This window comes from Hetaerina americana, unplaced genomic scaffold (assembly GCF_022747635.1).
Source record: "Hetaerina americana unplaced genomic scaffold, ioHetAmer1.1.p SCAF_4, whole genome shotgun sequence".
In the NCBI taxonomy this organism is placed as follows: domain Eukaryota; kingdom Metazoa; phylum Arthropoda; class Insecta; order Odonata; family Calopterygidae; genus Hetaerina; species Hetaerina americana.
This window is the reverse complement of record NW_027286985.1, coordinates 59689683-59814038: the sequence shown is the minus strand read 5'-3', so window position 1 is coordinate 59814038 and position 124356 is coordinate 59689683. Positions and strand designations below refer to the sequence as shown.

The 124356-nt window shown below is 36.7% G+C and overlaps 4 protein-coding genes across 6 annotated transcripts; 2 read left to right on the top strand and 2 right to left on the bottom strand.

Moving 5' to 3' along the window:
• Positions 1-5051: 5051 nt before the first annotated feature.
• LOC139692261 (rho guanine nucleotide exchange factor 39-like) lies at positions 5052-14049 on the bottom strand. The gene is made up of 10 exons (XM_071590341.1): positions 13870-14049; positions 13616-13746; positions 13296-13517; positions 13033-13219; positions 12793-12956; positions 10209-10385; positions 8978-9208; positions 8477-8602; positions 6814-6915; positions 5052-5678 (listed from the first exon to the last, which is right to left on the bottom strand). Exons 1-10 carry the CDS (start codon positions 13970-13972, stop codon positions 5361-5363), a joined length of 1761 nt encoding a protein of 586 aa, XP_071446442.1. The 5' UTR covers positions 13973-14049; the 3' UTR covers positions 5052-5360.
• Positions 14050-14241: 192 nt separating this feature from the next.
• Positions 14242-28229, top strand: LOC139691990 (aurora kinase C-like). Of its 2 annotated transcripts, XM_071589984.1 has the most exons (9): positions 14358-14401; positions 14509-14555; positions 14983-15150; positions 15221-15415; positions 18836-19027; positions 20588-20722; positions 21353-21511; positions 26579-26810; positions 27831-28229. In XM_071589984.1, the coding sequence occupies exons 3-9, from the start codon at positions 14996-14998 to the stop codon at positions 27972-27974; spliced, it is 1212 nt and encodes a 403-aa protein (XP_071446085.1). In that variant the 5' UTR covers positions 14358-14401; positions 14509-14555; positions 14983-14995; the 3' UTR covers positions 27975-28229. The 2 variants fall into 2 exon arrangements, with proteins under 2 accessions (XP_071446084.1, XP_071446085.1); XM_071589983.1 differs by having other exon boundaries at positions 14242-14555.
• Positions 28230-29301: 1072 nt separating this feature from the next.
• LOC139692256 (small integral membrane protein 14) lies at positions 29302-35572 on the top strand. Its single transcript, XM_071590334.1, has 5 exons — positions 29302-29435; positions 29608-29688; positions 30094-30142; positions 30225-30382; positions 34152-35572. Exons 2-5 carry the CDS (start codon positions 29614-29616, stop codon positions 34206-34208), a joined length of 339 nt encoding a protein of 112 aa, XP_071446435.1. The 5' UTR covers positions 29302-29435; positions 29608-29613; the 3' UTR covers positions 34209-35572.
• Positions 35573-50032: 14460 nt separating this feature from the next.
• Positions 50033-62164, bottom strand: LOC139692370 (zinc finger CCHC domain-containing protein 8 homolog). Of its 2 annotated transcripts, none has more exons than XM_071590528.1 (8): positions 61866-62164; positions 61550-61722; positions 61056-61264; positions 58666-58871; positions 56795-56919; positions 54723-54948; positions 53862-54010; positions 50033-51358 (listed from the first exon to the last, which is right to left on the bottom strand). In XM_071590528.1, exons 2-8 carry the CDS (start codon positions 61697-61699, stop codon positions 50888-50890), a joined length of 1536 nt encoding a protein of 511 aa, XP_071446629.1. In that variant the 5' UTR covers positions 61700-61722; positions 61866-62164; the 3' UTR covers positions 50033-50887. The 2 variants fall into 2 exon arrangements, with proteins under 2 accessions (XP_071446629.1, XP_071446630.1); XM_071590529.1 differs by having other exon boundaries at positions 61912-62164.
• Between the last annotated feature and the right edge of the window lie 62192 nt (positions 62165-124356).

Sequence of the window (124356 nt, the reverse complement as noted above, 5' to 3'; positions counted from 1 at the left end):
TTCATTTAAGAGTGAGCATAAATGTTAATGATGATGACAGAAGTGACCACCCATCTGTGAGGAACAATAAAAACTGCACCTGAAAATTGACGAAAAGTTTGTCAAAACTGGCATTTTATGAGTTCTAAAATCTTGTATCTATTCCTGTGTATTTTTTATAGCAAAACAGAGGTTAATTTCTGGACAGCCCTTGTACAATGACCAATTAATAAAATAATTTGGGGGGTTGTTTACGATGTATAGAAGGAATAGATCCTTGAGGGACACCTATCTCAATCATCCAGGGATTAGAGATTGCAAATGATTTTGATTCAGCTGAGTATTATTTAACTGTATGTGGACTTCCTGCCAGAAAAGATTTTATCCATTGGTTGATTATCCAAGAGATATCATTTTCCTGAAGTTTCCTCAGTAGTACTGCTTAATCAACTGAGTCAAAAGCCTTTATAAAGTCATAGAAAACATGAATACATTATTCCTTTTGTCAAGTTCATGTAGAATATCATGGATTAATTTATGTATTGTAGTTTCCATTGATTTATTTTTCATGAAGCCAGATTGAAAATCAGAAAGAATATTGAGTTTCCTTGAGAAGTATAACAATCTATTGTACATTACTTGTTCCAGAATCTTGGAGAAAATAGAAAGTATGGAAATAGGTCTATAATTATTCAATGTTTTGTGGGTCACCTCCTGTGAATACTTAAACTACTTTTAATATATTTGGGAAGGTGCCTGAAGATAGAGTTTTATTGACTAAATGTGTAATAACATGGATCATTCATTGAAGAATTATCAATGAGTTTTAGGAGGAAGCATCATATATCATCTTATCCAGCTGAGTACTTCTTGATTATTTATTTAAATTACACACAATTTCTCTGTCATCTCAGGATGAAAAAAGGTTTCAGTATTGAGAGGCATATCTTGCAATAGTTCATAGGTCTTAGTTGGTGATTTATTTATTCAACTATTTATTATTAGGTCATCTCGTTATTTTATAATGGCAAAATATAAGGTATGTTATTTCAAAGATTTCCATCTCTTCCCTAAGCTCAAAATTTTCCTTAGCAGATGGAGGTTCTCTTCAAATAAAGAACTTACAGCCAAAGTAGATGGGTATTTTTCAGGCCTGAAGGAATCTAATTTTGCAAATGGGATAAAGGCATTGAAAAATCGCTGGACCAAGTTCATTAGTTTAAAGGGAGACAACATTGAAAAATTAAAAAGTTTACCTGTGGTAAGTCATTTATTTCTATTCCATTCCAAGAACTTTTCAAATGACCCTCGTATTCAAAAGCTTTGGAGAAATCCAGGAATAGTCCTACTGCCTCCATTCTATCATCTAATGGTATTAATAAATATTTATGTCATTATACATTGCAGATTTATTAGATCTGTTGCCTCAAAAACCATGCTAACCCATAGCTAGAATATTCCTAGATCCCTTCAAGAAAGTTAAGCTGATGATTGCAAAACATTATCCAAGGAACTAGGGATGGCAATCCCATGTCTAAACCAATCAAATGCCTCCAATGGTACCCAAATCTTCTCACAGCATATTTAGCACATGGATATGGTCATTTACATCACACGAAAGTGACCTCACATGCATCCTGCTTGGTCACACACTTAATGTGTAATATGTAGTTGTGTATATTATTTCTTCATGCCCAATGCTCTTATTATTGCAGTAGGCACAGGACACCACTAGTACCACTGAAGAGTTACATATATGAGTATGTATATTAATTAGGAAATATAATGTATGAACTATTGAACATCTGGCTCCACACTAAGTGCATCTGTGCGTTACACTAAATAGGTGTTGACTTTAGCAAGTTTAACATCAACTGATAAGATTATCACCTAAAGAGTAAATATATATATATATATTACATACATTAAATGCAACACTTTCAGAGCAGATGACTCCGTTAAAAGTTACTGTTGCGGCATCCCCCGCCGATCTTTTGAGTACATACAATAGGCTCCACTTAGGGAGTTTAATTATATTATTCACATTTTTGTGGAAAATACTAGACACCAATTAGCCTACTTTTCTAGCACTCTAAGTGTAGGCCATAGCCACTGCCATAGTATGTCATTAGACAACTTTCAATAGACTGACTTTTTTTGTTTTTTTATTTCTCTTCTGGTCACTGAAATAATCAGGAGAGGTGTTCCACTATTAATATTAGTGTCTCGCTTTAATTACAGACTTGTCAAGTGAATCTATTCTTGTGCACAAAAAGCATGTGACAGATTTTGCACATTCACATTCTCTTGTACAGTTTAGTACATGATTATTTGAGGATGTCTACCTCATGCAATGTAAATCAGACAACAAATCAAAGCCTCCTATTCAGTTTTCCCTCCAAGTAAAATAACTAGCCACTGAATAAATAAACTTGGTATTTTTTCACCCAAAAAATTTGTAGCACTACTGGTTTTGATGTTTAGGTGACATCACCAGGTAACAAACCTGATGATGTCGCCTATGTGTCAAAACCAGAAACAATAAAGTTTTTTTGTGTGAAAAAATACCAAGTTCACTTATTCAATGATCATGACATTTCACAAATTAGAGCCTCAAACCATCAAATTCAAGATAACTAGTATCAAAAATGGACATATAATTGAGCTACATGAATAATAAATTTTTAATTGTTATGTGATCAGTACCTTATTTCCAAACATATACCTTAATACATATAGTATCTTAGTCATAACTAGTTATTACTTCCTCGTATTTGTAGATGCTTCTTTAACAAACAATTCTTAGCCTACTGTCTTCACTACCATTATCATCCTAAATATTGCCCAGATACGACAATGCTTCTTACATTGAACTGCTCCATATCTAAATAGCTTCCTATTTTAACATTCAACCTAGTATTCCTACTTTTTGAAAATTTTATCTTTTCATTAGCTCTTATATAGTTATAATGATGTATGTTCATCCCATTCTTTTCCCATCCATCAATGAATGTACTTAAATTTGAATTGCTGTTGCCCCCGCCTAATTCCAGTCTTAACTCAAGCCTTTCGATGCCTCTCACACTATTTTTTTGGTGTATTGTTAGTAATTTGATAAACCCACTGAAAGCTTAATTTTCTAAGCATTTACCCTCCTCCTAAACACCATTTAATTTGCTGAAAATGTTCTCATGGTCTTTAATTTTTATCCATCCCTATACAGTACAAATTTCTTAAGCGTGTTTTAGATTTTATTTTAAATGCATTAGTAACAGTTGCACCCATAATCTGCGGCAACCATGAATGTATTTATAATTGTATCAAGGATTCACCAGCATTTAACAACCTTAAGGCAAAAGAAACTGGCTGGCATATAGTTGGCTCTTTATCTTCAATGTGCTACAAATGTATGGGAATATAAGAAAAAAAGCATTGAAATTAGGACCCAATGAAATGGGCATCAGATTATATAACAAACTACCCAAAAGTATCAAGGATACAAAGGAAACTGCTGTATTCAGGCATAAATTAAAATATATCTACAGCACAGTATGTTCTACTCAGTTGACTAATAGCTCTGCAATAGTCATCACCAGTAAATTCATACTTGTAGTTTATAGCAATGGTCATGGTCTGATTTATGTTGGTGATCAATGATTTTTCTGAATAGATATTTCATGTGCATATTACAGCCAATTTTCATGGGTTTGTACCAAATATTATGTAACTGTGAGCATCATTTCTTTTATGTATCTTAATTTAGCCCGTGTCTTTGCTCCTTTTTGTCGTGCCTTATATCATGTACATACACCACCTACGTGGTATTCTTGTATTGTGACCTCTGGGCAAATAAAAAGTAATAATAATAAGCACAGGGTGAGGCAACATAACTTCCATTTTTCAAATGCAAAACGCTTTCAAAAAAGGTTATTTTGCTGCTCCCTGTATTTAGAATATAGGTAGCTTGTGACCAAAATGAGCTATCTATGATGTTTCAGCAACTCCTAGCCAATGAACTACATCAATACTTTTAAAAATTATATATAACGTTTGTAATGCTCCTGTCATGAATAAAATTACTGTTATTGTCTCTATCTATCAAATTTTCATGGTTTCCTGTGAAATTTAAAAGTTAAATGTGAATATTCAAATCTAAAAGGAAAATAAATTGTGAAAACCAAGTATGATATAACTGATAAGTATGAAATAAATTTAAATACGAGTTTTATAAAACATGACTTACCACAATCAACATAAGTACTTCATTAAATGAAGAGAATATAAATTATCATTTGAAGATGATTATGATGCAGCTTGAGACCAGATATATCAATCTATCAAATGCTTCCCATATGAACTAACAAGACACACCCCATTATCAACCTTTTATTAATAATGGGAGGTTATAGTCTGAATGGACATTTTAAAGATTGTTTTATATGTAATATTACCCTCTTACTTGGAGATTAATTCCATCAAATAACTAACTGCAAAATAAATGGCGAAAACAAGCAAAATAGTGTGAGAAAATTATTAAGAGATAAGAGTAATATAGTAACTAACTGCCTTCTTTAATTTCAGGCTCAATTTCTTTGTTATTCCTCCAAATCCTAAAATTCCTTCATTGAAAAATTCTTATCTAGTGGAATTAAAAAAATCTATCATTATCAAATAATTAATGCAAAAATGCATGGCTAAATTCAGTGTAAATCTATATTTCATTTAAAAATACAATACTATACAAAATTGTCTTGCACCGGACTTAATAATTATGTAGACATACCATGCCAATACATACACATTCTTAAACTTCAAATTACTGAAGTTAATTAATCTTGTAAATTACAGTGAAGTAGTAACAACACATTCTTTCAAACAGACATAACATCTGACTAAGTATGTGGTGAATTCCATTATATTTTTGACCTAACATACTTTGCCCGTACAGATTAAAAGCTTTCAAAATAATATAAAGATTGAGAAAATCAAAAATATAATTACAGTGCCCAATGTACCATGGAACATTACTATAGTCTCTCTATTTACAATAATAGACAATTATTAAGCTCATCAAATAATTAAAAAATGGCATCTTTAACTGTCAATATTATTAAAAATCATCTTAAAATCAAAAAAAAATATTCAAAAACAATTATCATAGGTCACAAAAATCTTCAAGCATGAAATTCATCCCAGGCAAGCATCCCTAACATTTTCTACAATATTTGAGCAATATAATTCATAACAATAAAAGATGAAAATTCCATAATAGCTATAATATTTAACCCTGGACCAACAAAAAGCACAAGACAAAGACCTAACCAATCATCTTAAAGATAAGATCACAGCTCAAAACATTATACATTTCCTAAGTATAGGATTCAGTCATTAAGATCAGACTTGGGTTGAGATGATGACAACTTGTCTATCTGCTTCCTAAAGGAATGATGCAAATTCCAGGATAAAGAACGCACCGCCCGGTAACAACGATCATGCCAGCTGCCTCGACGAGAGTCACCTCCACGTGATGAAGTGCAGCTTTCGGAATCATGGCACAGCCTGCTTGAAGTAGCACCACCTTCAGCTGCTCTGCTACCATTTTTATCACTCCCTTCATCCACCCTTTTACTTACACCCTCAAATTTCACGCTGGGACGTTTGGATTTGGAACTGCATTTGGCATCTGGTGTATCAACCTGCTGAAATAAGCCATTGAAGGATCATCGAATAACTATTGATCTCACACAGTTATTTTGTACGCAAATATGATAGGCAAAAACCAGAATAAATCAAATGCTGGGCCAGAGTGTCAAATGTTTTTAAGAATGCTAAATGGGACACAAACAGTGGTGAAGAGTTGGATGGAAATGTTAGGCATGATAAAGGTACCCATATGCTATGTTTGCTGCCTAAAATTAGATTAGATTATTAAATAATTTAGAAGCAGTAGTATTTTTAGGAATACATCATTAGAGTTTGCATGCATTATTTTAAGAATCTATATTAAATTCATACTATTGGAGTTTCATTTTGAAAGAAAGTCTGCACTTTACAAGGGAATCCATAATATTACAAATCTCTGAGAGTTTTAACCTCTCCTTCCTTGACTACTGGCAACCAATATCTACAAGAATGAAATTTCAATTCCGTCTTACGTCACTTTTGCACCTTTTACTCTGTAAGTTCTTAAGCCTATATTTATTAATTCATTCGACTTGAAATAACTTGGGAACTCAAAAAGTATTTATGCAGAAATTATTAAAATATTTTGAAATTGATGACAACACTTCTAAGAACAAAACTTATTCCCCAGTTTTAGTACCATTTCTTGGTGGCATGCACAACACAATCACCACCTAATTTTCACATAAGCAAATCATAGTCATCATGTCTCAATTCTACATGAGGCAGGAGTTGGCCTTTTCTTTGGGCTGCAGTGGAGTGCACATTCTTTTTCCTATCCCTTGGTCTTAGTAAGAGCATTTATATGTTTGCATTAAGTTGTGATTGAAAATCATAAGTTTTCTATCTTCATAACCAACAAAACAATTTATTTAAAATCTAGAAGTTAAATTTTTTGTTTTTATATTTTGAAATAAAAAGGTTGTACCAAACCAATAACCAAGCAGTTAACACAAATTTTTATTGTAAAATTAAATTTAAAAAACAAACCATAAAATGTTCATTCTTTTGTAACAGGGAGCATTTGTCCCTGGGTCAATAGAGGGCATAACTGGGGAAGCATTAGCCATATTATTTCCAAAGAAGTAATTTTCAATATACTTTTGCACATCAGATTCAATCACATCAACTGACAAAGTTCAAGTGACTTACTTTGCAGGCATTTTCTGGACCATGGATTGGCTTGCGTGACTCAGTGAATTCATTCCTCATTGGAAACAAACTGTCTGGAGAAATGATCACATTTGTGCTCTCCTGAAATAAATGTTGGTGGTCAATTGATTGAGTTTTCACATTGTAAAAACACTCAGGACATTAATTAAACTTTTAAATGGAAAAGGAAGCATGTAATTATGTTTGGAAAAAAACATTCCAATTCACAAAACTGATGAAAAACGGTTACATTAAATATAAATCCATTTAGTAATATCACACAATTTTAGAGAATATACATACACCATCAGAGTCATGATAACTTAGAAAAATCACCAGGAATATTAAGTTTGAGCGCATGAGCTATCATTTTTTATAAGTTTTAGTCATACTTGACCGACCAAATTTGAATCTTATTATGAATAGGTATCTAAAAACACAATAAACACTTTTAATGGACTTCCTACATGAAATGGGTGAAATTAGTTGTTGCACATAGATTGGAAAGTATTCAGATCCTCCTAAGTAAGACAAACAGAATCACCAACATCATATTACTTGAACCATGGAATAGTGGAATACACACTTCACATTTAAAATATGTTTCACATGCAGAAAATGAAAATAATTAACCACTCAATTAATCCATCCTCTAATCCTCAAGACTGTTTTTTATTCTTGGTATGTTTTCATTTTGATCTAAGAATTCCAAGAATGGGTGATCCTTGTTGTCATGGCTTGATTTTGGAAATGGAAAATACAGGTAATTTGCTTGGTGGCTTGTAAGGACGAAGCGGAGGTGATCAGAGAAGGAAACACAGCATGGCAAATATCACCTTAAACTGCATACATAAAGGTATTGAAGTGGAACCCTCTTGAAAATTTTTGGACAGTTCACTGTCACTCCAGAGCATGTTCCACCACACGGTGCCACTATTTCAGAATAAATTCAATCAAATTTAATTGTATGAAATTTAGTAACATTTGATGTATTGCTTTATGTTATCTAATTTAATTCTGCACAAACCAACACTTAATGATGGTTGTCGATATTCAGGGTCAATTTCTGATTTTAATAAAATATTATTTATTTCTTGGACATAACTAATGTTCCTGTCTAATATCAAGATCCACCACTGAGTGTCAACTCAATTTCGTCATTCACCATAACATATATTGCTCACATGCATTCACAAAAACATGCCCGAAGGATATAATGAACTTAAGTTTTGAGTTTCTTTCTCACCATCAGAGGATGAGAATGAACAAAAGAGGAGAGAAAGGATAGTGAAGGGAGACATACAAAAATAAAGAGGATTAGAGTGCATTTGAAGACATGTACAGCCAGAAAAAGTAAATGAGCCAAGGTGGTCAAATATTCATTCACCTAAGAAAATAACCCTCTCTCCTATGAATCAACTACAAGACTTTTTTAATTGAATGGAGGGAAGGATATCAATACACACAAAGAATGACAGCATGGTTGGTGGGGAAGATAAAAGGTATGGATTCCAAATAGAAATAAGATATTCTGGACCAGGCATTGAATTATAGAACTTCCGCTACCTTGGAAGATGTATTAGTCAAAAAACTATCTGGATTATATTATTAACTGAAAAATGATGCCATTATTAAATATCAAGTATATCAATTTTTCTCTTACCTTCAAAATGGATGTTGTGGCCACTTTTCTGACTTTATGAGGACTTGACTGATTTTGTACATCAATGTGACTTATTCCATGAGAGATGGCAGTTGTATCCTTACAAATTGGTTCCTCCAAACTCTCCTGGAAGCAGTAAGAAATAAGAAACAGTACATCTAGGTTATCTTTGATGAACAGGATTGGAATTCAAATTTAGTCAAGAGTGATTCAGAGAGTAGCTGGAAATTTAAATGAAATATGAGAAAATATTTAAGTAACAGCAAAAATGTTCCTTTGTTTTCCTTGTTTATTAATTTTTACACGCCGTGAACTAATGCAAGAGCATAAAACTGAGGGTTTCCGTAAATACCAAAAAATGATTACACTGTGATTTGATAAGTTTGTACAAGAAATGATATGAGATGAAAACAGTATATCTTTACTGCAAATTGTAATTCATCTACAGAATTTTTGAAGGAAAGCATTTAAGAAAGGATAAGAGCTTTTCTCAACCATTACCTTGGGGTAAGGCCTCTTCCTGTCATGCCTTGGTGACGAGCTCCCAGATTCACCCTGCCAGAGGCTGTATATGTCCCGTCCCCTCAGTGGCCTCTTTGAACTGCTCCCCTTCCTAAGGGTTTGCCGATGTTCATGAAATTGTCTCACTGCATCGGAGAGAGCAGCCACCCATGAGCCACTTTCATCTGGCGATGATGAGTACAGCACAAAACTCTCATTCAAACATGTCACCTGCAAGAAATAATACGCAAGGGTTTTCTCCATAAAATAGCTATATCACCTGAAATGCAACATTGTATGCCAATTTACGGCACTGTTTCTCATCCTGTTTGCTCTTGCTATGGGCACCTTGCCAAGGTAGATCAGACTGAAAGTATCTAAGGACACACCACAGTTTCCATCCTGAGGGGATATATCATGGTTAGTCAAGGGAATATCATATTTATGATATCACATAAAAGTAATGTGATTAGGAAAAAGAATAGGTCACTTTATTATGAGTAACAAGCAAATACAACCCAAGACTGCACAAGAGTAAAGAGGGAACTACTCAAGAGCTCTGTCTGCATCACTAACATAAGTCATTGTCCCTCATTAGTAACAACACTCCTTCACAGGGATACTACTTGATAAACTTTGGCTTTTTAATCACAATCCAATTAATTGTGTAGCATACCTAACTCTCAGCTGTTTCCACAGGCATTTAAACCCAAACACAAGGATCCCTCCTGCAACTTCCACCCTTGATTAATACTAATTGGAGTGGTATTTGTACTGATGAGAGCAGAGAATATGGTAGCAGAAAAAATTTACCCAGTTTTGTTTTTAATTTCTTTGAATCATGGGTCATCTGTTGTTTACTGGGAAATCAGCATATATTTTGGCAGTGTGACCCTCATGCTAGCATAAAGTGGGCTCATATTCAAGAATGAAATGTCCCTTTTTTACCAAGCAACTGCTGACAGTGTGTTGGAAAAGCCTATCCAACATATCACTTCCGAAGGTTATGAACATTCGTTAGGACATCAACTACCATGGAAAATGCCAAAGGAATGAAGAGTATTCACAAGAATAATACCAGTATCTATAACTCTCGCTTCCATATGGTGTAGAGCAGTGCATACATAATTAAATGCACAAGTCATCTACAGATAATTAGTATCAACAGAAATATTTTGCGAAGTTTAAAACTTCAAATTCAGATATTTTGATAGAGTAACAACATGCTTACCTTGAATATTGTCTTCCCCATAACCCATTGAACACGACACTTCTTCAATGGTAACACACAGGTGCATGCTAATGAATTTGGAGCTGATGGATCAGGATTCAAAAGTTTGCAGTAAAGAAGCATATCACTAAGCAGAATGAAATATCGAGGTTGTACCTTTCTGCCTTTTTGACAAACCTGCAAAAAATAAATATTAAATATTAGTCAGCTAATTCAGATAAATTATCATCCATCATCTAATTGAACTGCAGAATGCAGTCATGGCTCAGAAAGTATTTTCCCTTTCTAAATCATAAATTAGAGCTAATTGGCTGAGTTATTTGAGCAGATGGAAAATTGTCTCCCACAAAAGAGATTAAAAAGACATCATGACTGAGTTTTCAAAAATAAATCACCACTATTGTCCCCAAGCATCTTTCAAATTAGATATACTTGACCCTTGAACACAACTCAATACTCTCCCCTGGCCTCATCTACACTTTTGCCTCTTTCTTCTCAGCCCCTCATTACACCTCCCTGCATTTACATCAATACTCCCCTCCTTTAACCTCCTTCGTGGGTGTTTTTCCTGCGTGGGTTTTTACTAGTTGAGCAATGCCACGCTCTCCCTAGCTTTTCCCACAAACCTCATTCTTTGCTTAGACTTTCCTCATTTTATTGTACTCTATTTTCACTGTCATTTAATTTGAGTATATGTAGGTGTTTTCTTAATTTATATATGTATATGTATGTATGGGTGAATATGTGCGTAATTATGTATGTATTTATGTATGTGTATGCATGCATGTATGTATGTTTATGTGTGTATGCGTATATGTGTGTGGATATGTATGTTTATGTGTAGGTATGTGTATGCATATAGGTATGTATGTGTGTGTATGTGTATGTATGTGTGTGTATATATATATACTTTTTTCTTTTCGATGTGCAAATCTGTTCTAAATGAATTGATATCTGTCTATATGTATTTATGTGTACATATGAATGTAACTATAAGTTTAATGCCTAATATAATATGTAAAAGACGATGGGCTAAATGGAAGAAGGGACCATTTGGCCTCAATTTCGCCCAAATAAAGACCACTATCTATCTATCTATCTTTAACCTTCCCTAGGTGCATGCTAGGTGTCCCCTGCATGTTATGGCATTTGAGACTTCATATAATGGAATACCGATTAACTCAGATGTCAGCTACTTTACATAGTTACTACCATTGAATCAGCATGAATGTTAGTCCAACAGCAGACAGGTCGTCAAGGAATAGCTCAAAGAAACTCTTCTTGGAGGACTTTGGGGAAGAATTTCTCAGCACATTTCTTCAAGATAAAGAGTATATCTGAAGTTATTAGATTAGCCATCCTATGGATTCACTCAGATGTGTAGGAGTCTTATATGAAGATGACCATGGAGGTCTTTATTCCTCCACTACCAGGTGCAGCACTCAGCCTCCGGGGCCACATTCCATTGTTATGTTACAAGGACTCATTTTCATTTTTCGCTCCATCAGATTTCTTGAAACCAATAAGTTTCCAGTTGTCCGCCTCAAGAGCATTTTTAAAATGACTTAATCATTTAACAAGTCACCCCTCTGAGGTCAGATGACTTTGCAGCCACCTCATTTTGGAACAGATTTGCAGACTACCCTTGATCTGCCTCCTCCTACCACTTGACCTATCTGGAATGAGTGATCCTACTAGATGTGATTGATAAGTGCCCCCACTAGTACAGCTCCATGAGTCATAAGAACACACACATCCTTTCACCATGTCAAGGTTTTAATCAATGGGAAGGGCAAATTACTCATACAATAATGCTAATATTAGAACTCAATTCAAGAATTATTAACAAAATCTAGGTCAACTGAATATACTAATGACCATTTCATGGTCCTACCTCTAGAAGTATCCTGCGATACATATCTTCAAGTTGAAGTGTGAGTTATTAGATCACATGTTTCTAGAATGGCTAAATAGTAAACTGTAATTAGCAAATGATGAGGCACAGGATTGTCTTGTTTAAGACCACAGGTTTTCATTAAAAATATTTCACTTCCTGGTCATACTGGGGGCAAAACGTTTGGCGAGCATTGGTTAATCATTGTTCAGACTGCATCGCATCATCTCTAATTTATCAAGGCTGCTAGCAACCTTTCACAAAGAAATTCTGAGCCAAGAGATGTTGCTGGGATGATTTGAGAAACTTACATCAGCCAAAAGCGATGTAACATGGAATGAAACTGAAAACTGCTAATTTTGATAAGAATACCTGAAAAAACCAAAGACCCAATATGTATTTGTCATAGGTGTTTTACTTTAAGAAGAGAACTCTTATCCATAAATGATTTTATGCAGATAATTCAATACCATATCGTACACAATCTCTGAGACAATTCTCAAGTCAGTGTAAGGGCTATTATAACCTCCAAGAAAGTGCTCACTGTATTACTGTGTTGAACTTTAACTTCATTCTCCCCTTGTCATTATCCAACTTTATTTACATATTTTGAGCAAGATCTGAGATGAGATAAGAACTTATCAAGCTATAATCAAAACCACCAGAGAAAATAGACAAATGTCACTTCACCTTCATGAGCTTTCCAGCTTTAATGAATTTCCTTCCCGGAGAAATGATCAATGGTTTTCCTTTACATAAGGATCTCTGCAGAGCCAACATTTTTTGCATGTTCTCCTGCTCTTGGACTAAGGAGTTGATGTGCTGCGCCGCAGATTCAACTTGTTGAAATGAATCTGAAAATACGTAAGAATTCATTGGAATTGGCCCGATATATTACCTTGTATGGACAGATTTAAGATAGCAGCTAACCCTGTAACACAGCATAGTCAGGGTGTGACGTAGGAGTATGTGCGATAACTTCCTTGAGCAATAGGCAATATCTAGGCACTCGTTGAATTGGTGTAATCAACAGTGAAATTAATTTGGTAGAAACTTCAGGACGATTTTCTTGACTTTCAATGAATGCGCGGAGTACCGATGATTTCCTCTGCAACAACTAAAATTTTTAAACTTTAGAAAAAAAATTCAAATTTGCGGACAGCAGTATTTATTTGGGCCAAAATGGTACTTACATTAAGACGATTCAGAGCTCTTTCATAGTCATAGGCATAAACAGAATAAAGTTTCAAAAATGGAGCCAACTTGAGAAATGCTGCGGCAATATTCTCTTGATTGCACTTAAGCTCATTTAAAAGCTCTCCATTCACATAATATATGGTTTCTATATTACCAAATATTACGGTGTAATCCTCACTTGATATATAATTTTTCTGTTGTATTGGTTCCATAAAGTACTGTATCAATTCGGCCAATAGATAAATGTTTTCAGTAAACAGTGTCAATGGAAGGAACAGCAACACTAAAATAAACGTGCACAAAATTCATTGGGTACCTTCATTATTAATTCCAGATGACACAAATACGATGCTTCAGATGTTAAGATTTCATGTATAGCTTTAGAACGGAGATTTGTTTTTTTTAAGTCCTCATTTGGCCGAGGTGAATCCTCCAGGGCTGATAAAACTACAAACAGAGATAAAACAAAACATAGGTAGTATTTAGGTAATACCCCACCGATTATCGACTTTTCATATTCCTAGAAATAAAAAAGAGAAAATATATATTTTGATATATTTATTGACTTACCTTTCATACGAGTTTTTGTAGTCAATAAATTCCTTTCCAGAATTATATCTCTGAGTTCAGCACTTAGTTGCATTTGACTTATGGGAGTCCGGCACGTATCCATTGTTATTCAATATAATACACCAGAAATTTGCATTCAACCACAAATCCTGGAATAATAATTACTAATAAAAAATCCAATTCAAATTCTTTTAACTTACGCCCCGCGAGAGATTTAAATGAGGCGTATTCCAACCGCAACGGAAATTTACTTTTAAATGAGCATCGCCAAGCGCAAATTGGCAAAAGCCAATTCGTTGGAAATCATTCGACAGCATCTTTTAGGCTTTCTTCCTAAATGTATCTGTAGAGGTGGTTGGCAATGTTATCAGAACTGTTTCCGTATAATATTATAGCGATAATCCAAAAATTTTCGTATTTTGATTCTATAATATTGGCGAGGTGCGATACTACCGAAGTTTATGAGTTGACCAATAAGGAGAAAGATAGAAGCGGACAGAAGAGTTAACCAATAAGACTTCGCTTCCGACTGGTAGTTGAAACATGGTTTAAATACGTTGGAGTTCGAACGTATCATGGGAGTTTAAAGACTTTCTGAGTTGATTTTGGGACTTTAAATATTTTCATCTGTGATTTCAGCAGGAATCATAAACTTCTGTAGTCTTTCGTTTATAATTATCGGAGCGGTAAGAGGTTTAAATTATTCTCTAATGTTTAATTAGTTTTAAATAAGGGTAGGTGGTTATACGTGATCCACGTGAAAAATCAGATGGATAGGGCACCCCAGGCTTTGTTAGTTTGATAATAAGTATTAGATGAGTGCATGTGTGGTTCTTAAATTTAGTAATTGGGACAGTTTTGTTATAATTTTGTTTTATTTGAAGAAATTCCTTAACGTAAAATAGGTAGAAATTATTGAGGGCGAGGAGTTGTCGTCTTCCCTAAGTATTCTGTATATTTTCTGTGTTGATTTCATTTAGATGATTGGATTACAAAACTTTGTCATACTATCTACAAATTTGAATGTCTGTATGTATTCTTGTTTTTCATTAATATGATGTAATTTGAAGAGTTTTCTGTCAAGATAAATTCATTGAAATTATTGATTTTCAGGTAGCTCTCAGTCATGTTCCAAAACAAGGAAAATAGCCCCCCGGGTCCCAAGCAATGTATCAGTAACAGCAATCCAAGGACCCAACCCCATGCTAATAATGCGCCAGTGACCGCTAAAGATTGTGTTATCAATTCTTCGAAGCCTCTCGCTCATATTCAGTCTTACGAGTAGGTACTCTTCCCCAATTGTGTATTGCCCAATTGTCCGGCAAATTGCTAATTTTTTTCGCCTTCACAGGGTGAGCTCCTCTGCGGGGGTTCCTAGAAAGAAGAATGATATGCCTAAACCAAAGAACAATTCCACTCAGGGATGCAAATGTTCAGATCCTCAATCAGCCGAGAACTCTGCTAATTCAAGTTCAGAGCAGGAAGCCGAAACACAGCAGCAGAGATCTGACCGAAACATGGGTTTGCAGCCACCAACAAAAGGAGAGTGAGTTGCTTATACGTATATGCCCCTGATTATGACATTAAAATTCTTTGTTTAGTTGAGTTGGGAACAGTTTTCGTCGGTGAATGTGAAAGAATTATTATTATTCAACTCTCGGCGAATGTAATTATTAAGCTGGGGTTGTATTTTCTTCAAATCGGTGCACTCTGAAGACAGTATATATTTTCGTAAAATATATTCAGAAGACGAATATATCCTATGATCTCTTTCATGTAAATGATTAATAGTCGCACCGATTCAAATACCAATTTTTTTATTTGATTGGATATGACTCTTGACCAGCCTTTTAATTTTCAAGGCGTATGTGTTGTAGTATTGTGGTTATGAAATTTCCATCCCTGTGAATTGGACATTTCAGTTGTCCGAATTAATGTTAAATATTACTTCAAGATGTGGCAAAAAATGCGCTTTGGACTGAAGGTGAAACATTTTTTTCCTATGTTTTGTTTAACATCATATACGTACTACATACATCATACAATATAGGGCCTTGGGACTTCTCACTATCCAAACTTTATTTATATTAAGCCTCTAGATGTAAACTTATTCTCAAGATACGAATTGTGATGAAATGAAAATGCATTGTGAGCGAAAATGTATTAAACGCCATTCAAGGAATGCACCTCAAGGAAGCTGTTGTTCGCACCAATGTATGAATTTCCTGCAATCCAATACAGTTGAAATATTCAGGAAACCAGATTTTTATAGATGTAGCTGAAGGAGTATCTTTCCCTTAATCTTGTAGAAATAAAGTTGTGGAAGATGGAAGCTCCACTACTTGTCTGGATGATGATGTATCTCAAAACATGATCCGTTTAAAAGCTCGGAGTTATCACAAAGGCCTTCCTCTGAAATGAATAAATGAAATAGTCATCATTAGCAGTAGCAAAGACACTTACAATGTGTTTAAAGGCAGTACATGATGATTAGAGAATTTCAAGACTTTTCCACAGTACCTACAGTGGTGCTAGACATGGATATTTTGTTAGTGCTAAGAAAGATGCAGTTGAAAAATCTATAAATAAGTTTTTAGAAACTGATTGACTCAGAAGATAACTGCTGCAACCAGATTGGTTATTTTAAATTAAATCCTAAATAAACTTTCACCTCCAAGAGAAATGGCATTGCCAGAACATAGGCTAGTACAAGATTTGAGACTTAAATGCGCTCTTTTTTGCCAATGCCAGTGGTGACCTGAAGATAAAATCTCTGTTGGTATGTCAATCTGTAAATCCATGTCTTCAAAAATCAGCATGTCAATAGGCGCAATCTTGGAGTTATGTGGAGAGCTAATATCCAAGCCTGGCCAAACAAGCAATTATTTTCCAACTTTTTTTGCTCCCACCCTTAAACAATATCCACCAGACAAGGACATATCTAAAAAAAAATTCTTCTTTTATGAGATTAATGTTCCAGCACATCCACTGCAAATGGAGGAAGATTTTTAAGAAGTAATATAATACCATGTCACTCTTGTAAAAAATGAACCAATAAGTCTCTTGCCTCTTCAAAAAACTTTGTACCAAAGGTGTTTTCCATAGATGTTTCAAAGTTACCATGAGTGCAGAATTAGCCATCGGGGAATTCAGGAATAATCAGATAAACTTTTTTCATTGTTTGCCTCTTATTAGCCAGACATGGGAAGACATTTCTATGAGATAACTTGCTTACCTCAGCCGGGAAAAAGTATTGGCCTAGATGCATAGAAGTGACTTAGGAAGGACCGATAATGAATTTTGTTGAAATTATAGATAGAGCGTGCATTTGGAAGTTAGTGAAACACACAGAGTTGGTAGAGGAACACAATTTGGAGCTTACTGCCTAAGGGTAACGTAAGCTAACAAAAGAGAGAAAAAAAGAAAGGAAAGAGGAACAAAAGCAAATGTATTCAAATTACAAAGACCTGTAGGACAACTACCAAATAATTTACAAAACACAATCCAGGAGCCTACTCAACATCAAGTCCTTCATCTCCGAGTACTTCCTTCATTCTGTCCAACATCCCTATCCTGTTCCTTCCCTTCCCTCGTTTGGCTAACATTCTCCCCCCATTTAGTCTTCAGCATCCCATTGCCAATCAATTTGCCCTTCATCCATTTTTCCTGGCTCCTTAGGATTTCTCCTAATAAACCCCTCTCCTCGCCCACCATATCTAGTACTTCCTCATTCGTTTTACTTTGTCCATTTTACCTTCTCCCTGTCTCTTCTCCTGCTTCAATGACTACGTTTCCGCACTGTACATAACTATACTCCATATCAGGGTTTTGACAAGTCTTTACTTAATATCCTTACTCAACGTCCCCGTCATCAACTCCCTCCTCCTTGTTGTGAAAGCCTCTTTGCCTAGCGCAATTCCTCTCCTTACGTCCCTACTACTTTGACCGTGTTGGTCCAAGACACTACCGAGATACGTAAACTGTTCTACCTGCTCTAGTTTTTGCCCTCCTATTTTAACGTTTAGCTTAGCCTTTTTCTTTCTAGAAAATCGCATAAACTTTGTTTCATTTATATTGATTCTCATCCTATACCTGTCGCACTGAATTTCCAGTTCACTCAGCGATTCTTGCAACCCCTTGGCTGACTGACAAACTAAAGCTTGGTCATCGGCGAATCCAACTGATTTTACAAATTCCCCGCCCACTTTCATTTCTACTGCCAGTTCTTCCCATGCCTCTTTAATCATTTCCTCCACATATACATTGAACAGCAATGGTGATAATGGGCAACCCTGCCTTACACCTCTTCCTAATACTGCCCATCCGAACTCCCCGTTCCCCACTCGCACCTGAGCAGTCTGAGACATGTACAGGTTGAGAATTAGCCTCCTTTCCCTCCAATCTATTCCTATTTTCTGCAATATACCCATTAGTTTTTCCCAAGTCACTCTATCAAATGCTTTTTCGTAATCTACATAACAGACAAACGTGTTCCGATTGTATTCAGGTTGATAACTGAGGTTAGAGGCTGCTTCAACCTTTCTATGAATGTTGTTTTTTTACTCCCTCAGGCATCATTCTTACTGTTTTTGTTTTACTTGCCTCCTACATAATCTCCTTACTTTTTATCTGTGAAAAGAATAAATACTAGTTGTATGTACTTTTAACATGTGTACAATTTATCAAAAACTTAAAGTATATCTAATCTATTCACTGTACTGTTACCAACATTTTCTCTATGAATATGCAATATATTATTGTGTTTATGTTTATATGCGCTTATGCTTTATCTGTTAACCTTCAGAGATGTGACTTTATTACTTCTGTTTAAAAGGTCATCGAAACAATCTATGATTTTGGTGTATCCTGTTGATATTTCGGCAAAGTAGGACTATAAGCTATGTATAAGTTTGTATGAATTGTAAATGTAGTGTTTTATTTACCTCTAACTTTAATCTATTTTCAGCAAAAGGTGGACACTGTCAGACTTTGAAATAGGGCGTCCATTAGGAAAAGGAAAGTTTGGGAATGTGTACCTAGCAAGAGAGAAGCAGTCCAAGTTCATAGTTGCCTTGAAAGTGCTGTTCAAGGACCAAATATTGGCAGCCAATGTTGAGCATCAGTTGAGGCGAGAAATAGAAATCCAGAGTCATTTAAGGTATCCCTTCTTATTTTACTTTGTAGTTTGTTCAGCCATTAATTTCGGTTCCTTCAGTCTGTGAAGAAGTGAAGAAATAAATATGAAACTCCTTGTTAACTCTCATAACCGTGAAAACTTGAAAATGTGAAGGCAATCAACACTTGTTAATTTTTGTGTTGCTAATAGAAGTAGACTCTCATATTGTAAAGTATCCTTATGTATCCCCTTCATTTAGCGGTTTCCTCTTCCAACCAAGACAAATTGTATGAACATGCAGGAGTGCATCATTTCTCTTGAGTTATTAATGAATGACTAGGAAAATGTCAAATGGGCTCCTATGGAGACAGATTGGGATGTTGTGGTGACAAATGTACTGGCTTCCCACGTCTAGGGCCTGGGTTCAAAACTCTGTGGTGACTGGATTTTTCATTGGTATCCCGATCCCTACTTGGGGTGCCCTGAGGAGAGCAATTGTAGTGAATTTGCCATCTGTCAGGTGGGACATTAAATTGTGGACCCCTTGGTGTCTTTAATTAAGTATGGGGTGTTACCAATGCCAGGCTTCTCTCCACTCTTCCTTCATTACCTGAAAAATCTTACACATTCTGAGTTACCCATCTATCCTCAATGGCTTAAATGGCCTCAGCTGGCAGTCGCCTCCTCTAACATTTACTAGCGACTACCCTATGAATACTCAATATAACAAAGTTCCCGAATTATCTCATTTGCCATTGAACCGTCATGTTCTGTTAAACACCTGCCAATTTCATCTTCTTGTGAAGAAAATAATGATGGAACTCTGTTGTTATCCTCTTATTGTTTTAGAAATACCAAATCTAATGCAATGTGAACTCCGAAAATATGTTCTTATCTGAAATAAAGAATAATATTTATGGTAACATCAGTATCAAGAAAAACTGCGGATAACTTGATTCCTTAGACTCATTAATACTGCCCTACTTGTAAAAATGTCAACCTTGTCATTTCTTTATTTAACCAACATTACTTGAAGGGTTTTACTCATGTAACTGTTCAATGCACTGCTGTTAAAACTGCTGCTGCCCTTTATAGCCCTCTGCTTGTTCACCTGTGAGTACTTCTCCAGATATTTTTTCTACAAAATCTTGATCTTTAAGTATTACTGATTTCTTTGAAAGGATATTAATATGAAAGTAAATAAGTGACCTTAAACCATATTTGTGTTCCAAATTATCTGCCTTGTGAACTATGGGATATTCCAAAGAAACTGCGGGAGATGCCCCAACAGTAACTTTTAACGGAGTCATCCGCTAATGTGCATTTCAATGCAACAAATTCAGAGTGTAAAAGTCATTCGCCAACAGAGATCCCGGTCAAGGTGAATGATTTTTACACTCTGAAATTGTTGCATTGAACTATGGGATATTTATTCATCTTTTAACTTAATTACAGTCCATAAAATGTTGTTTGTGCAAGTATTTTTAGATTTGTAGCTGGTTGCATTTCAACTATCTACTTAAGCAGGTCCATGCCAATGAAATAGTACAACTCCATCTGACATGCAATATATTATTGTATTCTGTTATTGATTATTTCCAGGCACCCTAACATTATACGGATGTTCAGCTACTTTCACGATGAGAAGAGAGTTTATATCATCTTGGAGTTTGCACCCAAAGGCGAGCTTTTCAAGCACCTCAAGCTAGAGCCAAACAGTAGATTTGATGAGCAGAGGTAAAGATAATGTATCTGTTATTGATTGTATACCTTCGCAGATGGTAGAAATTTTAAGGTTCCTTGCAAAAATGTCGTCTCAATTATTTTTTGCATTATGCATTAAGGTCAAGACAATTGTTGCTGTTCCTTTCCCATATGCTCATGCATACAGTCCAAATTGGTCTCCATAAAAATCAATGCAATTAAAACATCATACATTGCTGGTCAAAACTCTTTGTACACCATGATCATTCACAGTTTCAGGGATAAGGAATTGATGAACATGGATATTAAATCCAAGCATGAGATAATATTTAATGATTCAACAAGACAAAGGTTGGACTAAAAGTTGGAGTGAATAATTTAATTTTGAATTGAATTCATCTTTCCAGCAATTGGATGCTTTGTAGACTGCAATTTTCATGTTAGCCTTAGTTGAAGCCATATAATGGTGTGAAAGTTGGTTCAAAGAAATTTTATGGCAAACTGATCTAAATCTCAAGTTGTTCACCATCCTGGCTTCTTCAGAACTATTTTTTTATTATTTTTTAAATTTTAGAACTGCCAAAGAAAAAGCATATTTGTGTTATTTTGTCTCTCTGGTATATAATTATTTTTGGTATGATTTTGAACTTCTTATTCCCTCAGGACAGCTGTGTACATGGCTCAACTAGCAAGTGCACTACAGTATTGCCATAAAAAGAAAGTCATTCATCGTGATATCAAACCAGAGAACCTGTTGCTTGGTGCCAAGGGTGAGCTGAAGATTGCAGACTTTGGCTGGTCAGTCCATGCACCATCATCTAGGTAAGAACTCAAGCAGAAAGCTGCATATTCAGGGGTGATGAAATTAGACCAGCCTCATGGCTCAATGCGTGAGCTATGTCTGAAATCATCATTTTCTCAGTTGATTCCCCTCCCTTCAAAATGCTTTCTCCCAGTAATTCTCATCCAGTTCTACTGAGGGAATGAAAAGGATTATCTTGTGCTTTATGTTGAAACAAATGGTAATTTTCAGAGACCAGCAGATGATCTTACGAAACAAAACAAAAGGCTACAATGGGTAGTTGTTGTCCTTTTCTAATGGTTAATAGAGCTTTGTGGCTATTCCCACCAGCAAGTCAGCACTTAAATCTGGGTTCTTTTGGAGAAGTACATCAGAAGAAAAATTACCCAATATGCATAAAAATCTCCCAATGGAAAAGTAATCCCCATTTTAATATTCTTCCAGCACTTGACATTTTTTATGAAACATCCAATTGCATTGGTAACTTTTTGTTTACCGCACATTGTTATACTGAATTTTGGATTGATCTATTTGATATTTTGAAGCCGTATATATATTTATCAGTGTTAATATATTTGAAAAATTTTATAATTAAAAAAATCTCAACAGCCGTGTAAAAAATACATGTGAAAACAATATTGTACTCCTTCACTTTCCTACTTTAACATACTTTTGACATCTCTAAACTGTGCGAAAGTGATATCTATACCAGATCTCCAAAAAAACTCAAATGTAAAGGCATTTATACATTTCATTTCATTGCAGCTTTTCCATTGGAAAATTTCATGCTACCAACTCATCTTCAATTCAGTGCTCTTGGATAACAAAAGGGATATGTATATATAAAGCAAACATTAGATAGAGCTATAGGAGTCATTTATTTATTGCTTCAAATGATTGCAGTATGAAAATAAAATCAAGCAATATTGCAAAATTCTGAGAATTTCACTTCAAAATACAAATACTGCTTTAAGTTCAGTTATACGCATTAGGAAAATAAAAGCAAAGCTATGTGTAATGTGGTCTAAATGACTTTAAAAACAATTACTCAACACCTAACACTTGAAAATTCTTCAGAATTGAGTTAAAATATCGGACCCAAATATAATGGCTAGTATTTTCAATGAATATTTCACCACCATTTGTCAGACAGAATATACCAGCAATGAACCTTCATCCTTAATTTCATTTAATTCTAATATCGACCATCAGTCATTTTAATCAAGGCCAGCTAATGGAAAAGAAATCCTCAGTATTGTTAAAGCTTGAAGAATTACATTAGTTATTTCAGGCTTGACTTTGTGGAATTTATCCATTTTGGAAAGAAAAATTCCAGCTTTGTTAATATTTTTAACCTTATAACCCAGGTGTCAATACATTACCTGAAGATGATATTATGAATTGAAACCTGGGTCGCAAGATTAAAACATTGGGTGGAATTAACAAAGATGTAATTTTTCTTTCCATGGAAGATTACATTTTCATCTGGTTTTGATGGCTTATCAAATTGTGTTGAAACACTATGCCAAGTCTTATTTTAATCCAACTTTTGGGTATTGGCAACAAGGCTTGCCAAATGAAAATTCCCAGATATATTACAGTTAAAGTTAAACCCTTATTCAAAAAAGGGGACAAAATAATGAGAGCTACAGACCTATCTCCCTCTTTATCTTCTTTTTCAAAGGATTCAGAAAAAGCAGTGTACTACTCTATCTTTCTTTGAAGAAAATCTTATATTATCTAAACATCAATTTGGTTTTAGGAAAATTAAATCCATCATTTATGCCTTATTTATCCTTCCTGGTAGTATTTTTAGAGGCCAAGGATTGTTAAGAATTTGCCCGTGGCTAATTTATCAATCTCAAAAAAAAGCTTTTGATGTAGTAAATTACTTTGAAATTTTTAAGAAATTGAGTACATTAGGGGTAAGAGTAAGGCTAACCAATGGTTTCACCCCTATCTAAAAGACAGAAAAAAATGGTAACAATAAATACGATTATTTCAGAGGCCCTTCCTCTAAATTTTGTGGTACCCTAAGGCTCAATTCTTAATCCTGTTTTTAGTCTTCATAAATGGTCTACCCGATTATCTACCATAAAATGAACCTGTCATATTTTCAGGTGACACAAGCATTATATTGACAGTGAACAGCTGTAAACTATTACAGCATAGAGTTAATCAAACCCAAAGTAATTTATGATTGTTAAAATCAAATGAATTACATCTCAATGCTGATAAGAGGATCATCTTAGGATCTCTCTGAGAAAAAGACAGTGCCATTTAGTATAGCATTAAATAAACTGAACATCAAACTAAATTTTAGGCATTTGGATTTATTCTAATTTATCATGGAAAAAACAGGAAAATTAAGATCACACTGCTATACAAAGCTTGTTTTAGCTGAATCTACCTCTGTGCAGGTTCTTCAGGGTGCCTATCATGGGTATATCCACTCAAGAATTACCTTCAGAGTTTCCCTTTGGGGATCGTCACTTCAAATGAAAACTTACTTCTGATGCATATATGAATTTCAAAATAACGGGTTGAAATGAAACAGAAATGAATTGAAAAATAAAACAGGTACCATTAAAAACTAAAGTGATGTATGCCAAACTCAACATTTTGCCATTACCATGCATTTATACATGGTGGGGTAGAATGGGCTCCCAAGTTTCAAAAAATCACTGAAGAGCACGCAGGTGAATTAGTGGAGTGGTAGTAGTGGGGTTAGCTGGGGAAACGATGCCATTTTCAGTGGTCACCATGCAGTGGTCTGGTAAGCGTTGAGGCTTTGTTTTAGAAACATTCTTTAAGAACAATAATAGTGTGGTGGCGATGCAGAGGGCACTGTGGTCTAGCGATGAGGTACATTTTCACCTCTCCGGCAAAGCAAACAAGCAAAACATTTTCGTTACTGAGCGACTTACAATCCTCGTGGACTTCGCCCAAGATATCTTCATAGCCCCAAAGTAACAGTTTGGTGTGATGTGCCCTCCATAGGCATTATTGTTCCCTACTTTTTTGAATCCCAATGCTCAACTGTAACTGTGATATCTGTGCGCTATTGTGAGACGTTGGAGAACTTTTTACTCCCCAAAATGGAAGATTATGGTGAGGAATATGACACAGAAGCCTTTTGGTGTCAACAGGATAGTGCCACGGCTCATACTGTCCATCGTTCACGACAAATCCTGCAAGTATAATTTCCCAGCCGCCTGATCTCCGGATGAGGGGATGTTCCATGGCCCCCTCGCTCCACGGATTTGAGCCTATGTAATTTTTTTCTGTGAGGATATCTCAAAGCTGAGGGTTACTTAGTTCAACCGAGGACCTTGGAAGCTCTTAAGGAGACAATTACAGATGTAATTGCTGGAGTAACACAAGATATACTGAGAAGAGTTTTCGGAAACTTTTTTGAATGATTCAACATGTGCATCGCTCACCAAGGTCGTCACCTGGATGAAATAAATTTCAAAAGCTGAAGATAAAAAATGGCTTTTGATTTAGTTTTCAGAAATAAAAACCATTTTTAATTATTTTGGTTGGTTTTTTTTACAATTCACCCATCAAATCGGGGAGTCCAATCTGCCCCACCCTGTATAAATGCATGATACTGGCAAAATGTTGAGTTTGGCGTGTGTCCCTTTATTTCTTAATGGAACCTGCTTTATTACTTTTTAAATTCGTTTCTGAATATAAAATATTTGTTCATTCGAAGCAAGGATATGATATAATGGATACAGTGACTTTCATACACAAAAACTATAATTCCTTTGTAAAAAATTCATATTTCCATAATTACAGTTCAATTGCAATGAAACAATTCATTTAAACAGCTTTAGAATTTCAAAATGTCTCAACAGCATCAAGTACCAAGGATTCAAACTTGTCAAGAAACTACCATCTGCAATTAAATGCCTATTTATGCTGATGCATCATGCAAAAGAATGCACAAAATCATATACTGGTCTGCTTAAGCTTTTATGAAAAACTAAGTGAAAGCCAGGCCATAAATTCCAGAAGTCAAATAAGCAAAACGTCGAACAGCAAAAGAATACACAAAATAAATACAGAAGTGTGTAAATCATGTCAATTATGAAAACAAGAGTAATTCCTAAAATAAAAATGAAAGTCAAGAAAGTTACCAAGACAGCTCGTAGCAGCTATGAGCTGGCAGCCATGAGAGAGAATTCTGATGAGAGGGGTGCATAAAAGGGAGATTGGACTCTCCCATCCCTAGAGGGTGTGCACAAAAAATATACCATGCATACTCTTTTTCTATCGTAAAAAAACCATAAACACTGTAATCAACCCAAATGTTGTTTTGGTGGGTGTGTGTGGTAGAGTTCACCCAAGGCTATGCCCAATGGAAGGTGAAGTTTACACATCAAAGTGGTGGGGCCAGATCCTTTTCCTGAGCCACCTATGGCGTCCGAGGAAGTTCTGGTACCCGAAAAATCACACAGCTTGGGTTAAGCTGAGGGTGCCTGGGAAACGAACCCAGGCCCTTCTGGTCAGTAGTCCAATACTCTACCCCTGGATGCTGCATCCCCCTTTTTCTACAGTAATAGAAAATAATACTTTATGTCAGGGTGGTCACTCCATCAGGGAAGTCTGATAAAAGGCGGTGATTACTCAATTCCTTCAAAAACTTGTGGGTCAACGTGGAAAATGGTTGAACTTATGGAAAAGTCTCTCCTTTAGTTATAAGATCATTCCAGATATACCATAGGCTATAATGTTTGCAGACTGTGAAAAAAAATAAAATTATAGTTGTACAGGCCCAGTGAAAACACAGGTGCCTGTTGTAGGCGAAGCATTGATGAAAAAACCACAAAGAAGTGTGCTCAAATTCAAAACAGGAGAAAAATCAGGAAAAAGGATGTCACATTTGTGATGAAACTTTCTAGGAGTGCTTACCCTCACTCAAATCTTCAATATCCTTATTTGTCTTCCATCACAGCCTCTATAAGATTTTTTTATGATTGGAGTTGTGGTAACTATCATTTGATCTTTCTGATCTTCTGTTTTCTGAGCAGTTTATGCGTGATAATTTATACATGATCTGTTTTCGTGTCATTTTTCAGGAGGGCAACATTGTGCGGAACTCTGGATTATCTCCCTCCTGAGATGGTGGAGGGAAAAACTCACGATAAGCAGGTGGACCTTTGGAGTCTTGGGGTACTCTGCTATGAGTGTTTGGTAGGGAAGCCTCCTTTTGAAGCGGCATCTTTTGAAGAAACATACCTGAATATCAGACAAGTCAGATACAGATTCCCGCCACATGTGTCTATGGGTGCCAGGGATCTCATTTCAAGGGTAATGTTTGGTGCTTCTCTATAAAATTTATCAATAAGGAGTAGGTGTTTTAATTAGTCCTAAGAAATTGAGTGAATGAGCATGTTGCATGTATAAAATGGTAGTTTTCATGTTGTCATCCATTCAATTAGGGATGACTACCAGAGATCAAAACTTTTACACCGTATTTTGATGTCACTTTGGGAGCATAGTTCAGTAATGTGTTTACTAAAACTAATGGAAACATCAGGATTGTTTGAGATTGAAATGCTTTTTTGTATCCTTCAGAAAAAATACAACTTCACTGTTCATTTTTGATTGAGTGTTTGGACTTGTATGCTTGGTCTTATTAAATTGCATGTGGAATGTCCTGTCCCACAAGGCACTCTCTTGTTCACTTAGGAAATTAATCAAGTACTGCCATGCTCTTTCGCTTACATGCGTGCCCTGCTGACCTCTTTTGTCCCCAATTCTACCACAGACTAAATGTAACACATAGAAACCAAGATGTTTTGCATTAGAATCTTTACTAATACTAACCTCTAAACTAAGGATCTGAGGGAGGTACTGGGTTGAAGTGAAGGTACTGTGGTTGCTAGTTTGGCTGATAGTAGATCTACTTTGGCTGGGAAAGAACCAGCATTAATTATCCAATCAATATATTTAGTTTGATGGTTGGGAAATTTTAAGGGTGTACCATTCCTACAAAAGAATTCAATATTCCATAATTCATTGTGAATTTATTTTTTTTAAGTATTGAATTTTGAAATGGTACTTATGATTTTCCATTCACCGCTGCCTAGGATAATATTAAATGCATTCTTATGATGTGAGATATGATTCATCACCTTCTTGAAATCCCCTTAAATTTAAATTAAAGATGGCCTTTCTTAGGTTGGTAGTTGCTGGGCTTTGTAAAAAATAGCATTATTTTATTTTTTTGGTTAAAAAAAGTTGAAAAAAAATATTTTTCATGTACTCTTCCCATCCATAATGATTTTTAATCTGAAAATTAAGGCAATTATTTTTCTTATGCCGCAGCTACTTGTGAAAGATCCAGCAGCAAGACTGCCTCTAAATGTTGTTCTACAGCACCCCTGGATAAAAGGCAAGGGAAATGCTGACATGCCAGCACAAGTGTCTGCTCCAGATGCAAAGAAAAAGACTGAAGCAACTGCAGTGTAGTGAGGATTTAGTGTTGTCTCCTTTTTTACTAAGCCTATTTCTATTTTTTACTCCGAATTATTTCATTCTATTTGGCTATTTTTGTTTTAGTGGGATGCCTTTTTGAAAATTTTCAGGTATTAAGATTGTTATTTTTAACATGTTGATGCTTGATCCTATAGCAGCAGTGATTTTCACCATGCTGGGGCAGGCAATTCTGTTGTAAATGATTTTTAAAATGTTTGTGAAAGTCATTGTAAATTAATTATGTATGAAATAAAGTATTTATAATATGCCATATCAAATTATTTTCATGGATCATTCTTCATATTTTTGTGAATATTTATTGTCTAGCAACCAACTTAATGAATATACAAGCTTCTTATTTATCAACTTGATTGGGGCGAGATTGCGATGAGACTGTAGTCCCTTCTTTTACCTAACCATTACTCATTACATTAAAAACAATTACAAACACCCAAGCCCTAAGTAGAGGAAAACCTACAGAGGGCTATTTAGGGTATTTCAGAATATTGATAGTCACCTTAAAACGTTACATAGATACGCTGTAAAATAATTCTGTTTAATTTAACATAATGATGAGGTAAGGAACTCAGTACTACTATTCTTTGATTGTAATCCATTGTTACATAAACGTTAATTTTCCGAATTTTATAGTTAAAACTAAAATAAAGATGATTATATTTAAAATTAGCAGTTTTCTGTGGAATTGTTACTGTAATCAAGGAATGTTGAACTAGTATGGTTCAATTGCATTTGACAAATTCAAAGCGAATGAAAAAACTTTTAAATTGCCATTTTAGTAGGTATTATGAAAACGTTGGAAAATATCTTGAAAATGATTTGGTAATTTTGAAGGTTTGTTGCTCCTCGCATTCTAAAGTACGTACCCATAGGGGTTAACGTAAAAATATGCATTCAAACCACGTATTTTAAAATTGGCGGCACACTTTCGGCAAGTCGACCATTATTCTTGTCATTCTTCCACGTGAAGTATTGGAAATAATTTCTTTCTTCAGTTTTCTTGAGGTTAGATTTTATTCATTGTTTCATATTATAGTTGGCGCCATTGAAATTTATTCAATACGCTTAAATTGACGAAATTGAGTTTATTTTCACTTATTGTAATAAATATTGAATTTTAATGAAATTTCGAGTAAATAAATTCATGATATTTCGTATATAATACGAATAAAGGCGTCACAAGTATTTATTCAATCCATCAGACCTTATTTTTACAATGTTATAATTTTTTAATTGTTCCTCTCAATCAGTGTTGTCTAGGAGCTGCGATCTTATTGGTTGGCGTAGTTGCTGGCATCCACCAATGAACGGTATCCAGAGACAGCTGTGAAGGGAAGGGAAGACAACACAAGTGCAAATGTAAATTTTGTGTCATCAATTTATCTTTTCCGTTTTCGTTTAAAAGACAACAATTTATTGACCAAGAGACAGGCGCTGGTATGTAGAAGCTTATGTGCACGTCAGCTATTTATTCAATTGTGTTTAATTCGAATCCGTGGTTGCTGTAAATATTGAAGAGCAGCTATAATTACGTAGTTTACTCTGATGTAGTGTTAAAAAGCCTGTTAATTATTGTTCACAACAGTTTTCCTTTATTATATCATTTTAGATTACGATGGCCGACGATGGATTCGACCCTTGTGAGTGTACTTGGAGCCATGAAATGGCAATGCGACGACTCCTATCAATTGTAAGTTTTTAATTATTCTTTGGCAATTCTGCCATATCTAGAATATTTGTCATTATCAAACATTTTCCTACAAAAATTCCTGCTGGAATGTAAAATGTAATTACTTCCAAATATTGTTGCCCATCATCCACGTCACTGGCCGCCTATTTTCATTACTGGTGATGTTACCCCTACGGTTGATTATTCAAACATGCTATATTTTATTTTAATCCAATTACTATTCACTGGGAGCGCAACATTATTTTCGAAGAGGTTATTTAAATTTTTGGAGTTACGAGCATTACTATGTCGTGGGTGTGAAGCTAATTAATGCCTCTTGTCAGATTTCTATCCCGTCTTCCTAGCCATATTTTCAACTTCAACGAAATTGAGGTGAAGTACATTTAATTTTAACGTATATTACAGCTTCGCCAGACGCAGACGTACTGTACGGACACGGAATGCTTCGATGAAAGTGAGTTGTACTTGCAAATGTCGATGGCAAAATCATAACATTAAGACGTAAGGATAAGCATATCCGTTTTTATTCCCTGTAGTGCCAATTGTACCACGAGGGCAGACGTTGTCCGATGGAAGTGGCAGTCATTTCATATTCGTAGCCGTCTGTTGGCTGGTGTTGGCGTTTGCCATGGTCTTCCTGCGCCCCAGGACCCGTCACGAACAACTGGATTTCAAAACTCAAGACAATGTGCAGGTATGAATGGCAGCATATTCCCAAGACTCCGTTCCACAATTAATATATACCGTAAAGTTATTATTCGAGTCATTCCTATTGTTCACCCCCTCCAAATTCCAGCCGAATATTTTCATCCTGGGTCCTTTAAAATCGGATTCGACCCTAAATGAAAGACCGTACTTTATGATTCCGACCCCTCTCCTTAATTTTTTATGGCAAGAGAAATTAATATAATTTTGTGAATGAGAGGCGCAGTCGACGCATTACTGCAACAATAGAAGGGTTTAATGGTCGGACATCATTTAAAACCTCCCATACCTCCAGTTTTTTATTGCTTAACTTTTGACTTGCATTTGACTTTTCACAATGCATTAATTAGCAGTTAATGAATTTAGCTAATTATCAGAACCATAGCATAATTCGGCATTTGGGATTCCATTGGGAATTCAATTTTTCGTTGAAATGGTCCTTCTATTATAATAACTAATATTATATATATAAAATTATTATTACTAATATTATATAATGATAATAACAATAAGAAGGAACAACATACTTTTTGTTGGCTACATAGATTGCTGTATCTTTCTTAATATATGTGCATTTTCCGCAAAAACCGTAGAGATTAACGACAGGGATTATTGGAATTCGTGCCAGAATACCCATTAGGTTTACAATGGAAAGTAATCAAGTGATTGAGAGAGTTCGCAAGTGGAGGTGTACAATTCCATGGAGGAACCCAGTTACTAGGAATGATTGGTGTAACCAGTGAAGTGATGTTAATGTTTCTCTCCCACTCTGACACCATGCTCCCAAAGTAAACGTTTGGTGGTTTGTGGTTCTCTTGCCCTCACCATCCAAATTAATTTAATTGTATCCATGTAAGACTGAATTCACAGCCAATGGAGCTTGATAACCAGTGTTGATTCAAATATTTTTTGCTCACATCATGCTGCAAATTCCACAAATATATTCACCATTATTGAAGTGCCAAAGAAAAGATGACACTTTTTCTTCATCTTTGTGGGATCTCAGATGTTGTTGATGATACTGATATTATATCTTATTGTTATTCTTCTATGAAAAAGCAGAATAATAACCACCATATGTTCTATGGTGGTGGAGTTATCTATTTTATTGTTTCTCGAATGTTTTAGAACTTGCTTCCATCCTTAAAATCTATGCATTAATATAGCATTGTTGGGTTTCATTGTTGTTTACTTGGCTCACTTTCATGAGTGAAGGCTACAAGCGTGTCACTATTCATTGCTAGTTCATTTTTGTATGGTTTCCGTTTGCATACACTATTTCCCAGCTCATAAGGCACACCCTGATTTTTCAGGCTAGAATTTATGAAAAATACTTGAACCAGAAAGATAAAGATCAAGTATTTTCATGTTAACTCTAGATTTGAAGAAAATTGAAGTATGTTAAAAAAATGAGAAGCTACAAACAAGTCAACATTTATTCATCATAGAATCCCATCACTGGGCCAAAATACCTTTCAGCTGCCTTGTTTCAGTGTTCTGAAGTGCATTTCATGAATTAGAGTTTTAATGCTATACTGTGTGGCATTGGAATACATTTCCAATTACCACGAAGACTGGTGGAAACCTTAACACAAAATATAATCTCATAATTTTTGTATACTAAAGATTTTCGAATGTCTTCATGGCACGCAGCAAAAGTATTCCAGTGCTTTAAAAGTTCTCAGATACGTTTAGAAATATTTTGTCTAAAACTGCTGAATCTTATAAGCCTCTTGCATCTCTACTTTGTGGACCTGATATAGTCGAAGGAAGTCTGTTACAGATGTAACACTGTTGAGCGACTTCTTGGCCCACACATCACTCCTGGAGTGACATGTGTGCATTGCCATACTGGATTTTCATTATCTGTGGATGTGGAAATGTTTCATCACTTATTTATTCAATAAACAACTGTGGTTATGCTATTCCTCCGTGGTAAATGTGTGAGTAGGACCACCATGTTTACAGTGTTGTTGTGTTCTGGTATTGCTGCCAACTGCGGACCATATTTCAAACCATGGCTATCACTGTTGTGAACTAATATGGCAGTGGCACAATTATTTTTTAAATTTTAGTGCCCTTTGTTAGGTTTTCACTTGACACACCCTCAGTTCCTGTAGGTGATCATATGATGTATTTCTTTCTCACTGTTACTTCTTGCCACTTGAAACACTATTACTTGCTATATTTCTATATATGATGTAGTTATTGTATATGATTTATTTATTATTTTCCTAGTAAAATATTCTCCCAATCTACCACCTGTTGTATAATTTCAATAATTTTTTACAATTTTCTATTCATTACTATGGCCTCCCCTCTTTGCCTCCCCTGTAAATGAATTTGAATTTATTGACCCTGCAATCTGTACTGTATTTAAACCTCAAATACCCATACTTAGCACTTCAAGACTTGCTTTTTCCTTTTCTTGTTTAATGTTTTCTTTCTTGTCCTCAGTATTTAGTGATGTTCCCGTTCTAATAGGTGATGGCTCTTTGTCATCCTTCTGCTGCCATTGACTCTGTTGTGAATGGATTTCATTTAATGTAGCTGGCTTCCTCTGCAGCCAGGAACACCAGTCCAAATGGGCTGAGTTCTGTAATTACCAGGATGTAATATTCTTGTTTACATCCATCATGGTGTAATTGGAGAAGTACCTAGAAGCAGAAGAAAGTGACTCAGAATTATCATTCCCATTACTGTTTTTTTTTTATTGCTTTGAAGCGGTCTGATTAAAGTACAGATAATTCGTTGACTCTCTTTAGCAACCTATTTAATGAAATCCTGTAAAGGAGTAAGGAGAAAAGTATGAAGTTCTGTGCAGGACTAATTTATTTCGGTCAGTAAAATACAAAAGATTTCAAGATCAAAAAGTAAGGGACTTAGAACAAATTATTAGGGGAAGGTTCACTTTTTGTATTTTTCATAACATAGTGTCATTCAAAAGATGAAATATTTTTATTTTAATGATTATTTGCTGTCTATTTGTTTATCCTAGTTACTGCAGTTTATTGATGTTAAGTTAAAAGCTCTACCTGATATATTGTGGTCAGCAGTATTGATCCTAAGTAAGGGCAAGTATTTAATTTAAGAGATGTGTTTTGCCAATTTATGGCTTGCATTTTTTGGTAAGCTCTTTGACTGGCATCGGTTTTGTTTTCCATATTATACCCTATAGCTTCAAGAATAAGTTGAGAAAGATGTCAGTTTGAAGACGCATCAAAACCAAAATTCGACCAATAATCAAGCCACAATATAAGAAGAACATTTCTTTAATAATATATTTTGAATACATAATTTGTCATTAGGCTGATGAAAATTGAACAGCTCTGCTTTCTACGTTGGCTACCGAGGACATTCATCTTGAATTTTTATTTTCTTGAATTTCTTTGAACACTTTTAAAATTCACTTATCTATCTACCTATTTCTTGTCATGTTTTGGTATTGACTTTTACCTTTTGTTATGAATTATAAACAAATTTTTGCCAATTTTTCTTGCCTTTTGGTTGTACATGAGCCAAGGATTTCTCTAACTATGACTCAAACTGCCCTCTACATGGAGTTGTATGGTACTTGAATGATAGCTTTCCAAAAGTTATAGTCTAAGGATGCAACCTCCCCTGTGGAGCCTGGATTTTGATTATGCCATGAGCCTCACCTGATAGCTAGTTAAAATCATGTATCACTAAATCATAAGTGTGGTGGCCAGCATTCAGTTCATGACTCTGTTCTCCTGTTTGCTTTCTTCCTGACCAAGGATCCTCAAGGAGGAGGAAGAGGCCCTCCTGCACCACCTGCTCCACCCATGTATTGACACCCACGTTGATGGGGGCATTTGTCAAGGCCTATTGACTGGACTTTAGATTGAAACAGCTCGGTATCTTTTTATTTCTTTCTCTTTTCACCGAGGATTTATGAAGGAGAGGATTGCAGTTTTATATGTTTCACTATTTGGGGTGGGGGGAGGAGTGGGGATGGGTCATTTTTGCAAAATTTTGGGCACTTGGTTGTTGTGAAAACAAATAAGATCTGAATGTTTGGGGGGATGTGTTGCTGTTTGCCAGGGGGAGCACTGGAAGAATGTCACTGAAATCAATGAACTCCTCTTGCCCCCTTTCTTAGTTCCCTATGTTGCACAATAGAGGGTATTCAATATAATTCTTCTTTCTCTTTCTTATTTATCATTTGCTGGCATCATATTCCTGTTATTACTTCTGCATTCATCCATTCTCATGAGATGTAGTTCTTCTTGCCAGATATCCCCCTTTCCCTATATTGCCTATAAGAACACAGCTTAAGAAAATATTAATCACATTTTAGCACTTGGAAGATTAGGGGAAAACTTAATTTGTCTTGTTTCCAACAAGAATACGTGTTAAAACCTCTCCCTTAACACCAGATTAAATGTATGGGACATTCCTGTTTTATGTTTTTTAAATAGTGTAGTATTTATCTTCTGCACATTTCATAGGTTTATCATGCTTTAGTTCCTGAAATAATTTTGTACAGTTATCAATATTCAGTGTGCATATGTACAGAAATTTCTACAGAGTATGAATGTACTTGAATTTTAAAAGAATATTTCAAATTATTGCTTTTTTATGCCAAAGTTTATGTGCAAATAACTGTCACCAATGTTGACCTAGTTTGTTTAATGATCATTTTATACAAAGGGTTTAATATTTTTTGTGAAGACATTTCAACATTTGAAATATATTTCAATAATTATTGACATTCTTAGCCTATACAGAATCAGGTTTGTAAAGGAATTTCTTAAAAATTCTGTTTAGTGAAAATTTTATACACTCAACTAATGTTAAGAGTCTGTAAAGGTTGAGCACTTTTTTCTAGGAATACATCCATCTAATGGAATATGTTGTGAAGAGATTATTGGTTTGTGAAATTGTCTCTTACGTGTTTATAAGATATATATAAAAATATATATATGTACTTATATTTTAATGGCATTATAATTATCAATAATAGAGTTTATTCTACCGACAGTAATTAAATCCCATGAGACAAAAGTACTTTGTCATTAAAATAATTTTCCCTTGACTGAAGTATTCTGTTAATGACATGTAATTATCTTTTTTTTTGTTCTGTGGTAACAATTGGTGCCAAATAGTAACATTACATCACTAAATTTGTTGCAAATAAATATCTGTAAAAAATGTATTTCATTGTTTTAACTCTCCCAGCTCAACTCATTAACCCATTATTCCAGTTTTTCCTCAAGAGAGTGTGTGACATGTAAGGGGTGTGTGCTTTTATTATGGTATTTGTTGGGAATTTATTTCATGAATGAGGGATGTAGTAAGTCCAGGGGTAGAACATTGGATTACTGAACGGAGGGCCGGGGTTCAATTCCTGGGGAACCATATCTGGGCACCCTCAGCTCATATAAGCTGTATGATTTATCAGATATCAGATCTTCTGGAGAAACTATAGCTGGCATAGGGAAAGGATATGGCCCCCCTACCCTGATATGTGAATTTCTCATACCATTGGGCTTAGTACTGAGTGAACTCAGCGATCATCTACCCAACCGGTCTTTGGGTTGATTATGGTGTTTATGGTTTTTTTATATCATGAATATAATGAGATTAGGAAAAGATTAGGATTTTTATTGATTTCTTTTGAGTATTAAATTTTGTGTTGCTCTTTGTCTCACCATATAAAATTGAAGTAGTAAATTTAGCATGTTGTGGATACTTCTATTGGTATAATATATAATGCATCAAATAATATTCATTTATTAGAAGTATTGTAAAAGTTATCTTTGGCAATGAAACATTTATTTTCAATTAATTCTCTGAACTTGGAAGATTTTTAAAACTGTTGTCTCCGGAGCAACTTAATGGAATTTACATAACATATTAAAATGAAATTATTGACTTTGTAATTCCACACACTTTATTTAAAAAACGACCCAGGTTTCGACATTGTACGTCATCAAGTGACGTTCGGATGATGACGTTCAATGTCAAACCTGGGTCTTGTTTTAAATAAAGTGTGTGGAATTACAAAGTCAATAATTTCATTTCAATTAGAAGATTTTACTCTTTATTTTGTTTTTAATTTTTATCAGTTTGAAAATTGATTAGTCTTGCCTGTTTCAGTTATTTTCCATTGAGCATTACTAGTCTTAATAGTTGAGTCTTTGTAGTCATAATAGTTGAATATTAGGGTGGCTAGCCAGCCTTGAATTCTTGGGAACTAGGAATGGGAAAATCATAGGAAAAATCCTGGAAAAATGGGTTTTTCAGCAGAAAAACCAGATTTTTTGGATTATGCAGTGTTTTTTCCTGGAAAATAGATGGCAATGGAAGGAAGAAAAACTTGGATTTTTCTTCATATGAATTTAATATGAACAGCGGTTCCAAGCAACTTTTTAAACTGAACTAGCTTATTATTCGCAAGGCTTCTGTTGTATTAAAGTTAAGATTTTTGCATAAGTAGCCATCTGAGTTATTTAGGCTGAAAAACTTGCAATTTACCACATGGTAGCTTCTGCTAAAAAAGTGTGTGTTCGTTAGCAATTATATTTTATATGCAGACACAATATAGGTAGGTCCTAAGATGAAAAAAATGTTACCTAAATATCAGCCTTTGCTTCAGTGTAAAGGAATGAATTTGAGCTAAACAAAATTAAATGTATTATGAGATGCACCTCAAAAGCTACAAATTAGGTCTCTATCCCTTATAATTTTTTAAAATATCAAGGCCAGAATCCATTACTTGATCACCAAATGCCATTTGTCATGTCAAAGAAATTGCTACCACTATAGAACTAGGCTCAGAAAAATTACAAAAATATCTGTTCAAATGTGTTAAAACATTCAGGACCCAATAAACATGAATGTGGTGTTTCTTTAACATTCATTTAACCATTGTGAATGATATGGCATGGAATGGTCTTATGCCTGCAGTTCTCTCTTTATTTACTATGAAGGCAAGATTTTGAAGGTAATATGATTGCATAGGAAGGCTAAAAGATTGAGTGCCTTGAAAAAATGCATTCAGTGTTTTATGGCTTGCTCGTGAAATTTGAGGGGTGTTACTCAACTCAAGAAAATGCAGAGTGAGCGGATGGCAGGAAGCATTATATAGGGCAGGTGTTCTCTTAGGCTGCACTCTTATGTACAATCGTAACAAAGTGCTGTGTGTTGCACATTGCTCAATGTTGTTTACATAATGAGACATTTTATAATCAGTATTGTTGGGCGATTACCACCCCAGAACATCTGTGGCTTCCCTATCGCCATACTTTGATTGTTAGAAGTGCTAAGACCATCAATTTTGCCACAGGTGTGAGGTTTTTTTAGAAACTCAAAAGATGAATGAATACCTTAGGAAATGTATATACTACTTACGCTTGTTTGAAACCATGAACTTGTTTAATCCCAGGCATTAATTACAGCAATGCTCATTATAAATCGTAATGTACACAAGATTGTATTCTTATGGGCTTATTAAGTAGCCCGCTGCTTAATCACCTGACTAATTACCCAGTGCATTTCTCCTTATTCACAATACTCATTCCCCTACTCATATGCAAACTAACCTGGAGCCAAGAAAACCTTTTTCAACATTGCTTCAATCCCTACAAACCTGCTAATTTATCCATATTACCAATCCTTCTCCTCTGCCTCCAACCATAAACTTTTACCCCCTCTTCCTACCTCAACCAATCCTTTCATTCTTCTCTCCTCTTCCCCTCTGCCCAGAGATTATTGTATCAATATTAGGTTATCTACTGGTTAAGGTAGGTTTTTCGATGGACACAGCTACCAAATAAATATTTTGTGACTCCTGACAAAACAAAAAATCCAGCATCCTACTCTACATCAGGTCCCTCTTCATCTCTGAGTATTTCCTTCCTCCCTTCATCCCATCCAACATCCCTATTCTGTTCATTCCATTTCCTCGTTTGCCCAATATTCTCCCCTCTATTACAGTCTTCAATATCTCACTGCCGGTCAATACCCCCTTCATCCATTATGGGTTAAATGGAAGAAGGGACCATTTGGTCTAAATTTTGCCCAAATAAAGACCACTATCTATCTATCATCCACTTCTCCTGCCTCCATAGGATTTCTCCCAACAAACCCCTCTCTTCGCCCACCATACCGAGTACTTCCTCATTTATTTTCTTCTCAGTCCATTTCATCTTCTCCATTCTTTTCCACACCCACATTTCAAAAGCCTCCAATCTACGTCCATCCTCCTGCTTCAATGACCACGTTTCCGTGCCGTACATAGCAACACTCCATATCAAACTTTTTATGAGTCTTTTCTTAATATCTTTATTCAATGTCCCTGTCATCAACTCCCTTCTCCTTGTGAAAGCCTCTTTGCCTAGCGCAATTTTTCTCCTTCCTTACTACTTTGACCTTGTTGGTCCAAAACACTTCCGAGATACGTTAACTGTTCTACCTGCTCTAGTTTTTGCCCTCCTATTTTAATGTTTTGCTTAGCCTTTTTCTTTCTACACAAATCGCATAACCTTTGTTTTATCAATATTGATTCTCATCCCATACCTGTCGCACTGAATTTCCAATTCTCTCAGCATTACTTATCTCTGCTTATTGGTAGGTGATGGTAGAGTTTACCCTGTACTAAGCCCAATGGCATGTGAAATTCACACATCAGGGTAGGGTAGGGGGCGCCAGTTCCTTTCCCTCTGCTGGTTATGATTTCCCAGGAAGATCTGGTACCCTAAAAATCACATGGCATGGGTTTCACATAATGGGTGTTTGATGTTACTAAAATAACATTGTGATGTGGTAGTGGCATCATTATGCCTTCTCTACCATATTGGTCCTGAATACCAATTGAATAGTTTCCCTTCATTTTTGTGCAGGGTTGATATTCAACTTTAATAATGGTTAAAAGGCCTTTGTAATATGTGCTGAATATATCCAAATGTATGTAATTACTAATATGTACAGAAAGTTCATTCTTTCAACGGTTACTAATATTTTTGAACTGTGCAAATTCCTGCTAAACAAAATTATTAGCATGCATGGAAAAATACAGTGCAAGTAAAATTGATAAGAGTATATTATAATAGTTAAATATATATATATATATATATATATATATATATATAGATATATATATTTATATATATATATATATATATAATATATCAAAGTTTTTATGTATTGTGTTGTCATTGAAGAGTGTTTGTTTTTGAAGATTTATATACACACACCCACATATATACTTACACACACAACTAACTGTACAGTAAAAATTGCATAGTTATTAGGGATGCATTCATGATAAATAAATATCTCATGTTTAATCATTAAAGCTAATTTCATAAAAAAGACAATATTCCTTGCATTGAAAAGTTTCACCTCTAAAAAATGTGTCAGTTAATGCTGAACATATTATTGAGACCGCATGTAATCTAATGTTTTTCAATTGCCACTGTGGGAGACATTAATTTTGATGATTTTTAAGATGTGGTGTCTCTCGGTTAAATCAATGGTTTACTCAGTGCATTCCAATTCTCACTTCTTCAAGGTGACCAGTCAGTTGGAAAAATCAGGAGCTACTCAATTTTTACAAAAAAGTTGTTGAAATGTTTTGATAAGTCTGGAATATGGTATGCATACATATCAAGGATTTCCAGTGCAAATAATGTTGCTTTTAAGTGTGTGTGTGTGCCATGAGCTGTTGTACATGCAAACTCTGAGAAAAACCAATGTCGTAGGAGGACCAAATTTGGTATTGCCTGTGATAGATACGTGCAGTGAGGATGGTTGGCTTTCTAGAAGTATTGAATTAGATTCCAAGAGTTTGGAAGGAAACTCGGGGAAATAATAACATTCCTAATTGGAAAAAGTCAGGAATGGGGTCTAGAAAATGAGTTACCACCCTGTTGAAGTATTTTGTAGCTCAGGTGCGCCAGATTGTTAACAAAGAAGTTAAAATGCTTGCAAAAATGTTGAAAACTTGAAGATTTCGCATGATTTATTGTATAAGTTATTAAATATAATATTAATCTTTGCATATCTTAAGAAAAGTTGCAGGGTTATCAAATGAAGTGGCACTTAATTTTACATTTTCTAAAAAATTTTGCCTATAGTTATTATTACATTTTAAGAGAATTCTGTCACTGGTCAAGGTAGATTTGGATGTACCATGAGACCAACCACAAGCTACACTCCCTACACTCTATACTGTAACACCCTACACTCTACTAAACTGTTTTTCAACATAACATACTTCATCATCCTCCCTTCATTCCATCCAATATGCCTAATTTTATACTTTCTTTAATTCACCTAAGTAATATTGTCCCCTCATTAAATGGCAGTATTCAATATATATGCCCTACATTCATTTTTTCCACCTATGAACTTCTTCCAACAAACTCCTCTCTTTTTTTATCAATCTTGAAAAAAATGTTTGTTTCCCTATCTCTGAATTTATTGTTTTCATTATTCTTTACTAGAGTGTCTCAATACCAGTACTCTACATATGTTCTCTTGGATAAAGTTTCCAAGCTGTACACAACAATGATACATGTAACAGTTTTCTTTAATACTTCCTTTTTATTTTAATCTAATATTCTTATCATCAATTCCATCCTCTTTGTAAAAGCGTCTTCACTTCTTATAGTGATCTTACTACCTTGCCTATCTTCAGCTAAAACACTTCCTAGATAAATTGAGTAGCTTCAGGGGTGATGTGGTCGAAGTCGAACATAATGTGTGCTTCGATCAGTTATTCATTACTTCCTAGATAGTAGTAAATAGTTCCTAGTAAATTATCCTCCCTGGTCTAGTTTATACCATCCAAATTTAAGTAGATGTAAACTTCCTATTTCATTAGAATATCAATACCTTTGTTTTACTATTATTTATTCACTTCTAATTCCTATCCGATCAGTTCCATAATAACTCAGCTATGTTTGCAATTTCTTGGCTAACTGACATTAATGTCTTTTAATCTACAAATCTAACCAACTTGATTAATTCTCCCCTTACCTTCATTCCAACCCTTCCCATGTCTCACATATTATTTCCTTCATGAGGTATTGAAAATCACCAGAGATAATGGTCAGGCCTGGCTTACCCCTTTGTCTGAAACTGCCCCTCTTGATTTTTCATATGGCATATGTACAGTCATGCACACATGCACATGTGAGACATGCACAAGTTTCAGATGAGACTCTTATTTCTCCATTATACTGTTGTATTCTTGATTTCATTCATTGTTTGTGGTCAGTTTACTCTTCTGAAAGCCTTCTTGAAATTCAGCTAAAGCTATTAACTCCATATACCTATCTTTTTAAATTGATTCTGTTCTTGCATCCTTAGGTACACCTCATTATATTCAATATAAATCCCTTTCTACAAGTGATCTCATAGCTACTAGTGCATGATGAGAGCCCCTACTGCAATTAGTCGCGAACTGACCTACCCCTATGTGATCATTATCTCTCTCCTTAATCCTTTTGTTAATGGTCTTAAGTTCTACTTTTGCTTCATGAAAAATCAAATGAATGAGTGCTTAACATCCTGCTGCTTTTCCCTTTTTTTGGGATGGAATTAATATTGAGTAAACTAAGTCTTCTGGCTAACTTCCTCATTAATGCTATAAATGAACCTGTAAAAATATTCAATTGTTCCCGGCTCAATCTTGTGGAAATTCATTTTAATTAAATGAAGAATACAATGTATCTTTCCACTGTCCATGGAAAGGACAGTGGAAAGATACATTGTATTCTTCATGTAATTAACCTGTAAAAACTTTTAAACCCACATTTAAATCCGTATTATTCCTAATGAGGAGTACCTAAGGACTACTTCTAGGAGGATGGGATATATCCCATAACTTTGTTCCTTTTCATTTGATGTGATAACTTATCTTGCACCCTATCAATAATGACTGGACCTAATCCATCCTCATTGGTATCATATTCTCTAGGTTTAGTCATACTATTCTTATATTTTCTTAATTTGAATCATGTTAGAATCTCTTCTGTTTCAATTAGTTGCTTTCCTGTTGTATATCAAATTGTGTAAATCGATTTCCCTTTCTTACATGCAGATTTCCTTCTTTTCTTTGTGTCCATTTTGACCTTAAAGTCTTATAGGCTTGATGAAATATGGTACCAAGCTCCATTGCATGGCGGGCTTGTTTATTTGTGGAAACTAGGAAGTTCATTTTATGTCCTTGCTTTCGTCATTAACCCTCCTTAGAATATCTTTGCCCCAGGCTCAATGCTTGAACCTGATTAATGAGGTTATCATCAGCTTCCACTAGTTAGAAAATATGTCTTTAGTGTTTGCAAAATAGGACATTTTCTGTCCTCTAAATTGATTCTGCAGAGTGTTAAGGTGCAGCCAATCTTCACTATCCTATTTAAGAGATGTGAGTATGTTGAGGGCCAGAGGCATGTGTTCAAAACTTTCTGATTAGAGGTTCACCTTTTTACTGTAAGTGATTTTCATTTTTACTGCCAGGTTTCTTGAAGACAGCCTTTAACTCTCCAGTTTTCTGTGGTTTTGAGGATAAAAAATTCTGGTTTCAAATGAATTTTTTTTAAATAATTAAAATCAGAATTTTCTAAGTACCAGTAGTCATTAGGGTAAGCAACCGTCACTGGAGGTCAGTGGCACAATCAAGGATAGGTGGGAAATTTGGTGGAGACAAGAATTTTTTCGGAGAGATTCAGATATTTTTGTTTGGTGTACAAAAGATGTTATGGGAATGGATTTAGGATGGAGAGACACCTGGCATCAGTATCCTATCAATAGGCTCTAAGGGGTCCACAACTAAATATCATACCTGATAGATGCTGTTATCAAGAGTGCTCTCCATGTGTCACCTAGGTTGGGATTAGGATAAATGCGTCTAAAATCCTTCCATTGCCAGAATTAATACTTGGAGTGGAAAACCAGTGCACTAGCCACCCCACCAAAACAATCCCCTTTGGTATTTAGTTCTCATAGGTAAAAAATGTTTCTGAAGAAAATTGGTAGTCGTGTTAGTATCACTTAGTTCACCCTATATTGTTATATTTTTAATATTTATTAAATCATTTTTGTCATGCATACCAAATCATCTAATCCCCTGGTTGATAGAATTTAATGTCTTCTACTTCAGTGCATAAAAAAGTATATCATGGAACTTTCAAGCTGAAATCTTTCATTTAAGCATGCATTGTATAGACTTTCCTATTCTTCCCATTTGTATGAAAGTCTTTCTGACTTGTTTGTGGTATTTTATAAGTCTCTTTGTGCCTTCTCAGATTTGACTCTTCTGGTCTCTTAGCTGTATTGAGTTTCTCCTGAGGCCACTAATTACCAAAATATTTAGCAATACCAGCTTTAAGAGCTTTTTCCAGAAAGGAGATTTTATTTCTAAATTATATCAGGTGGAGCAAATAAGAAAAAAATAACTCATATCAGGTTGAGTATATAAGAAAAAAATTCATATCAGATGGAGCATATGAGGAAAAATCAATTACTCAAATTGTACCCTATTGAATGGATGGTAATTGTACCAAGCATCCGAAATAAAGTAGTCCACTGAAAAACCAGGAATAGTTGAGGGATATCCTTATCATATACATGCTGAAACAAAAAAGAGGCTAGACAATTAATAACTGATGACTAGTGATGATTGCCATGATTTATTTAATATCTTGCCTCAATTTTCATGATATTGGGCACATTGAATGCGATGTTCCATCATTGGAATTGAAATGTGGAAGAACAGACTGTACCAGATTTTTTTCAAGTCCTACCATGTTTCCAGGTTTTCCTTTTTTAACTTGGTAGTAGCTCTGTGATGGCTAATAGTTGCATGGGCATGACCAATTGGTGATGCATCCTCATCCTCTGGTCAGTCATAGGTTGTTTTACCAAGGTGAGGTCCTTTTGACTTGCTATTAAAGATTTTTGTCAACTTGTGAATTATGCCTTATTTAGTGGTATACCACATACATTGGGCCTTTGAAGCATAAACATTTTTCAGTGTAACTGAAAAAGATCAATATATGTCTCATCATCCTCCTTTTGCTGTGGTAATTAAGGTGAAGTATGTTTTTTTACATCACTATATGGATGTGAAACTTGGACAATGGGAAAGAGGAAAAAGGCTTGGTTGGAATCAATGGAAATGTGAATTTGAAGAAGCATAACAAGAACATGATGGGTAGAAACGAAAAGCAATGTAGGAGGAGTATTGAGAGAAATCAACGAGGAAAGGAATCTAATAAAAAAGTTGGAGAAAAGGAAAATTAAATTTGTTGGGCATGTTCTCAGTTATAAAAACTTCCTGATAAATATAATGGAAGAGAAATTAATAGGAAAAAAGGAAGAGGAAGGGCAAGGAAGAAATGAATTGAAGAGAAAGAATACTATGGGAGTAACAATAAACTATGAGCTGAAAAGAATGACAATACCAATGGCTGCAATGACAAGGCTCTGCCTTTAGAGAATAATACTTGTTTCCAAACTTCAGTATAACTAGTTGATGACTCTTGTTTACATTTCAAAAATGTTTAAGTTAGCCTGTTCTTTTATTTTAACATTTTTGATGTTGCTTGCTAACAGTCAACAATCATGACTATACACATTTCATGTATAAATTATAATTTATACAAACAATGAATATTTTCTTTTTGAAAAAATCTCTGAAGTTTAATGCTATGTAGTTGATAAAAATTTTTGTTGTAAGTTACAGCAAAACTATAGAAATGATAATGATAATAATTAATTGACCATTTAGTACAAAAGAAAAAGTGTACATTTAGTATAGGACACATCAAATGGGAATAATACAAACAATCTTTCCAGCTAGAGGCATCTCAGCTAACACTTGTAGGATGCAGGGCACATTGAGGTTTTAAAGTCAGCTATCCGTTTGTTGTACCAAATAAAATCCATGCCTCAAGGCCCCACATAAGTACAGTTTGTAAATATATAAGGAATAAGCAAGTTAATAACCTATTTAGTGCTACACTTATGTTCATCAGAATTCCTAGAAAATATTGTTATATTCATTTTTACAAACACAATTGCAATAAAATATAGCAAGAGGCAATACAGTCAACTTTTTGATAAGGGAAGACGTGGCACATTATCATACGTGATACATGCTATCAAGCATAAACTTTCTTTGGAATTTAAATAGAAACAACTTGAGGATAAGAACCCTAAAATAATACATTAGGTAGAATATGAGAATAAACAGTACTATAATAGATTAAGTGGAGAACGATATCAGAAACAGTGATAAGAATAGTGCAATGAGAAGACCCAATGAATTTAATTCTTCTGAAGAATGTTAATATGAGAATCCCAATGAAGTTAAGAATTTAAATTAATACCAAGAAATTCAAGTGACTCAGCCTGAGGCTTAGTATTTCCATCTAAAGCAATATTTAACTCTAGGATGAGTGTGTTTTTGTGAGGAAATCTGATGACTAGGTACTTTTAAAATTTGATTATGAGAAGATTGTGATGGGTCCAAGAATTGATTTTTCGGGTGAGTAGACTGCAATAGCTAACAAGTTATTGAATAGAGAGAGAGGTATTACAATATTAGTATCATCAGCATACAGACTGGGCAGAGTACCAGATGTACTGATTAGGTTATAAAGGACATCATCAATGTGCAGAAAAAATAGGATTGGTCTTAGAATAGCCCTGGGGAAAATCTTGATTGATCTTTTTCGGCGAGGATATATATCACACTCCATCTTTATTCATAAGAATATGCTGAGTTATATTGTGAATATAAGATGACCAGTTGTTAGGTTGACCTCCGACACCAACTCTGTCTAACTTAACTATGAGTAAATTATAGTTGATAAGATTGAAAGCTTTGGTAAAGTCAAATAGCAGCTGAAAAAAAGAATTACACATTTTCTGAGTTAACCATTGGAACATTTTCCACATTTTTTAACATCATTAATATTATTAGGATTTTTTCACTCTTGGGATAATTGTAACTACTTTATTTTAATAATTAACATCATGACCAAAAGGTAGTAGTCGTTAATAACTGCTATGTTTTGGTCATAATGTAAATCTTTGGGTCATAATGCACATTAAGTAAGAATATGTATCAAACATTATTCACTCAAAAGTTCCACAAATTGTAGTCATTACAGCATATGTGATCTAAATCTGGAACTATTGCCTTGCAAAGGCAATTCTCAGAGAATAATCTAGGCTTTAGCTAGATTAATCATTATCCTTTAGAAATGGTATTTTAGTAAATTTTAAAGGCAAAAATCAAATAATAAGGATGTCTTTTCAACACTATTGCAGTTGACTTTCCCATTTAATTCATTCAGTAAATCATAGGCTAATTCCAACATGCAAGTTACTTTTCAAAATAAGAAAGCAAATCGTTCCTGTGCAATGATAATAATCAAAAGGCATATCTTTAGATTTTGCCTGAATAAAAATGAAAGTATTTTTTTAATTCTCACACATTCATTGCGATCGTAAACATTACATATAAATTCTCTATTGATCTTTCTGCATAGAATTACACCATATTTAAACCTATCAGTACAGAGTGTACTAATTGTAACCACAAATGTGCACTGATATACTACCTTGATCAAAAATTTCCCGGAATTTATTCAGAAAATTAAAAATACAAGTTTATTCATCTAAATCTATATTGTCCCCTTCAAAGTAATCCCCATCGACTGCAACACACTTATGCCAGCGCTTGATCCAATCCTCGAAACATTTTTTATATTCGGTATGTCCATCAGTGCTTCCTGCGATTTTTCCATTACTTCCTCTCGGCTGCTAAAACGCGTTCCCCGTAATGGTTTTTTAACTCGATTGAACAGAAAGAAGTCACAGGGAGCCAAATCAGGTGAATTCGGTGGCTGTTGGATGGTATTTGTTGCATTTGTCGTCAAAAAATTACGAATAATGATAGCACTGTGCGACGGTGCGTTATCATGGTGCGAAATCCACGAGTTTTCTGCCCACATTTCTGGTCTCTTTCGGCGAATTGCTTCACGCAAACGTCTCATAACGCCCAAATAATACTCTTTGTTTACTGTCTGGCCTTCTGGCAAAAATTCATGATGCACTACACTGTTGTAATCCATGAAAACCGTCAGCATTGCCTTATTTTTTGACTGAAAACGACGTGGTTTTTTTGGTCTCGGCTCATTTGGTGAACGCCATTCACTTGCCTGATGTCTGGATTGCGTGTCGTACTCATAAACCCACGTCTCGTCTCCAGTAATGATCCTTTTGATGAATGTGGGATCGGATTCAGCCTCGCAAATCATGTCTTTTGCGACGTCAACACGGTCTCTTTTTTGCATGAAATTGAGGTCTTTTTGCACCAACTTTGCTGCTACACGACGGAAACCCAAATCATTAACCACAATGTCTTGGGCGGATCCATAGGCAATGTTCAAGTCCTCCGCTATTTCTCTGATGGTTAATTTGCAGTTATTGACCAACATTTCTTTTACTTTATCAATTTTTTCACCGACTTTCGATGTCGATGGTCTGCCACTGCGTTCATCATCTTCGATTGACTCACGACCACTTCTGAACCGCTCGTGCCACTGGTAAACGACCGTTTTTTTTAGAGAATCGTTGCCGAAACACTTTTCCAACATTTCCAACGTCCGTGCGCCACTAAATCCGTTTTTTACGCAAAATTTAATACAAGTTCGTTGTTGCAAATTTAAATCCATTTCTGCAATTGTAAAAAATCGCCAACACACACAGAAATAGATGTACTCTTGGCTACGTAACTTTTGCAAATGTCAAGTTATGACACTAAGATTTAAAGGGAATATCAACAACAGATGTACCAATTTAACAAAAAAAACAGAACTCAAATCGGAACGATGGGAGCGCCACACGGTGGTTATTCCGGGAACTTTTTGATCAAGGTAGTATTCCCGTCTGCCCAAGCTGAGTATTTGTTGTCAACTAGACCTCACATTTAATGTGCAAAGAAAAGCCACCAAATTCATAACAAAAACTGTCATGAAAGAACTTATACAAACCTCTGGGATTAGAAGGCCTTAAGATTCAATACCATTTAAAATCTCTAGTCCCAGAAATGATCCCATAGTCAAATCCACATACTACTTCTGACCATTAGATCCCAAAAGCTTGAGAAAATTAGTGGGTGAAACTGTGGGACAGAAAGATTGAAGGATTATTTTTCCCAGTGCACAATCGGAAGGTAAACATTTAGGCTTCCCAAAGAATTGTTAAGTGAAACACAATGAAACCCGAAATTAATATTTCTGAGGGCATCTATGAAAAAAATTTTAATATTAATTTTTAGGTAAAACTGAGGTCTGGGGAGAGGGAAAGATTCATTTTCAAGTGTTTTATCATATTTTCAAAGGTAAATATCTCACAGGGTTACAATAAATTCAAGGATATGAAACCATTAATTTTTTAATACAAGGATGTATAATAAATGCAAAAAATCTCAGGCTTAAAAGCTTTACAATTGCAACTTTTTATGAAGAAATGAAAGATCCAAATTTATCCGAAATAAAACAACACCATTGGTTCATCATAAAATGCTTTTCACCACTGGCAACCCACGTCATTTATTGAATTCCCTAACTATTGAGAGGGCCCAGAGTGAATTCTTTCAATACCAACATCACTGCTAAATGTGAAATTTCCAAGTCTTAGGGAATAGCAATGTAAAGCCAAAAGTAATATTCTAGCTATTTCTTTGAAAGTGCCATTTTCTACAACGCTTGGGTTAGAGAAATGTGTTAAGTCAAATTCCTAGCAAGTTCCCAACAGTCACATTGTCTTGAAAATCTTACAGCTTCTGCTTTATTTCTTTGATCTCCCAATTTAAATAGGTTTTAAAATGAAATAACATAAACCAAGGTTAACCAACAGTCATGGTGATAATTGAAGTGATTTTCGAAGGAACTGCTCCCCTTGGAAAAACAAACACAAAAATTTGCACAGTTAAGACTACCTAATGCACCAGCAATTACTTCCAAAATGATTATTTTTACATGATCAGACTTAATTATGTGGAAAACATTCAACCTGAATGAAATAAACCTACTAATTTTCCACGCTAATTGAATGTTTCCCAACCTTGGTTTCAACATGGAAATGTCATTGTCAAGGTTTATCTATTGATCATTTTAAAAATATATTAATGCATGCCCTGATAACTAATTCTAATGTTGCAATGCATGTAATAAAGAGAAAACTTACTTTAATGAGTAATCAGATCATATCCTGGGAACAGCGAGATTTTATCACGCTATATTTTAGTTTTATTCTTTATTATCTTCTATAGAGACCAAACCAAGATTAAAAAATTATATAAATTCGGGGTATATAAATTAATGTTTCACTGTATACTTCTACTTCACTTCACTGCCTCCTCTTCTTCCACCAACCTTCATGTATTGTGCCCCTTCACGACCACGATTTTCTGTTGAAGATATAAATACATACCTTAATTAATTTTAATCTTCTGCCATTCTCATCACTTTATCCCATAACCAGGTTTTGTCTTGTATATACTATTCCTCTGCATTTGAGGGGTGAGCATAGAATGAAATAAACCAGAACAGAAATATTCGACAAAAAAACTTATAGTATCTCTGTAATTTTGACTTAGTTAAACTTACATCAAAATACATTCACAATTTTGTCATTCAAGAGCATAATTATGAACTGGTACATACATATTGATCAAACTGCAAAAATTTTGTACTGTTACCGCTTTCAAGGAGCATGAACAAAATATTTCATTTAGAATTGTACTTTTAACACACCATCCACTGAGGATGGTAAATTTATACATTTCACGATAATGTCCTTAATTGGAATTGATTCAATATGAGAATGAAATCAAACTACAATTTACAAAATAAGGATTCAACCCTAATAAAAAGAAAAAAAATGCTAATTTTTACACGAGTTTTTAGGTGAACACCTAGAGGCTTCTGATATTTCTCAAGACGAGCAAATGGCTGGTTTCTTTCATGGGTATAAAATTATTAACATCTCACGATTGAACCACACTGATGATTTCACTCGGAAAATGAACTCTAAAACCTTCTTATGCTTGTTTGTAAATGGTGAAAAGACACTCAATCAGTGCACCAAACATGCCACCACATAATATCTCAAATAATTTTACACCTACCGATTTTACTAACACTGGTGTTTCTACACCAATCGTCATCATTTGTACACAAGTGCTTGCCAGCACACAAATTTTGAGGGATTTTTAAGTTTCTACAGAATTGACGGCTAAAGCTATCAATCACTTGATCAAGTGGAGCAATCATGATGCATTTTAATCATTCAAGCGCAGTTGATAACAAGAGCCAACCCTAATCATATTCTAAAATTCTTCTCCCCAGAAAAAAAAAGTTATTAGTGATTAGAGAATGTGTTGCAGATGTTTGACACAATGTAGGCGTATTGGTGTTAACGTCCTTCGGGACATTGGCTGCCAACGTCAAGGCGATGCAGGAGGTATTTCCTCCTGCTGTAACTTGGCGACCACTTTGCGCACTTTCTTTATCAGCCCACTCATCTTCTCGTACTTCCCCGTTGAGTCAGGGAGGTTCTCAAAGTTGATCACGTCACAGATATCACGGGAGAAGGCCTTGGGTGATGGGAGGGAGGTGTACGGGGAGGCACCGAAGAGGGCCGGCGTGCCAAGGACCACGGACTTGACCATTCCTGGCGTGACTGGTATCGTGGAATTTGTCGAGCTGTCATTGAGTGAGGGTGGTGTCTCCGGTGACTCCACTTCCTCCTCCTCGGCAGTATGCTCAGCCACTGCAATCAGCTGTCTCCCGAGGCGTGAAGCATCACCGCTGGAGCTCCCACCATCTTCAAGTGCAGCCAGCAGCTGGCTCTTCTGCGCCTCGAGATCGGACAGGGAGGGTGACTGCGCTCGAGATGATGACTGACTGCTTGCACCCTGCAGGGAGGATAAAAAAAGCCAAGACTCTGCATCTAAGTACTCTGGAGCCATATTTCAGAAGGGAATATAGGGGGTAAATGGAGAGAGGGAAGGTGGGAAAATCCTTTTTTGGGAGGCATAAAAGGGATAAGGGAGGCAAAAAGTATGAAGGCCCAAAGAAGGAAATAATGTAGTACAAACAAAGGGTTTAGTTTCAAAGAAGTGCTTAGAAATTCACAATGATGTGTATATTATCGTTGTCCACATAATATGTTGCAATTATGATATAATGAGAATCACAATTTTAAAGATCCTCAGGTAAAGTTAATTTCTTATTACATCCCCTAATCAATTTCCACATGTCAATTATTTTACAGACCATGGCGCAGCACCTCATAAGGTGCACCTTTCCACATATTTCTTGCCTTTTCAACCAAAGGAACCCACTCCCCCAAATGGATGAAGAATAATTTAATTGGTGGTGGTAACTATTTTCGCCATTCATACTTCCTTGTTAAACAATATAAAAACCAAAAATCTTTACCTCATTAAATATACTGCACAAAACTTAAGCATAAATCATTGTCAGCCATCTTTAAAAGGTTATCAAGGTCTGTAGCAGCTATCCAAACTATCCCTTTCTCTACCAATATCTTCATTCACTCATAGCTCCTTACAGCAACATTTACCATTATCAGCTTCCCACAGTTCATTTTTAGCTTCCAGTACAATTCTTTCTCACCATGCTTCCTTCAATTATGGCTCTTATTAACCTTTCATGTCTCACGATACGCCCAATAAATTTCCTTCTTCTTCTTGTAAGCATCTTCTAACCATTCTTTGAAGCACAAATTCACATTTTACTGCTTCCTTTTTACTTTCAGCATTATCCTGTGACACCATATTTTAATTTCCTCCAATCTTCTTTTCTCTGCTGCTCCTATTGTCTTAACTCCCACATTCATGGAAAATTAGACTCTATAAATAACTCCTAATGAATTGCTTCCTTAGTTCTATGCTAATACTATTTACTGAATGTTTTTTCACAGAGAAAGCCTTCTCTACTATTTATGTTCTATCCTATTCCAGTCCATATTGTCAAAGCTCTTTCCAGATCAACAAGTACAATATAGTTATGTTGACCTATCTGCAGTTTCTTCTCTATGATTAGTCAGAGGGACTCATAGTAAGAGGAACAATAGTTTCTCTTGTTCCTCTTACTTCATCTACATCCAAACTGGTCTTCACTAAATACACTTCTCCCTTCTGCTTTCTCCTCCATTTTTCAACAGATTAATCCTTGCCTGAATGTTCAATCCATGGGTGATCAGACTGATTATTCTGACTTTCTCACATTTTTCGACCTTTTTCTTTTTTGGCATAAGGATGATAATATTCATCTTAAAGTCCATTGGTATTTTTCCTCACGTACACATATCGCAAATTAAGATTTTTCAGGTGTTTCAGACTCTCTCTCATTTTCTGAATGTTATATCAGTTCCATGGGAATATTATCGATCCCTAGTGTCTTGTCCCTAGCTTAACCAAAAACATAAAATTCATACCTAGAGATGTAGTCTCTTTTCTCATTATTACTGATTGCATCCTTTCCTTCCAATATTATAGTATGCATTTACTTGCCATCATAACGATTCTCCAAATACTCTTTCCATCTCTTCGTTTAGTCTTCATCTTTGGTAAGAACCTCACCAAATTTATCCCAATTGGCAATGATATTTACACCAAGTTCAAAGAAGTGATGTCTGACAGTTCCGTAAGTAGCTTAAACTTCTTCCAGGAAAAGGTCATACTACACTTCTTACCACAGGATCTTTATCCATTCTTCTCTTACTCTTCTCACTTTTATGCTCATTTTATTCCTTAACCTTCTGTAGCATATCTGTCCTTGCATTTTAGTACTTTCTTTTCCATTCCATGGATTTAGCACTTTGTCTGTGATCCGTGGTTTCTTTCTTACAGGTTTTTGTTGGCCTATAGTTTTCTTTGTAGCTTTTACAAATCCATTCTTCAATTCTTGTCATTTTTCTTCAATCACTTCTGTGTAGTTACCCTTTCCATTTCCTTTGAAAGTCCATGCTACGCTAAATTTCCTGCAAATATCCAATCATTGAGTCTTCATTATTTACTTCAGCTACTTGAATTTAAGATGGCACTTCATTTGCACTATATGGTCATTGTTGACACCATTTACCCCAGGCTAGTGCTAGCAGTCTTTTATTTGACTCCTTCATCTCTGCTTCATGAGTATGTCATCAATCATTTTACATCTTTTGACATCTCCCAAGGGCGGTTATGGCAGGTGTGCTTGGCACCAGAATTTGGAAAAGTTGAACAAAATTTCTAAAAGCATTTCTCATCTTTAATTTGGTCACTTACATCAAGCAACAATATCATGTAAGGGTTTCTTATGGTTAGTGCATGGTAATATAGGGTATACAGAGAGAGAGAGAAGACTGTGATAGGTCCCCTGTCCCATTCCAACACAACCTGAGGCCCTTACCTGGCCTTCTGCCTCTGAGTCTTCACCGGGTGGCCTCTCTGGCTCTTCCTCTGGGGGTGGTGGAGGTGGCTTAGGAGGAGTCTCCCTTGGCAATGGAGGAATGAAGCGGCATCCATCATCCTCCACCAGCGTCAAGAGTGAGGGTTCATCTGCAACATAGATCCATTGAACAATGATTGCCATGGGGAAGCACACCAAACTTTCAACAAATGACTTGGATGTCAGGTTTTCTTTCACACTGAGTTGTTACTGCATGATAAAAGCTCCTCCAGGCAGAAGGATGGGATGATGTTGCAAACCAGAGACAACATGATGGGGGGGAACCAAAACCCGAGCTAACCAAAACCCAAGCTGCAAGCCATATTGATATAAAAGAGAAACCTGAGAACTTATTCTCCTTGCAAACAACATCACAAGGGAATTTCTTTTCAAACTGAATTTAATCTCGGAGTGCTAGAAATGCACAATTGGTCATAATGGGCAAGAGCAACTGTTGATTTTTAACCACTGCCTTTTTTAAATTCATAAGACAGAGGCAGAGTAGATACACTGTAAATGTAAGACAACGTTTACATAACATTACCTTAATTAACTTGAAAATATTTTGACATTTTTCTTCCACTTGCTGAATTTATGATTTATTTACACAAAAATATTATGCCACTAGATGAACCTCAAAACTAAAATTGCCATACTTCAAGTATGGACCTTGTCTAACTATTATTTGTCTGATTTATACATGTCTGCATACTGCAAATTGGAACATTGAAAAAAGCACACTCCTTAAATATTCTTCTATATAAAATGCCAAAAAATTAACACTAGAGGCAGTGATAGAAGAGGTTATATAAAAATAACAACCATCTACTCCTGACACATCTTCAACCTCCATGTCAGCGGGCACAAGGGTTGCATTAGCAGGACTCGATGATGCACTGGATGATGAGCCAGCCAAGCAAGGCGACCTTGATGCCGGTGGCCCAAACTTGCGCATCCTCTTGTATGACTTTGTATGCTGCAGGTGGGAGAGCATCACTTCCTTACTCTGCTCCCACCTAATTGGAGGCATGTTGTACTTGGCATAACTCTGCAAGCGAAGAACAGGGAACAGGTCATCAAGAGAGAGAGTAAAATATCCATCTGTGCACACAGTTAAGTGATGTCTTTGTCCAAGTGAAATTTATATAATAATAATCATAATATTGGGACATTGTATAATAATAATTCATGGAGACAATATTGAGACTAGATAGTCTGGAGGTACTCTTCCATCTAATGATATATATTATTCGTGAAATCCCTTCTCTTTTCCAAAATCAATAAAGATGTTGCCTCATGCACTTTCATGGCCAATGCCATCAATGGAAAACCGGTTTGAAAAGCATTATCTCACTGATTTCAGGAATCTTGAAGAAGGCAAATGGAAATCAGCCAAGGAAAGACAAGAGTAAAAACAATGGAAGCCAAAAATGGTCAATCCTTCCGAAAAGATGTCATGCTGGGGAAACGGGAGGAAACAATATGACAAGATATGTATGCATGCACATGGTAAAGTTTTAGTAATTTGCTCCTGATATAAGTACTGCACAAAGTTGTGATCACAAAATGTCGTTATTTATTCTAACAAAGATACTTTATTAGTTGCATTGAAAAGAGTTCCCTAAATAGATTGGGCATGTATGAGGATATGAAAAAATGAAATTAAAAACATAATCTGTATTAATGCTGGGTAAAATGAGTAAATCCTTACAAATATAAGCAAGCAAACTGGGAGCTTTATATAGGAATCCATGACATTATATTTCATTGAGAACCGTGCAGTCAATTCTACTCAATTGACTCCTTAACATGGTTAAAATCTTGCACATTTTGGAATCATCACGATATGCAGGGTGAAACATAAATTCACTTAAAAAGTTAAGTTGTATTCCAGGGTGACAAATGAAATTTCAGTATCTTTGATTGAAGAGCTTTTTTTCAAAGAGTGATAGATAAAAACGGTCAACATAATCACCACAACACTAATCACTTTAACATGGCTATATAATACTTTATCACATGAGAGGTCTTTGGTTCCTTGACGTAAGCATTAATTTTTAAAACTGTTAGGCCTATACAACCTATTACAGATTAATTCTTCCACAAGAGTAACACTTGATTAACCACTAATTACTAGGCGCTACTGCATTTTTATAAAATTAGAGTTCTATCCCTTCAGTCCTTACAGATCAAGTTTCTAGATCCACCCCTAGAATAGTCAGTACTATCTAATGTTTACATTATTAATATCATATGAGAAAAGTCATATCATTCAGTTAATTCCCCAAAAATGAAAAATATTACTTTTAACCTGAAAATATTGGTCAAATTTGATCCAACTTTGGACCATTATTTAAGAGGCATGAAAAAATAAGCTCAACATTGGTTTCAAATTTACACAAAACAATACTAAACATAAATACAGTTTGACGATCAGCACATCATGTGTAATAAAAATGAGATACTTGGCAATAATATAGTTCCTAGGTCACACTATCAAATAACTGAATCAGTTATCTGAACTACAAGAACTATAACCAACAAAATTTATTTAAAACAGAAGAGATAGTAGAAAATTTAAAGCACCCATTAATGTTCACTATTTCATTTAAAAATGCCTTTGCATGTCTACTACTATTCAATTAGCAGCACGGTTTTGACACTCAATTGCTGCATGCATGGCAGAGGAGATAATCAGAAATCAGTCTGTAATCAGAAATTAGAATACAAAAAGAAAAGCTAACAAGCAAAAATGAAAGATATTTATAAGTAGTTATAACATGTCACTGACTGTACACTAATATGAAGTTTTCAACTTTATGAAGTTTTAACAAACATTTAAGTTGTAACTGTAGATCTCATATTTTAGACTAGGGGAGCAAAATGGTACTCACATCCATGACTCCGGGATCACATGGCACATTGAAACCTGGGAATTCGATGATCTTATTCGAGTCATATTTATCCCTTGACCCTACTGCGATGATTTCACCATCTTCATCTTCTGGATGAGCTACCTCTTTAAAATGAAACCAGAGTGAAAAATAAACAAGTCAGTGATAAATAAAAGCCAAAAGATTTTTCTAACAAAAAATTCATAAATGAATCATTAAATAACAAACTTATAAGTACTACAGAATGACATTATTAGTAACTTCTCCAATGACATGAGATCGATTTCAATGTATTTTCTTGAGAGGTAGTTGGATTGCCTGGACTTGCTCTTACCATTTGAAGCCCATGTGGCCATAACAATAGCTAATGGAAATTAAGAAAAAAAAAACTTTCCAAATCAGGATTTTATGTATTACAAATAAATCAGCACATGAAATGGATAAAAGATGTTTTTTTAATATTTTTGTTACAGAAGGAGAGCAGGGATATTGCATAAAATGTAGGAACTATGTGGTTGGCCGCAAGAGATTTAAGTATTTTCAGCGGAAGTGAATTGAAAGTGAAAGAAAGCAAATTACAGAGAGAGAAAGGCTTAGCTTAACATTTAAATAGGAGGGCAAAACTAGAGCAGGTGGAACAGTTTACGTATCTCAGAAGTGTTTTGGACCAAAATGGTTTGAGTAGTAAGGATGTAAGGAGAAAAATAGTACTAGGCAAAGAGATTTTCACCAGGAGGAGGGAGTTGATACTGAGTACTGATATTGAGTTGAGTTGGGAGTACTGATATTGAGTTGAGCTGCCGTGAAACTTAATACGCCATGGGCTAATGGGGATGGCAACCCTCTGCTAAAATATACATACATCATATCTTTCCTGATCAACTCGATGTCTACAAGGCATCCAACTTAAAAAGTATGAGGTTGTCATTAAGGCATAGAAAATGCTTGCTTATAATAAAAATTATGATTATATCAAAATAATAACATAAACTAAGCATTGCATAAAAGGAGAAGATGATATAAGAATAGAGTGAGCAGTAGGTGGATTTTTGTAAACATAGATGAGTTAGAAAAACGGTTATAAGGTACCAACTGAAGTTGGTAAACAGATGGGAAGAATGGAATGGGTATCAGTTTCTAGTGCTTATGATTGAAAAATTCCTGGTAGAATGTTAAAGGTGAGACTATCATATTTTCTTTTTAAATATGTGAAATTAACAATGTACTACATGGAAGTAAAGACGACGTTGTGTAAAAATGAAGAGATAAACCCCCATGAAAATAACTGGAAATGATTTAGCAGCAGTGATGACAAATTTTTGGGATTAAACGTTGAATTAACATTGATATAGTTGTGGCTGCTAATTTTTAAACTTATCTTTTCAATTTTCTTTGCATTAAGGGTTAATATCAAAATTATTTTCGGCTTGATTCGTGAATTTTTCATAAGTTCTAACCAGGAATATCAGGGCACATTTTATGTGGCCAGAAATACAGAACTTATAAAGGGGCGGAACTAGGAACCTATTATAAATAAACAAAACAATAATAGCTCTGCTTTTCTCATGCAGAAAATATTCAATAAAGCAACTTATGGACATCAATGATGAACAGAATATGTTATTACAATTTCTTTATTACCTTTAAGTAAGAAGCAGGGCATAAAAATTTTCTCCATCCAGATTGCAGCCCATGTCATACTGGCATGATTGAGCTAGTTAGACTTATATAAAAAATATACAATGTAGAATCATTCCATTGTTATTTCATGAAGATGAGCTATCATGCCCAAGGACACAGTTGCCATAGAATAATGCCTTTCCCAGCATGTTTTCAAATGGAAACACCATCAATCTTCCAAGGGAACTCACCTTCTCCTGTGGACCCAAAGAGGGAGATGCCAGAGTAAGATACCCTTGCATTTTCCAGCCATCCAGGTGGATACCCAATCTGACGCATCTTGTATATGTGCAGAGGCAACTCATCGCCCTCCAGACCCAGGGCATCACACAGCTCCTCGCTAAGCTTTCCTGGCATGAGGTGTGCAAAACGCTGCTCCTCATCCAAATGGTAGCGACTGAAAAAGTGATAGTGATTAAAATGTGATTTCTTCAGATATGCACTAGAATTCACAAGTTTTTAGTGAAATTTAAGAAAAAGTATTATTTGAAGCTTAAAGAAGTTTATTTTGCAAAAGAATTAAATAATGGTATTTGTTTGGAGCAATTAGAAATCATTTTAAAATTGGGATGTGCATGTAAGTCTGATCCAATTTGGATTTAAACTAAGACGTCTAATTTGATCTGAGATTCAATTCTGAGGAAAATTAGGGATTTGCCCTAGTCTTATTCTGTACAAGTACATATGCACAGACTTACACATGTAATTGTGGCTTAATGGAATCATAAGTTCATATTTATATTATACATATATAGTCTGTTCAGAATAAGCTGGTTGACACTTGCTAGCCTCCTGAACAGATGACTCTAATCCATCTTGAATAACATTGTGTGTAATATGGATGTTTTTTATATTATGACTCATTCATCTTTTTGAATGTTTGTTCCATTAGCTATAGATACTGCTATGAAAATAATAGATGAACAGACATATTATCATATGTACCAACACATTACAAAAAACACATGGGAAAGAAGAACCACATCTAGCCTTGACACAATACTCAACCAAGTGACGTGAGGGTATATGTTAAATCACTAGGCTTTAAATGAAATGCACAATTTCATTATGGAATTGAGAAGGAAATTAGTTTGGTTGTGCCTATTGCTATCTACTGTCTTTTGTCTGCCGTCCACATCCTGTCAACAAAAGTAGCATTTCTTTTCAAGAAGGTAAATCCAAACTGGATCCAATTCTTGTTGTGCATTTATTCTGGTTCTTCTGGCAATCACATTATTATTTAGGTAGACTGACATCTTTTAAAACACCCTTTCAGATTTATTATTTAACTGGTCATTGGGTGGTAGATTTTAAGATGGCTTTCAAATATTTTTCTTTCATCATTAGGGTACATATTCAGAACAGTCATTCAGGATATTAGTTTTGTCATATTATTTTTAACTATTTTGCCATGTTCCTTAAATGGCTCAACATTGAAATATATACTTGAAAACTCCTTCAGATAAGACCAAAATGTCTAGGGTTGTCATCAAATTGATTAATTCACTCCTTGTGCTCCATGAGCCAGTGGTTTGCTGGACCTTTTTTCTCTGTCATTAGATTTAGCTGTAACAAAACAATGAAATTTTCCACTTTCTTTTTAAGCCCTGCCTTACTTCTGCATTGTAACAGGGTTATTCAATACTTGCATGCATGCAATGCATTTGAGTGTGTTTTTAAGCGCAAACTTAAAGATTACATGGGCATTGTTTGAAAACATGGTTTATAATCTGAGGTAATATTCAGTAAGGTGAAGGTATTTAGGCAGGTTGGTGAGATGGATTTAATATGGAGTTACAATGTTAATTGCTAAGCATTTTGACCTCCAAACCACCAAATTCCCTAAAATTCCCATATTTTCACAGGTGCTGGATACCACACTAATCTAGTCTTCTACTCACACTCTAGTCTAGTCTTCGGTCAACAGATCCCACATACCTTAGTTTGTTACCTTGCATACAATTTCTCTCAAAATAAACTTCAGTTTCCTCACATTATTATCATGAAAAGAAGAACGGTGTGGATGAAAATTAATTTCGGAGACACACAGGTTCACCTGAGTTCTGTAAGGACTTTTCATAACAAATTATTTCCCGGAAATATTTGCTCATGCCATTTTTAGCATAATCCATTTTTGGAAATAAAAAACATCATGACACTAAGACCTTTAAAAAATCCTGCCGATTCGATTATGCAAACTGCAAAGACTTTCTGCGAACTGATATCCTTATGGAAACAATGCCAGAGCTGGGATAAACACTCTCTCACAAAAAGAAAATATAAATTTTAATTGACCTCATTTATTGATGGCCATAAAGGTGTACAACAAATGTGGAGATACAAGAAAATCTAGCAAAATAAGTTCCAAAAAGAAAACACTAAGAGAAGCTGCTCTTTCGGTATTCTTGCACCATTCTTTATATGCTAGAGTATCAAATGCTATACTAATAGAATTTTCATGAAGATTAAAATAAGCTTGTGTTGATATATGAAAAAATATAATTTGAGTACTCAAATGACATACATTTTCAAGGGGTAACGCCAAAGGAAATTGTATCACTGAAAACCTTCGGTGACTTACACATTCGATTTAGGAGTGGACCCCGCATTCCTTCTTGCCATATAAATCCTTCGGTTTTTTCCGATTGCTGCATGGTCCCTCGGCTTGGGGCAGTCCGATAACACATGATTTCCGGCGCAATTGAAGCACACGCTTATGCCCGGTCCTGTCTTTTCTTTGGAATCGTCAATATCTTCCCCTTCTTTCGCCTTAAGGACATCGGTATAGCACTAAAATACAAGATCGAACTTTTAATCAAGATTGCTGGAAAAAATAACCCTTTGTTATGATGACCAGGCATGAAGATTTTCCGTCAGTTTGCATAACTAAAAACCACGATGAAACAAGATATACAACATTGACTCATCCTGAATCCTCTCCATTATATTTCACCATTAAATTCTTCAAAATGGCAATTTTAAGTTATAACTAAAATCATACATTTACATAAGCAAGAGGGTAATTTTTTATTCATTAACCAATTGCACATACATGATTGACTTTTAAACACTCACTTGGCTGTAGGTAGGGACGCTGGGGTGATCTAATGTAGTGGGCGTGTTATCAACTGTAAAGAGAAAATCTTCCGCAAGCTCCCCTTCTTCGTCTTCTTTTTCCTTCAAATCTCTTGTATCATCTTTGAATTTTCCATTACTGGAGGCCATCCTTTACACCAGGCGAGGATATCCTGAAAGGTTATAACGAGAGGACACTTCCTTAGTTTGAAATGGGTTATTTTCCTCGGTTTATAAATGCCGCATCTTGATCTGCAACCACTACATTGGAAGCATCACTAGAATATATTAACAAATAACATTTTCAGTCAAATACCCAAGTCCAGGGTGATGGCATGTGTAAGTCTTGGGAAAAACCCTACCTATAATTCCTAATAATAAACCACAATTACTGATCAAACAACTGATTAGCATCCAAATGCCTATGAAGCTGCTAACCCGATACAGTACTTCAAAGTAATTTTGATGAATTACGGTGAAATAAAATCATATCAAACGCACGTTCACATCACAATTCGGATTCAGTAAGATTATTACAGTAACACCGTAGTATTAGATAACAGGAGAACGTTAAATAATAACTAGGGCACGTAGTAAACATAGTCCGAAAACACAACGAAACGGACACAACAACGAATTTTCGTTCTTCAATTCAATGCTAAAAGTTCAACAGTTAAACGATGGGTAGCGCAGCAAAAGTGGCAACGGCGGTAAATTCTATTCATGATATTTTTGTGTAATTGTGGTGTACCATATTATTCGTACTGGTTTGAATTTGAATTAACGTCTCATATGGTTCTTGAAAATATAGCGTGACTACGTACGTAATTATTGCAGTTATTCACGGAATGAGCTGACCATTGGGTATGGGGTAACGTTAAAACAAACCTGCGACACGGTAAGTATATATTTACTAATTCAATTGGCCTGAGACAGAGCCAAGGCAGGTTTAGGGGCCAAGTTGGTAAGTATATCAATTATTATGCATGAAAAAGTATTGCATTATGTTAAACTCTACATGCTGAAAGGTGTATGTAAAAAACGAATGAGGGATTTTTTGAATCAGTCGCAATATTTTTACTTTAAATTTACCAGAACGTTTCAATACATATATATTTGTAGGCCATACATTTACCAATGAAATTTTGCATGGAGTAGGTCTTTTACCTCTTAGTCTATGTTACTTCCCTGTGACTACATTTCTTTTCATTCTTAAGACGCGGAGTAACACTTATTAGTAAGATAAATTGTTCATCTTCAACAGTAAATGGTTCAAAATGAAACTTGGATGGACAAATAACAATGATTTGATCCAGTTAATATTTTTCAATATATCATCCTTGGAATAGTCGGTTGTTCTTTATTTATTATCATTATGAATCCATATTATTATTGATGGGAAATATAAGAACCTCTCTCTTCAAGGATATGGGTAAAGTAATCTGGTTCCTATTAACTGAAAATACGCCCACCATAATTGTTAAGATGATCGTATATCCAAGTAATATTATTCCCAAATGCTGTTTGATACCAATCATCAATGACTATTCTCATTTCTTTGTTTTTTTCTATTTTTCATAATTAAATGTTTCTCCTTGGATTGGCAGCATAATGCCATGCATTTTTCTAGGAAATACTATGAACCACCTCCCGCTTGATCATATTCGGTGACTTTGTTTATTAACCATTGGCAATTTACTACACAAAACTCGTGATACTTTTTTAACAGACCTCGTACGTCGCCTTATTGTCAATCCTGTTAATGCGTCTCAATTCCATTTGCCAACCCGCCTACCCTGTATTTTCTTTTTGAATCGGTCGTTGCCCTTCATAACAGCTAAATTGTGATGAGTCCGCATCCGCTCTCGGGATCCTGTGCAAATTGATCTCGCGGTTCCTAAATCTTTGTTTAACCACAATATCATCTAACTGATGCCTTTCAGAGTAACTCAGCACTTTCCATGTATACTTACGTTTTTTGCGGTGTCTAGACTAAGTGTTGGTGATGACCAACCCCGGTCTCATGCAGGATTTGATCGCTTTCTCCTCGCGGTCACTCCATCTACCTAAACCGTAATAGTCCTCCTCATAACCATCTTTTCCTTCGCCTAATTTTTATTCAATATTATGGCAACCCCTCGTCGGCTCTCGTCCCATCCGCTGTAAATTACTCTATAATTATTACTCCAGTAATCCCTGCTATCCTTCCTTAGTCATAAATCAGATAAATGGAGTTCGTACATTCGATTAAATACCTTGGCGTTAACTTCACTCACGACCTCTCCTGGGTGAAACACATACGGGGAATATGTGGACCAGCTAACAAAAATTAGGATTTATTAGAAGAGTACTTGGAAAATGGGATGGAAAGGTCAAAGAGAAACGTTATCATTCGCTGGTTCGGCCTCATTTAGAATATGCTGCAAGTACATATATGGGATCCTCACGAAGTTGGATTAATTGGCTAATTTGATCGCGTGGAGCGTAGAGGAGCTAGATATGTAAAACATTGTTATTTTAAAGTTAGAAGCGAATCCAAAATATTAGAGCAGCTAGGGTGGAAATCACTCACGAGGCGAAGGCTAAATTATATATTTAATCTCTTGCATAAATTGGAAAGACGTATCTTAGCAGCGATGAGGAAATGTATTATTACCCCCATCGCACTGCGGTAGGAGATATCATTTCAATAAAATTAGAGAGATCAAGTGTAGACTAGATGGCTCTAAGATGTAACTTTTTCCACGAACGATAAGGGATCAGAATAACATTGCTCGACCGCAGTGCCAATTCTTCCACAGGTTTACGTAAGTCTTGCTCCCTGGCTGAAAAGTATGCGCCGACAGTCTTCGAGATGGCTGAGCGCCTCTTAGGCAAAAAAATCACGACTTTAATGATAAACAAAGTATTTCCTCCACTGCAGAATAAATGTAGACCTCAATAAATCAAAAGGGGATAAACCTGTAGGCATATTCGAGAGGCGGTAAGCTTTACACGATAAAACAGATTAAATGAATTAAAATGTTTTGAGTAAAAAGTAAATTAATAAATTAAGGTAATTACCAAATGTCATCAATGGTCTCTAGTTAAGAAAACAGTATAGTGTCATCGAGGAAGTAAAGATTTTATATTTAGATAAACTAAGATATTTGGATTAAATGTACCGGTATAACTAAACATGGAAATAAGCCTACAATGCCTAATTAAACCTCTCACCGGAAGGAATGGCTTCAATAGCCGAATTCCTGTAGAATTCAAATGGAAACTAAAAACCATAAATATGCGGTTCTCTCAAAGTCCTTCGGGGCAACCTAAATATTGATCGCAGATGCACTGCGTTATGACCCCGAGACATATGTACTTTTCGCCTAATTTTGAGTACCAAGTTTCACCGAAAATGACGCAATGATGAAATGAAAGCAATATTCTGTCCTCAACTCTCCCGCTTTTTATACGACAAGAAGTGTCACTCTGAACTACTGTCGATCCGAATTTTCCTTAACAAGCCATAATGGAGTGTATTGATTGTTTCCATATCTTCTAGTCGCTGGACTAAGGGCATGTGGGAGCATAATGGTCTCTATGCTCTCACATTCAGACCAGTATGCTCTCACTTGTACTTGTGTAACTTGTACACTGTGAATTGATTTTGATTGCAATGTAAGGACAAAGCGCGATTTTTTTCATTCCGCTCTTCGTATCATACATTGGATTGTTCAGAAACCTTATGCTCGGTTTTTGAAGCGATGACTTTGGAGGACCAAGTGAAAGAATTTTGGAAAAAGAGGTTCCACTTCCAATATTCTTTCAAAATATAATAACGTGATGAATGTCCATTGACTGAAAGTGGATAGGTCCCAGACACCCGATTTCACGAAATCCAAGGCCGAAGAGGATTACTCCCTGGTCCATACCGGATTTCCAAAACCGGGTCGGTAACCAGAGCGCTCACCCTCCGGGATCCCCTTCTCTCACTAGCGGGTCTCCAGGGGCGGTAAACACCCATGTGGACTGCAGGCTGGATGGTATGGCCGTACGCAGACAGTAAATCCATTAGACTTTCAAAGTATCCCTTTCTTACTAGGGGTTAGTTTTCGGGTATGTCTTCCCGCCTTTTTAATTGGTCTCAAATCCCCTACCCGCATTAGGGTAGGAGGATTGAGACCAACCAAAGAGATAATAGAGTCATTGCGAAAGAGGAATTGAATGCTACCCAAGGATATCCCACTGCACTGCACAGTCCGTCGGATGGGACGGAGTTGACTCACCGCACTTCCGAGGCGGGATTGGCAATGCTGCTTCACCTGTGCCTAAACCCTCCCTCCCCCTCTCCTCTGAAGCTTCATCCAACTCACCCGCCCCGTAATGTTCAATGTGCCATGCCCTTATGTAATAGTCAAAGAAAACTAAGGAAATATTCATCAGGTCCATACTACCTACTGAGGAATAGTACATGTAGTTGCCTACACATTTATTTTACCGAGTACCTGATGAAACTTTCCTTATAGCAATTTATCGCCAAATGAGTTGGAACTAGCAAATTATTTTCCGGGTCGCAAGGCATCACCATCATCATTGGGCTCATTTACTTGCATGTGTGTTACGTTATTTATTGGTATAGTCATGGACTAACAACTGGATTCACTGAATGGTCTCACGATGGCTCATTTAATGACGCGCGCGCATTTCTGGAGGGGCACGCACTTCCATTGCTGGCTGGCGCACTTTCGGAATTGAAAAGGGCTAACGATTCCCTCAGTCTCCTTTTCCATCGTCCCAATTCGACTTCACGCTCTTTTGCGAAGTCTCCCACTCAATATACCCCCCTAGCCTCCCCCACCTTCCCCCCAAGGTTCCCCCCCCCGTACTTGCCGACCCGCATTAAATCTCGCCAGTTCGCTTTGAGAGTCGGGATTAGCCAGCCGACGGAAGCGGACGGACTCCTCGCTATCCCAGAGTTCGTATAACCCGCGAGGGTATATCGTCGAGGTACTCTGGAGAAGACTAAGCCGTCGAAATCACCGGCAGCTCTAAATCATTGGTGAGTGGCGATTTCATGCAAACCCTTGCGCAAACATACAGTGGTAGATTAGGCTTGTTCATAAACGTGTTCAATGTATTCAGTTTCTAATTGTCAGGTTTCGATTATCTAGATCTGCGGGCCACTTTCATAAATTAACGGTTTCATGTTGCTACGTATGTAGTCAGACAACAAAAATTATTTTGAAATGTGCTTTCTCTTGCTGGCATCCGTATAAGCATACATTCAGCAAAAGGTTGACGTTCGCGGTAAATCCGATCTTCAGCTTGGCTTAATTGTCGTTGGTCACTGTCCTGGGGATGTATTAATGATAGTCCCGTAGTTTTCATCACAGGGGATCGGGATGGTGCGGTGGGTAACGTGCTGGCTTCCCACCCAGAGGGTCCTAGTTTGAATCCTCGAGGTAGCACGTACTTTTCAGTGGTGTCTCGATCCCTACGCTTAATGTACTTCGTGAAGAGGAAATTGAGTCGGTACACCGTCCGTAGTCTGGGACGTTAAACTGCGGACCCCTGGGCGCCTTTCATTAAGAGTGGTCTAGTACCGACGTCAGGTTTCTCTCCAACCTTCCTCCTTTCTCATCCACCCTTACTGGCGCTAATGACCGCTGCTTTCAGCCACCTCCCCTAAAATTACAAATATTGTCGATCCTCGGCGGTACTGAGGGTGCAATCACGGCCGCGGTAGCTTCAAATTCTGTGTGCACACGCATTGAAATTTCGATTTGAGACGTCAAACTCTTCGTCATTGTAGACTCTCCACGGTTAATAATGGTTAACTTCTGGTCTACCAGTCGCTTGGCATGTGATTCGAAATGTGGAGGGACAGCAGATTCGATCGCGTGTTAAGTGGATAAAAATTAAACATGAATATTGTAGTTCATTCCATCGTATGTGACGGTGGCACCCTAATTAGTATCGTGCTCACCATCCAAGCACAGAGGCTGTGCGCTTAAATCTAGCGTTGGATTACCGAGCGACTGGAATTTATTACCACAGGAATCCTTGGGAAAGGGAAACAAAGCAGCCGTCCCAGTGCATTGGACCTTGGTGAAATCTGCCACCAATTCCTTAATTTTGTCAGTCTTAAAAAAATACTATTTTGAAATTGCTTGCTCTATGCCTCACCGATGAGCTGAATTTTATTTGAAAGTCGCTAATCAGTTCCTTTTCTTGAGCCACTTTGTTCCCAGGAAGACTTAGTACCAGAAAAATCCCACAGCATGGATGCAGGGCATAGGGTCTCAAGAGGCATCACAAGAGAATAAAATCCAGGCCCCCAGGGCAGTAAACCAACATGCTACCTATTTGGACTACCACATCTCGTTTGGTTTGTGTGTAATATCTTTTTCAATGATTTAAGTTTAACCAAATTGAAATGTCAATAAAATCATGATTAGCTTTAGTTCCTCAACTTAATTTAACAAAATTATTTTTACCCACAGGAAATGTCGTGTCAAGAATTTGATCATTTTGTCTAGGAGATGACTGATGAAAGCTAATGAAAATTTAAATTACTCTAAATAATGTCATGTTAAAGTTGCTCATATAATTCTTTCATCTTTTCTTTGTATTGCTAAATTATTTCAATAAGACTCACCCTTTGTGATATTGATTAATTATTAATATGTCAGTTTTTGTTCAGTTCCTTCCTGTGAATGGCATTTGGACAAAATGTCAAGAGAAAATTAAATTTCAATAAAGGTTACTCAACTAAGTAAATTTTTAACACTTTCATTTTAGGTGGAACTATCACAGTTGCAGCATAATTATGTACTAGTTTTGCAAAAAGTCTCCAAGTCCTTGCATTTAATCATATTATATTGCAAGAGGATATACATTTCAATCTCAATAAGAAATAATTATTTGTACATTCAACACCAATGACTTAGGTCTGCATGTTTAACAAACTAGTGCATGGAATATTGATGTTAATGTGTTCTGTACTGCTCACCTTGATGTGCACTCTTTGATTCCTGCATAAGTCTCTTGAGGTATTAAAACTAGTTTCGTTCTACTTTTTTCTCCAGGGGAATCGCATGGAATAGTGTTTAAGGGATCATCTCTATGCATATTGTAAGAAGGTATCAACCACCATATGGACCCTTAATAAAAAAATTTAAATTTTCTTAACATTCCTTTTATGTAGTATATATTTGCCATGTCTGTCTTAATCATAAATATGAGTTCATAATATCCAAATATTTTATGAAAATATCAATATTCACTCATATTCCACTAGTAATCATAATATCCACATAAGTTATCATAAATCGGCAATTTCAGATAAAACCCCAATGGTAAAGGGTGTAATAATTTATGGCACAATCCCAAACTCATTGACAATGAGTGATAAATTGTGGTTTCAAATTGAAATGAGGGTAATCCCTTCTAATGGAGTGTTATTATTCATTGAATATATTTTTAAATAACAATTAATTTAAATGCTTGTCTTTGCATTTCCAGGTTCTCCATCCATGTTGGTTGTCTTTTGGTGATGACAGTTTCGCAGGCAATCCTGCCTACGTCTTCAGGTCAAAGGTATTTTTCGAGGTTTTCTTGTCCAACACCAAGAAATATCAACATGGATGATGGATATCCATTAAACAGTGCATGGAAAAGGTCTATCCAATTAGAGCGCAGCACTTGACTACCAGCTTTATATAAAGCGGACAACAAATCTTTGTAGATGATATGGATGGTCTATTTTTTTTTTAAAGATAATCTACCGGTTAAGGTAGGTTTTTGGATGGAAACAAATACCAAACAAATATTTTATTACTCCTAACAAAACACAAAATCCATCATCCTACTCTATATCACGTCCCTCTTCATCTCTGAGTACTTTCTTCCTCCCTTCATCCCGTCCAACATCCCTATCCTGTTCCTTCCCTTTCTTCTTTTGCCCAACATTCTACCCTCTATCACAGTCTTCAACATCCCACTGCCGGTCAACACCTCCTTCATCCACTTTTCCTGCCTCCATAGAATTGCTCCCAACAAACCCCTCTCTTCGACCACCATACCAAGTACTTCCTCATTTGTTTTCTTCTCTGTCGATTTCACCTTCTCTATTCTTCTCCACTCCCACATTTCAAAAGCCTCCAATCTACGTCTATACTTCTGCTTCAATGACCACGTTTCCACACCGTACATAGCTACGCTCCATATAAAAGTTTTTACGAGTCTTTTCTTAACATCCTTACTCAAAGTCCCTGTCATCAACTCCCTCCTCCTTGTGAAAGCCTCTTTGCCTAGCGCAATTCTTCTCCTTAAGTCCCTACTACTTTGACCGTGTTGTTCCAAAACACTACCAAAAATATGATGGATGGTCTATGGACAATAAAATATTATTTGATCGCTCATTCCTTTAGTTACTGCATGTGCAATTTCTTTTTAATTTTTTCTGTTTTTGAGGTAATTTCTGATTTCATCAGATGCTTGCAAAATTTTTCTCATGAAAGACTTTCTTCGGTGATGGAGACATTCTTGTCTTGATGTTTACTAATGGTTTTCCTCCTGTGATGTCCATTAGGTCACAACTGGCAAAGCTGTGATGTTTACTGTATTACACCACACAAGTTTAATGTCTACTTTTAATTTCATCCAAAATATCAACTCTTTCCCTTCAATCTGCCTTCTAGTCTAAAATGACTTTAAATTTACTTATAAGCATTATGTTCTTAAATTAATTGACAATGGTGTAAAATGGCCTTAGCTGTTGATGCACCCTTAAAGCTTAAAACTAACTTACTTCCTTCTACCTCACATACATTCTCACACACACATTCTCCCATCTAACACACACATTGAATTTTTATTCCCAGTCAATATGCCGTACAATTATTCCCACTTTCTTCAAATTATTCCCGAAAAACTTCTCCCCCCTCGCCTACCATGCCACAAACTTGTTTTAATTTCATTCCCATTTACTTTTTTTCCCATCTCCATACCATTTCATAAGCTTCCAATATATACTTATCCACAGAGATCAGCAACTATTTTAAGTGGTGACATTGCACAATTTGTTTAAATAAGTGCTAGATTCCTCTGTTAAAGGATATTAAGCAAGGCAGATGCCATGATTGATAACTGGCGACACATTTCCTTGTTTACCCTTGCTGTTTTCCCACCTCTTCCTTCCCTTCCCACTTAAAATTCATAATTATATTTCCCCCAGGTCTTCCATTGGATGCTTATGCTAGATGAGAAGAGGAGCATCCATGGGAATCAAGGTTGTTCAGTAAGCTTTCTTACCAAAGGAATGAAGCTGTAAATTTCCTTGCTGGTGCCCAGTTGGACAGTGCTGTCAGCATCTAAAGAAGTGAACTTCGTGGGTGTCAGCCTTAAATAAGGCCTCTTGAATAGACAAACTTCTCCACCACTAATTTTGGAGATAGTAGCCATGAGGGTATTTCAATAAAATGTTATGGTTAAAAAAGTATATTTGGAATATTGATGCATTTTATTTTATACATTTATCCCAACAAATGTGTTTATAAGTAATAAAGATGAAAGAAACTATAATGAATGTAGTCTAATTTTTATCTTTCTTGTGTAACTTTTGGAGGACTAATTTTGCCTAAATATACTCCTTGAGAATTAAAGAGATACAGGAATTCACCCAAAAAATCTTTTCTGGGATTAGCACTTTGCAAAAATGTTGATTTGAATTGTTGCCCGAAGTACTGAAAGCTGTAAATGAATATATTCTAATCTCCCAAAAATAATGGCAGTCTGAACACATATACACCCTCTGCCATACATTCGGCAATGCGGGTTATTCAATTTGTTATGAATTAAAACAGAATAAGAAGACAGTTTAACTTGAATGGAATGCTCCCTGGAAATATCAATTCGAAACATTGTTATAGATTTGATTGCCCAAGAGCCAAGAAATTGTGAGAGGCATTATTTCAATTAATTATCAGCATGAAATAGTTAAGTAGAAGCTTTAATATATGTAAAAAAATGTGTGGCATACGTAAAATATGCCTTAATTCGTACGTTGGTAGCCCAAAATGTTTGTCATATTATTCTACAGTAATTTTATCCTATCCTGCATAGCAACATTATGTGCACTATGAACAATTGTCCTTTTGTTTTTAAGGTGCAATTCATGATTACAATGAACAAATAAGCTAGATGTTTTCGTACCAGGTCAAAAATTACGTCAGGCGCCGAACTGAACGAAGGCCAATGATTAGAGTTAATTGGTCTATCACACGCGAAAAAACATGGTATCGAATGTTTTCCAAGAACCGGCTCACGCTTCAAAAAAGAGTAGCTCCATCGACGGCCAACCGCTCACGAGCCGTCTCGGAGTACGGCGGGGCTCAAGATGAGTTGCTAAGCCTTCGCTAGAAAATATTCGTGTACTCAAGTCCCGAGTCCACCCAGCGAAAAATATTCTAAGTCCAGAGCCCTTCGCCAAGCGAGAGAGGCGTTGAGGCAGGCAGATGCCTTGGATTCGTCAGGTGAGAGAGCCTTGCCGAGTTCGAGTTGATTTTGAGAAAAAAATTGGCTAAGTCCGTAGTTTTGCAGATCAAGTAATAGTTCTGAGCCCACAATTTACAAGAAACCCGGTAGCCTGGGGGATAAGAGGCGGAATGAGGAGGTGAAACTATAGGAAGTGTTACTTCGATTTACTTTTGCTGCCGATTTTTTTTATTTTTGCAAAATTTTTTCGATTCACTAATATGCACAAAATTGTCACCAGAGATTTTGACGGTAGGTTCAGGATGCCGCGGGAGATCAGGAAAACAATTAAATAATGAATATTTTTGTGAAAAGGGCTGCCATTTTTTTCCGGCGCCCCGCCACCCGGCTGGAAAAAATGGCAGCCCTTTTCACAAAAATATTCATTATTTAATTGTTTTCCTGATCTCCCGCGGCATCCTGAACCTACCGTCAAAATCTCTGGCGACACTTAACTGAAAATTAGTGAACAAAAAATTAATTAACGGATTGGTTAAGAATCCAGCCAACAGATGGGGCATGCCTTCACTAGTTGAAACCTCCTCAAGTACTACCACATCCTAATACATTCTTTCACCACTAGAGACACCGACATGTAATTGAAATCTCAAATACCAACACATGGTAATACATCCTTTTCCCACTGGAGACACCGTGTAATTTCGAAATTCAATTTTTTTACATGGCGATACAAAATGCATTGTGTAATTTGTATTTGGCTTTAAGAGATTCGTTCGAACTTGGGGTACGGTTGATATAAAATATGACGCACCCTTCCGATTACTTCCATCACATTCTTATTGTGTGCTGGAACTTCATAATGTATTCAAATATTACAGGGGTAATATTTAAACATTAGCCAGTTAAATATTAATGCTCTAATTTAGAAATGGTGCGACAACCCTAATTGGCTGCTACATCTATTAGGTCATATTCATTAATTTCGATGGATTCCGCTATGTTTCAAGCATAGAACAGTTACTCAAATTTTATCCAAAAATATTTCAATATTAGTTAATAACAGCATTTACCAGAAATTCCTCAAGAACTTAATTTCAATACTGTTTGAATGGTGCTATGCTTATCTATCCATTGCACTGGTTGCAAATTTCACTCATTATTACTGCTGTCATAGTGGAAATTATTTGAATTAAACTTAAGAATCAAAGGCAAAAATATATTAAAAACCTTTATTAATTTCAAAATAGAATACAAAAGTCTCCACTAAATAAGTCTCATTTCCTCTTAAACAATGCAGCAAACAAAACCGTTTCCGAAAATCCTTGGACTCTGGGATAATATTACCACATCGCCAATTAAGTTTCATTGGCTTTCACCTAAATTCAAATCAAGTACATTCAAAAATATTTATGACATGTTTTCTGCACGAAAAGTTGAAAGGAATAACACTTTTACACCATGTCCCGCAGAGACTATCACATATGCTTTCAATTTTACCAGAAAATTAACTTTACAATCTACTATGCATATGCCACTTAGTACGCCATACTGGTTATTTATGTTTACCTATCAATGGCATTTATCTTCAAAACCTAATGAAAATTAATTTCCTTAGCTGCACAGGAATTAGGAATTTAAATTTTAATGAATTTCCCAACTGCAAATTATTAGCCAACTAATTAGGAAGTACCTAATGTGAATCATGGTAGAGGAAAGGGGATTGCTGGGAATAATCAGGCAGGAAAGGTGGATGCAGACCTTTTAGATTAGCAATGGGGTGATGAAAATTGTAATGGAGGGGAGAATGTTAGGCAAGGAAGGGGTAGTAATAGTAGGCATATTGGACAGAATAAGAAGGTATGCAATAGGGGTCTATTGGAGAATTGGATGTTGGGTTGTTGATTGATGTGAGGCAAGAGAGTTTGATGTGAGGTAAGAGAGTTTTCTACTGTTTTCTGGTGAGTCTCCCGCAAGTTTCTAGACCTATGTTAAAGAACCTGGAAATTTAGCAATCAAATGAAAGTAAGATACCAAGGAATTTAAAATAAAAAGATTATAATCGAGTAGTAAGTTTGATTTGTACGGACATCAAAACAAGGATTGTGAATCTTGTTGATCAAAACTGTTTATGAACAGTAATTTATTGGAACATATTTACCTGCTAATTACAGAACTAGATAATATCTTATACCAATGGAAGGATTTGAATCATAATTTAATAGGAATTTTTTTGAGAGCTTGTTTGCCATAACAAAAAATGTGACGCAGAGTAAGAGAGGATAATGGTAGATTTCTTCATGGAGGGTACTTAAATGTAAGGATAAGGACGGTAGTGAGGATGAACTCAGTGCAGGCGATGAACTTGACGAAATGATGTGCCAAATGGGTGAACACTGCACTGGGGAAGATGCCAAGCCCAACTTTGATGATTTGGAACCAGTGTCCGACTCTCACGATGAAGAAATTCCAGACCTAGAGTCATGTTCACAATTAATTCGAGAGCAATTATTGAAGACTTACCCATCCCAAATAGGGGTATCATCAATGCCCTTCATATTTCATTGCATCTCTCAATTCAGATTCAATTACTCAGAAGATTAAGAATGAAGACCTTGAGAAACAAATGGAAAAGGAGAGAAAAAGCCTTTGGAAGGATTGGAGAACATTACACCTGGCAACTGCTAATTGGAAGGAACATTTGAAATAAAGATCAAATGAAAGCAAGCCATCCACATGAGCGAGTGATTTAAGGCTCTTTGGGTTTCATGGGTCTTAAAGGACCATTTTGAATGGCCACTTATTAACAGATTCTTCACTATTGTTACTTTATTCCAAAAAACTCATTGGTGTTTGCTTACCGTTTTTCTGGCTTGAATAATTTAACACTTTAAATCAAACTTCAATTTAATCTCCTGAACTTCATATCTTCAACCTCAGGCACCTACCTACCTTTCTGTTCATTTAGTCTGTTGCAGCTGGTTTCTGGCAGTTAAAAAATTAATGGCTGCCTGTTAAATATTTTTAAGCCTTTCATTACTCCACAAATATATAGGAAAAGTCTTTATTTACATACTTCATTTTAAAGAGTGGATTACATCAAACTGGGATAATTCTATTAATTTTAAAAAGAAAAGAATCAATATCAAATATAAAAACAACAGAATAATCAAGCCACACCATGGAAAACCACAGTACTTGGATGCTAGGCACTACTGTGATATAAACCACAAAAAAAAAATCACAGCAATCAATCCAAAGACCCGTTTGGTTAGTGATGGTCAAGTTCACTCAAAACCAAGCCCGATGGGGCGTTACATTCGCACATCAGGGTTGGAGGGTCAGTGCATTTCCCTGGGCCATATATGGTTTCCCAGGAAGATCTGGTATGCGAAAAAAAACAGCTTTGGTGGAGCTGAGGGTGCCTAGAAGTAAGCTTCATATCGAACCTGGGCCCTCCAGTCAGAAATCCAGCATTACTCCTGGACTACCAGGTCTCCCAATGATATGTTAATTTGATTACATCCTTACTATCATAGTAGGGAAAATTTTTGACGCTTATCACAAATGTTGGAAGCAATAGTTTGAGCTGACTAACTCAGTTTCTGTAAACAATACCTTTTATGAAGATTAAAAACAAAATTTAGCACAACAATGTGGATATTTAAAAACACTGCTTCAAAACTCTTCATATACTGTTACAAACTGATTGATTACATGTCTATTTGTCAGTTAACCAGATCTACCTGGGAATACAGAGCTTTCTCAGGGAATGGAACTAGCCCTATCATATTTATTCTGTTGTGTGAATTTCACACACAGTACAAACTATAAATTAATTTTAGTAGATCTCTCTTATAAAACCAGCCTTAAAGGAGAATTGCATTTCTTTGATTTAAGATAAATGCGGCAATTTCTCACACAATGTAGAAACTATCAAGTGACAGGAAAGCAACAGTTTTCAAACCTCTACAGGTCTACCCATTTTCATTTCATATCATTACTGTCCATTTTTGAATATACATTTGAGAATCTCTCTGTGTTCTTACTTGGGACCAATTGGGTTGGACATGGTACTAAGAGTACCTGATGAAACTTAGCACTGCCACATTTTCTATATTTGCCATTCATTAGGTAGCAAAAATCAACCATCTCAATGAAATTTATGTCCTCCTGAAGGGAAGGTATCACATGAGGAAGCAACCCAAGGTTCACTTGAAATATTCTGATATCTCTTAGTCGGTTCCTGAATTTCTACTCAAAATTTCCACGTTTTACCTAATACTTGTATAAGTTGTATTTTGTATTTATTGAATGTTTATGAGTTCATTCCAGTGAAGTAATTTTAATTATAACATATGAACTTTCAGGAAATACATGTTCTCAACAAGGATAAAAAATAATTTGAGTACTTTCAATAGTTTGTATCAAGTTATAAACAATCGTGTATATGGATTTATTTAATCAATAGTGAGACCCACTTCCTTCAAAAATTCACCACCATTGCCAAGATTAATGCCCACATGCAACCGCTAAAATTGCTTGCCATTACCACTGTTAAAAACACTGCAGCAATCAGGATTCAGAAGCAGCTGTCGGGCAAGTCATAACCATGACATCACTATTACAAAGCTACAACTTGATGAAGTTAGACTGATCACAAATAATATTTTTAATTACTACAAATACCCTCTTGCCCATTTAGGTCAACCCTTTATTTTTTTCATTGAAATTTTTATTTAATGGCCTACCTAGTGGAAATTGACAAGTATTCAGGGGAACAAGGTTATCCAGAGAAATTGTCTTCATTATTCCTAGCAAGGATATTAGAAATCTAAAGCCAAAACTACTCTCTGTCAAAGAGTCATTATAAAAATATATTATGATTATTATCCTTGCAGTAATCCAAATGATGTGACACCAATCCACTGTATCACTAATGTTATCTCGAATTGTGGTGATGAAGGGCTTAGAGAAGACAGGAAATGCAATAGGAGGGAGAAATGGAAGGAATGGAGAAAAATTACCAGTGATTGAGAAGGTGCCCCGCCAACTGCATCCCATTTGGTCCCTCAAAAGTCCTGTGACAAGTCTTCCACCTTCTCTTCTAACTTCTCCATTCAGCCTTATGCCAAAATAACTTGGGTCATGCCTCTCAGTCCCTATGCTATTCAAATAAACCAACACTTCAGTGCTGAAACATTTACGAACACTTTTGGAGGATATACGCAAGGAGAGTATTGTTGGGAGCAACAAAGAACTCTTTTACCTCTTAGAGGTGACATATAATTTGCATTTGGGATTGTCACAATGTGTTTTATCATGCATTTGAAATTATGATATTATTCAAACCATGATGCTGATTGAAATCCAAATTGCTTAAAAACCATCATTTTTAGTGTATTTCAGCTGGCAATCCCACATAAAACCCTTCAAAGCCCCATTTGGGGTCACAATCCATGGGTCCATGAGAACCTGAGTATTAAGGTCTAGAGGCATTACTGATTTGTAACTCAATGATCACTTTGGGTAAGTAAGATTAAATAACTCTCTCAACTCAGATAAAGCAATAATTTTCACACCAGGCAAGTCTACATATGTGAGAGGAGTAAGTAAGAGAGGAGTGAGTAAAAACGTAAGAGGAGTTTGTCAATAACAGTGAAATTTCAGAAGAACTAAGCTACAATTAATCATTGCTTTCAATGCAGACTGGCAAATTCCAGCAAACATCACTTGAAAGACAAAACATCTGGTTCATTATAGATTACCTTTCATTTAGATTCTGCAGCAGGTGAACTGACTTTCTTGGAGAATATGACCAAGCAAAACAAGGTACTGAAAAGTAGGCAAGAACAGAGAGATATGGACAGAGGAGGCTGGGGCTGATACAGAGGTAAGAAAATAGGTAACAGAGAGGTTTAAGGTGTTAATTGCAGTAACAAGAGGGTTTGGCAATGACTGAGAAATGATGAATTAGTTGCCCTGGGTTTTAAGCTGCTTTGGTCTATCTGTTCAGAAAGCAGTTTTGCAATTAATCCAAAGAATTTTATAATTAAGATGCCAGGAGGCATTTGCAAGGTTAATGCAGCAAGTTTTACATTGTCCATTCATACAGAACTCAACTGTCACTTGCGATAACACAATTGAGACATTGAAAAAACAAGCAATTCTCTTTGTTGGTGATTGCATAATATTTACTAAGTGGCCTTTGCTCAACTTGTAATCTGGAGAGGTAAAATTAATGGCCACTGAGGGTCAATTCTAAGTTGAACTCATCATAGAAGCCACAGAAATCAATCAAATAAGCTTAGTTTCAACAGAGGATGCCCACCAACTCATGAAAGTTTCATTTCAAACAGCCAAAACTAAGGAAAACCAGACACCATCTTAACATCATTACTATGAGCCCATGAAAGCCATTGAATTTAAGAAATACTCTGATTATTTTAACTTTTTTAAAAATAACTCTCCCTAAACAGCTACTTCATTGCTTAGAACAAGTGCCCCAACTATCTTTAAACTCATTGGATGGAAAATACCCTAACCAAAATGCCTCAATCAAAGTAAGATTCATTGTGCTTTTTAAAATTAATTGGAAGAAAAAACTTCATTTCACTGAGCACATTAGATGACTCGCATCCAACCACTCAAAGGGAAAAAAGAGTGATTTGGAAAAGTTTTTCAATTGAAAGATTCATTTGAGAAAGAAAAAAAGAAAATTCAATCATAATTTGAATAATAAAATGAACTGTTTTAAATTCATTAAGAACAAATTGTCATCTTTGGCTTGAGACATGCCTCTAACTACATATAACGCGCACTATTTCTTGTAGAAGCAATGCAAAGATCTTGAAGTCAAATATTTCCCAATTTTTACAGAAGGGATAAAATATATAGAGATTTAAAATAGCTTATGTGACTACTTGCAGTGTGAACCTTGCTCTCTTCTACATCAGCAGACATCATGTGGTCGAGCACACATCAGAGCGTGGTTTCTTTCAGTTCACAGCGCACAAATGGCAACACCAAAGTTATCCTGATGATGAGTAGGAGATGTTGCAGGCATTAAAAAACAGTTTCTTCCAAAGTGGAGTCCATTCTAGGCTTGGGGTGAGAGTTGAGGTCCATCAATATTATTTCTAGATAGGAACTACAAATTTAGAAAAATACAACAATGGGAGGGGTGGCAGCGTTGGGGAGTTTGTGATTTAAAAAAAGTATCTTTCAACCACATGCACAGTTTGGGGGCCAAGACAACAAAGAAAAAATTCAAAAAGTTACAGAACTAGGAAATTTTGGTTAAAAAATCGCCCCATTTGTGAATCTGGGTGGTTTAACTGTAATTACATTTACTTTTTCTGTACATGGCAACAGAGCTGGATGGCAGATGGTTAAATGAATTTGGTCAAGAATAAAATAAGGCTAAATTAAGTTAGAAAAGTAAGATTTTTGAATGCAGATTGATATGATGGGTATGATTAGAGAGTTTTGAATGTTTTTCTCTAAATTGTTCAACTCCTATATGAAAATAATATACCATTAAAACTTTTTAATTTTAGAAACAACTGCACGCTAATTACATGGTTTGCCAGTAACACTATTTCCAATTACTATGAAATGCTATATTATGAAAATCCATTAAATTTTGATTTACTCTCAGTCTATGATTTGTTCATTAAAATTATTTCCACAAAATCTTTCCCAAGAGGACTACCAAATATAGTACTGCACTTCTACTAGTTATGCTGTGGGAGTAAAAATATATTTGTAGTCCTGTAGTAGTAGGCACATTTGTTCACATGTGCTCACATGTACCTGAAGATGGCATAATAATGTGAAAATACTTTATACATAGTAATAAAAGTAGTCAAGGTGGAATGGTACAAACTATGGTGCAAGCTATCACTCAGTATATACATTTGGGCTGACAGAGTTATGGTGAAAAAGAAGCTGCATAACTTGCACAGATATGCGCACTGGATGTGATACATGTCAGACCTTATAGAAATATCTGAAATATTTCATTTTAAGCCTCATTGATCATTTGAAGAAAATCAAACAAGGATCACAGAGTAGTTCCACCTTCATGACCAATATTGGGGGTAGAAGTTCATGAATATTCTCATTTGTGCTTGAATAAATACCCTAGGATATCAATCTGGGAATGAGGGTGGGGAGAGGACACCATTGTCAGCATTAGTCTATCATAAGGGAAAGACACCAAAGGGTCACACAATGTAATGCTCCATTTGATGGATGGACTACTCCATTATAGCATATGGAACTCAAATAGGGATCAGGATATCTTGGAAAAGTTATGCCACCACTGTGATACAAACCCAGGCCTTCAGCATGGGAAGCCAATACACTAGCTGCCGGACCAACCTGATCTCCTCCTTTGAAGTCATGTTATTTGGCTAGTAACTAAAGAGTGCAAAAATATTCTAAATAATTTTATATTATGTAACGATTGTTCCAAGTTACAAATTTTTTACCACTCATAATTACATGGCATCAGTTTTAAATGACATATATAACTCGACTATGAGTAATTATCTTCACTTAGAACAAATTTATCTCAAGTACATGAAAAGAGATAAGAATGAGCAACTTATCTGCCTGGATCTTTCCCCGCCAAGTAACTGCTCTTAACATTTGATATATGTATTACGTTAACATTCCTAATAAAATGATGCAACATGGTAGTCTAGTGAACCAAAATTTTAAATTTAAGTGATCCCCGGTATAAAATCTTGGTCCCTATATTTGGAGAAATCTGAAATTAAAATAGGAATATTATGTGGTATTCATAAATTGAGGAAAACTATATTATAGGACAGAGATATGATTTGAGTGTTCCCATTCACTGGATTCCAGAGTTTCATGCAGGTTAAGAGTTCAGTGTAAGCTGTACAATCATCATCATCCTTAAAAAAAATCCCTTCCAATCGATGACTAGGATATAAATCAATGGCGAGAGTTGGTGAAATACATTCAAGCCCACCTGGAATATGCGGAGAAGCATTCAGTAACTCCATTGACTCACAGGAGCAGCTCAATCTTCCTTCACTCTGACATTCACTCGTCCTCCCTCCGCTGCCACAAACGGAATTCTTCCAGAAAGCCACACTCATGCCCCACTCATGAGAAGGAAGGCTGCCAGGAAGAGAAGAAAGCAATGTAAGCAAAAAGGCAAGATGGAGGAATGCAGGGAATGAAGAGCAGGAAGCTACAGTTGCGGGAAGTGGGGTAGAGCTAGCAAGTTTAATGGGAGACAATGACATCTGCCTGGGACAGAGGAAAATGCAAGGGAGGAGGGTTAGAATGAGAGAGAGGGGGAGAAACCAATGAAAGAGGGGAAAACTCGTCCACTCAAGATGAGCTGGTCAATGAGTATATTGGAATGGTGAACTGAGTGAAGGAGGGGGGGATGAGTTTTTTGCAGTGGAGGTCCTATCACGTTGACCTATCCGATGGCTTTGCACATGGGAGGGGATATAATTGGAGGGGTGGGAGGGATTTCAATGAGTGCAGGAGCATTCAATCATGGCAAATGCAGTGAGTGTGGTTCAAGCCAAGTACCAGGTTCCCGAGCACATCTGCCCTTCCAAACAAAGTGAGTTGGGGCTTCCGAACTAAAATTTAACAAGGCTTTTGGGGGACGATGGTGTGGGCCATTTCATTAAGCCTCCTAATTGTGGACAAGGGTGGGGTGGCCTATGCCAAGAGTATTTCATATTAAGTGAGACTTATCAGTATTTTTGAAGCTTCCTCATCCACTTTATACAGGGCTGGTATTCAAGTACTGTGCTGTAATTGGATAGTTTTTTCCACACACTGTTTAATGGATATCCATCATCCATATTGATATTTCTTGGTGCTGGACAAGAAAGCTTTAAAATATACCTTTGACCTGAAGACGCAGGCAGGATGGCCAGCAAAAACTGTCATCACCAAAAGACAACCTACATGGATGGAGAACCTGGAAATGCAAACAAGCATTTTAATTACTCATTATCTAAAACTTTATTCAATGAAAAACAACACTTTGTTAGAAGAAAATTCTCTAGTTTCAATTTGAAACCACATAATTTATCGCTCATTTTTAATGAGTTTGGTATTGTGCTATAAATTATTACATCGTCTACCATTGGGGTTTTCTATGAAATTGTTTATCCATGATAACTTATGTGGATGTTATGATTTCTAGTAGAATATGAGAGAATATAGTTATTTTCATGAAATATTTGGATATTATGTACTCTTATTTTGATTAAGATAAACATGGCCAATATATATACTACATAGAAGGAATGGCAGGAAAATTTAAATTTTTTTAATAAGGGCCTATATGGTGGTTGAAGATAACTTTATACAACATGCATACAGATCCCCAGAACACTATTCCATACGATTTCCCTGGAGGGAAAAGTAGAATGATACACTAGTTTTAATGCCTCTTGTCTGCAGGAATCAAATAGTGCACATCAAAGTGAGAAGTTCAGAACACATTAACATAAATATTCCATGCACTAGTTTATTAAACATGCAGACCTAAGACATTTGTATTCAATGCTAAAATATTTATTTCTTGTTGAGATTGAAATCAATATCCTCTTGTAATATTGCATGATTAAATGCAAAGGCCTTTTTGCAAAACTAATGCATAAGTATGCTGCAACTTTGATAGTTTCACCTAAAATGAAAGTGTTAAAACTTTACTTAGTTGAGTAACCTTTTGTGATTTTAATTTAATTTTCTCTTGACATTTCGTCAAAATGCATTTTATAGAAGGAACTGGGCAAAAATTGACATATTAATAATTAATCTATCTCTCAAAAGGTGATTCTTATTGGAATAATTTATCAATACAAAGAAAAGATGAAAGAATTATTAGAGTAACTTAAACATGACATTTTCACATTATTCAAGATTAATTTTAATTTTCATTAGCTTTCAAAATGATTTCTTGATCTCTTAGAGAAATTGATCAAGTTCTTGACATAACATTTACTCTGGGTAAAAATACTTTTGTTAAATTATGTTGTGGAACTAAAGCTAATTCTGATTTTACTGACATTATTTCAATTTGGTTTAGCTTAACTCATTGAAAAAGATATTACACGCAAACCAAACTGGGTGTGGTAGTCCAATAAGTAGCACATTGGTTTACTGCCCTTGGGGTCTGGATTTGATTCAGAGTGATTCCTCTTGAGACCCTCTGTCCTTCATCCATGCTGTGGAATTTTTCTGGTACTAGGTCTTCCTGGGAAATCACTAAGTGGAAAAGGAACTGGCCCCATTATTACCCTGTTGATTAGTGACTTTCACATAAAATTCAGCTTATCGGTGAGGCATAGAGCAAGCAATTTCAAAATAGTATTTTTTTAAGACTGACAAAATTAAGGAATTTGTGGCAGATTTCACTGAGGTCCAACGCGCCGGGACGGCTGCTTTGTCTTCATTATAAGAAATCCTGGGTAATACATTCCAGCCGCTCACAAACCTGACGCTAGATTTGAGCGCAAGGCCTGTGTTCTTGGATGGCGAGCGCGAAACTAATTAGAGTGCTACCGTCTCGTACGAAGGAATGAACTACAAAATTCAGGTTAAATTTTTATCCACTTAACACGCGATCGCATCTGCAGTCCCTCCCCATTTCGAATCACAGTCCAAGCGAGGTGTAGATCAGAAGGCAAGTAGATTATAAATTGTGGTGCAACTACAATAGCGAAGAATTGGACATCGAAATTTCAATGTGTGCGCACACAAGAAATGGAAGCTACCGCGGCCGTGATTGCAACCCTCAGTACCGCCGAGAATCGACAATATTTGTAATTTTAGGGGAGGTGGCCAAAAGCAGAGGTCATTTACGCCATTAGCGGTGGATGTGAAAGGATGAAGGGTGGAGAGGAACCCGACGTCAGCAGTAGTTACTCTTAGCGAAAAGTGACACGGGACCCGCAGTTTAAAGTCCCGGAGGCGGACGGTGTACTCACTGAAAGTGCTCTCCACAAAGCACGTTCATCGTAGTGATCGAGGCACAACTGAAAAGTACTTGCTGCCTCTAGTATTCAAATTAGGACCCTCTGGGTGGGAAGTCAGTACGTTACCCACCGTACCATCGCGATCCCCTTTGATAAAAACTACGGGGCCATTATTAATACATCCCCAGGACAATAAACAACGACAATTGAGCCAAGCTGAATATCGGATTTACCGCGAACTTCAACCTTTTGCACAATGTATGGATATACGGTTGCCAGCAAGAGAAAGTACATTTCAAAATAATTTTCGCAGAGTGACTACATACCTAGCAACATGCAACCGTTAATTGATGAAAGTGGCCCTAAGATCTAGATAATCGAAACCTGACAATTAGAAACTGGATACATTGAACACGTTTATGAAGAAGCCTAATCTACCACCGTATGTTTGCGCAAGGGTTTGCATGAAACCGCCACTCACCAATGATTTAGAGCTGCCGGTGATTTCGACGGCTTAGTCTTCTCCAGAGTACCTCGACGATATACCCTCGTGGGTTACACGAACTCTAGGATAGCGATTAATCCGTCCGCTTCCGTCGGCTGGCTCACCCCGGCTCTAAATGCCCGTCGGCAAGTAAGGGGGGACTTTGTGGAAGGCGGGGGAGGCTAGGGGGGTTTACTGAGAGGGAGACTTCGCAATGAGAGTGAAATCGAATTGGGACGATGGAAAAGGAGGTGGAGGGAATTGTAAGCCCATTTCAATTCCAAAAGTGCTAATTTCGCGTATCTTCACAGGGCTTCGCGCTGGAGCGAACTGGAGTCCTCCAGTTAACCGCTCCCTTCCTCCCCGAAAGCTTGAGTGCCGAGTGTACGTATACCTGCCGCCAAGACCACCAGTTAGCAATAGAATTCCGTGCCCCTCCAGAAATGCGCGCGAGTCATTAAACGAGCCATCCTGTGACCACTCTGTGAATCCAGACTTGGTCTCATTGTTAGTCCATGACTATACAAATACATGCCGTAACACACATGTAAGTAAATGAGCCCAATGGTGATGCTGATGCCTTGCGACCCTGAAAATAATTTGCACGTTCCAATTAAATTGGCGATAAATTGCTATACGGAAAGTTTCATCGGGAACTCGGTAAAAATAAATGTGTTGGCAACTACTATTCCTCAGAAGGTAGTATCGACCTGATGAATATTTCCTTAGTTTTCTCTGAGTTTATTGCATAAGAGCACCTTGTACATAACGGGGAGGGTGGGTTGGATGGAGGGTCAGAGGAGAGGAGGAGGGAGGTTTGAAGCACAGATGAAGCAGCATTGCCAATCCCGCCTCGGAAGTGCGATGAGTCAGCTGCGTTCCATCCGACGGACTGTGCAGTGCACTGGGTGGACTGGGATATCCTTGGGTAGCATTCAATTCCTCTTTCGCTGTGACTCTATCATCTCTTTGGTTGGTCTCAATCCTCCTACCCTCATGCGGGTAGGGTAATGAGAATTCTCCCGCAGTATCCCTGCCTGTCGCAAGAGGCGACGAAAAAGGCTGGAAGACATACCCGAAAACCAACCCCTAGAAAGAAAGGGATACTTCCAAACAGTCTAATGGATTTATGTCTACGTACGGCCATACCATCCGGCCTGCGATCCACATGGGTGTTTGGCGCACCTGGAGACCCGCAAGTGAGAGAAGGGGTTAATGGGACACATTAAGGGACGTTAAGGCCAAGATTGATACCCGAGCAGGCGGCGTGGGGCGAGCGTACGGGGGTGAAAGGTGGTGCTAATGGATTGAGAATCTGCGTTCTATGCGGTGGATGGTTTGCTGCTACGGTAGGGGGTTGGGGGAAGGGTGCACTTCTATTATGAGAAGGAGAAGGCAAATTTGATGATGTAAGTGGTAAACAGGAACAGGAACTGGGAAATGGTGTGGCATTGGAATATTATTGACAGGGAAGTTCGAAAACTTGTTCATGTACGTGGAAGTATGCAGGTCTAGTCCAGCGGGGTGTCAATGTGAAGGGTCCGATGTTGTTATATAGTAGGTAGGCCGATGACAAATCCAAAGAAAGAAGGCTTGAGGGGGAGAAAAAAATCTAGAAAGATCACCGTATCACCTAGGGCTGGTATCTGAACACACTGCTGAACACAAAACATGGCCGCTTGCGGGATATTAGGGAACTCGACATGGCGGAAGAGGGTTAAGTGATGTATAGGATATACATAAGTATAAATGGAGGAAATGGCTAAAGAGGAATGGGAAGAACTGGAGATAGGAATAAAGTTGGCGGGGATCTGTAAGATCAGTTAGGTTGGCTGATGAACAAGCTCTAGTTTATTAGCAAGTCAAGGGGTTGCAAGATTTGATGAGTGAATTGGAAATTCTGTGCCATAGATATGGGATGAGAATCAATATAAATAAAACAAAGGTAATGCAGTTTTCCAGAAAGAGAAAGGCTAAGCTTAACATTGAAATAGGAAGGCAAAAATTACTGCAGGTGGGATGTTTACGTATCTCGGAAATGTTTTGGACCAAAATGGTCAAAATAGTAAAGACATAAGGAGGAGAATTTCATTAGGCAAAGAAGCTTTCACAAGGAGGAGGGAAATGATGACAGGGACATTGAGTAAGAATGTTAAGAAAAGGTTTGTAAAAAACTTTGATATGGAGCATAGTTAGGTACGGTGCGGAAACATGCCCATTGAAGCAGGATGATAGGTGTACATTGGTGGCGTTTTAAATGTGAGTGTGGAGAAAGTTAAGTGGACAGAAAGGAAAACAAATGAGGAAGTGCTGGGTATGGTAAGGGAGGAGAGGTGATTGTTGGGCAAAATCATAGGGAGGCAGAAAAAAATGTATGCGAAGCATATTGATTGGTAATGGGTTTTTGACGAGTGTGATAGAGGGGAGAATGTTGGGTAAACAAGGAAGGGGCAGGAATAGGATAGGGTTATTGAATGGGATGAAGGAAGTACACAGAGATGAAGAAGGACTTGACGTAGAGTAGGTTGCTGGATTGTGTTTTTTTAGGAGAAACAAGAGATTTATTTGGTAGCTGCGTCCATCCAAAACCTACCTTAACCAGTAGATTACCTAATAATTAAACTATAAGCCTAGATACCTAAACAAGTCCAACCAATTTTACAATTCTAATTTTAACTATCAAAGCAATAAACATTTCAATATGCTTCATGCTCTTTCTGTGGTTAGCAGGAGATAGGTATTAAACAGCAGATTTTAAAAAATGTAAAAATCTTTATTCATGGTATTGTATAAAATATATGAGTGTACAAACAGTAATCCAGGATCATTTTTCCTGGCACCTATGCCACTATTACATAAACACATGTGTTCATATAATGAACTAACTGATAAAAATATACATATGAATGCTAAAAACAGCTTTTATATTAATTCAAATTGGCACAAAATGAATACCAGCACAACAAGGGTGATCATGGCCTAAGTAAACCAGGAGCCACAATCTCTTGTGACAGTTTTCAGCAATTTAAAAAATATAATTTTTAGATTAACTTGATAAACAATAGAGCTCCTGTATTTATAAGACACAACTAGCTAAGATAAACTATTATAGAATGGTCAATTTAATGACAGTTGCACATGCACATTTAACCAACATGAACAGAATTGAATGAGCATTTTCCATTGACTATTCTAACTGTAAATGATCAATAGAAACTGCTTCATTTCACAACAAAATACATAGAATAACATTTCAATGAACAAACCAGATTAATCACAAAATCTCCAAAATGGGCCTATAATGAATTATTACAGCACATGGGAGAATGCAACATGAGCAATGCCTCTTTTGCAAGGACAATGAAGACTGGATTTATATCAATATGGCACAATGAAACTAACTGACCTGTATCCTTCTCTTGAAAGCAGTGACATTTCAGTTGGTTAGTGATAAGTCAAAGAACCATATGTGCTGAGAGGCCATAATATTTCGTCATTGCATGATTTACATACAATTGAACAAAGGTAACATTTGAAATGTTCACAGAAAATGATGCATAAATCACTATTTATAGAGCATTAATGACAAAAGTCATTGCTTTCAAAGACTAAACATAGTAATAGTACATGTACGTATACCACAAAGGTGCTTAAGACATTGGTCAAAAAAAGCAGGCTGATCACCTTAGATTTCTGAAAGTTATTTGGCTAAACTTTGTGATAGAACATTGAAGATCGACCGAGCTCCCCGAAAAAGAATTTTTTTACTCAGTGTTTTGAAATGGACTAATTTCCAAAGAAGTTTCCTCCTTCAAATGACATGGCCATAATTGAGTACACAGTAAAATAAATGACCTGTGATATTTTAAATATAAGAGCCACAAGGGGAGAGACCTTAGTCCTTCACAAATCTGAGCTCTGCATGCAATGACATATGTACCTAAATGCATCCATTTGACCAGATAAACACTCCAGGAACAGAAGTTTTAGAAGCAGTAATCAGGGTTTATGTAACACCCTCTTTCACCACTTAATAAATGCAATAAGTAAAAACACTATTCATTCCACTTAACTTTTACATTGTAAGATAACATGTTGATTTTTTAAATGCAACTTGCAATAATATTTGAAACTATCAGGATCCTAAGAGTAAGTGGTGGAAGGAGACCCACAACAGACACACATAGAAACTAAACTAGGCAAACAAAACATATTCTATTTCAAATAATTAAAATTTTAACACTTTTCCAGGATGTGCTCGAGGATATAAATAGACCTTAATTACAGGGAACATGATGATATCCTCATTTCACTTAGCACCAGATATTTTTTTTCCGTATCATGAAATCAACCCCTCTGGTTCCTTTGAAAAAGAAATCGGTTTCTGACTATGCATAGCTAAATAACATAGGTCACATTTCACAGCATAAATGACTCTGAAACATATTCTTTGTTACATCCCGCTCTGTTCATTCTGCTTGCACTAAATAAACTGCATCACCAAAAACCCATTTGAATAAAAAATATAAAAATTATTCTTGCTCACTCCTCAGGAGATGATCACTTCCGTGGTACGCCAAGGATTATTATCTCATTGAAGGCACAAAAGAGTGATAAAAGGACCACAAATCAATAGGAAGTAAACAAAAATAAAGCCAAGAATACATGTACACATCACATTAGAATTAATGGGAACAAATTCGTAAAAATATCATTAGCTGCTCTATCATACCTCTGATACCCAAGGCAACTGTGCCACAGCCCAGTGTCAATTAGTGTCATAAGACCACATACATTGGATGTGAAGCTCAAGTTTATTCTTTCTGAAATTGCAGGGCTTTCACCATAAAGGAATAATCAGCATATAGTACATTTCATGTCATCAGGAGACTTCATAACCAATTGTTCACATATCAGACACGATAGGCTATTCCTCCAAGGTGATAAATTTGATTCCCAGATAATTTTCCAAAATTTCAAAAGGGGTATTAAGGTATGAAAACATTCCAACAATTCAATTTTATAATGAGCACCATTTTGGAAAGTTATTGAAAATTCATATTATGAGATATTTTTCCCATCAGCTGTCATGAAATAATTCCTTTTGAGTAGTGAGCCTTCCTGAGGAAACCAGAGCGTTAGCATTTGCAAATGGTAATGTATGATGGCAGCAGTACCTACATAATGCATTCACTTATTTTTATCAATGGGACATTTTAAGAAGATCCATGCAAGCAACTTAAAAATCTTGTGAAATCTTGTAAACAACTAAATTGTGATAATATTCTCAATAATGCAGAGTATGTGAGTGATGTCAGCAGCTATCACAGATAATTAAGAGGAATGTGTGGTGCCTTCAATCCTTTCAATGGCCAAGATACAATTAATCAATGGAATTCTAAATGCAACACATTTCAACTATAATGACTGAATTTCAAGGAAGAAGCATATCACTTTTTTTAAAGAAATTGTAATGATACTACATGTAATATTTCTCTTTTGCTTGCTGCTTCAACATATGAGTATAAATAATATGCATGTTACTAAGTATTAGTTTCCTGACTAATATTACCATGATTGTGCTTAGAAGTATTGAGTATTTCTTAAAGAAAAACAATATTATCATGAAAAATAAAAGACTACAATAAAATTGGATGATTACTTGAAGTAGCAAATTCGACAGATATAAATTGAAGAAATATCCATACTGTGAAGCACTGCCATAAAAGTAAAGATGCAAATACAGCTTTTCCTTGCATTCAACTCGCAAATTAATTATTTAACTCAGCACCTGGAGCATTCTATGAAATTCACAAACATAAAATGATGAAGAATTTATGAATAAAATACATGAAAGCCCATCTTTCAAGCTAGGGACAAGAGGAATTGTATGTAAATTTGGCCAATCTAGCATCAAAAGGAAGGATAAATGTAAGTAAATTTCTGTATCAAACCATGAGAGTAGGTGGGTCTCTAGAAATAATGGTAATTGGCTAAATTGACAAAATTATGTACTAACTTCGGATTAAGAGTATTTTTGTACTGAACCATAATGACACAGTTACACATGCTGAAATACTGAAAGCTAGCAGCAGAGAAGCCTTAAATATATCTATTAATGTGACCTAAAATAAATCTATTATTATGTTTCATGCTTGACAACAGACATCCATTGCCATTTGCCTTGGTCTCTTACACACACCGAGAGAAAAAATTGCAAAAATAGGCAACCGCTTAAGATACTTGCTGAATCAATTAAAAAAACAGATTGCTGTTTTAAAGCAAGTGGAGCATTCTTCCTCACCATTATTTAAGTGCAAGAAAATAGGGCCCAGGATTGCATTTGAGGTGGCTTGGAGGTGAGAGGCTAAACCAATAATAAATTAAGATACTCCAAAATTTCAAAAATTAATTTTGAAATAAGAGAATTTCATGAATGCAGTGGCTGTAAAATGAAATGTCACCTAAAAGAATACCTAATGATAATGTACCCTAAAAGCATGAACCATAACAAAGGATAAATTATGAAAAACATAATGACCATTTACAAATAAATTCAAAGACAAAATAATTGAGCAAATTAGCGACACAACAAGAAATGAGAATGTTTAATCCCAGAAAAATTTAAATTTTTGTGGTAATTTTCTGAATCTCATCAAACTGATATAAACTGTGACTGTCGGAGTTTCAAGGGATAAGGAAAACAATGGAAGAGGCTCTGTTTCAGGGAAAATAATAACTAAGAGCCAATACCAATGATTGATCCTTACAAGTATCACTGGCAGTAACCCAGAGTTATTTTAAACAATTGCGTGAGCTATTGTGCATGATATTGACTAATAAATGAAGTATATTCAAATAAAATGATAGTCATTCAAATATGGACCAAGAGAATGTTACAATAATGAAATTTCAGTAATTTAGGCCCAGCTTATTGTCAAATTTAGATTAAGGGGATTTTACCAGCACCTCTAGAACCTTGGCAAAACAAGCACCACTATTACATGCCAATTAATTGTTCATAACGCAACAGCCATTAAGTGGTCCATTACATCCAAACAATGAGGAGGCTTTGGTATCTTTATCACCCTGGGACTTGGATAACTAAAAAAACAACCCTGCCCATTTTTCGATATGGGCCAAACCAAATCAATACCAAAAGGAAATAGAGAGTGCTCATGGGAATTAACATGGTTCTTCTGTTCCCAAATTTTCTGTGCACGGAAGTATTTTGCTGCCCATTGCTAGACTTAATTACCAGTACGTAATAATTTATGAATCAACTGAAGAGTTGGTGGTTAAATTTCCAAAGGTACAGGTGGAACTCTCATAGAGTTAAGAGTCCTACTTGGCTTAATAAAATGTTTGGTACACTGCCACTGATCATATAATTGACTGATAATCGAGCAAAAATTTCTTTTTTATATTATTTGCCTGAAAACAGAAACAACCAAATCTTTATATTGATGACTCACACATAAGAAATCATGCCTTCAACCATAACAACAATTCAACAGGAATTTTACTTCATTCTCCATGAACAAATTATGCCTTTGAATTCATAACATCCTTATAATCTGCAGCCTACCAACATCATCTTCGTTACTCTTAATAAACCATTCTAACATATCCTATCCTTTATAAAGGATACTCTAATCACTGTGATTAAGGCACACTTACCATTCCACCCTCTCTTTACCCCAGCTAATATCCATTTTGGGATCACAATGTGAGCCATGCTGATTGCTATACATAATATCTTAACCAAAAAAAGTGTAATTTTGGCGTTACTGTGGAATCAGAGGATGTTTATCGACCCAACTGGCATTTGTGAATTGATACACAATGAGAAGATAAATATGTTCTGTTGACTCATATTCAAATACCATTACCTAGAGAGGATGAAAATCACCTGCCTAGATGGCATATGCTCAAGCACGCAATTTTCTGGATGAAAATGCTAAATCTGACTCAGAAATAAGGGCACAGAGTAGATATTTTAAAGTAAAGATCCATTCTGTTCTCTTTTGTAAAGACACCTCTTAGTTCATACTTGTGTTTCAGATCAATATTTTTTCCAGGAACTCAAAGGAAGAAGGGGTTGATACAAATTAAGGACATAAACACTAAGGGCATAGTCATATGGCACAACACAATCTCAAATGAGTCCCAATAGACATGACGTATTCCCAAACTTATTCAATCATTAACATACTATATGAAAGAATATAACTTTGAGGAAAATGGAAGATTAAAATCCTGTACGTTTTTGTGGGGATAAAATCTTCACGATAAAACTATGGGTTTCTCTCGCGACGTTCCTCAACACCGTTGGAGCACTATTGATACTGAAGACACGCTATCTAAAGGGTTTTCTCGACTTGCATCATCGGCACAGTTGCTTAACCTTAAAGACGAACGTGTTTACGCTCGTCCACTGATTCCGTGAACAGTTCTGGCGGGAGGCATTCGTGTAGGGATTTCCCCGTGGCAAGAGTTAAAGCTGTGAGCCGCCGCGGTCGGGGAGGCGTCTGTCCCGCGGGAGGGCGGCCTCCCCCGTCTCAGAGATCGTCCCTCTGGGAAGAGGGGACTGTGGGCACGGTGACAGAGTCCTCGGTGTCGCTCACGTACCCGTGCTCCCCCGTGTAGTGTGTGGGGAAGAGGAGAAGGGGGGCGACTGAAAGGACGCGGAGGTCCCGGGGGAAGAAGTGGGCCTTCCATGACTCTTCCGGGTGGCGGTCGGACATGATGGGGAGATATTCGTCGACCGGCAGGAGGCGGGGCAGAGGCAGGCCGTCGACCAACTTCCGGGCGCCGCTCGACGTTAGCAGGTACCCAAGGGTCCAGTACGAGTAGCCGGCCCAGACTAGCTGCTTCGAGCCCTGGACCCACTCCTCGCCATCCGCCTCCCCCAGGCGCTTACGACCCAGGTATCTGCAAAGATGGTGTCGTCCGTTTTAGTTGAAACTGTTTGAGGTAACATGCTTGTGGATAGCGAATTAACAAATTGAACGTTATTTAAAGTCGTGGGTTTGAGTCAGCTGCAGCCTGAACGAGCTTTATTACGAATTCAAAACCGTCGACATTCTTACACACATACCAGGAAGAGTAAATCTACCAATAAAACAAGAGCCATATTCTCACCAAGGAATGTAAACTCGAGATAGTTAAGAGGTGTGTGCATTAGGCTGTCGCGTATTTTTTGAATGCTGAATTATTATGAATTAAAGGTTTAAAATGTAACCAATGGAAAGTTGCTAATAGTTGAGAAAACGCTAATGACGAAGTTTTATCCCGATAAAATAATATTTAGAGGAAGCCTAAGGAAGTTAAGTTTGAGGTGACAGGCAATTTTCGGGAAAAATATCAGGCGAAGATAAACGACCTAATAGACTATGCATAGTTGTGTAATATATGTTGATGAAAGTGTATCACGATAGAGAAAATTTATATTTTGTTAGATAATGAATAGCGGGTTTGAAACCACTAACTTGTGTTCTTGACAGCTTCTAATATTTTTCCAGTTTCATTTCGTTTCTTAATCTTCTTAACCTCCTTAATTTCTTAACCTTCCTAACTTCTTCCTTCTTGGCCTTGTCTAACGATTGCACATTGTTTCAATAAAAATAACCACGGCCGTAATGAAATGACTCTTGCTGTACCAACTAATGGAATCTCACCTTGATACAAATAAAGGGTTATTATTGGTATTTCCTCCGAATTGTAACTGAATGTTAAAAGTTGGCGGCATTCTTTTAATCTACATAATCATAGGCTTCCACGGTACATTTTTCGGGCATCCTCCTCAGTGATTGAGGTCTATGTCCACGAAATCTAGTTGCTGATTATACATGGCTGCTCAATCAATCACATTTCACCGCAACTTCCATTTACTGGGATTTACCTTATCAGTGGAAACACTCGACGTCCTTACTTTTCTCCTCGCAGACATGAGAAAATTTGAATGGTGAACAAAAAAACGGCCAAGCATTGGCATAAAAAAATGATTCAAGTCCTAACACTTAAAAAAAAATTATTTTGGTCATGGCGATGGAACGCGTAAGCTGATTCGTTCGGAACGGCTATAAGATTTCTGATTTTAATACTGTCCTGCTATAAGACTCGGCTGTGGGACTATTGTACCATTGCCTGCGAAGAAGTGGCCTAGATTCCCATGAAAGTACTTTCACATGGTTATATTAAGGCTTTGAAAATGTCAAGCGTATGATAACTCCAACTCCAGAAGCATTAACCAAAGAAGTAAGTAATGGACTGCCTTCCTCACCATATTCCAGAATTTGCCAGTCAAAGCAAAGCTACAAGTAACTCTTTCCCCCATAATTCGACTGTACAATTTTCAGTGCACATGAATATTCCTCAGCATGATCCCCAAGATTTTGAATATTTCCTCCGTACTTTGAAAGTTTCTTGCGACTGAAAGTGGTTAATTATGCGGTAGAGATTGAGAGAAACAGCTTCATCTGGCATCAACAACCCTAGAGCCTAACTAGAAATGAAGGACAAGGCAGCACCTGACACAAGTTACGGGGGGAAAGGAAAAAGTATCTAATTTTCAAAGGTTGGCTTTCTAATGTGTGGAATATTTTGGAATAAATAATAATAAATCTATTTTCTGAAGGATTACAGTAAATAACCCATAAAGTATCATACTTAATATTCAATAATTATTAATAATAATCACACCTTTAAATTCGAGTATGGTTTGGAATACTTACCAGGGAAGGAAGAGATTCTTGTGTCATACTGTCTTGGGACTGGTGCTTTCATTTGTCTCTAGGAAGATTAAGCATTTAAGGGTTTTAAGCCAACCAACCCTTACCATTATAAGTATTTCACAGCCTTAACAAATTGTCTGAATTTTCACGATAGATATGAGCGCCTTCTCCGCATCATGGATCAAGGAATCTTTACAACAATAAATTCATTATCTACTAGGCCATGATAGCGAAATTAACACTAAAGGCGAGAGGAATTCCAGATTTCGGTGGATTACATTAATTACAAGCAGCCGCATAAAATTCCAAAATAGTGGTGACCATGCTGGGAAAAATGGCTTGGGTGTCATAGACACGAGAGAAGTATATTTTAGGGGTTCCAAAGATTAATATATTCATGGGAGTAGAATATTAGCAGTTGTAAGTAGAGAATTTAGGAGAGGAGCCCTTACGTCGACATCTACGAAGCAAAATCTGGTGCACAGTTAAACTAGAGATTACGGGGATTCGTTTACTTCTACGCCAAATTTGATGAAAATTTAATCATGCACGTGTAACTAAGTAACGTTTCTCCATTTCATCCCTGATCTTTTCCTGAATTGGGTTTAGGGAGTCATAACCAGTGAACACTTTATTATCAAGATTCGATGTAGAACTCAGCGTACTCACATGAGGTCCCAGTCAATTGAGAGCCTTTGAGTTTCCTTCAGCAACCCTATCAACTTGTGTCGAAAGTAAGGCTCGAAGCGAATGTCATCCTCCAAGACCATGACCACTTCCTGGCCGCGGTCCAGCACCTAGATCGAGAAAAATCGATTTTCAATTTAAAAAAGAATCATAAAATGGTCAGTTCTGATTGACACTCGAATGGGAGAGTAATCCTTTAGACAACAGAGATCGAAATGTCCACTTCAGGGAAATGACAGTTCATATGAAATTTTAGTAAGAGAATTTAAATTTGTCCCAACATATCCGGGGAAAAAATAATATTAACCTCTGTCATCTCGTTTGTCTTTCAAAAAAATAAGGATGAATTCTTAAAGAAGCAGCCTATGGAATGGAGATATTTCAGCGAAAACCCACATACGTGATGTGACACGCGTACGGTGTCGACGTTCTTCTTAATTTTTAAACTTGTAATTTTTTCCAAACGACATTTTTAACGGGAAAACTTTTATCAAATACATTTATTTTCTATCACAACAAGGGAATTAACATAGTTTAATCAGAAAAAAGCAATTAGCGGCTTTTTATAAGCCGACTAACTTATTTGACCGAGGTTTAAGCACGAAAACATGCAGTAGTACTATGGAACTAAAAAAAAGGACATTCATTCTAATATGATCAGTTTCACACGGATAATAATATGATCATTCACACGCGATCGTAGAACAAATGCGATGAAATTCCCATGAGGAGAAATCATTTTTTCTCATCAAGTCATCTATTTAGTGGAAGTAGGTAGATTCAAGGAAACAGTGGTTTTTGAAACGTATTCCTAAGAAATGAAAATTGCATAACATCAAGTACTGACTTTTACTCTCATTGAACTTACAGTTTGTCAGTGCCAACGACGAAAACTTACTATGTACGTTCGAATGAAAAGACATGAACCGAGAACTCCACACTTGACTTACGAAGAGCATTTAAAGAGTAATAATTTATATTTCAACTTGATGTGTAGGACATATTTGAATCTCTTCATTGACCATGTTGATTAAAATCAATAGCTTTCTAAACATTTCTTACCTCAGCCGTCAATTTATTTTTGCGAGTAATAATATAAAATCAACATTTTTGCATTTTTCTTGTCTTCGACAAATTTTTGCTTCAATATTTTGGAATAAAGTTCCAGCCTTACTTGATAATAATACGGTAATATGAAGTGGGATAATTTCACGGGGATTCGAACAATGGCAGGTTTAATAAGTCGTAATACTCACGTTGTACCAAACGGTGTAGTGGCTGAGGAAGCACCCGATCTCTCCCATTGTCAGTGGCCTGTGGAAGTAAAGTAAAACCTTAAAATACTTATTAACAGACAAACAAATGAGCATTAGCCATGTGGCATGAGTAAAATGCACGTAAAACATGACTTAAGTCGTTGGGACATTACTTTTCCCTGCAGTTAGGGCAGCTCTAGTAAGAGTTCTGACGGGTACACGAACCCTGATTGACATATTGTACTTGAAAGTCACACCCCTCGAAATAATCTCCACCAACACTAGCGCTTGAGAAAATGCCTTTCCTATCCTAATTTAATTCTTTCCTTCTTGGAAATTTTCTATTTAGCACAAAATAAAAATTTCAACAACCAAGCAAATTCATTTGGTAGCTAGGAAAGATTTTTCTTCAATAAAATACAAAAGGACTGAAAAAATGACATGAAATGTACTTATATAATATATGTGCATATATATATATATACATATATTATATTTCAGGTTTGTATATATATATACACACACACATATATTGTGAGTGTATATAAACACACACATATATAACATATAAATATGGTTTATATACATTATATATATATATTTTTTTTAAGGTAATCTACCGGTTAAGGTAGGTTTTTGGATGGACACAACTACCAAACAAATATTTTATTACTCCTAACAAAACACAAAATCCATCATCCTACTCTATTACAGGTCCCTCTTCATCTCAGAGTACTTTCTTCCTCCCTTCATCCCGTCCAACATCCCTATCCTGTTCCTTCCCTTTCCTCTTTTGTCCGACATTCTACCCTCTATCACAGTCTTCAACATCCCACTGCCGGTCAACACCCCCTTCATCCACTTTTCCTGCCTCCATAGGATTGCTCCCAACAAACCCCTCTCTTCGCCCACCATACCAAGTACTTCCTCATTTGTCTTACATATAAATATATATATAAAAAGTATACATTATATATACATATATATTTCTATATATATATATATACATATATATTTCTATATATATATATATATATATATATATATATATATATATATATATATATATATACATATGTATACCCCCTGATGTGTGAATTTCACACGCCGTCGGGCTTAGTATTGGGTGAACTCTACCGTCATCTACCAAACCGACCCTCGGGTTGATCACTGTGTTTATGGTTTATATATATATATATATATATATATATATATATATATATATATATATATATATATATATATACACACACAAATATATTTACATATAAACCATAAACACAGTAATCAACCCGAAGGTCGGTTTGGTAGGTGATGGTAGAGTTCACCCAGTACTAAGTCCGACGGCGTGTGAAAGTCACACGTCAGGGTAGGGGTGCCAGTTCCTTTCCCTATATATATATATATATATATATATATATATATATTTATTTATTTATTTATTTATGCTCAAGAAACTGAACATAAGGTTAGCCACAGGCTGGATATATATTAGATACTACAATAAAAAATAAATGCAGACTATCATAAGTCAAATTGGGTTAAAAGTTTAAATTTATAATTGGATATGGTATAGCATGGTATAGCTAAGTTCCTTTGTCAAAAAGTTTTAATGGGGTTTTTATGAAACAAGGATGAGAAAAACTTTCTGAGAAAAGTGTAACAAATAGATATTTTTCCAACCAATTCTCCATAAACTCTCCACAAATATACGCCCACAAAACTTATGAGATATAGCTCTTAGATAACTAAAAGAAGCAATAAATATTTCAGCTCAGACTACTAAAAGTTTGCGAGGATTCTGGGAGTCATTCGGAGAAATTCATGAGAAAACGATGAGATATTCAAAATAGGATATATTACTGGCTTTCTCATTTTTCCCTTACCTTAGATATCGGTCATCGACCTGCTCAATAGCCTATGAACTAGAACACATTTTACTAACCATACTGAAAATTGAGAAATCTTTATGAAGTAGGATTCACTTCATCATATCATTCATTATTTATCAACTTTAAACCGCGATTCTGCACAGTAAAGTCGCAAAAAAAATCCTAAGAACTTACAGCGAGACGGTTGTGCGAATAAGCTTACTTTACAGGATCACCAGGAGGAGAGCTTACTTCTTCCAATACTGGCCACGGGTGTTTCATTACTTCGTAAATTTACGATAAATGGCTTGAATTTCTTTGGGATACCCTACTCAAGCTTATTCCCAGTTTATTAGCATTGAAATCGAGCAGCACATTAACAAGCCCGATGCGAATTTTAATCACCGTGAATACCATAGTCCTTTCACTTTTATATCGCATTATTTCGTCAATCTGCTTAATGAATGAGAGTTGCCTTTGGATGGAAACGTACGCACAACACTCATTTTAACGCCTCAGGTTGCGTGATTCAGGCCATTAAACAAATATACGACACAATCCAGCAACCTAATTGTTCTAGGCAGTCCATTTTTCCCAAAATATTGCATGGCTGGATACTTTCCGGACAGACCTAGCATAATATTATTATTATAAGGTAATCTACCGGTTAAGGTAGGTTTTTGGATGGACGCAACTACCAAATAACTATTTTGTGACTCCTAACAAAACACAATCCAGCAACCTACTCTACATCAGGTCCCTATTCATCTCTGAGTACTTCCTTCCTCCCTTCATCCCGTCCAACATCCCTATCCTGCTCCTGCCCTTTCCTCGTTTGCCTAACATTCTCCCCTCAATTACAGTCTTCAACATCCCACTGCCAGTCAATACGCCACTCATCAATTTTTCCTGCCTCATTAAAATTTCTCCCGATAAACCCCTCTCCCCGCCCACCATACCAAGTACTTTTTCATTTGTTTTCTTCTCGGTCCAATCCACCTTCTCCATTCTTCTCCACTTCCACATTTCAAAAGCCTCCAATCTACTTTTATCATCTTGTTTCAGCGGCCACGTTTCCGCGCCATATGTAACTACGCTCCATACCAAAGTTTTCAAAAGTCTTTTCTTAATATCCTTACTCAACGTCCCTGTCATCAACTCCCTCCTCCTTGCGAAGCCTCTTTGCCAGGCGCAATTCTTCTCCTTATATCCCTACTACTTTGACCGTGTTGGTCCAAAACACTTTCGAGATACGTAAACTGTTCAACCTGCTCCAGTTTTTGCCATCGTATTTTAACGCATGAATTAGCTTTTCTCTTCTTGGAAAACCGCATAACCTTATTTACCTAATATTTATGTTGATTCTCAGTCCATATATATCGCATTGAATTTTTAATTCACTAAGCAATGCTTGAAACCCCTTGGCTGACGGATAAACTAGAGCTTTGTCATCAGCAAACTGATATTATAAATTCCCCTCCGACCTTCATTCCTACCTCCAGGTCTTCTCATGCCTCTTTTTTCATTTCCTCCACATATACGTTGAGCAGCACCGGTGACAATGGACAACCCTGCCTTACATCTCGGCCGCGGCCGAAACGGCCACCCAAACTTGGTGGACATTTTGGGTTCCACCAGGCCCTTCGTACTACCACCTACTCCACTTCCACACCGCTACATATATATATATATATATATATATATATATATATATATATATATATATATATATATATATATATATATATATATATATATATATTTCTGTAGATTAGACTGACATTTGCACGGCTATCTCGTGAGTCAGGGTGACTTAATCTCTCCCAGTCGGTTGATTAGCGGGTGCCGTCAAACGGTCCACTCCCATTTTTCTCATTCCACTCGATATCTGGTCACTTGCCCTAAAGCAATGAGGAAATTGAATCTATTTGTGATACTGCCCAGTCGTGATTAATAACTTGCTATCAGATACTCGTACTATTCGTCAAAAATGCGGGAAGTCACGGATGTCACTGAAAATGCTTCGTTCTTTCAACTAGGCTAACTCCCCAATGCATGGTAATGGCTGCTCATTGTAATTTACAGATGGATAGAATTAACTCTCAATCCGGGTAATTTGCCATTTTTTTCCCCCACAATACCAGACATATTCAATTAATATTCCTCCAAGATTCGTAGGCTTGAATAGAAAACGTATTTTTGGGAGTGGTTCCCTCTGTCATCAACTCCAATTTTGAATTTTCGTTTTCTCTGTCACTCTGGCATTTAAAATCTTTTGTCTACCGATGAGGACCCCTTAGGGATATTTTATGAAAATTACAATGATGGACATCTTTTCTATCATGTTCCATATCAACATGGACTTCTAACATACGGAATGCGCATAAAATCGAACGAGTCGCAGAACGTGTCCACACAATTTCCAGTTTTATCTGTAAAAATTATTTTCTCTCAAATTACATGGAACAACGTTTCGCCTTTTCAGGTAAGTATTTCAACCGTTCTAGAGACGCGTAGATTAAATTTCTTCAAATTTGTCTACATATTAGTTTATACATAAGTAAGGCGTGAAAACTGATAGTGATCATCAAGTAAAACACATATAGTATATCACCTCAGGAAGTCATTCACGCCTTGCACTATCGACAAATCGAGTTCAACTATTTGAAGTGGAATTTCCCACATATTTTTACACTTCGATGGACATGATGATGAAAAGTTCCATGTCGGAATGCATTATAATGGAGGCTTTTGAGATGTGGATGTTGAGAAAAATGGCAAAAAATAAAACAGACAGAAAAAAAGAACAAACGAAGTTCTAGGCATAACAGAGAGACGGTTGTTGGGAGAAATTCGAAGGCAGGACAAGTGGATGCAGGAAATACTGAGAGGCAATGGTATTCTAAAGATGATGAGAGAGGGGAAATATTGGTAAATGGACGAAAAAATAGGCGTTAAGGATGAAATTAGGGGGGAGTAGAGAGTAGGTAGAGTTGAAGAATTAGTTATTGTAACATGAAATATGGGGCTTCAGGATGTTTTGTTTCATGTTAGTTAAGACTTAGTAAAAGCGTATTGTGCATAGTACCCAGACCCATCCAAAATCTATCTCCAACTGGTAGAATACAGCGATTCACGACATAATTTGTGACATAAATAGTCACCGACTTACGATTATCACTCCTACCTCGCTTAAAAAATCGCTTACTTGTGACGATATGACAACGCTGTGTGTTCCTCACAACCCTTCAAGAGAACAGTGAACGAAAAAGGTCGAAACTGTTGGGGGATCATGTTTGATGGCTCATTAAATGACTTCACTTTCCGAGGGCCCGACTTCAAATCCCGGCGAAGGCAAAATTGTTTAGAGGTATTCCAATCTCTAGGTCGAGTGCTATGTGGAGATTACTTTACTTGGAGTACACCGTCCATCGCATGGGACGGTAAATTATAGACCCCTTTTGAGTATTTCGTTGAAAAGAGGCTACTGCCGCCGCCGGGTTCTCTTCTTCCTTTCCCCATTCCCTGAAAATCCTTCTCTCTCAATGCCCACACATTCCAAACGGCACAAAGGATCTCAGCTGTCGGAAAAAAGGCAGTCAATGACATCGTACCGTCGGCTCGGTTCTCAATTAGAATTTTGAATAATAGATATGTAATAGAAGTAGTCATAAAAATTTGTAATAGCTAAATGCATATGATATTGGATCATTTCATTCCAACTTTTGCGGTTTTTGTATTATTTTCGTCGTCTCTGCGTCCCTAGTTTCCATCGAAGTCTACCTTGGCAGTCCTTTAATTCATACTCCTTGCCGGAATTGCCTCAGTTACGCCGACCATCCTCTTACGCCTCGACCCCCTTCTCTTTTTTTAAAGAAGACGGGGGATATGGATCTATATTATTAATTGATCATTTTCTATTCCACGCAGAAGAGAAGATATGTACCACTGAGCAGTGAACCCAATCTACGATAAATTTATACAAATCGAGACGATAACTTTTTTACATGAGCCATACTTATATATGAAACAGATGCTCGAAATTTCCCGAAAAACTATTTCCGATTCCGCATAAAATCCTTTCACCTTTTCCACTTTTTTCCCTATTATCAATATCTCCATGTAATCCCCACTTTTCTTGGTTGGCGAATGCCCTAGGTGCACTACATCTCACAATAATATCTGCACAAAGTTTCCTCATTCATTTCTTCGTATTTTATTTCCTCTTTTACACGTTCAAATGATCGATTCTTTTCCTTTATCTTCCTCGACCACCAATATTCTTACTTCTCTCAGCAGAGGCGGCGTTACTGGTGAACGGGGCCTCGTGCAGCCGCCACTGCGTGAGGCCCGACGTTGCGGTTATAATGTAGCGGGAGCGGTGACAATGAGATCAGCGGGAACATTATGGTTTCGACAAGATAGCAAATACATAATAACCGCGCAACGACGAAGGGTGCTGCTAGCTTTCTATCGCATATAAGTTATTCGTAACATATTAGTAAACGACATCCACGGGGCCCTACTAGCGCGTTGCCCGGTGCCGTTGCACCACTTGCCACCCCTAAAGGCCGGCAGTGTCTCTCAGTGCTTTCAACATTACCCTACCTCACTGTACCTCTCATCTAACAGCATATTTAGATTTTTAGATATATATATTTTATGTATTTAGATTTTTAGATTAAAGATGTCATTTTTTCCACGAACGATAGGGGATCATAATAACATTGTTCGACCGCGGTATGGTCATGTTCGGGTAAAATTATTCTGGTGTGTATTCACCCCCTGCCACACACCCTAGCGGAGGCTTGCAGAGTGTATAAATAAATAAAAAATTATTTTTGCCTTCACAGAGTTTATACCAACAACTTCCCTTCTCCTCCCAACATATGCAACACGGTGTTTTGTCTTTCTCTCAACTCCAATTATCCCTAAGGGGATATGGAACTCTTTACCATATAGGTATGATCAATGATCATGACAACTTGTACGATTCGGTGTAAATAACAATACTAATTGAACATCATGACATTCTCATTGCCAGTTAAAAAAAATGTTCTGCATTTCATGCATGTTACAAATGAATTATTTCAAAGAATATTTGCATTACGGAATTTATTTAGGTACCTCAGTGGCTATGATTTTATTTGAATATTCAATGAGTACCAATTACATTAGACATGTATTTCAAATTACAGGATATGTATTTATTTTTTTAAATTTTCCAAGTGAGTTTCTTTTCAAGAACAGTAAAAACTATTTCTTACTTTTTTTTATTCCCTCCATTATTCTCCATTCCTACACCTTAAGAAGATCCATTCTCTTTTCCCAAATATCATAGTTTGGAATCATAGGTTATACAACGCTGCGCACCTCTTCATAGATTATTTACTTCATGGCTTCATTACTTAATTTACATTTTCTAAGGGTTCTCGTCATTCATTTCACTCACTTAGCAAATTCTCATTTCGCTGGTAAAATTATTCTCCTCACGTTCTTGTTACTTTACCCGTCTTCTTCCAAACTACTGTCAACGTTTATGACTAATGCCCCTTATTTATGATCTTTAATTTTAGTGTTTGTGTTATCTTTATTGCGCCTTGAAAATTTCATTAGTTCTGTTTTCCGTTAAGGCTGTAATACCGTATCACAAGGAGCAAAAGTTTCATAAATTTATTGATGAAAAAATCTTGGACAGCTACGGAGTTTGAATTTGCCTTCCAATGTCCTATTAATTAAAATGATTCAGAAAACCCTTTAAGATTTCGTGGGGAGAGGTGGGAGAGTGGAAATTGTGGGAGGTGAGGAAATTCATCTATTGTGAAGTAGGTTATTACGATATTTAGCATTGTGTTTGGCCTTGGTGTACCGTGAGGGAAAGTTGACAAGCACCTAGAAAAGAGAGTTCAAGAGTACGCGAAACCGTTTGGGAGTAAACGGGCGGTACCCGAAATTTAGGGAAACCAAACCAAAGAATAATTTTTCCTTTTTTTCTCGAAAAAGGACCAAAAAGTTTAGCGGTGTTTAGCGCAAGTGCCCATCAAAACCTGCCTTGACCGCTAGACAACTTATGCTGCTAAAAAATATAATCATTTTTCTGAAACTGAAAAAAACAAACTCCTTTACTATGCGATACGTGCTTGGGAAAAATCAAACCAAGGGGTAATATACTTTAAAATTTCAGGCTTTACTTCATGGAATTGTTTGATGTCCATAACAAATGAGTTTTTAATTTTCCACAGACTTTATTTCACAGTACAACGCGTTTCACCGACTTGCGGCATCATCAGGTATCTAATGACGCCGCAAGTCGGTGAAACGCGTTGTACTGTGAAATAAAGTCCGTGGAAAATTAAAAACTCATTTAATATGGAAACCAAGGGCTGACTGAAATTTGGAAAACAACCGTTATCATGACAGACACGTGTTCCAAAAAATTAAAATACAAATGAAGAGGCAAAAAATAAAAATAGGAATATAAAAGTAATGACTTCTCATGAACATGGTAATTGAAGCAGGATCTTTATAAACATGATCATCGAAGCAGGGTGATAGGCATAGAATGGAGGCTTTTGAAACGTGGGGGTGGCAAGGGATGGAAAAGGTGGAGTGGACTGAAATGAAAATAAACGAACAAGTGCTAGGCACGGTGGGGGATTGCGGGGATAAATCAAAAAGAAGCACGTGAGATGGATGCAGAGCGTTTTGAGTGGCGATGGGATGTTGAAGACTGTGGTATAGTGTCAGGCAAACGAAGAAGGGGTAGGGATAGGATAGGAATGTTGGATGAAATAAAGAGAGGAAGATAGTAGGCGGAATTGAAAATGGAATAACTGTAGCGTTGGGTATCTTGTGTTCATCCAAAACCTACCTTAACCGGCAGATTACCGACAGGATAATAATGATTTTGTTTGGCACGAGAGACACAAACCTTAACACTCAGCCATGTCAACGGGGAATGGGAGCCAATAAGTGATCAACTACAACGAAACATTCTAGGAGACTCAAGTTGGAAATCGTTACAATCCATTTTGCAAGATGATCGATGATTGATCGGGGAAGAATGCTCCGCACCATAGAGAGGCTAGGCTTCTCAAAATGGACCAGATTCATGCGTGAAAATGAACGGGAACTGTTGGAAAGGAAACATCGCAACGGTAGAATGTATCAGGGATAGAGCAGCGATTTCTTACCTTTTGTGGTAGGGGTCAACGTACTCCGGCATCGCCTTTATGCCCATCCCCTCCAGGACGGAGTCATTGAGGGATCTGAAAAAAAAGAGAAACCCGAGATTTAAGTACACACACGACTGACACATACCAACGGAACTTCTAATGACGAATAATGAAAGCAAGACGAAACTCCGCGCAAAAAAATATTAAATTTGATCTCGCTCAAGCTAAATCTATGCTTACAATTATTTCCTGTCTTCATTCGGTCATTCAGGCTAGGTGATACGTTCGTTATGTTGGCAGGTACTCCGGAGACTATCAAAGCGACGCAAATTATTGTAGTCAAAGGACCTATCAGCCACTGAATGTCAGCATATAGATAAATCCTTTCTCTAATTCTCGACAAGTAGGTGACTGCATACAGACTTTTGGAAACGATGGTGAAATCTACTAATTGGAAGAGGTAGAGACGTCATGACTTTTAAGACCACGTTATGTTTTTTTTCCTTTAACGAAATGGAGATCGAAAATAGAGTCGATGCCAAAATTTCATCGGGAATTAAATCACACAAGGTGTGCGAGGAAACGAAACACGAGGTCCTGGATATGCGGACCATGGGGAAAATCGTTCTTGACGATAGTGTCTCATCGATCAGTGCTTTGGATTCGAAGAATCCGCTGCATCTATCTCTTCTTCCCTTTCCAATGGTAGCTACCTAATGGCCAGATTCGGGGAAGTTAATACGAGGGTCATCCGGAAAGTAGTACCCGTTCGTGAAATAAAGACACAAAAGTAAATATTAACAAACATAAAAAATTTTATTTGAAAGAGGATACTTTAAACTACTTCTCAACATAATCTCCAAGCAAATTAAGGCATTTGTCATAACGTGTGACAAGTTTCTGTATTCCTGCTGCATAGTCCTTCGCCGCCAGCTCATTGAGATACGCGAGGGACCCATCTTGCACAAATTTTTGCATAATGCAGATGGTGTTTAACAATTTCATGAACAATTGTTCGAGAAACATTGGGAAAATGCTCACAGATGTCATCAATTGTGACGCGCCGATCGTTCCTCACGAATTCGTCAACTGAGCTCACCAGTTGGTCTGTAATGACAGACGGTCTCCCCGAACGCTCATCGTCGTGTGTGTTCCCCCTCCCCATGTTGAAGTTGCGACACCACCGCCGAACAGACGACTCGTCCATTACATTGTCTCCATACACCTCCTTTAATTGGCGATGAATATCACATGGGCGAACGTTTCTTGCATTGAGGAATTTAATCACTGCCCTCACTTCACAACTGGCGGCGTTCTCAATTTTTTTAAACATTGTAAACAATCACAGAAACAACACAGGCAATGCTAGCGTCACGCAACTTGGCTCAGAGAAGGCAGACAAGCCACTGAAGCTATCTGACCTCGTCCAGCGGCTACTCGCGTCGTCAGCACTTCATGCGGCACGAACGGGTACTACTTTCCGGATGACCCTCGTAGTATATGTAAACTCAATTTCACCAAAATTTGATACGAAATATCTTTACCTGAGTTAAATTAGTCAGAGTTAACTTCAGAAGTTACTCCTCAAGTTAATTTGACAAGAGTATTTTTACTCATGCCAAAACATACCTTCATTTCTTAAAGGAAAAATGAATCTTCTATCTATATAAAAGAGAGCATGGCCATTTGGAATTGGAAGGCTTTTCGTTTTCTAATCTATTTCCCTCGAATTAGTACCAGCTTCAAATGATTCATTCAGAGATCTCCTTTCGTCAGGGTACTTCTAACATGGCAAATACCATGCTAAATGTTTTATATAAAAATATAAGCGCTCCGTAAAATATTAATGGAAAGAACAATCAACAAGTTATGAGTGATGCCAAGATAGCCCTTGCCTTCCTTCTTGTCTCTCGACCCTTATTAGTCCCTGGGCCTTCCCCGGTATTTCCCTTCGAACTTATTAATTCCCTCTCTTCAATCAATTATACTTCGAGACGACCCCAATACATCCACTTCTTCTACTCCTTATCGTGTTCCATATTACCCTTACCTCTCTTATTCTCCTGCTTACTTCCTCGCTTTTCACTTCATCTAGTCCTTCCTTCTCAAGTGTCTTTAATACCAGTCTTTCGAAGTCCTTGAACCCTCTCCAGTTTCATTTTCCAACGGGTCAGGTCCCTGACCCATAGAGTACCACATTTCACAGAAATGCTTTCACGTTTTGCTTCCTTGCGTGGGAAGTAATTCAATTTGAGCTTAGCAGTGGTCTCTCCGTAGTGAACTCCTTCTTAGCTTGAGCTTATCTCCTTTATATACATCGGACTCATTCTATCCCATATTGTGCAAATTTCAAGGTAGATGAATCATTCAGTATGCTCAATTTTATTTCCTCTTAACGCAATGCCTACCTAAATCTGCTCTCTTCCGCGCACAGGGGTTAGAATACGCGATGGAACCAGAATATAACCATACCACACGCTTCCGTTCGCCCAACGGTTTATCTGAAAGTAATATTTGATATTCTCGACACAGCAAGTGCTGGTTGAGTCAATTTCTGTGTTTGGATTTTTCGAAATGTTATAAATATATTTTGAACAGCCTTCTATATGCACACAAGAAATACTGGTATATTAAAAGTTATCTTTTAAATTATTTTTTATAAACATACAAAACTTAGCCAACCTTATGGTGCATGGGATATTTTTGCTTCAAAACCACATTTTTGCCTCTTAATTTTCACTAAAATGTATGATAACATATTTCATATAACAAACATGGGTAGTTACATATTTTTTGAATAAGTTTCATCATTGACCTTTATTTTTGCAAAAAATCGTTTAAAAGAATTTGGATTGAATTTAAATTTTTCGCGGATCTGAGGCGAGAACATATTTTTATTAAATTTTCTCGTGACATTAAAATTTTATCATGCATGCAAATAATGAGTAAAGCTATGCTATTAACGCCAATTTTGTTTTTTGGCCTCTTGGTCAGTTTTTTTACGCCCTTCTTGTGATTCATACACTCTTTGATGCCCTTCTCAACATTTACACGTGCCTATTTTTAAAATACTAATCAAAAGCTCACCATGAGCTATTTGGAGAGTACGGAATAAAATAATAATTTTCACGCAGAAGCTCAAAATAACAGAAAGACGCCTTGCTTCTATTTATTATTTAATAATAAGACTTCACGATTAATGCTCCAGCCACCTGAATTCTTTGATCCTACAATTAGAAGGGAATATGCCACTTAATGGGTGGGATATTAGCATAACTATCGTAGCTGGGCACTATTCACGTATAGCGCGAGGCCAGATGCCATCTATAGCGTCTATTCTGAAACATGACACACATAATCATGCCTTATACAGTTGCAACAGGCGCAAGGTCCAACAAGAAGCCGTTCAGAGTCCTGGAAAAATTTCAACTCAACTTTTTTCCGACACGCGGGCGAAAAGTTGATAGAAACTCAAATCCTTCGGCACGTGGAACGCCAGAAGCAATAATGTGATGTTGAGTGCTGGTGACAGAATTAGAACGAATGCCCAACTTCTGGAACCCTTCACCTTTACCCACACCCGCCTAAATTGAGTATTGCGCATTTAATAGTATTTATAACATGACGACGTTACTCTGCAACAAAATTTGGTCGTACGATAACGAGATTTTTTACGCCACAAAAGTGTAATTTTATACCTCGTTAGAACCATGGAGGAATTCCACAAAATAAAACCAGAGTGTTTCAATCACCTTTCCCAATCAATCCACATCGTTTCATATCCCTATTTCATTCCAACTTCCCCTGGGACTCTCATGACATCACTCCCCTCGACTCATTTTAAAATTCAACCCCTAGACCCGCCTTATTTTCTCTTTTATTACATAATGCGCTGCAAGCCACCGCTAGGGTGAGTGGCAGGGGGTGATTACACACCCAACTACTTCTGACCCAAAATACCAGTCCCCTCTAGCACGGCCGGATGTTATCCGCTCTCGTTCGTGGGAAAAATGACATGTTAAATCTATCTGCTCTACACTTAATCTCTCTAATGTTACTCATATGATCTCTCCTACCGTAGTATGATGGGGACAATAATGCATTTTCAACATCATCGCTAAAGAGGCATCCTTCTAATTTATTTAAGATGTAATCTGTAATTTAAACTTCGCCCTGTGAGCGATTTCCGACCTAGCTCCTCTAATAATTTTGTTATATCTACTCAGTTCGTCATAACAATGTTTTACAAATCTAGCTCCTCTACGCTGCACGCCATCTACATTGGCAATCAATCCAATTTCATCAGGATCATATACCCTAGTACCACTCTAAATGATGCCCAACTAGAGAAAGATACATTTTCTCTTTAACCTCTTCATCAAACTTCTCCAATACCTTTCTGATAATTTCCAACCTTCTCTTAGCTTGTCCACATATTCCCCGCATATGTTCCATCCGGGAGAGGTCGTGAGCAAGGATAACGCCCAAGCATTCAATCGAGTCTACATACTCTTTCTATTTCCGTGTTCCTCTCGTAGAGTAAGCGTTCGGGAGGGAATCGCCTTATCCAAATATTCATCACTACGCACTTTTTCCAAGTTTAATTTTAATAACAAAATGTCGCACCAAATTTTAGAGTGTTTAGGGCATCCCTTAAAGCTACTTCATCCTCAGGAATAAGGTCTTTCTTCTTCGACCCCGTGCCTCTCCTCTCAACTAACACCCATGTCAACCTCACCTAATCATCACTGTCTTTTTCCATCGTCCTCACCAATTCTCCAATTCTCATTCCCCCCCACCTTCACCAGGCATCCAAGTCATGGAATGGGAAACTCGTCGAGATCAACCCTTTCTTCTCTTCCTTCTCCTCCCATTCTCACGTCCCAGAGAGCACGAGGTTAACCGACCTAAAATTTGTCATGCGAGCATGTATCATTTTTTTTTCTTTGCTCGAGTTTCTGCCCCGCTCAATCTATCATTTAAGACGTTTCGTATCCCACCGAACGTCATCTTTCATCAATTCCATTTTATTAATATTTCTCTGGGGTGCTCGTGGAGGTGACCGACTAATTCAAAGAGTACGCTTTGCGACTTAATTGATGAAAGAGGATTCCTCCACACAAAGTGCTGTCTCGTGAAGGTATCTCGTATTTAAGATGGCTTCAAAGAATTTACTAGGCTCCATTTCGACTTCTAATTTTACTAGCGATTCTATCGCACAGCAGGATAAGTTATCTGGGTGATCAACAACTTTTTTTTAACAGAATGACCTGCAAGCCACCGCTAATGGTGTGCGGCAGGGGGTGACAACACACCAGAGTACTTTTGACCCAAAACATTTTTCCCTCCTAGCGCGGTAGGTAACATTATTCTGATCCCTTATCGTTCGTGGAAAAAATGACATCTTAAATCTGTTCTACACTTAATCTGTCTAATTTAATTGATATGATCTCCACCTCCTACCGTAGTACAAACGGGCCAATGATACATTTTCGACATCATCGCTAAAGAGCTCAAGGTCGTGGCCTCAGTTGCAGTTTGGGAATAAGTCCTGCTTTAAAGCCTGATCGTTTGGCCACTGGGAAATCCGATCACGAGCTTAGTGTCGGTTATGGACGAAAATTTTCTCCAGAAGCGGAAAGAAAAACAGTTCAATGTGTTAACATCAAAAAGTTGTTGTCTCTGGTGTAACTTTATGGAATTTGCATTGCATATTGAAATGAAATGAAATTATTACCTTTATTAAAAAGTCAATAATTTTATTTTATTTAAATATGTTAAGATCTAATTTCTTACATGACCTTCAACCTACGCATTACCTCTATTCTCAGCTTCTTTGCTCCGATCGCCTGTTCTTTTTCACCAGTTCATTTTATTCTACTTTTAACTGCATTGACTCTATTCATTAGTCAATTGTTAATGGCCCAAAGACGCATCCGTAATCCTCTGCTTCTTATATTTCATCACATTAAATTGCATGAGGACCAAATATCCTTTAATACCAAGCCGGTAAAGAGAGTAGAAAGGCCAAGGGAGAGGTGGAAAGACTGTGTGATTGTAGGGTCACCACTTATTTACTGTCATTTTCGGTCTTCTTCCGTCAACAAAGAACTAATAAAGGAATATATTTCATTGCTTTGGGATTTCCGATCCCCTAGGAACAAAAATACACGCTTTTGTTTGAGAGCAGTAATGCATACAAGAAAAACAATAGTTCACTTAATGCAATGCCACAAAAGTGTGTCAATTGACACAAAAAAATCAGATGTGCGTTTATTTCTCGATTTTTCTCCCGAATGCTTAAAATTTGAAAGGTATTTTACTAACGCAAATCAATCCTCATCTCTGCCCGCAGCACAGGCGTCACCGAAGTAGATCCAGCTTTATTTTTTTTTGTCGGAGTTGAAACACGCAATGTCTGAGACTAAAAAGAACTGACCTTACAATCACACGGAAATTCATCATCTCATCGGAAATCCCAGAATTTCCACACTCATGATTCGTATTTCAATTTCCCGACTAAAATAAAATTCAGCCCTTTTTCACCTTTCTACCAAAATTTGTACAAAGAAAAAGAGTAAATCAGGACTTTTCAATTTTATTGATTGAGCCCGTGGAATGTCATACAAATAATCAGTACCGATGCCCTCACTGTATGATTTAATCGAAAGAAAAGGACCGCACGACATTAATCTATCTCGGCGGACACCGACCAGAGAGGAGGCTGTTCTCTGCTCCTTTGAGAGAAACGGGAGCATATAAATGCAAAACGAATGCTTCAAAGAAAAGCGCAAGAGGAAGAGATAACGGAGGAGGAAAACAGGATAGAAGTGGTGAATAGGAGAAATAGAGAATTTGAAGGTGGATAACAGAGGGAAGAAAGTTGAGTGCAAGGTTGGAATGAATCACCTCTCCATCTCTGAATAACTTTTATCCCACAATATCTAAGGAAAGGTAAGTTACTATGTCAAAACAGGACGACTTTAATTTAGCAAAATCTTTAAAAGGCTGCTCCTATTTTCGCAACTTTGCTCGCAGCGGTTGTGATAGAGGAAAGAACGATTGGCAGTCGACGTAGAAGGATGGTTAGTAAAATATAGCCATGCCGAACGGAGTGAAGGTAGGCAGAAAGCATGCAGAGTTGAAGAAGAATTTAATGTAGTGCAGTTTCAGGTTTAGTCGGGTTTAGTTTAGGTAAAGCTTAGAAATGTAGCGGTGCTTAGTGCGTGTGTCAATTCAAAACCTAACATAAAGGGAAGACTAACATAGTAATAATTCGTAGCGGAATTTTCTCGGCAACTGAATCATGAAACTAAAAACTTGGTCGTGACTTTCACGAACATCCTGCTAGTAATAGGTTACATGCGTAAATATATTCCGCATCCTGTTTTGCGAATAAGATAAAATTCTCGTCGACGCGCGGACAGCGAGAGGAAACATAAAAGAAGACCGCGGTACGCTTAGCGATGAAGCTGTCGCTCTCACTGCTCCGTTAATAGCAGAGGGGGGAGCGGACACTTACTGAACATGAATGAAAAGGTGGGGGGAAGAAAAAAAGCATCAAACACACATGCAGCAATGCCATCAATTTCATAAAGAGTTTACTTTCGGTTTGAATCGCTGTCTCGTCACAATATAAAACAGCGTCGAAGCGGAAGGAAGAAAAAAGTCACTGACACGCGTCTTTTACGAGGCAAGGGATTCCACTTTTATTTCGCCCCCTGAATTGCCCATTGCGTTTTGGGATCCAGGTCGACACGGAGATGGCCTTTGGTCTGAAAACTCTTCGAACGAACATAAATCACAATCCCGTGCGAAGAACAAGAAAATAAAAACATTCGCCGCGAAATAAAAACGATCCGCTCGTTCACGGGGCCGTTAAAATTAAAATGAGATCCTGGACCGGATATTTCGAAACTCAACACGGTCGCCTCCGAGAGAGACCTCTACCTTTTGACGTGGAGGAGGGAGAGGGCGGAATAGCAGTGCTTCCAGCACGGAGCGTAAAGAACACGACAGCTTAAACATACCGGCGATGTAACAATGAACAATTGAAATACGCTTACAGCCTGGAACTCCCGAATACCGTAGCGCTTTCCGTGGCGAAAAATGTAGCCTCTCATCATCTCTCGCGCTTCCATTTTGTTGAAATTTTGGGGATAATTTTACCCCCGATACCCTCCTATTTCCCACGCTCCACGGCTAGAGGTATATTCGACCCCGACTATCACTCATCACCCACCAGCACCGGCGTAGGCCGTCCGAATTGGTTGGATAAGCGGCGCCCATCGCTGCAACGAGGCAGACCTATGGCCGAGTCCTCTACGTACAAGGCTACCACAATAACTTTCAAGTGGTACTTTGTTGCTCGTGGGCAGCATGCAGAGGAGAACTCTGAGCTATTGTTCACAAAGACGACGCACAATGGGCTGAAATCAAAATTAGCTGGACAAAATTTACTCATTCGTCATTTTGATCATTAAACTGTCACTTCCACGCGTTTTGATTATTGACATCATGGCTCTAGGATGTATCAGGGGTCCATTATGCCCCCATAATTACTATTAGCCTTTCATTGGTTTTGTTCACCGGGCGTCTCGGAGGCCGAAATTCTATAGAGTTCATACAAGAACCTAAGGTGAGACTCGAACCCGATGACGTCTGATAATTCTCAACACGATATCTACTGCACTCATCAAAGGAGTGCAGTAGATATACGTATTCATGAAAATAAAAATTTGTAAACATTTATTGCATTACATATATGCAGTTACGAAAACGTCACCATCGAACGCTGGCATTGCATTTACGATCATTTAAATCTCCATGGAACTGAGCTAATTTTGGGGCTTGAAATGAACTCGGCTCACTTTTTGTAATACGAGTTGAGCTGAGCTCATATTTCCAGGAATAAGTTTGAGTCGAGTTTAGCCAATTTTAAAACTAAGTTTTCCCGTCTCCGCAAGATATTAGAGGGGCAAATGGAAAAGTGTAGAAACGGCCAACGCAACGACAGTGCCAAAAACTCCTCTCGTTCCGGAGTTCGTCGTCATATTTAAAGGAGAAGGATGAGTTAGGCTATGGCAAGGTAAAAACTTTTTAAGTGACTACCTCGAACATAAGGACCAGATTCACACAAGGTGTAGGAGAGAAGGAAGAAAGTTCAAATAAGTTTCCAGTGGAATAGATGGTATGCGCAAAACAATTAATAGAAATCTATTGTATTGGCGTGTAATCGGCGTGAAGGGTATATACCCTTTATGAAAGGAAACACTCATGCTTACTTATTTGTTTTATTAATTATCCTAATTCCAAAAAACTGCGGTAGATGCCGCGAGAGTAACTTTTAACGGAGTCATCCGCTAAATGTGCATTACAATGCAACAATTTTCAGAGTGTGAAAATCATTCGCCTCGACCGTGATTTGGACCCGGATTCCTCGATGTCCGCTCAAGGTGAATGATTTTTACCCTCTGAAATTGTTGCATTGTAATTATTCTAAAATAAATCTCTTACATGCAATTTCATTCAAGATATTCTATCTATTAAAGATACGTTTCGGGCAGTTTTCGCTTGCTCTACAATATTGCCTTCTTCACTACCTTCTAATTTCTGCCTACCTTTATGCTGTCTAAAATGTCAACTCTCTTTCTTCCTCTTCCCTCTCACCAAACATTTTCCGTTCTATCCCGATGTTCAACATTTAAAAATCCATCCATATTCCCTCCGGCCACTTCCTTCGCATCATTTGCATTTCCCCAGCAATATCCTCTCTTCGCCCACCATATTTAAAACTCTAGCGCTTTTCTTCCTCTCTGTCCAACTAATTTTCTCCATTCTTCACCTCACTCACATCTCAAAAGCCTCCAAATCAACGCTCATCCTCTTGCCTCAAAGACTCTGTTGCTGACGTGTATCGTATAGAGCTGTGCTCTATTTTTAAGTCATTACAAACCTATTTGTTACAGACACTGAATAAGTTAACTTTGTATTTTTTCACACCAAACGTAATTTCACTACTTTTGGTTTCGACAAATAGGCAACAAGGCTAGTAGCGGAATAATGTTTAGGGTGAAAATATACAAAGTTTAATTTTTCAGTCATGATTAATTTAAGGTGAGCCTGAAACCATTGAATTCTATTTGTCACATTAACTTTCCGCAACTTTCATCAACTCCCTTCTATTTGTAAATGTTCCTTTCGGTAACACACTTCTTCCCCTGAACTACTGCGTCCAGTGTTCTCTAAAATACCGCTCAGATACATTAACTACTTCAACTTCTCTAGTTTATTCCCTCTCTCTTTACTTTTAAACATACATGTATATCTTCGAAATAGAACGATCTTCGGCGACGCACAAAAAAAACAATGATGTACATTTTTAAAACATAGAAACACAAAGAAAGGACACCCACATATGTAGTTTCGACGGCACGGCCATCATCATCAGAATGATGGCGGCCGCGCCGTCGAAACATCGAAACTACATATGTGAGTGTCCTTTCCTTGCGTTTCTATATTTTAAAAATCTATATCATTGCTTTATATTTATAGGCATACAATTTGATTAAAACATTTATACACAGAAACACGGAGGAAGAACACTCACATATATAGTACATATCTTTTCAGACACTCATTTCTTTTCGATTACACGCCCGTCGTAATCAGATTCAGGTTCTGATGATGACGGCCGCGCCGTCGACACGTCAACTAGATATGTGAGTTGTCCTTTCTGTATTTCTGCATATAAATGCTTTTATATACAAGTGTTGTCGCTGAAAATCGTTCCTTTTCGAAGATATAGAAATCATGCTTTGCTGGAGACGGGTAAGGAAGGTACAATGAAACATGTCAAACGTCTGCATTTAAGTGCCGTTGAGGAAAAAAGGGGCAAATAGTACATATGTATATTGCTTGGGAACGCAGTCTTTATTTGCACGGACTACACAAATCCTGTCATGAGATTTTATGAAGATAATGGATGGAGCCATCTTGACCAAAGAAAAAAAAGACTCACTTAAGAGAGGATTCAAACTGCACACGAGATGTACGAGTGCTTTCGTATAGACATCGCAAGAGAAATTCAGAATATCTTAAGTGCCTCAAGTGATACCCTTTGATTTCTCTCTCTGTTGATCCTTGCAGGGCGAACGTTAGACGCACGTATTCCTGCGCCAAAAGAGTAAAAACAGAAAGTTATCCACCCAGTCACTTGCAAACTCAACATCTCTTTCAGATTATTCTCCGAGGTATGGATGTTATAGTAAGCACTGCTGAGTTGAAACTTGTTGTCTTGTACGTCGGAAAGAAATTGGAGTGGGAAAAAAGCCATTGGAGACCGAGAGAAATGAAGAATCTCGATGTGTATGATAAAATAAATGAGTAACTGAAACTTGAATAAAAACCAAGCACTAAGGAAATAGAATGGCTTTTGGAGGTGAAATCCACCAAGAGAAAGAAAATTGCATTAGCTGAGAGAACCTTTACAGCCTTTACAGAGCCTTTCTTTCCAAATATGCAGCAGTTCCATGGAATGAACACGTGGGCATTGATAAATGCACTGGTAATCACTATAATTTGTTTTTCATTCGGACGTACTACTCTGAATCTATCGGGCATATTCTTTTGGAAAGATTTTAGCGAATATTATGATGAAAAATCACCCGGGTTCTTCCGAGCAACATTCAATTCCATGTGGGGAGCTCATATATTACGCTGCATATCGTACTTAACAGAGGTCTTTAGCTAGTAGATATCCTTAAATTACGTAAGGATTTGAGGAGAGTGTGCCATTCATAACGGATTCTTAAAGGAGGGGTTGTGAAGAAATTTACGTACGGTTTATTACTGTATTATTTCGACCATTGCATATGATGAAAAACTTTTAGTCATCTTTGAAGATCCAAACACCAAATCTATAACATAACCAAATGACACATTTAGCAAATGATCACTTATGAAACTGTGCCTCAGAAATACCTGTATGTTAGCATTTATCAAGTGTAACAAAGAGTTTCGAAATGATTTTTGCATTCAAAAATATGTATCCTAATAGCAGTTACTCAAAAAACATGTTGTCTTTCATGGCGTTGGAATTTATGCAATACAAACACGCAATTAAAGTGACCAGTCGATAGGCGTTGAGAAAAACCCTTTTGTCAAAACTAAATGCGGTTTTTTTCTTTTTCGAAAAAAGTGCCTGTCGAACATAATTATTAATTACATGGTTTTTTACGATATGGGAGGAGTAAAAACCGGAAATGGCCAAACGCAATTTAAGGACGACTCCAAAGACAGGGTGGCTTCTGCAACATCCATCCAGGCAATACCCAACATCCCTGAAGTAGAGAAATCTAGACACTATTTTAGCGAATAGTGTATGTGAGTTGACCGTCAACTATTAACTTTATATGGTTATACATTCTCACAAGAACCTACCTGTTTTCAAGTATTATCATTATTTTTCTTCGATGCATAATTAATGACAGGTAGTATTAATTAGTGGGATTTTGTCGTCATATAAAAATTTAATTAAATTTTAAAAATCACTGTGGCAAAGACGACTGACTACTCTTTGAAAAAAAAAACTGGCCGTACGTTTATACGGTAATTTTTATAACCTGATAGGGACGTGCGGCCTGAAAATGATGCCCTAACGCCGAAACTGTAGTCCGCCAGAAGAAAATAATGTTCGACGTGCGACTGTATCTTTTTATTAATTTATTCGCATAATTCTGGTTGGAAAAACTTTACTTCGAGATTCACCCTGGGATAAGAATGGTGTGCAAATAAATGGAATAACTTATTTTCAATGGATATATTGACTATCTAAATTTTTAAATTAGATTGCGGGAAAGATTTAAAAGATACGAAATTTTCCGATTTTATAACTGTTGCTTAACTACCAACTTACATGCGGCGAAACGTGGAAGAATATAACTCCGTTTCTGAATGAGATCGGGTGATGCACATTGCGTCATTAACAGATTTCATTAAGTCGCAACGGCGTTGTGTCAACCTTGCAATGTCGAGTCTTGACCAAAAGACAACTCGTGCTCGTCCACCCTCACATTAAGACCCTGTATTTAAGGGTTCTAATGGCTACTACGGTTGGAATCGAGTTGAAGACTTGACACTCCAAAGGCACGGGTTAGAATCCTACCACAGATAAATATTTGGTGGTTCGCAAACCCCACTAGAGCGCATATGAATGACATTTCAGGTGCAGCACTTCGTCTGCCGGATGAAACAACAAACCGTATGACCCTTTGGCACCTTTCCTTGAGGGTATGAAATTTTAACGCCCCCATAAAAAGCCTCCTAATTTCTTCAATCACAAGTACTCCAATTACAAAGTTATTGCATAGTTATTCCTAACGTCACAAAAATCCTCGGCATACTGTCACCTATTCTAATGACTACTGATCATCACTAATGGCTGAAAAGTCGTCACATGACGGCCATCGCCCTAATGACCGTTAATACGAGTAGATGACCCTTCGATGACGCAAGAGTCAATCCCGAATGGGTGGCAACCTCAGATCGATTATAGGTGAAAACATTTTTTTACCCTTTCTTCGAGCATTCCAGGGTTTACGCTTCAAAGTCTGTTTTCTTCCGTTTCTTCTTCCAAACAGTTTAAGCCTAGCTACCCTTGCTAACCTTACTGTGTGCACTCATAATGCACCTACATGGTATATCCATTTTTATTTACAACCCGCATTGTCACTTGAAGATTTTACTGATACTTCTTTCCTTATTTGTTCATCACTCATCGGGTGTAATGGGGAAAGACCAGAACATCCAGCGAAAAATATTCTTGGCGTCCTTCAATGGAATCCTGGGAAAAAATATGGTACCTTCCGTTAGGGGCAGCCGCGACCCTCCATTAAAAGCGGTCGCACGTTCGAAAGGGAAGCGAACTGCGCTTCCGGGAAGGAAGCGAAAGGTCCGGCTTCTCACCGGCCAATCGTCAATTAATTACTCCGCCGATCGATCGATTCAGGGGCGGAAGAGGGACCGATTGCGCGCACGTGTGACGCCTCAGGAGCATTATCAGGCGACCGCGAGACGCCGGACCGGTGGTAAACAACCCTTTTTCGTCCTCCTTCCTCCCCGTTAGGAGGGCTGATGCAGGTATAACAGGCGGGACACCAATCGGAGTTCCGCCTTTTAAATACGCTTTCCTCGGCGAGGAGAAAGATATTCCCACACACCGCGTGTCATTGGTAGAGAGCCAGCCACCATTCGGGACAGCATCGTGTTCCACGTCAGGGAAAAGGGCGACCGTAGAAGGAGGAATGGGGGCCGGGTTTAATTATTTCCGTGTGCATGGGAACATGGACGGATTAGGATAAGAGATTTTTTTTAATAATTACAAAAAAATGCATTTAATTCCAACAATAAAATGCATTCCAACAAGAAAATTCTTTTATTTCAATGACATGTTCCCCGGATATTCACTGAAGTCACCTAACCTGAAACGTTGCTGCCGTAAGCGAACGTTAGCTCTTCCCGTGGGTGTATTTATAAGGGCCCTGGATTCCTATAACAAAGGGAAATTATTTTTTGTTTTATTCGTCGTATTCCAGAAAAAAATACAGGAAGGATTTTTGAGATATTTAATCACATGTTTATCCTCTAGTTCACTCCTCTACGGTGACTACCTTGACAAAAATGTAGCCGACATTTGGCAGCATAAAGCGTGGAACACAGATTAACGTGACGATAAAAAAAATAAATTATTTACGCTTCGCAAGTTTATTTAAAATTATCTACATACAGTTTAAGTTTATGCATTATTATAATTTATTATTCCTCGTTAATGCAGCTCAAGATTCATTAGCCATATAATATTCACAATATCTTGTCATCTACCAAAATATAAATGGATATTAATTATTATTATTATTTATTATCTCCAAATAATGAAAGTAAGCATTAATTAGTAAATAGTTTTACAATATCTTTCTATGATTTTCCCATCATTGTGAGGTGATAGACTCACTGAAAAATTTATTTAAACTCCAATAAATAGTTTCAAGGAAAACAAATGAGGGAGTACTAGGTATGGTGGGCGAGGAGAGGGATTTGTTGAGAGAAATTCTATGGAGGCAGGAAAAATGGATGAAGGGCGTATTGACTGGCAGTGGGATGTAGAAGATGGTAACAGAGGGGAGAATGTTAGGTGAACGAGGAAAGTGCAGGAACCGGATAGGGATGTTGGACGGAATGAAAGGAGGAAGGAAGTACATAAAGATGAAGAGGGACTTGATGTAGAGTAGGTTGCTGAATTGTGTTTTGTTAGGAGTCACAAAATATTTATTTGGGAGCTGTGTCCATCGAAAAACCTACCTTAACCGGTAGATTACTTAAAAAAAATTGTTTCAGTGATCACCGCCATAGCTTCAAACAGGCTATCCCATACATCGGCCTTTTTCAGGCGAGTAGCTTGGTTATTTGTCAATATCGCAAGCCTTTTCACAGCGAAATATTTGTTTCTTACAAGTTCTCTCACTCTCCGAAAGATGATGATATGTGGCAAACGCTTGGGTTTAAATTAATATAAATGTAATTTTGGCGCAAACTTGGAAATCTGCGGGATTGGTTGGCCATCGGCGTTTGCGGTGGAATAATCCATTCGCCGTGGAGGTGGACCGAGCCAAAATCAGATTCAGCTTACGGAAATAAATTGAACAAAAGTTGCAAGCTAAAATAATTCGGTAAAGTTTCAAAAGGGAGCGTATTCGGACGAATTAGAAGCAAACTGTCCATTAATAGATGACATGCTGGAAAAGTTACGTACCCGTAACAATGTGAATGAAAATGTTAAACCATTACATTAGCCTCTCTGTTTTTTAAATAAACGTACCTTATCTGATTGGTTTCCCAGCTCTGCAAGATAAACGATTAACTGCCGACTGAAATTGAAGAATCAGCACACCTCGGATAAATGCAAGTGGGGTTCATGAAAAATGAACAGTAGTAGTCGTGACAAGATTCTGGGGATATACTATCTAATAGATTTGTTATTCAATGAAATCTTGGTTTGCTAAGACCAAGATGTTCACGCAACAAGCTCTCGAGAAGTTTTCTGAGTTTCCAGATGCTTGTTTTCGAGTTTCATAAGGACTTATTTAGGCTTCCATAAAATATTTGACGAAGAAAGGTATCATTAGAATCCTTATGATACAAAACTATATCCTGAGTAAAAAAGAAGACTAAAAAATAACTCAAAAGCATCTGTTAATTTTTTCTAGGCACGTACTGGGGGAAAGGCGAAGAACAAAGTTATAGTTGTTTACTTTACAACGAAACAAAGTAGTCTAAGATATGTCAAAAGTATGAAATATGCATAAAAAAAGAACTCTCAGAGAATTAAAATCAAGTAAAATATTGACCACAACTTCCATTTCCTTCACAACCTTTCTTCGTAAACAACATTTTCAATAGACAATTTAAGTCAACGAACAATAATTTAGGTGTTAGATAGTTATTTCAGAATTTTCTCAGCTGCTTATCACTGTAATAAGTCAACAGCTCAGGGAAAAACTGATAATAAATATTTTATAATAATCAACAATATATTCCTACTACCGTTGAAAAAATTAATGCTGAAAATACACAGCCGAAAAATTATTTTTCAAGAACTTTTCAAGCCACTAGAAGAAGAATAGTTTAGTTCCAATTTCTAATTACCTGGCTAAAATTCTAGTTTAGCTATCAAAATTTGTTAAGCTATTAAAATTTGTTTTCATTAAAACATAGGGTTGGTGCCAGAGATGTTCCCATTTTTACGAGGAGTAGGTGAATAAAATCTAGCGAGATCAGACCTAATTGGAATATAAAAAACTTAATACATGCAATTGCGAAAAATAAAAAGTTTGCGGTTCATTTAAGGTGGCCGGTTTCGTCGAAGAGCGGACATCGCCAATTTTAAATAACCTTTAGATGAACTTAAAAATTTTGTATGCCACAATTCATCATGAAATTCCATAAAGTTGATCCGAATACCATAGAATAAATCAATACATATAGTAAAAGTGCATAACGATAAAGTATATTATGCTAACTTCGCAGTTGTACGAGGTTATACTCGCATATCATAGAAACTAATTTAAGCCGATTATAAATGTTTGGCAGTATGATGTGCATAATATATTTAAATAATGGTCAACATAGTGAAAACGCATCAATAAAGAATGGAAATGGACCACCGTGCTGAGAGAAATGAGCATAACCACAAACTATATGGAGTTTCGTGACGAGGATAATATTTAGATTTCAGGGCTCAAATTCAAGGGGAATAATAATTAGGATTTTATAATGAATATTTCACAGATTATTCACCGATTTTATGATTCACCCTCATTGTTTAATCACACTCCGTGTATTTGTATATTTATACCTTAAACGGATGCATATTGTACGTGCCGTATCAACCACGCGGGCCATATTATTCACATAAATATTGAGCAGTCGAGTAACAACATTCAGCCAAGCTACCTATTCGTTCTTTGAACGCAAAAAACTTTTTATATGCAAAGATTAAAAAGAAAATCGACATCTAAGCTATTCATATGGTGTATTTAAACTGAAAAGTTATAACCTGCCACATTTTCTGGATGATACCATAGCTTCTCTCTGCCAAACTTCCCTGTTTTTCTCTCGTAAGAACAATATGCAAACACAACCGAAAACGTTAATCTTATTTTTATGTAGTTTCTTCTGACTTTCCTTCCTTACTCTTTCAACATCCATGTTTTTTCAATGAAGCCTTTGTTCTATGTTTTTTCAATGAAGCCTTTGTTCTGTTTTCCAAATGAAGCAAATCGAAATTTTGGCAAAAGATAAACGAGAACGTAGAGACTTGGCAGCAAAGATATACTTGAGCTTTACCTGACACTCTTCTACAGAGAACATTTTTATATGGAGAAGAAGTAAATATTTTTCACAGAAACAGCCACGTGGACAATTTCTGTCGGGATACTATTCTCATTTTGTTGATTTTTAGTTATTTCGCAGTTTCATTACACTTCAAACATTAAAACTCATTTCACTCCAGACATAAAATTTCCACATTATTTCTTCCTATTTTTTCTCGGGATCCATTACATGCCTCAAAAGGAAAGC

Coding starts and splice junctions, on each gene's coding strand:
- LOC139692261 (XM_071590341.1), bottom strand. CDS start 13,972: ATGGATACGTGCCGGACTCCCATAAGTCAAATGCAACTAAGTGCTGAA. Junction 13,518..13,615: donor ATCTGGAATTAATAATGAAG/GTACCCAATGAA, acceptor GAATTGATACAG/TACTTTATGGAACCAATACA. Junction 12,957..13,032: donor TGACTATGCTGTGTTACAGG/GTTAGCTGCTAT, acceptor ACGTATTTTCAG/ATTCATTTCAACAAGTTGAA.
- LOC139691990 (XM_071589983.1), top strand. CDS start 14,996: ATGTTCCAAAACAAGGAAAATAGCCCCCCGGGTCCCAAGCAATGTATC. Junction 15,416..18,835: donor CAGCCACCAACAAAAGGAGA/GTGAGTTGCTTA, acceptor ATCTATTTTCAG/CAAAAGGTGGACACTGTCAG. Junction 21,512..26,578: donor GTCCATGCACCATCATCTAG/GTAAGAACTCAA, acceptor GTCATTTTTCAG/GAGGGCAACATTGTGCGGAA.
- LOC139692256 (XM_071590334.1), top strand. CDS start 29,614: ATGGCCGACGATGGATTCGACCCTTGTGAGTGTACTTGGAGCCATGAA. Junction 30,143..30,224: donor CACGGAATGCTTCGATGAAA/GTGAGTTGTACT, acceptor TATTCCCTGTAG/TGCCAATTGTACCACGAGGG. Junction 30,383..34,151: donor AAACTCAAGACAATGTGCAG/GTATGAATGGCA, acceptor TTCCTGACCAAG/GATCCTCAAGGAGGAGGAAG.
- LOC139692370 (XM_071590528.1), bottom strand. CDS start 61,699: ATGGCCTCCAGTAATGGAAAATTCAAAGATGATACAAGAGATTTGAAG. Junction 58,872..61,055: donor TCCACTCCTAAATCGAATGT/GTAAGTCACCGA, acceptor TCACTTTTTCAG/TCGCTACCATTTGGATGAGG. Junction 54,011..54,722: donor AGATGTGTCAGGAGTAGATG/GTTGTTATTTTT, acceptor TCTATGTTGCAG/ATGAACCCTCACTCTTGACG.